This window comes from Cydia splendana, chromosome 14 (assembly GCF_910591565.1).
Source record: "Cydia splendana chromosome 14, ilCydSple1.2, whole genome shotgun sequence".
NCBI classification, from domain to species: Eukaryota; Metazoa; Arthropoda; class Insecta; order Lepidoptera; family Tortricidae; genus Cydia; species Cydia splendana.
In genome coordinates this window covers 9,854,326-9,969,372 of record NC_085973.1, presented here as the reverse complement: position 1 = coordinate 9,969,372, position 115,047 = coordinate 9,854,326, and the positions used below count along the sequence as shown (strand labels likewise).

The 115,047-nt window shown below is 38.2% G+C and overlaps 6 protein-coding genes across 6 annotated transcripts in view; 3 read left to right on the top strand and 3 right to left on the bottom strand.

Moving 5' to 3' along the window:
- The window catches only part of LOC134797171 (GATOR complex protein NPRL3), a 12,923-nt gene extending 278 nt beyond the window's left edge, over nt 1–12,645 (top strand). Inside the window, exons 1-10 of the mRNA XM_063769426.1 lie at nt 1–175; nt 1,494–1,706; nt 2,110–2,204; nt 3,910–4,120; nt 7,018–7,304; nt 7,822–7,986; nt 8,574–8,769; nt 9,471–10,071; nt 10,776–10,969; nt 12,068–12,645. The exon at nt 1–175 is cut by the window's left edge and continues 278 nt beyond it. Coding sequence (XP_063625496.1) covers nt 1–175; nt 1,494–1,706; nt 2,110–2,204; nt 3,910–4,120; nt 7,018–7,304; nt 7,822–7,986; nt 8,574–8,769; nt 9,471–10,071; nt 10,776–10,969; nt 12,068–12,222 — 2,292 coding nt within the window. The 3' untranslated portion in view covers nt 12,223–12,645. The remainder of the gene's footprint in view (nt 176–1,493; nt 1,707–2,109; nt 2,205–3,909; nt 4,121–7,017; nt 7,305–7,821; nt 7,987–8,573; nt 8,770–9,470; nt 10,072–10,775; nt 10,970–12,067) is intronic.
- A 6,720-nt stretch (nt 12,646–19,365) lies between these two features.
- Nucleotides 19,366–26,351, top strand: LOC134796884 (motile sperm domain-containing protein 1-like). Its single transcript, XM_063769088.1, has 4 exons — nt 19,366–19,558; nt 19,642–19,805; nt 20,627–20,790; nt 25,811–26,351. The coding sequence occupies exons 1-4, from the start codon at nt 19,438–19,440 to the stop codon at nt 25,998–26,000; spliced, it is 639 nt and encodes a 212-aa protein (XP_063625158.1). The 5' UTR covers nt 19,366–19,437; the 3' UTR covers nt 26,001–26,351.
- A 3,394-nt stretch (nt 26,352–29,745) lies between these two features.
- On the bottom strand, nt 29,746–40,788 carry LOC134796883 (uncharacterized). The gene is made up of 4 exons (XM_063769087.1): nt 40,657–40,788; nt 34,387–34,617; nt 30,420–30,549; nt 29,746–29,875 (listed from the first exon to the last, which is right to left on the bottom strand). The coding sequence occupies exons 1-4, from the start codon at nt 40,726–40,728 to the stop codon at nt 29,757–29,759; spliced, it is 552 nt and encodes a 183-aa protein (XP_063625157.1). The 5' UTR covers nt 40,729–40,788; the 3' UTR covers nt 29,746–29,756.
- A 12,426-nt stretch (nt 40,789–53,214) lies between these two features.
- On the top strand, nt 53,215–83,570 carry LOC134796791 (uncharacterized). Its single transcript, XM_063769012.1, has 22 exons — nt 53,215–53,548; nt 53,797–53,966; nt 56,622–56,782; nt 59,944–60,097; nt 61,029–61,193; nt 61,518–61,575; nt 62,436–62,656; nt 64,373–64,475; nt 64,654–64,781; nt 65,023–65,301; nt 66,110–66,271; nt 66,849–66,971; nt 67,151–67,423; nt 70,995–71,215; nt 71,553–71,736; nt 72,824–73,019; nt 74,182–74,576; nt 75,256–75,445; nt 79,879–80,060; nt 82,052–82,241; nt 82,571–82,684; nt 83,419–83,570. The coding sequence occupies exons 1-22, from the start codon at nt 53,503–53,505 to the stop codon at nt 83,487–83,489; spliced, it is 3,786 nt and encodes a 1,261-aa protein (XP_063625082.1). The 5' UTR covers nt 53,215–53,502; the 3' UTR covers nt 83,490–83,570.
- A 1,789-nt stretch (nt 83,571–85,359) lies between these two features.
- LOC134797170 (symplekin) lies at nt 85,360–100,112 on the bottom strand. The gene is made up of 13 exons (XM_063769425.1): nt 99,924–100,112; nt 99,593–99,786; nt 97,937–98,132; nt 97,260–97,441; nt 95,493–97,048; nt 95,007–95,255; nt 91,733–91,930; nt 91,043–91,149; nt 90,084–90,189; nt 89,026–89,144; nt 88,414–88,557; nt 87,595–87,738; nt 85,360–85,899 (listed from the first exon to the last, which is right to left on the bottom strand). Exons 1-13 carry the CDS (start codon nt 99,966–99,968, stop codon nt 85,783–85,785), a joined length of 3,357 nt encoding a protein of 1,118 aa, XP_063625495.1. The 5' UTR covers nt 99,969–100,112; the 3' UTR covers nt 85,360–85,782.
- Nucleotides 100,113–101,508: 1,396 nt separating this feature from the next.
- On the bottom strand, nt 101,509–107,139 carry LOC134796787 (uncharacterized). The gene is made up of 4 exons (XM_063769007.1): nt 106,992–107,139; nt 106,420–106,632; nt 105,797–105,926; nt 101,509–101,657 (listed from the first exon to the last, which is right to left on the bottom strand). Exons 1-4 carry the CDS (start codon nt 107,076–107,078, stop codon nt 101,536–101,538), a joined length of 552 nt encoding a protein of 183 aa, XP_063625077.1. The 5' UTR covers nt 107,079–107,139; the 3' UTR covers nt 101,509–101,535.
- Nucleotides 107,140–115,047: the final 7,908 nt, after the last annotated feature.

Below are 115,047 nucleotides of genomic sequence, written 5' to 3'. Positions count from 1 at the left end.
TTCTTCGTGAAGTCGGACAGTAAAGGAGATCGGTTGCTGTTCAGATATCCTTACACGTGTGAGAATAGAGATGAGAGTAAGCAGAAGAAATGTGGCCGCCTTAATCCTTATGCAGTTAATTCGGCGGAGGACCTGCTACAGAACCCACAGTCTCAGACATCTAACATTTGCAAGGGTAAGATAGCATTTAAAGTAGAAGGTTACAGTGTTACTTTTACTTGGCCCCTAATAATAACAACTAACACATTCCTTTTTGACGACCTCCTAGCCTAGTCGGTAGTGACCCTGCCTACGAAGCAGGAGGTCCCGGGTTCGAATCCTGGTAAGGGCATTTATTTGTGTGTTCATCACAAATATTTGTTCCTGAGATATGGATGTTTTCTATGTATATAAGTATTTATATATATATATATATATATTGTCGTCTAGTACCCACAACACAAGCCTTACTGTGGAACTAAGTTGATCAGTGTAAAATTGTTGTTGTGTGTTGTTGTTGTGTTTGTGTTGTTGTTGATATTTATTTATTTATTCCAGTTTTTTCTGGTATTCCCCAAACTACACTGTAGTATACATTAATGCTTCCTGTTATAATTGTAACATCATTGAAATAGCAGTTCTGGCCTTCTAAAATATAACCACTGCTTATTCACTGTTGGTATTCCACCTGTTCAAGTTCTTGGTCGAATGTGTATTTGCATATTAGATTTTGCTTAATGAGAGAGTGAGACGCAATGCACATTGGACTAAGAAATTGGACAGGTGAAATACCACCATTATCCATTATTCATAACATTAATTTTCTTCACTCTCATTTGTTATGATCACAATTGTACAATGTATTTTCTTTCCTAGATTGTCCCGGATATTTTTTTTTGCCATGACTCACGGGAGTCTGGAGGCCACTTGGCAACTAATCCCAAGAATTGGCGTAGGTACTAGTTCTTACGAAAGCGACTGCCATCTGGCCTTCAAACCCATAGGGGAAACTAGGCCTTGTTGAGATTAGTCCAGTTTCCTCACAATGTTTTCATATCAAATGATAAAAAAATAGTTATTTATAGATGTGGTATGTCCACATCGACAATTAACTAATTTTTTGCTAAAACTGATTGTACCTAATCACAGAGTAGATAATAGACCTAACCTACAGAGTTCTCTCTAATGTCACAAAGCATGTTGTTCCTAACTACCCCCTTTACACTTTTAATTTCTATTCCTTTCACCCTCATACGATTACTGGTTGGAGTAGTTGCAAACCAATAAAGACATGCCTGTCGGTTAACCGTTGTTTCAAAAAGTTTCAAGACATTCAGAAAGATAAAATAAAGATGAATCCCCTTATTCATAAAACTTTATGGGCCTGATTTAGTTAAATTATGTTTTATCCCTTTCTTACAAATACATAGGTCAAAATGAAAGATAAGGACAAACAATTATTAGCTAATAGAAGTTTGTAGCGCGTTTATGAATAAGGCGGTAACTGTTTTCAGGGCAATTGAGCGGCTTCACAGATGAAATGCTATCCACCCTGTTCGCGGTGAAAGCCGAGCTGTGCAACAGAAAATTTGAACTTAAAGTAAATGATGTGCGGTTTGTGGGGCACCCCACCCTGCTCCCGTACCGGACTAACAAGGATGATACTGCGGCCATGATACTGATTAATATTGTTTTTGCGCTTCAAGCATCGGCTAGTCATTCTATTGGTAAGTTACACCTGGTTAAGTTAAATTTTAACTTTTTGTTTGTTCATATTGAGATGCCCTTGCCCTTAAATAACGAATGGCCTATGGGGTACTTTCATAAGTCTTGCTAACATTATATAATATATGCGAGTAAATGGGAATATATGCTAAATATACATATATGTGAGTAAAACTGTAAAATTATGTGTCCGAAATGCTGGTTGAAGCACACTAAAATATTTTTAAAGCAGGCATGCACTTTTGAATGAATGAAAAGTTTTATTTTTGAGTTGGAGCTACATTTTCTTTACACATTTATAAAGTATATTAATTTACACCATAAGCTGACCAATATATATTAATGGATGGATGATTTAGATTGCCCTATGGTATACTATATGCGAATAATTATTATTGGTTGCAGTCAAGTGTTACTATGATCTCAGTAAAAGACTGGGTAAAGCACTAAGGCACGAAGAAAAAAGGTGCTCATATTTAACAGAGGAGATGAAAATTATGGTAAGTTATTTGTTTATTTTATTTATTTTTCACTTACAATAATTTTAGTAGGACACTTATATGTACAGTCACTCTCCGTGATTGTTACGCCATTTAGGGTTCTAGGTAAATTGGACATTCCGTAGTGTAATATGAAACAACCAATTTAGCGAGGACCATAAATGGCGTAACAATCGCGGAGCGTGATGGTACATATCTAATACAATAATTAAGATATCGCTGGCCCAAGATTACAGGGTTCTATGTTACATTTTCAAGATAGTTGAAATTCGACTTAATGTCACCATGACAATGTTCAAATTTCAGTTCGATAAAAGTGAAACATCCTGTAATATTGGGCCAGCGATATGTTGTTTTAGATGAGCTATTAAATATCGATTTTAAGGTACCTACCGTCTTGGTTCGTCCCATTCGTTTTTCGTCAAGTTCTTAAATTAGTCCTATATTCTGCTTTCGTCACCCATTCTACATTCGTCACAATCGTCCGTGGCTTTCAATGTAGAATGCGTGACGAAAGCAGAATAGGTCTAATTTAAGAACTTGACGAAAAACTAATGGGACGACCCAAGACGATACCGTTTTTAATATGTATTCTACATATAGTATGTTCTTGTTCTCTAGAAATCTACATTACCCATAAATATTATCTAATGAAAATCGAAAACAAGGTTGTGTTTACGATTATAGATGATCATAACATATAATTATAAACATAATGTACCTACTGATAGAATCACGATAGTTATAACTGATAAGGGTCAATATCACTCCAGTAGTGGTAGGTTCGCCACACCTCCCACAATATAGTATATTCAATGTTACGTAAATTAACTTTTATTACATTTTTCTTTTTACATTTGTCTACACTACAACAATAATATTGATGTTTAAATTTTTCTCAGAATGTAATGGATACTGTTACTTTATTCTTTAAGATAAAATAAAGGTGTTATTAGACTTAGGGGCTATTCATAAATTACGTCATTTCAAATTAGGGGGGGTCTGGACATCGGATGACGGTAGCATGAAGTAGGAGGAAATGGGGTCATTTGAAGCATGATTTTTGGATGATTATAGGGGGGGGGGGGGTCCAAAATCGTCAAAAACCGATGACGTAATTTATGGACAGCCCCTTATTAGTGGAAACAGGTTTATTATAAAACACTGATTTAGACTTTCACGATTTTTAAACATTATTAAATTGCACAACCGGGACTTAATCGCAACATAAACAAGACCAAGTGCGGGTAGTTCGAAAAACTCGCGCGGCTAGAAGATGTTGATGTCAACTTTAGCCAGTCTTCTCCGAGACCACGGGGACAACGCCGTCCTCGAAACGTCGGAGGTAAATCTTAAAACTTAAATACGCGATTAAGTCCCGTTGTGCAATTTAACAAGGTTTATTATAGTTAACAAGTTTTCACATACAGATTCATTCACATGAAATTAGGGGCTTGCTTTAGTATTATTTTAGGTATTTGTGTTTAGGAAAAACTATGCCAAATTTTGAAAACGGGGCGCAAGAAATGTAAAAGAAAGAAGGTCACACAGGTCACACCATAACGGTTATTTTATTTTCACTTTTTTGATAATGGAACACTAACACGGGAAGGCCGTCCACTTACTTCAGTAAAGTTAGGTACATGCATTTCCGATTTTAGTACTGTGTACAAAGAAGTCCAGTATTATTTTTTGTTTTTTCTAGTTAGCAGCTCACGACGAATTATCAGCGTTAGATAGCGAAAGTAATTCCGGCGAGAATGACGAAGAGGAGGAGAACTCCCGGCACTCCGTCAGTTCCACCACGTACACAGACATGGGGACGGAGTCGCCGCGGTCCGCGTTCCACCTCATACTGCAGCGGAGCTCTCTGGCCAGGGCCATGAAGTCAGTATTTGAGGAGCTGAGCAGCACTGGTTAGTGTAACTTTATTACCACTTAACCTTTTGGACGCCAATGACCGATATATCCGCACCGCAGGTTCAACGCCAAAGATGAATTAATCGGTCACAGACCACAGAGCAACATAGACCTACGTGCATATACATAAAGATCAATTTCAGTTTTGACACTTCGGTGACGTGGCGTCCGCGTGACAGCTTTTGTGTTTGACACGACGTCGAAAAGGTTAAGCTAAACAAGTACACATAGCCCCATGTGCACAGCGTGGAAACAGAGGAAACAACAAAATACATTCTTCTGGACTGGAAGCAGGTAGAAGTATATAGGAACAGGTACTCTGAGGACACTAAACAAGGCAGTTAGCAACCTGAAGACCTTGCTAAGGTTCTTGGAGGAGCTGGTCTGGTTAGAGTAGCGCTGCGCTACCTCGTTTTTCACACAAAATAGGCACAATGATTGTCAACTTGAGTGTGTACTGTCTCTTCCGAAAATCGTTTTTTCCAGATTGATATTTTTGCCATTTGCCATATTGATTTACAAAAAGAAGTTATTTTTTAGTTAGTGTCTCGTATATTATAATAAGAATACATATCCAAATTATGCGAATTCTTAGAAAACCTATTAGGAAAATAAGCTATACTGGAAAATAAAATTAATGGGAAAATATGCGAATGGTTAGAAATGCTTTCGGGAAAGGAAGCTATTGAGAAAAAATAAAATGATAAAAATTGCGTATGGCAAAAATCGCGATCTGGAAAAACGATTTTCGGAAGAGACAGTAGACACTCGTCAACTTGAGGATAATGCCTAGTAAACTCATTTCAACTACAAGATAGAGCTTGTAAGACAAATCGCGATCACCATACTAATTTAGAATGGGAGTTCTACCGCTTATTGACCGAAGCGTAGCGAAGGTCTACGTTTTGACTCGGGCATTTTGCTTTCGTATGTCCGTCCGGATGTTCTCCTCTACAGGTCACAATTCTCAACCGATTCTCGTGAAATTTTGTGACCAGATTCTATGATTGAATAAAATTTTTATGTCAATCCAGATTTTGGAAATTTTTAAAAATGACGGAGTCGTGATACCTCGCGCCTAAACAAATAGTCGTATCGATATCATAAGAGTTTTTTCTTTTTGAGATATGTTTATAGATTAAAAGGCCAAAAATTCAGAAAATTTATTTTGCTGGTTTCAGAGGTATTGAGATATTTAATTTTAACTAATTGTAACTTGAGAATGAGTAGCTAAATTTCGTCAGCTTATCTAAGAACTATTTGGTTCAGTTTGTAAACGTTCGCTTTTTTTTGTTTGTACAGAGAGTCTGGGTTCGATCCCCAGTATTTGTATGCTGGGATATAACTTTTTTATTTTTTTACACTTTAATTTCGTATTGTTTTTTTTTAATGTACTATATTGAAAGCTCTTAGCACCATGTAATTTAAAGCTCTGCTCGCGAGGTCTACAGCTCACAGAGCCACTAGTTTTAGTTGCGTCCACTTTTACGATTTTCGTCAAACAACTAGATCAGGGCATGACCTAATAATGTTAAAAGAATTCTGTACAGTTGTTACATTACTTATTTAAGTAGCAGCGCCGCAACATGCCGTGCGCCCACGACTGTTTGCAACCATGGGCCCAGTCATATAAATATGGACTGTAATTACTTTACAGAAGGTTTGAATCTCTTTGACTTTTTAGGAAGACGTGACGTACGGGGTCCCTTTGTTTGCAGAGATGTGACTTATTTGAAATACTTGTATTTAAAATGCAAATACAAAATGCAAAATACCTATTTTGTATTTTGTATTTAAATACCTTTTGAGGAAAACTATTTTGTATTTTATTTGAAATAGTTTATGGGACCTATTTTCAAAATACAAAATACTTTATAGTAGGTAATGTAGGTAGGAGTTTACAATCTCTTCTGATGTTACAATCCTGGCAACTCTCTCATTCTTTTAACATGGAACTGTTGAATCTGTTTTGTAACGTCGCACATGAATACAAGCGTAGCGAGTGGTTAAAAAAGTGGAATCTTGAGTGTTGCGAGGGTTTCAAGGCACGAGAGGAGAACAAACTTTTCTGCCCTGGTGAAACACAAACGAGACGTTTTCATCACACTAACGAGAGGCATTATACGAGCTGTAAAACATTACAAATCTAAATTAATGCTTTTAAAAATTGGCCGTTAAAAACATCATCCATCCATCCTACCGGTTAATATGAGCAAACAACTAGAAATTTGCACTTTAGATAGAGGACGGATTGACACACTGTTTTCAAAGAATAAAGAGTATTTTCAACTCGGAAATTCCGAGAAATACTTTTTAATTCAGACTAGGTATTCGCTATTCAGAGTACATTTTATCGCAAAGTATTTGTAATTTAAAAAAGTATTTTGAAAATACCTATTTCTTATTTTGTATTTTAAATACAAATTCAAAAACTATTTTGTATTTTGCATTTGAAATAGTATATCAAGGAAGTATTTGTATTTTATATTTAAATACTTTTTATAAAGTATTTTTCACATCTCTGTTTGTTTGACATAATTATTGAAAGTCATAATGTAATGATCGTCAGATTATCATTAGTCATAATTCTGAAACCGTTAACTTTTCAGGATTTTCGTAGGGTTATCCTATAGATAGGTTAGGTTTGTTTTATGCAAACCTGAAAAGTTACGCGTTTCTGAGAAAAACCAAATTATGACAAACGAAAATGTGGACTAACAATACATTATGACTTAAAACTTTATGGGAACAAATAGAGACCCCGTGACGTGTACACATCACTCGATGGCGCAGGATATCGACAGGATTTACTAATTAATCCGACCTCACTACTTTTTGTTGTTATAGCCTTATAGCAACAAACTATTAACAAAATATCCTCTTTTGTTACCAGGTCTAGTCCAAGTACGGATAAACAAGTGGGTACTCCTCTCTTTCTGTTTGCCCCACAAGGCCCACCAAATCCACAACAGAGGGCTCATTATAGAGCCAGAAACCATAGACAAATGTTTGCAGAAACTAAAGCCATATCACGGGATGCTTCTTATGGTGAACCCGAATGACTTACTCGCATCTATACCTCTGGATGGAAGCCCGGCGTTGCTGAGGCTTATAAAGTTGTATAGTCCTTTGAAGAGTCTGCAGACTATTGCTATTGAAGCGGATTTGAGTCTCACACAGGTAAAGTTTACTAGATTTTTGTATGAGTAAATATCCATAACTCTTATTTTTATAAAAACACACACACACTTGCTTGCTTGAACACACTTTTTGGAACACTGGATTAAGAAAGAATATCCACATACAGAATAGCGATGCGAATATATAGATCTTACAATAATCGAATGCAAGAGCTATTATCGCAGTGGGATGCTTATCCAGAATGGCTAAGTTTAACCATTTGACCACCCAGCGCGGCTACAACCCAATATCAACCTTCACGCATTGCAACAAAGGTTCACGATGACGCGCCGCACACAATAGGAGTAGCGTTCAAAGGGCAGCTTTACTACAGCCCATACTCGTTCTAGGCCTTACATCTCCAACCCTATTAAAATTAAATGTTAAATTTAATTAAAATTTGTATGTTTGCTTGCATGCTGAATACAAGGATTGTTTATAATAAATTAATAATTTAAGACCTTATAATATGTTACTGTATTCGGACAAATAAAGAATTATGATTATTATTTTCTAGGTTTTCCAGTTGACTGGTCACTTAGTATACTGGGCTAAAGCGACCGTCATATATCCGCTATGCGAAGGGAACGTGTACGTAGTAGCACCCTGTGCTAACGTTCACACACATTCGCCGCTGGTAGAAGAGTTCGCCAAGGAGTTCCCCGGCCTGTGCCTGCTGCAGGTATTTATTCAAATAAAATGTATACAGTCTGACAGTATAAACCAAATCACTGTACAATTTAAAGTCAACTTATTAGCTAAGGTATAGCACTTTCCAAAAATAGTTTTATTAAATACTACTACCATCCATCGCCTCGCAATACTTCAGACAGATACTACATACACTTGCCCATCGACTTGCAAACAAATCACTTTCAGGAGCCCATGGCAGAATACAGACATGACGGAATAGGTATATGTCTCCCGTCGAAATGGGTCACAGAAAATGTTACATGTTTTTTAATAAACAGTTATTGATGTCTATAAAGAACAATCAGAAATATGTACTATATAATGACTCGTTAACAATTTGGGCCACACCACCAGTATTGCCAGGCGTGGCTCACTCCGCGATTTCGTCGCGTCGCAACAAGTAGCTACAAGTACATCCGTCCCACACCAATTTTGGTGGCTAGCCATAAGCCGCGCGTGGCGCTGTCGCCACCTAACGGTCATATCTGTCCTAATCGTAACAAACGCGTTTTGTTAGAGAGTGAATCTTCTGTACCTAGTACATACTATTATTTATTGCACATTGTAATATTTCAGATGTTAAGCGAGTTTTCGCTTCCTGCGCCTCTGTGGTACATATCGCGTGGCGGCGTCGGCGGTGGCGGCGGCGGCGGCGGCGGCGGCGCGCGGCTGGGCCGCGTGGTGGCGTGGCTGCTGCGGCGGCGCCTGCTGCTGCAGCTGCACACCTACGTGCAGTTCAACTCGCCGCACTGGGGGCCCGACACCACCCCAGGTACCAACTTGTCTACATATAGGGTATATTTTTAAATGCGGCTGCATGAAAATGGTCTTAGTGGTCTTGGTAGTCTTAGTGCCAGTTGCACCAACCACATTTGACAGACTGATCAACATCAGCCGGCGCGCCCCGGCGCTTTATTATGAAACTTTCCATACATAAAAATTTAGCGAACTCTTTAACGATACGAACAGTTTGGTGCAACCGACCCATAGTCTGAGTGGTTCTTAACCTAACTTTTGAATTAAGGCCCTTGTCCGCGCGCAGCCCGCTGGGCATTGAGCGGATAGCCGAGCGTGCACGGAATCGGGGATATAATTGTTTTTAAATTGTTACAAAAACAAGTAATCAATTAGTTCTATCATCGCAATCTTCCGAATATCGTCCACCCAACGAGCTTGCCAGACGATTCTTTCATCCGAAAGCGGCCACCATTCTGTTAACATTTGTCTTATATCTTATTATATGTGACGTTATCTATGAAAAGGGACCTTATTGCCGATGGCGCTTACGGCATTACTAACGATGTTCCGATATAAATACAATGCCGCGCGACACTGCGGCGTAAGCGCCATACACAATAAGGTCCCTTTTCAAAGATAATGCCCCATATGTGTTGTTGTTGATTGAGTGGTAGAGAATGCCTCAACGCGTTAATTCCGCCATTTGTACTCTTAAATTTAAATAAATGATTCCAGATGGCAAAGAGTATTTCTGCGAGAAGCACGATGGCTATAACAGATCCTGCAGCGTTTCATTCTCATCACTAAACCAGATGCAGCTGAACGTCCCCGAGCCAGTCGAGCCAAGAGTCAGCTCGAACACCTTCCCCGACTCCGATGAAGATTATCCCACAGAGAATAACCTTAACCAAACAGACTTCTCACACACGAAACCTATTGTGATAGAATCAGACCATACAAAATTTGGATTTAGCGAAGCGGATTCAGCCAACCACAGCTTCGATGATGGTGTAGATGTTGTAGACGGCCTGATAAAAACAAACGGAGAACACGAGAAAGATAAGAAAAAACAGGGGAATTCTGTCGACAGTGGGATATCTAACAACATCAACGGTGTTGTTACAGAGAATGGTGTGAACGAACCTAAATTAACATCAAGATTATCGAACCTGTCTTTGAAAGACACTGAAAGCACTTTAAATACAAGTAGCGACGAGGACAGGTTCGAAAGCGACCATGATGTGTCGCCGAGGGTGAAGAACGTTAACGGGTACACGAATGGTGTGGAAAAGAAGAATGGGGTATCGCTGAACCTGAAAATACAGAGTGAAATGAGGTAATTTTGTCAGCTGGTGCCTATTTTACCAACTTGATAAATTGATAATTGACTTTAGACACTGACATGTTCCTGTCCATTTCTGGGTGGGTAAGTATAAGTAACGAGGGTAATAGCGTCAATGGTTGACTTATTAGACCAGCAGTGAACGCAGAATTGTCAATGTTAGGCGACAATTGTCAGCGTGGTGAAACAGGGCGGCTGTTGGCGCATTCATTTTGATTATGCATAGTATATATGTATATAATATGCATAATAATTTAAATTTTTATTAATTCCAAAATTTGTTAAGCTACCCTTCAACCCTTTCTGTCATTAAAAAAGATGTCAATGAAACATGTAGGGGGGTACACTGGGGCACACGAGTGTGAATGATAAATTAACGCTTTAATTTTTATTATGGTTAATCAGTCGTTGTTCATGTTTAGATCACTTATTTATTGCGTCTTAAATAAATTATTTCAAATAATCATCTACTAAAGCAAAATGTTGCATGGACGGTCTTATTGACTCGTATTCGTCGCTCATTTTTTATTAGTCCTTTTCGCAATCCGTCATCTCTCTTTCCTCAAGTCCTTTTTGATTAAATATTGTAACTTGTCTCTCTTAAAAATCGCTTACGCCCTTTCTTGGTCTCAATCATATATTTTAGTTTATGTTGCGCAACCAAGTGTCGAACATCAAATTAAATTATTTTCAAACAGCTTTCAACCGCCGACTGTTTGGAGCGTCCCAGCCAGCTGCGACGTGGTCGACGCCTGCCGGATACCCACAGAGCCGCCAAGCACCGAGTCTCTATTGGACACGTTCACCCCTGAGGAACGAGCCGCGTTAGCTGACATACCCGCCTCTAAACACACCGATGATCTGTTACTATTGGCACAGTTACACAAGAAAGGTAACCACTAAATACCCACTACTGTCGGATACTCACTAGAGTTTATCAAAGTCCGGATACCCACGGAGCCGCCCAGCACCGAGTCTATTGGACACGTTCACCCCTGAAGAACGTGCCGCGTTAGCTGACATATCCGCCTCTAAGTAAACATACAAAGGATGTGCTGTTACTCAAATACATAAAAAACCGGACAAGTGCGAGTTGGACTCGCCCACCGAGGGTTCCGTTTTTTTTTTAATTGTCTAGCTATCACGATTTGTGAGATAGCCTGGTGGCAGGCAGACAGACGGACAGACATTGGAGTCTTAGTCATAGTTTTTACCCTTTGGGTACGGAACCCTAAAAAGGTAACATATTAACCATATGATGGTAGTTTTATATTTTTATTACCTTCATGCATGCTAATGATGAGGCTCTATAGCGTGTTGTTTAAAATAGTCGTGGCGGTAAAAAGTAAACAAACAGATGAGATGATGAGTAGTATACAAGTAACTGTAACAATTTTTTTTTTTTTTTTTTTTTTTTAATATTAGGGGACATCTTACACAGATCAAACCTAGCCCCAAACTAAGCAAAGCTTGTACTATGGGTACTAGGCGACGATATACATACTTGTATAGATAAATACATACTTATATACATAGAAAACAACCATGACTCAGGAACAAATATTAGTGTTCATCACACAAATAAATGCCCTTACTGGGATTCGAACCCAGGACCATCGGCTTAGCAGACAGGGTCACTATCCACTAGACCAGACCGGTCGTCGAATTTGTGAGATGCTCGGAAAAAAATGCAGAATAGTTTAATGCAATGATACACTAAGATATCTTATATCTACTTAATCCACTTAACTTTTTTCATAACAATAAAATAACATTCATTTGGATTTGATTTTGTTTGATATTTTACATTTAATATTTGCTTAACCCTCGTGCTTTGAAACCCTCGCAACGCTCAAGATACCATTTTTCGAACCACTCGTTACGCTCGTGGTTCAATTTTGGAATCTTCCGCTTGCTCGGGTATCAATATTAGCACGAGCGGTTAAACAACAACTTTGTTCCCTTGTAAAACAAATAACTATTGTTACAGGCTACCTACGAGGCGAGCAGCATCTCGAAGAGATAATGTTCATGGAGAATGTAACGCGATCACAGCTGATGCAACTACTCGACAAGTTCAAGGACGTGCTCATCACCTTCGAAACTGAGGACCCTGCCGTCGCTATGCTATATCCATACCAATAATACCATGTACACTTTTATATCATACAATTTTGAGCTCTAAGTATGTACAGGTAGAGTCCATGCAACTAAAAACATACGGATAAAATTTATACTCACTTTGTCAGTAGAAAAAGGCGCAAATTTTAAAACACGAAGGCGCGAAGGTTTGTCCCATAGAAAATTTGAATTTCGCGCCTTTTTCTACTGACAAAGCCTTTGGAATTGCCCTTCTGCCGCCATACTACATTGGTAGCGACATTGACGTATATCTCAGGACTGGCCTTACGGGCAATAAGGATGGGGCCAGTAAAGCGATGTGATACCGCTACAAGGCGACTGGTTGATGAGTTCGCATCACGCGCGCGATTGGTCGCAACTAGTTGCGTTAGACTGCACGATTGGCTCGAATTCATGAACTAGGACCATTTTTAGTGGCCGTAAAACCCGTCCTGAGAAATACGTCAATGGGTAGGAACCTATAATACAATTTTTTACCACTGGAGCGTCTCCGAGTAGAAATGCATTGCATTTTGAATTCTAAGTATGTATAGTCAGAGTTCAAGTAACCAAAAGTCATTCAGAAATACATTTGAAACAGGACCCTCCCAATACTATATCTCTATCAATAATACCCATTTTTACCAGCGTCTCTGGAGTAGAATGCATTTCAATTTGAACTCTAAATATATATAGACAGAGTCCAAGAACCAAAAAACAAACAGGTAAGGTTTCTTTGAAACTGAATACCTACTATTGTTCCACCCAAGCATATAGAATGCATGGCATTGATATAATTTGAAGCTAAATCAACTATATTTTACTTATTTTAAAGCTGTCTGTAAAAGCGGTTCTCTAAATCCGAGTGTGTACATTTGTAAGGGTGGTATTCCACCTATCCAAATTCTTTGTCCAATCTGTATTGCGTCTCACATTTTGCTTTAATGAGAGAGTGAGACGCACTGATATTGGACAAAGAAATTGGACAGATGGAATACCACCCTTAGCACGAATGAAAATATTGATATTTGATAATATTAAATCAACTGCATAACCTAACACTTGTAACAGAATGACTGATATTAACATTGTTAAAATGTTTAACGTAATTTAACACTATTTCGATATTTAGTTGATCTAAATATAGGTATTATCATGTTATTGTAACACCTATATCATAGACAAAGGAATAAAAGACGCTAAAATGTTATGTTGTAGGTACATATTTATCATCGGAACAACGGTATATCCTTAGGTGACAATCAATTAATATTGCGGCTCACTATTGCTCTGACTTGTCACTTGTAGTAGTAATTAGTGAGTTTTGGTTGTCACCTGACGATATGTTTTGTGGTAACTGAGTTGTCTAACCTCAACCTTTTCAACGCCGTGTTAAACACTCGGACTCCACGTCACAGAAGTGTCAATAAATTGAAATTTAAAAAAGGTTTATGTTGCCCTATGGTCTGTGACTGATTAATCCGTCTATGGCGTGGGACCTGCGGTTCGTCGTGGGACGACGGATACGTCGTTGGCGTCGAAAAGGTTAAACGCGTAGCAACCATGTTTTATGTACAGCGCCATTTTTCTCAGTCGTCAAAATTTACTGCTTTAGTATTTTACGCCATACGCCTTACAATTCCTTTTTCTATGACCTATATTATCTAAAATGAAATGAAAATATTTATTTTCAGGCAACTATTATTGGCCCATAGATAAATACCTTAAAACTAGCATACATATTATTACAAAATATATCTTAAAACTAAAAACACACAATTATGGCTGCGATGCAGTTCGCAACCCCGCAGTGTCAGGGAGCCGGCCGCGGAACCGCCGGAACTTTACACCTTTCGGCCAAAACTCCTCCTTGGTGAAAGACGTCCACTGCTGGACAAAGGCGTCTATTGAATTGTTGTTGTTGTCTGTCCTAGGGCACCCTGGAGGTGCATAGGGCCTCCACAAGATCCTTCCACGCCCTCCTGTCTTGAGCAACCGTCTTGGCCTCGTTCCAGCTCAGTCTCTTGAATTAAAGAGCATTAGTACGGTCCTAATTTGAATAAACACGCTTTTGGGTATACCTTCTTGGTGGCCTTCCGGAGTGACGTTAGTAATTTATTGATTTCGTAAACAATAATATACCCGCGAACTGCCAATAAGTTACATTTAAATATTTTGCATTGGTTTTTCTGATTTTATGTTAACTGATCCGGGCATTTAATCCTGTGGTTTGGGGTGATATTGATATTGATCAATGATATGTAATTAATCTAAACTATAAAAAATACTATGAGACTTATTCTACTAATGACGTACAACATTTTGTACCTATGGAATTGTGTCATTGGCCGAACGTTTGTCACATATTTTTTTGCTTAGAGTTTTTTTAGATTCATGTGGAATAGACTAAGATGCGAACTAAGTGTTCGGAGAATACGCATTATGAGTCAATGGGCTAATGAGCTTTTATCAGATAAATTATCTATCTCTACACCTTATAAAACAAAGTCCCCCGCCGCGTCTGTCTGTGTGTATGTATGTTCGCGATAAACTCAAAAACTACTGAACCGATTTTCATGCGGTTTTCACCTATCAATAGTGTTTCTCGAGGAAAGTATAGATATATAATTTGTTAAGGTTTTGTGTAACCCGTGCAAAGCTAGTATTAAATAAGAATGGCATTCTCATATTGCTCGATTGGCTATAAATAGGTGTTAGTGTAGGTAGTCCACAAGTAAATTCAAAATTCCTTTCTTTATTTATTAATTTAGTTAGGACTATACACGGAAGAAAGAATGAGCGCGCCGCGCTCTGACGGGAAACGGCATGTGCCTGGATTAGTATGGAAACCTATGTCGCCAAAACGGTGTCACAAAAATTGGCCATATTTTTCTTATTTCGAAAAGGATTACGAGCCCTCGCCCATCTCAATAATTTGAACTTTACAGCAAAGAAAATTATGTCGAAAATGCACTACGATTTTTATTTTTGTAAATTGACATTTATGCTCTATTGCTTTTACACTTGCATGGCTTTTCCAAGAGTGAATGCGATAGGATAAAATATTCGACTAGGAGGTTGACACATGCGATAGGGATGTGCATGATTCGGTGTGAAATCGATAAACGCTTATTAAAGATTAGTGTACACGTAAACTACTCAGGTTTTTTATACATATGTATTACTATATTTTCTAGCGACGATTAGGTACCTACTTACTTTTTAATAAAAAAATGCTCGTATTGAAAGTAATCAAGCCACCAACCACGCATATAACTTTAAGCGAGTATATAATAAAAACTGTTACTCCTTAGCACACCCCGCGTGATGTACGCGTCCTCAGTTACGTGCTACATGTCGCGCAACCATCATCTTCCTTCTTCCTAGCGTTGTTCCGGCTATTTGCCACGGCCCGTGAGCCGGCCCGCGTCAGGCACGGAGCCTGGGGTCTGCTTGGAAACTTATCACAAGAATTGGCTTATGCACTCTTTTGTACAAAAGAGACTGTCATCTGACCGTCCAACTCCGAGAGGAGACTTTACAGCCGTATTCGAACAATGAGATACGTCAAATACTAAATATTGAAACGATATGGGTCAAACAAGTGTCAAAAGTCTAGTCAAAGGTCGAATGTGAAGACCGCTTTAAGATTTGTCCAAGAGTGTGGAGCGAGCTTTAGACTGGCCAGCAAATACCCGGCAGTAAAATTATGTGACAGCTTAAAACTGACACCTTACCTACTCGTATTTTATATACAAAATTGACAAATATGTATCCATGGATACAATACTATAAGAAAAACTTTAAATCAAATAATCCATTGAATAGCAATAAATAAGTAAGAACATATTTTGTACATAATATAAAATGTGCATAAGCGACGACTTTTTCGATATGATCATCCAGAGGCAAAACAAAAATAAATTATTAAGAACATGTATGAACATAAAAAAAATCGAACTGTGTATTTATACGAACATCGACATCGATAACATTTTTGATATGGTCCTCGCACTGTGGCTGAATAGCGCACCCGTACATGACTTTGACGCTAAGTAGATATCAACCTTATCTCATTTACATAAATTTGATTTTTGCACTAAACAATCCAAAAATCCTTGCGGAAACCGAAAATGTAAAAAATATTGAAATATTACTTGAAATAATACTTACCGATGATATGAAATGCCTCCATATCTAACATTTATTGTTCGGCTAGCGTTTTTACACTCCAAAATGGAGCAGCGCGGCATATTTGTAATTATTTCTAATTTTTCCTGGAATCGTTTTCACATCTGACATCTCAAAAGCGCCATACTGAATTGACACACGACTGACAATAGTCTGTGGTGAAACTGAGTACAATAAGGCTTAATCATGCCACACGCTATAGATGTACGTTTCACTTCTATTACTTCTTTGTTTTGTGGGACTATATATCCAATTTGGCGTGAAAGCTAAATCGATAATCCGAGTCGCAATGTTACCCACTAAGAAATACAAGAAATATTTTTTAGAACATTGTACTCTCATTGGCTGTTTTAGTCGTAAGTATGATTAGCGATCGAAAATTCAGTGATTATGTATGATCGCTTTGTATTGTTGTTGGAATGAAACTATTAAATTTAGTTGGCAACTAGTTATTGCCAAGATATAACGACATGTATTTAGTTCGCTTTAATATGTATAATTGTGTTATTATAATTATCATACAGAGCTGCAGAAACTAAGCGGGCGAAGAGTTTAAAATGATTTGAACAATTAAATTTCTACCCTAACCTAACTAATGTTAATAGCATAAACAAAAAGAAACTGTAAATCATGGTATAATAATATACTCCGCCTGGTACTCCATTCCGAGATTCGCGTATGACCTAACTGACACGCGCCTACGTCATCATGCTGTTTACAGGTTCTCAAACTTTGAAATGTGGGAGAATTTTAACCAACGGTGAAAATTATTTTAACGGCATTAATTTTAAGTTATTCATGTAGAAACATAGTAAAATAAAACAAATCTAATGTATTAAATTAAACTTTATTTATCTATACAAGACAAACGTTTAAAAAACTAATTCACAGTTACACATTAATTATCAAGCTTACGACGTGAAAAGTTTGGAAAACACTGCGACTGCTGACACTGAGCGAGAAGGAAATAACAATTAACACGCGTTCGACAAGGATGACGGTCAGGGCATGAAGTTATCTAGATCCGAATTGTCAAATGTGCACAGCGCTATCCTGTGTTGCCAGTAGTATAAACAGAATTACCCGAAAGTCTGAAATTTCTTTCGTGAATCGGAAGATATTGAGTAATTAAAAATGACGTGTTATTGTAAAATTTAAGCTAAAATACATATAAATGAAAATTATAAAATTATAAAGAAATATTTTAACTTATTAACCATAGGTATAATGTACCCATGTAACATGTTATGTTGAAATAAAGTGGCAATGTTATTGTGACGTAGGCCCGTGTCACTCTGGGAATGGAAGACCATGTTTTATTAGACCATGCTGTAAATTACCTATAGTGGAAGAGCGGTATCCTCTTAATACAAGTATTTACAATACTTAAAAAGAGATACTAGCCCAATTACCGAAACATTGTATGCTACCAAATATTTTTTCTTTTTTATAAAAACAACTAAAGATAGGTAATAGGCGTTCCAAAATTGAAGCGCTTACATTGTACAAATTGCCTTTAGTTAGTTGCGCCTAGGCAAGCAAGAAATGTGCACGTCCTAATGAGCTCCTGAACAGCGAAAGAAAGAGCCAAACTTATGTTTAACAACGAATATGACAAAGATGAATGGAGAGTGAAACAGAATTAATAATTTTAGAATGCCTTGTTCGCTTAGTTTCTTCCGCTAATGGATTCGATTCGATGGTCGTTGTATTACCATTGTGGATTTTAAACAAAATGTTGCTTATATCACAAGTAACTAAATCCTTTTTATATGGATTTAAGTCCTCTCTGTTTTCGTTCTCTCCTAAATTATTTTATTTGTAATAAAATGTTTATAGTAAAGGAAACTCGTTTAATTTTAGGGCTTAAATAAGTGCAAGGAAAATCGGAATTTCGGTATCTGCCTCTATTGCTTGAACACATGTGCAAGAGCGACCTAGATTATGGTCATCGCGATCATAGAAATCGCCTATTCTATCTCTATTGTTGATGTTCCGAATAATGATTTTCACATAAACCCCTAGCTAAGTAGGTAAATTACTTTTACCGAGTTTCCTAAACTCGTATTCAGAATTAAAGTCTATTTCAATAGAACTTGCTAACTATGTAAACAAACAACTTAACTTTGTTGTATCACTGTTTCTCTTTGAATTTTCACACCACCTCATCAAATACAATTGAAACCATACACATATACACTATTGAAACGGTCCGTTCCGTAAAATACACAAATATATAACTGTATCTTGGATATTTCATTAAAAGTTTAAAATGGGTTCATAAGTTAGGTTATTAGGACCTGTTGGAATGACGGTTTTGTTTCTTTTAAATTCTACAATTGTCTATGATGGGTAGTGTTGTGACTAAAGTTTGTGATATAAACCCGCTACACACTACCCAACCCACGCTCTGTACCTACCGCCGCGGTTATAAAATACATCAATACATCATTCTTAAGTACTAATTTGTCTTCTGATCGTGATTAAACAAATTAAAAATAAGTAACTACTTGTTTTTTACTTTTGGTATTTTATTATTCGATATGGTTTGACATTAGTAAAGTAGTAAGTAGGAGTCTTGCCCATCACTAGTAAATTCATCATTCAGAGACAATTTCAATATGGCGGTTTGTTTACATAGTTAGCAAGTTCTATTGAAATAGACTTTAAGATGCAAATTTAACGGTTCTCTGACCGTAGGCGTTTTTCGCTACATACAGTTTTTCCTATGTAAATAGTATTTAATACGGCATTAAATACTATTGCCCGTTGTTTGTGACGGGCGGGTATCTAACTACGGAACCCTGCGCTCAGCATTGCCCGACATGCTCTTGGCCATTTTATTTTTCAATTTTCTTTGCCCGTGTTGCGATATCTAAAAAATAGTATATTCTAGAGTTATTTTCCTTGACTTGAACAGTGTCTGCTTACGCTGTCATTTTCGACAGAAACAATTAATGTCAAACGAAACGTCAGGCTTACGTCAGTCATCGGTTGCCATTCGGGTGGAATGTTATTTTCGCATTGTGTTCTAAATTAAATAACAAAATGAAGAATTTCCCCGTGTTCGTGTTTCCCGTTTCTCTAGAGTTTTATCTGAGTGCTCGTCATACACACAAACAGTTATTGACAGTTTACAATCCATACGATTTCTCTGTAAATTTTAAAGGTAAATTAATCTTATTATTGTCCTACGTGCGTGGTATTTTTGTGCCTCGCGAATCTAGTTTTAATTAACCTTTGTTGTTTCAGTGTTATGTACTGCTCCGAATAAGTTCACAGTGATCGATCCTGAAGGGTTGATAGCTCCCCAAAGCTGCATTGATATTGTTGTGCGTTACACCCAACCGTCTGTATTGCATTGCAACACGACAGAGAAGTTTCGAATAACAATGTACGACAGAAATACCCAGCAGGTAAAGACCTATAGTTTACAGCTATAATATTCAGTATGGGGTACAGACTTAGGAGTGGCTCAATATAGCTCTTGCGACATTTCACAGTATAGTCTGGCAAAAAAGATTAGAAATTAAAACTGGGTAAGTGCGAGTCGGACTCGCGCACGAAGGGTTCCGTACCATAATGCAAAAAAAAAAGGTCAACCATCCAAGTACTGACCCCGCCCGACATTGCTTAACTTCGGTCAATTTATTTTATTCTGCTTTTAGTATTTGTTGTTATAACGGCAACAGAAATACATCATCTATGAAAATTTCAACTGTCTAGCTATCACGGTTCGTGAGATACAGCCTGGTGACAGACGGACGGACGGACGGACGGACGGACGGACGGACAGCGGAGTCTTAGTAATAGGATCCCGTTTTACCCTCTGGGTACGGAACCCTAAAAAGTGGCAATACTATAGTGTCGTCCCTTTCAAATCAATCTTCTTCAACCTAGCGTTTTCCCGGCCTAGCGCCAGGGTCTGCTTGCCCTTACTTGTTCTTCATGGTCCCTTTCAAATCAATCTATATAAGAAAACGGGACAAGGCTACAGTATTGCCACTTTTTAATTTTTACTCTTTTTTGTCAGACTAGGTATAAATATTTATTATACCACCAACACACATGCATATTTATAAAATAATACCCATATGTTTAATTCTCACGCCTGCCAGGCCAGACTAGCACCCACATTCGCATTTTCGCAAGCTTATTGTACTTATTGTCTTTACATGCAAATACCACATATTTTATTGTATCAACTTTTTAATTCATTAACAAATATTTTTTCCAGGCACTGGGCAAGAGGGACATCCCGACAAAATTATTAGAAGGTGAACCTATAAACCCTAATATGGAGAGCTTAGGAGACAGTTTCCACCCCCTATCTTCTAGAGTGACCCCCCAGAAACAGGCCGAAGAACATATGCATGTCCAATGCAACCATCCACATCACAGGTACTTTCAAACTTTTTTAGACTCAAACCAAGCTTTTACTACTCACCAGCTTCCAATGGCAATATTGAATTTCTTTGACAATATGACATTTATTGTGGTACTTTTATGTGAAAAGTGTGGTGTCACATCAGTCAGTACAGCATTGGCTTAGATAAAGTATCTTTACCATTTTATTATATATACTGTTTTAACAAGGATCAGAGTGTAAAGTTTGTTAAGTTTAAATTCTTTGTGCATTTAGTATTTTAATGCATATGTGTGGGACATTATCATTATGAAAAGGGACCGAATTGTCGATGGACCTTACGCCGCACAGCGTCGCGCGGCATTGTATTCATATTGTAGCATCGTTAATAATGGCGTAAGCGACAACGACAATAAGGTCCCTTTTCATAGATAATGTCACATATTAATTAAAAATGTAGTGTTTTTAACGCATTCACTGCCAGGGGGCGTGGCCTAGGAACAAAGTTGTATGACGGTGGTCGCACATGTGCGTCCGGGGCAGTGAATGTGTTAATTGTAAACCATATGCATGAAATTCTTTATAGTTTAAGCTCATTGTAAGTGAACTTTTGTTCTTTATGAGTAATAAAAATCTTTAAACCCAAAGGTCTAGTGCAGACACATATTTATTATCTCGATTACAATAGAATATCTTGTGACTTGAAGGTCCCGAGGGTCAGCAATTATAGCATGATGTATATTTTAAAAGAGAGGCATATTTATTTAGCTGATTATATTCACCAAAAACAATTGATAACTAAATTTACGTCACTAGTGATATCACTATGTTTATAATGTACAAGATAACAACAATGTTCACCTGTAATCAACCAATTGAATGAGGTTGTTAACCTGCATTAATTTGTTTTTCAATGAATGAGAATTTGCTAATTAATTGAAATGAGGGCTTTAGCTATCAATTTGGTTGCAAATCAGTAGATATAAATAGAAAAAAACCCCTACCAAACAGTAAATTTATATATCTTTGGTTAATTTTGGCCCAATGTTTATTAAGGTGCATCCAGCAAATCTTGTCAGTAGCAATGTAAAGCAAACTAAAGTAGGGCAACACTCAAAGAGTAGTATTGCGCTAAGAAAAGCAGCAATGTACAATGTACATCGAACCAAAACTATTTTTTCCGCTGAGCGCGCCCGTCAATTCAAATTGTCACTCGCGGATTCTCTATTGAAAATGTTTGAAATTGTTATTAATAGGTAGAGTCTGGCTAGCCAAATTTTGTTGACAGATATTTCCTTGTTGCATCACCAATTGTCTATGCTTTTAAAAAAAGTTAAAAGTCTGTTGTCAATTTATGTCATTCATTCAAATTGTTCGCGGTTTATAAGGCGTTTATTTTAAATAATACTTAAATAATATTAATAATGACTATACCGAGTGACGTCCGCAACCTATTATTTAAGCTCGTAAATAATTACGACAATGTGCGAAGTCGACGTGAAGCGTTTTATAACGAAAAACTGCAATGTTTACAAGTCGGAAACAATTTCGTAGGTTGGTGCTCTATTAATATTTTGATTAAGTACTAGTTCTAAATTTCTAACATTTCCCTATAACTTTGATTAAGTATGTGAATTTATTAATACCTGAATCTCATAAACAGGACAAGTGTGTAAAAGAAACTGATAAACTAGAAGTTCTGGAAAATATCAATAAAATCAAAACATTGGAACGTAATCATATGTGTTTGTCGTTGACTATACTTTACATAGTGGTAGAAATTAATGTGAGCTGACTTTGAGTGCAGTCAACGTATATTTAACTTATTTCCTTAGGTACCTTACGTGTGCACAGAATATAAAAAATATTTTCTAGTATCAAAACTATAATTCCTACTACACACAGTGTGACCAGCCCAAGATTTTTTGAATTTCCCGCCAAAACTTTGGGTAATATTTCAGTAGCCAGACTCTATGGACGGACAATTTAAAAGCGGTGTGTGATGTTGATAAAAATGATTAACTAATTTGAAGATCTCAAAATAAAATTAGAAGTGGACTATGCCGTTAAACAGATGTCCTACTGGATTTTAATATTTTATTAGATTTCTCAGTTGGCACTGTAGGCATTGTAGGCATCTTAGCTTTGATTAAGCACAATCTTATTTAATATATTGGTATTTAATGGTGACAGCAGAAATATCTCTTGAAATAGAATCGATTCAGAATGTAAACAAAGATGATGGCTGTCATTCGCGATCCACATTCCACAGATAAAACGCAGATGACACGCGATTTTCGAATTATTCGAACACAGTGTTGCTAACCCGCGTTTTTTCAAATTTGCCGCCGTTTGCTACCTCGGAGTAAATATCTATGGAGTAGAGACGCGCACTAATTTCTATCTGAAAAATTCTGTCGTTTTTGGCGCGGGGGACGAGGTAACGCACACAAATAATGTTAACACTAATGCATTTTTAGCATGCGTCGCTACACACGCACACGACAAAATTATCAAACACTAGCAAAAACTATATTCACACAAGTACAAGAACAAACACAGACAACCCTGTCCGTGAACGAGATGACGTCAGTTCTAAGTAAACCTAGATAGTGCGAGGGACGCGCCGATAATATTGTCGATAAAATTGACAATGAATTTTAATTTCTGATTTTATCAATTATAATAATAATACAATATCAAGTCTTTGTACCAGCATTTTACTAACTTATGATGATTTAGATGTTATTTCTAATAGTTTGTCAATTTGTTTAGGGCGAATCTTGCAAGCTGATATAGAATGATTTTTTATTATCAGTTCATTAGTTAATATTTTACATGTTGGTTTACTTCTGAAAGCAATGCAATATACTATCGAGCATGCAGATCTGATGACAGAGATGGAATGCGGCCATAGGATGTCATTTAAGGGATATTGAGTAGGGGATAATTAGTATATATATCGGCGGTAGATCGTAAAATCGGGCATATCGAGATATTCCTAGGCATATCATGAAACGCCGCCATTTAATAATCTGCCTTTTGCATTTTTTGCCACGGCTAGTGCTGCATTCTATGTGGCATTTGGAGCAGAATGCGTAGGTACTAGGTAGGTACTAAAATCATACGCTACCCAAACACGTACTATAAGTAGGCTGTCAAGCCATTTCAATGGTTATCATTTGCTAAAATTAGGACATCCTACTTATTCGATGTGCCTAAATGTTGAGGTTTGAACGGTATGGCTGGTGGTCACTAGTCAGATCATGACATGCCGGCGTTTCACGATCTGCTTAGGAATATCACACCTTGAAGTTAGCACGATATGGCTGGTGGTCACTAGGCAGATCATCATCTGCCTAGGAATATCACTCATTGAGGTTTGTACGATATGGCTGGTGTTCGCTAGGCATCATGACCATCTGTATATTATTCATTATGTTTATATCGATTTTACCGATATTGGTTTTTATGGTGTCCCATCACTAATATTGGTACGGTGATACCAGAGTAATAAATTAAAAGTGCCTATTTATGGAAAGTGACAGCCGTAAATACCTTAAATTAATAAAATATTTGACATGTTAAATAAAAATATATAGCTGGTCAAGCAAATCTTGTCAGTAAAAAAGGCGCGAAATTCAAATTTTCTATGGGACGATATCCCTTCCCGCCTACATTTTTCAAATTTGCCGCCTTTTTCTACTGACAAGATCTGCTTGACCAGCTATATGTTGAAACTAAAGGAAAAATTAATTAAAAAAAAAGAGTCTATCGGTAATTTTATGTTATTTAGGGGTTGTGCACAAATCACGCGAGATGTTTTCGACTACTTTTTGATCCCCCGTCCCCCTTTTCTTTATTCTTATAGATCTATTTATTTGATTAAATAGATTAGGTTGATATGAAACCAAGGTGTTATATAAAAATAATGTGTTACATAAATTATATATTATAACAAAAAGCAACGCAAATAGGGCATATTACTGCAATGTTCTGCCGCCAGAGTGTAGCACTAAGCTAGCTAGTAAATTTTCTCTTTTCTCTTTATCGCTCAAATATGCAATAGTGATAGAGAGGTTAGATAACGAAATTTAAATTTTCTTGTTCCGCGGCGGACCCCCAGATTGTGATGGATTGTGGTAGTCGCGCCCCCTACGCAGAGTTTCGCATAATATTTCCTATTAGAAATTCTACGCGTACCTAATTAATATTTAGAAAGTCTTCTTTAGAATTACCCTAAAATAGATCTAATATCATATCACTGGTATCACTGTCAGATTGACAATGTTTTTTAGTTATTTGCAAAGTTAATGCACTATTTGATAATATTTAGATGTAATAGTACTTACATATGATAAGAAACGTGTTCTTTTTGTAGACTAGACGTTTCCGATCTCATTTTGCACGAGAAAACGTTGCAATTCGGCATTTTCGGCTCCTATCATTCCGCTTAGACTGACGTTTGCTGAATGGCGTATGACGTGTGGCAACTAGTTTTATATAACCTCCTTGACCGGCGGCCGCGATCTTTTTGCAGAGGGGAACGTCTGTTAATGGCCGCTCCATAGATATTTACTCCGAGTTTGCTACTGACAAGATTTGCTTGACCCAGTATATTTATTATAACTTGCCTAAATTAAACAAAAATCTTTTAAAAGTGGAAAAATAAAACAGTGCAAGATACTTATCATTCTTATCAAGTGAAATATAGCATGGGATATCGTAAGTCCTTTAATTGTTTGCCAATTAGCTCTCTTTTAAATTTTATTTTTATATGTATGTACAGTCACCGACCTACTTAATATGATTATGAAAAAATCATGCAAAAATAATAGGTGTTTAAAATCAGACCAAGCTATCTCTGCATGGTATTTGCAATGCCAATGTGTGGAAGGTTATCATAAATTCAACTCTATGCATGCTTGTGTTGTAATCATATACTTAAGAGAGTTTTACATTACATGTGATATCACTAAACTTAAATTGGAAATAGTCATCTTTACATAGTTACATTGTATGCAAATTATTTATTTGTTTTAACTCACCTTCCAGAGAACATCAGCCAGTAAACGTAGTGGCAGTAGCAGTGAGTATATGCTGCATTGCCGCACTCCTGCTTCCGACCCAGCCGGAAACGGTGGCAGAATCACAGTTCCCGGAGTGGCTCCACATTGGATCCAACCTCAAACTAGTGTTTTCCTTCGTCCTAGGGCTTGTCAGTATGCTAGTACTACGACCATAAGACCTATATTCTAGACCTAAATTTCTGTGTATGCTTTAATATTCGTATTTTTTTGGACCATTTTGAAAACCTCCATGTACAAACTTGAGTATAACAGGGATTGTTTTATTTGTTATTTGCACATTTTGCAAATTATTATACTTACATGCTTTCAAGAGATACTTAATTTTATAAAAATGTTAATGTAAATCAATTTTCACACTTGACTATGTTGAATTCTAAATTTTATATTAAAAAAAATACGCTTCTGGCAGGACTCGAACCCGTAACCTCCGCAATCCGTGCGTTTGCTCTAACCAATTGAGCTACGGAAGCCTACCAGAACCTCGCGAATCTTTCTGGCCATTTTTTCCTTTAATATAAAACTTGGAATAACGCTCGCAACGTATCTGCTTGTTTAAAATAATATGTTGAATTCTGTTCTTCAAAAATGTATTCTAAGACCTATAGGATAAATTACTTGGTTTATATGTGGCTTTTCATCAGAAAAGGGTACTTGTGCTTGTGTATGTAATCATGTGCAATAAGGACCTTTCTATCAGAATTTATGTTGGAATTGCAGATAAAAAAGACCTTATTGCGCTTGAAGCATAAGGACCCTTCTGTGTGGAAAGCCACATATGATCGCAGTGTGCTTTTAATTGTAAATTAAGCTAAAGAGTAATGGAATCTATATTAAGAGTGTTCCAAAAAATTTTTGGTTCACTTTCAGATATAGTCCTATTTACAATTTGGTCTAATCAACGTAAGCGCATTTTGTAGATTAACCTCCTGAGACTAAATGTATATTACAATTTGTACATAATCGTGCAATCTAATTTGAACCTTTCATGAACCAAATAAAGTAGCATTTCTTTTGTTCCATTCCTTTTTAATACAAACGAAATTGGTTCCAATTGACTTATAGAATAAGGTTCAAATTAAAAATATGAAAACTTTAATATGCTGGGTCTCACGAGGTTAAAGAAATTAATGTGCAATTGTGCGTATTGAATATTTGTTTTGAAATACAGTAATCATTAAGGGGCCCACAGATTACCAGTTCGTCGGATGATATCAGCCTCTCAGTTAAACGCAAAAGGTGACAGTTCCGAACAACTGACAGGCTGATATCGTCCGGCGAACTGGTAATCTGTGGGCCCCTTTAGGGGCATAAATACCTAAGTAAACTTTATACTCACACAAATGTCTAAAACTGCTGAAACTTGTACTAAAATATGTTTACAGTACATATGGTTGGTCCTATTTCCCCGCACTAGTGCGTAAAATAGTACTTTTCGTGCGTATGTCAAAAGTTTAAAGGGCCATATGTACTGTAAAACGTTGTACGATAGACGTGCAAATAGGTAATTCGAATTTGTTCTTTTCCGCACTTGTATCGTAAATAACTATTTTACAGGCTTATGACTATGTGTGACCTGTGTAAAGTTGTCCCTAGAATTCAGGTATTATTTGATTGCGTTTTATTCTTAATTTTTGCAGCTCGTGACTTTGTCATTTGAAGGTAATTAATACCTTCTAGATATATTTTTCTTGTAAATTGGTGCAATGCTGATAATATTTTGTTTTAAACTTGACATAATCTACTTCAAATTGGTATAAGGTGCTAAATCTGTAATGTGTGTGATATTATTTTTTTACTTTACAATTGGTAATTTTTTTAATTTATGACAAAAGAATGAAATAAGTAGAGTCACCTCCTACTATATTTCATTTTATGGGTATTTTGCATTTAGATCTAAAAGCGAAGTACTTGCAATTTAATAAAAAAGTTTTATATTCTTACTACCCACAGTGTAAAATACCTACCAACAACAAAAAATTCTTTGATTTAGGTGTGGTGGTTTAAAACTTGTTATCTTTTTCTATTAAAAGCCTCTAATAGAAACAAGATCAAGATCAATGGGCATAACAAATATAAATACTTATGTCGATTTTTCTCTATATTTTTTTTCCAAAAAAATGTAGCAGTAGCAGCCCTTAATAATTTAAAAATCCATCCTGTATAGCAGAATTCCATTTCTTTTTATTATAAATAGTGTACATACGTAAATTATTTTGTATATTGACAGTGTGTGTGTAAACCGTATGTTTGGGGCGGGGACCATTGTTGTGGAAGATTGATACCAAATAGTAAGGCGGTGACATTGAAATAAAGTACCTTAAGCAAAATATATTTTTTATTGTTCAATCAATCTACTTACTTTTACATAATACTGTTACAGTAGGTAATTAGCCTCTTGAACGCCAAACGGCGTATCCATTTGCCGTGCCACTGACGCCACGGGGGTAAAATTTAGTTTTGTGAATAAATAATGCCAACCTAAAAGTGGGGTGTTTTTCAATAGATTTTCATCAAAAAACGATCGACGTCAAATGCCGTCTTGTGCGTCGTTGTGACGATTTTGCGTTGACGTCAATTGCCGTCTGTGGCGTTCAAAAGGTTAATAAAGGAGGGATCTAACGATAGTAAAAGAAAGGACCTAGTACAACTGTTTGAACTCTTTGGTTTCGTTAAAAAATATCAAGGAGCCTTTTTATAAGTAATTAGCCTCATTGACCTTTTACAAAACAGGCCTCTAATAATGAATACACCCTATTCTTTAAAATACATCCTACTTTAAAGCCCCATTTAGACGGTCCAAGAATTTGTATGCAATATTCGATACATTGCTAACTGCAGGGTACAATGAATGGGGTTGGCAACTGTCAAAGGTTTGCCTAGATGGCGCCATCATAGCTTGCCCCTTTTTCTATGAGATTTGGCTTAAAGAGCTGGCATCCAGGGTATTAAAAAAACAAAAATTTGACACAATTCTAGGGATTGACGGGGCAAGCTATGATGGCGCCATCTGCTAAAAACTTCCACCGGCCAACCCCATTCAGTCGATCGACCGGATACCTACCGCAATGTAACGAAAATCGCATTCTAGTTCTAGAACCAATTGTGGCTTAACGCTAATAAACAAGTACCTACTGATTGACAACTAGCTCTGACAATTCACGCACGCTCGCTTGCTCGTTGGAAGGTCTGCCATCTGGTGGCCTAAATCTTAAACTTAAACCTGAGATTGGAATTGAACCAGGGATAATACTTAATTGGGCATTTCTATTTAAAGTTGTACCCCCAACTTGCATTTTAGATTTAGGAATTTTTATATATTATTTCCACTCAGAAACATGAGCTCTTTCGATCCTATAATGCAAGAAAAAAAAGTGTGCAAGAAACAAAAATTTCATACAAATTTTTGTTGTCCATTTTGTTACGGTCATAGAAGGTTGTAATGAAAACCTTAACCAGTCGGACCAAAAATTTAGGGGACACGTTTTTTCTCAGTAAAAATTAAAAAAGCTCGTGATTCTGAGTAGAAATAATATAAAACGTCCCAATCCTAACACAAAAAGTGTTAGTAAATAGAACTTTAAATCGAAATGCCCAATTAGCAGTGCAAAAACTTAGTCAATCATGCCAATACTTCATAGTTTTACAAAAGAGGTTTAATTACTATTAGGCTAGTAGAGTAACTAGTGCTAGTACCTAAGCGGTTAATAACGGTTTCTAAACAGAGTTATCCTGTTAGACCAGAAATACACTTCGTGGTTTGTTATCGGTTTGTACACGTACGCATGCACGCACTCGTCTATTTGGTTCATAATAAACATAATATAAGAAAATCAATTTTGGAATAACCCGACAATCTCATGTAACTAGTACTAGTACCTAATACTTTTTAGTACTTAACTACTAAATATGGTTTAACATTCGATCAAAGACTCATCGTCAGTAATCAGCTGCTCGCGGTCGTCAACCCCTTTCTGCTGTCGCATCATGTCGTATGCGGCGTACACGGACGTCAGGCATTTGATGTAAACCACTGGAACACAATAAAATAAAATTACAATTTAAACTGTCACTAGTCTATCTATGTATTTTTAGGGTTCCGTACCTCAAAAGGAAAAAACGGAACCCTTATAGGATCACTTTGTTGTCCGTCCGTCCGTGTCTGTCAAGACCCTTTCTGCCTGATTCGAACTTTAAGATAAGTACGTCAATAAATTTCGACACTCAAGGGGATCAAAATTTAGAGTCGGTCGGTTGAATTTGGACATAACCAACAGTCCGCAATGTAACTAAAATCGCATGCGAGTTCGCGCGCCGGTTAAATCAGCCCTTAATTAATCAGAATAATTACGACTTTTGAGCGCCAAGGCTTGAACTCTCTACCTTATGTATATATTGCATAGAGTCCGTCTAAGGGTGGTATTCCATCTGTTCAATATCTTGGTCCAGTCATTGCGTCTCACTCTCTTATTAAGAAAAATGTGAGACAAAATACACATTGGACAGGTGGAATACCACCCTTAACTAACTTTCTGCCGACTTGAAGAGAACGTGAGGGAGTGTCATTATGTCCTTACATGTCAATATGAAGGTGATCAGACTCGCGACCCAGAAACCGCTGATCACTTCCAGCAAGGCGCTCAGCAGGTACATGATGCTCATCGCAATACCGAACAGGAAGTATGTCATCACGAAGTTCACTCTCTTCTGTAAATAAAAAAGGAGTTAGTTTAGTACTAGTGTCCGACCGAAGGTTCGGTTTCGGTTTCGGCCAGTTTCGGCCAAAAAATCATGTTTCGGCTGTAGTTTCGGTTTCGGCCAAAAAACGGCCGAACCTTTCGGCCGGGCCGAAACTTACGAAATGGTACTTCGGACAAAGACCAAAAGTTGGGGAATAAGTAGGACAACAATAGTAATAACCTACATAAGTATACTGATTCATGTATAGGTACAGAAATTAATTGGTTTATTATTATAAAACACAATTCCATTAATGAGGGCGCCACTGGACGGTCGACGCAGTCTTAAGAGGCTGTCAATACCTATAACGCGCACACTGTCTAATTTTATCGGAGTGAATGAGATAGCACTGTCGTACGTAGCTGTTGGCCGAGTATCAGCTCGGCCCGAGTCAAACGATGTCTTTTTCGCTCTTATTCACTCACTTATTCAGTCATTTCCTATCTACCTCTAATGGCAAATTTTAAGCGAGGCTAAAGGCTACGCTCAAGTAATGCCGCAAAGTTGATTTTCTGTATAGTTAATATTTTGCGAGGCTGAACAGCTGACTATTGTTTAAAACGAATAAAAAACCCTTAAAAGTGTCCCCAGTACAGTTTTTCATACGAATGCTCGACCTAACAGTTTTAGTCTTTTTACCTCAATTTACCATTGGTTTGTGTTCCACATGTCCTCTACTTCAGCTTAGCCTTGAGCCTCGCTGCGCCATGCTCGGCCTGCGCTCTCGCTTTTTAATACAATGGACATTGGTTGGAGTCTGTGCTCAACTACTTATCCTGAAGCCTGAAGCACGGCTTTGACTTCGCATGAAAGTTCGCCTCACTGGGGCACTTCGGACTTTTAGGCCCAGGTGAAGATCGGTACGCGGCCTTGCGATCATCATCATTCACTCGCCCTTATCTCATTCATTTGGGGTCGGCGCAGTATGTTTTTTCCTTCCATACCTCTCTCTCGCCCGTCATCTCATCATTCACTTGCGTCCGTTTCATATCATCTCTCACACAGTCGATCTACCTTTTTCTCGGTTTTCCACTCCCGTTACTTCCCTTGCGATATTGCTAACAAAAAATTTCGCGCTCGCTGCGCTCGCGTTTTTGGTTGTTTTTTTGGTTGACCCTGTATCTAATCTACATGTTAGCTTGACTGGTGAATGAATAGAGTTAGACCAAGAAAATTGTGCAATGATTTTGATAGCATACGCAGTGCTACTAGTGCAAATGTTATTAATACGTCATAATTTCATAGAAGTTTTGACGTTTAAAATAACACTTGCACTGCGTGTGTTATCAAAATCGTTGCAGAATTATCTTGGTCTAACTCTAGTAATATTCTTCAAAAATTGCTTAATTAACATCAATTTCAAGGACATTGGGTGTTGACAGGCCCATAATATTTCAACTCTACAAAAGTTTCGGTTTCGGTTTCGGTTTCGGCCGAAACTAGAGCCAAAGCCGAACATTCGGTTTCGGTTTCGGCAGAAAAACATGTTTCGGTCGGACACTATTTAGTACTGATCCGGGTCGAAGGACCACGTTACGTACCTAGTTAATGTGGGCCGTCGCGCCTGAGCAAGATCTTTGCAGTTGAACTATTTTTTTATACAAATATTGTAAACGATGTGGTAATATTTCGTGAAACGGAAAACGACCCTTTGGCCCGATATCGGGGCCGACATCGCGGCTTATAAGGCCTCATTCTCACGAGCGCTTTTTCAACGCGCGTTAAAAAAGCGTTTGAATGACACAAATGGATACATGTGTACTTATTCACAAGATGGCGGTGGCGCTTTTTATCAAGCGTTGTTGGATATTCTACCTTAAAGCGTTGGTCATTAAATCGAATTTAGCGTGCGGACGGATACAAGCGCTTTTTTAACGCGCGTTGAAAAAGCGCTCGTGATAATGAGGCCTAAGCCCATTAGTTATTGTACTATTATGTGGTACAGGAAAAGATGTATATATAACATTATGTTTAACGTAACAATTAATAGTTTGCTTAACCATTTAGCTGGCAAGGAAATAAAAGCGATGTGGCACCCACACTCCACGCCAGTTTTATGTCGTACCTACTCTTTCAACTTCGTATGCAGTAGCTGGCGGCGAAAGGGTTAAACTTTGCATTTGCATTACTAGAGTCGGACCAAGAAAAGTCTGCAGCGGATTTGATAGCCCACGCAGTGCAAGTCATTAATATTCTTTATTTTTTAAAACATTCATTTATTATTAGTACCTATACCTATTTTATTAAACTAGCTTTTGCCCGCGACTTCGTCTGCGTGGAATTAGTGACAGCAGCTAAAGTAGGTAGGTATAGCGCCTGAATAACGCTAATAGAAATCATTCCATTCGCGCGTTGCTTACTTCAATTATTAGGCAATTCATTAACTCTTTCAATTCCACCCCCTTTGCACTGTCTTCAGTCCTTCCCCGGGACTCAAACTATCTCTATACCCAACTACATAAATCGGTTCAGCGGCTTAAGCGTGAAGAGGTAACAGGCAGACAGACAGACACACTCTCGCCTTTATAGTATTAGCAGAGGGGTGCGAAACTCCTGACTTCGGCCAAACTCGGCTCCGCTCGGCTCAGCATTGCGCCGAGCAATTATTAGCGTTGACACAACTGGACGTCCCTTTGCGTGCACGACCACAGATAAGATAATGGCTTGAATTTTGACAACCCTAAATAGCCGAAAGGGATAGTGCCATATATTAGAAAGGGACAGCATGATTCGACCCTGAACCGCTGTCAAACTTCTGTTTTGCAGGAAGTTTCCTTTCTGTACGGCAGTACTATTATTTATTCTGTGGTATTAGTATGGACAAGGCCCCAACGCTGTCTGTTCTCTTTCACGGCGCAGCAACTAGTATCATTTCTCTCTCCTTGCTCTTTTAAAAATGCCGTTTGTCAAAAAAGGACAACCATACTGTTGACAAGATGGACTTCAAATCCAGGTGTCCCCTTTTTAGGTAGACCCAGGTTGTGTATCTGTGCGTAAAAACGTATATGTGTGCTCTTTTAGGGATGTAAAAAGTCGATTTTAATCATAGATATAATAATACACAGAGATACCTTCCAAGCGAGCTGTCAGTGGGAACACTTTTGTTTAGTGTACGATTAACAATGTGGCCCACCTTGCTGTAGCCACGTCGATAAAGCCAATCATGTTATATATCGATAAACGCTACACAGCGGAACGCAATAATTCAATTATTGCGGAACACCTATTTTAGTAGGTATTTATGTATTTTAATTAAATATCTGAACTTTCCCTTGGTTCCCTGCTGGAGAGTGACTATAAAATTGTGATCTGTTAACCACAATAAAGAATAAAAGCGTTTTTGTTCATTTTAGGTATCGTTATACCTTTGAAGTAAAATTAATATTGCAAGAAATGTCGATAGTTTATCGATATGACTTAATCGACATGGCTACAGCAAGGTGGGCCACATTGTTAAGTAGCTAACACACTATCGCACCGCACCAAGGTCATTGTGGGACGCACCCATAAGTAAGAGGGAGAAAGAGATATCGCTTTCTGCGGTGCGATAGTGTGTTAGCTACTTTAATCGTACACTAAACAAAAGTGGTCCCACTGACAGCTCGCTTGGAAGGTATCTCTGTATATTATTATATCTATGAGTATGGATTTGGTATATATGCTGGTCAAGCAGATCTTGTCAGTAGAAAATAGCGGCAAATTTGAAAAATGTGGGCGCGAAGGGATATCGTCTCATAGAAAATTTGAATTTCGCGCCTTTTTCTACTGACAAGATTTGCTTGACCAACTATATCAAGCACTGACCTTCACAATGCCAATGATCAGCATTACCGAGATCACGATCCATAGTAGACAAACGATCATAGCGAAGCCCACGACGACAGTTTTTACCGATTTGTCCGAAACCAACTCCAAGATGTGCCTCAAGTGATGACGAGGCTTGGATGTGTTGTTCGAGATGTGTGATTCAAAGTTCTCGGCGTGTACCGGTAATATGATCGCGGCGGTGATAATTATCTTTATCAAAGATATCACCTGGAAAAGAAAAAATATTTCCGTCAATATGGATCCTAGACTCCGTTGGTATCTTAGACTCTGACCACGCTGAACTTGGCAGTATAAGCTCCATACTTGACACAGCAACTTGGGATGAAAACTTAGTGTGGCCTGACTCTATAGGCACTTAGCTTTTATTGCCGCATGTTGTCTTTGTATTCATTTTCTATTTATATAATTGTCTTAAGTGTCTTCAATCAGAAATTAGAAAAGTAATAAATCAGTAAAATTGTTCTAAAATAGTAAAGTTTTGAAAAAGGAAGGATTAGATGTAGAGGAAATCAAACTATTTATTCCTTTTTTCTGTTCAGCAACAGCATAAGTAATATATTATTATTCCCGGTTACTATTTATAGGCATAATAGGTACCTACCTACCTATTTAGCATTTCTGCTGAGCTGGAGCGTCGTCGGGAATGTAATAGTTATGAGTTCTCGAAATTCAATCTTACTTGTATCAGCTAGGCTTGCTAGCTACAAATGAAATTCAGCGAAATTGTATCCCCGTCGCAGACGTTCAGAGAACCGGCACTCGGTAACCATAATATTTAGTGCCGTCAAGGTCGCAAATAGGTACCTGTATACGGCAACTGAAATGAACCGCTTTATTCCGTTCTGGGTTCTCGATATAATTTTCAATAATGTTTATCCTCTTGCCTCTCACCCTCCTAACACTAGTACTAATTACCTACAATGAATTAATTGAAAATCATTATCTATTACTTAAATGGAACAGAGTTGCTTTTTAGGGTTCCGTATCCAAAGGGTAAAAACGGGACCTATTACTAAGACTCCACTGTCCGTCTTAAAAATAAGTTTTACGCGATTAATTCCCGTGTTAGTTTTAAAATTATGAGATAGTTGTAATTTTCATAGATGATGTACCTACATATTTCTGTTGCCGGGTGGATTTCATCACCAAAAATTTCACCATACAAAAAAATATTTTTTTTAATGTTTAATTTAACACAATTCTAGCTGGGTAAAGTAATAGGGGGCTGTATATTGAGGATATTTATGGTATTTATACAATCATTTGTGGCTTATATTTGAAGTTATCGCTTTCGGAAAATAAAAACGCAAGATGGTGATGACAATCATGGTATGGTAATGACTCTTTTGTAGACGGTAATGACACTGCATGTACGGTAATGACGATTTGGGAACTAATTTATATATGTATTAAAAACGTATTAAAAAAACAAAATCTTTTTTTAATTGTAAGGCTTTAGAACTTTAATAAACATTACAAATAACATGTTTTTGAACATAAGACTAGCTACATAAATTATTTTTAGAAAATTATAAAAAATACATTTTATTCATATAAATAAATATATCACAAGTATTTATATTGTATAATTTTAAATAATTTATATTCCTAAATAGGCAATTTATGTATTCATTAATTTTTTTGGGTTTTTTCAATGTTAAATCATTAGTGTCCGACCGAAACATGTTTTTTTGCCGAAACCGAAACCGAAACCGAATGTTCGGCTTTAGCTCTAGTTTCGGCCGAAACAGAAACCGAAACCGAACCTTTTGTAGACTTGATAAAATCATTGAAAAAATGTCATAAAACCGCTTTTACACAAATATTATGGGGCTGTCAACACCCAATGTCCTTGAAATTGATGTTACTTAAGCAGTTTTTTAAGAAAATTACTAGAGTTAGACCAAGATAATTCTGCAACGATTTTGATAACACACGCAGTGCGAGTGTTATATTAAACGTCAAAATTTCAATGAAATTATGACGTATAAATAACATTTGCACTAGTAGCACTGCGTATGCTATCAAAATCATTGTAGAATTTTCTTGGTCTAACTCTATTCATTCACCAGTCAAGCTAACATGTAGATCAGATACAGGGTCAACCAAAAACGCGAGCGCAGCGAGCGCGAAATTTTTTGTTAACAATATCGCAAGGGAAGTAACGGGAGTGGAAAACCGAGAAAAAGGTGGATGGACTGTGTGAGAGATGATATGAAACGAACGCAAGTGAATGATGAGATGACGGGCGAGAGAGAGGTATGGAAGAAAAAGACATGCTGCGCCGACCCCAAATAAATGGGATAAGGGCAAGTGAATGATGATAATCGCAAGGCCGGGTACCGATCTTCACCTTGGCCTAAAAGTCCGAAGTGCCCCAGTGAGGCGAACTTTCATGCGAAGTAAAAGCCGTGCTTCAGGCTTCAGGATAAGTAGTTGAGCACAAACTCCAACCAATGTCCATTGTATTAAAAAGCCAGACGCGCAGGCCGAGCATGGCGCAGCGAGGCGAACGGCTAAGTTGAAGTAGAGGACATGTGGAAGACAAACCAAATGGTAAATTGAGGTAAAAAGTGGTCGAGCATTCGTATGAAAAACTGTACTGGGGACACTTAAGGGTTTTATCTTCGTTTTAATCAATAGTCAGAAAATCAACTTTGCAGCACTACTTGAGTGTAGCCTTTAGCCTCGCTTAAAATTCGCCATTAGAGGTAGATAGGAAAGTGACTGAATAAGAGCGAAAAAGACATCGTTCGACTGGGGCCGAGCTGATACTCGGCCAACGGCTACGTGCGATAGTGCTATCTCATTCACTCCGATACAATGTGTGCGATAGACAGTGTGCGCGTTATAGGTATTGACAGCCTCATAAGACTGCGTTGACCGTCCAGTGGCGCCCTCATTGGTGGAATTGTGTTTTATAATATACCTATACATGAATCAGTAAATGTAGGTTATTACTATTGTTGTCCTACTTATTCCCCAACTTTTGGTCTTTGTCCGAAGTGCCATTTCGTAAGTTTCGGCCCGGCCGAAAGGTTCGGCCGTTTTTTGGCCGAAACCGAAACTACAGCCGAAACATGTTTTTTTGGCCGAAACTGGCCGAAACCGAAACCGAAACCGAACCTTCGGTCGGACACTATAAATCATATTAACAATATTGTACTCTTATTATCAGTTTACCCGCATCTTCTTTTATCTACTGCATAACTTGGTATTTATATCAAATTATAAAATTGCTGGCTTATCAGTGAGCTTAATTTTTATGATATATTACTTTTTTTTTGATAATTTGATTCATTGCATAAGTTTGTATTTTTGTTGTTTTATAAATTAACTTTAAAAATAGCTATAATGATTTAAATCCATATATATATTGTTTAATAGCTAAACATTAATATATAATCGGTGTTTTATAAGTTGCAAGACCCCTACTTGTAATGCATGTCATAAGTTACAAAATGTTAGGTATTGGGTCCGGTGACTACCCAATGGTATAATTATTAATTGCTGTAATTATATACATCAATTAATATAATATTATCAAAAAACATAAGGCCATTACGATAGTGAGCCAGTACCGTAGCCTATGGTCGCTTAAAACTTAATATATGTTGCTTGTTTAAATACTTTGTTTTAACACGACTAACATGCAATTACAGACTCTAAGTTGCACGATTTACATTATTAGATAATAAAAAATAAACATTTGTATGTTCTAAGTTCTAAGTGACCTAAATTTTGCCTACTTCAGTCAAAATGTTATTTAAAACTAACCATCCTCTAGTGTGAAAAAAATAGTCATATCTTCTTCTACATTTATTCTACCTTTATAAGGTAGACATTATATAGTGTTAGAAGACATAGAGAACGTTTTTCAAACATACAGCTTAATTTCATAATGAATTATAGCAAAATAACTAGAAAAGTTTCTGAGAACCGTCATCACCATACACATGAAATCATCACCGGTCGTCATTTTTTCCCGGTGATGATGGGTATGGTGTTGACGATTTGAGAGTTTCTTGTTTTTATTTCTAGAATACGAATAATAGTAGTTAATGTCTATGCTACACAATAAACTTCATGTAGTTTGCCATTCATTTCAATAATTATTTCTAATATATCATTTGTAACTTTTTTAAACCAAAGCATAACGGTGATGATGCTCTGTTGTGACAAACTACGTTTTACAAATTTGTTCGTAATATTTCTCACGATTCAATGATGTGACTTTATAGTGAAATCATTTTTGGCATTCTATATTAAAGTGAAAAATAGGGCAAGGACCTTTAGCGGTATTTCGTTGTTCATACACGGAGATAAGCTCACATTGACATTACCATGACGGTGTTGACGAATATTCGTGACAAAATTTTAAATATTTTTAAATGTACTTTCTCGGTGAAGGAATTATTGCATATTTTTTCATGTGTTTAACAACAACATGGAAAAGATATAAGTAAAAGAAAAATCGCAATAGTACGATAGGTATGCTATAATTTGCACTGCAAACAAAAAGGTTCAGATTTTTCCGGTAGACGGTGATGACTTTAGACACATAAAACATTTTATATAAAAAAAACTATTAAGTTATTGGAGATGGTAATTGAAGGAACATGAAGATAATAGTTCTTAAAAACATATAAAAAATTTGCAACTCGCACAACCTACTAGTTTTTTTTATAAAGACCGAACCATAAGTTTTCGCAGGATTTTGAAATCCACCCTGCCACTATAACAACAAATACTAAAAACAGAATAAAGTAAATATTTAAGTGGGGCTCCCATACAACAAACGTGATTTTTTGTTAATGGTACGGAACCCTTCGTGCGCGAGTCCGACTCGCACTTGGCCGGTTTGTTTTATTTCGTTCGAGTTTAAAACGAAACAAGTACCTACCTACGAAATAAGTATATAAGTAGTCTGGTCTGTTGGTCGCCGAATTCTATATTACTTAACAACTGTGTTTTTGAACAAAAATAAAAAGCTTAATTTATTACCGCCCAACACATGGGCGTTATAAAAACTACCTGTAACCTGACGCCAATAATGTACATACATTCCAAAACATCCACTTGACCTTATTTGAGTGACATCTTTATTTCGGCGCTTAGGCCGCAGAAGGGTCGGTTCCAAGTTTTTATAAGATGTAAAATGTAATTGTGCTTTCATTTCTCATGCTCTGAAAGTGGCTCATTGTTTATTTACGTGATGGGTTTAGACTAGGGTTGCCAGATCGAAAGGCGCTATTATCGGGAAAAAATATCAATTTTTCGGGATTTTGGGACTTAAGTCGGGAAAAAAAACATTCCAATTAAAGTACCTAATTGTATTAAAAACAACGATATTTTACATAATTGGCACTGCGCTCGACGACAGTTCGGAACTTGAAATTATTGTTTTATAACGTGAAGCTGTTATTCGGGACAATTTTCACTTTGTCGGGAATCGGGAAATCCCGACCATCTGGCAACCCTAGTTTCGACTCTATGGAGTTTTAAAATAGGTACCTATCCTCCTAAAGCCCAGACATATAAATGAAAAATCCAGCATTTGCCACTGAAGTTTGAACCTTTAGTGCAGGGAATAGAGTTGATTTTGGTTTTGTTTGAAAATTAACCGAAACAAAAGAAATGCGACTCTGTTCCAATTGAATATGATTTAAATTTCATCGAACTGAATAAGTACTATAGGTAGGACCTTGGGCCTCAGGAGGCTATTATTACCAAGTTTAGGCATTTATTTATTTGTTTACAATAATCAAAAATCGGTAGGTACACCGTCTCCGTAAAGATAAAGATAAAAGATAAAAAATAGTTTATTCAAGTAGTAAATAGTGTAAATAGGTACGTACATAGTACAAACAGCAACACTCCCTAACTGTAAGTACATCGGTACGTATGGTACCTAGATACAAGTATTTTCCTATCTACGTACAAAAAGTGTAACAAGGGGGAGGGTCCAAAAAATCTGTGATGTAATAAATGGACGACCCCCTGGGGTGTATACCTTAAGTACTTTAGTTTAGTACATATTATACACAGTTATGATTAAGATAAGCTTATAGGCAAATACTTTGTAACTAAGATTTGCTGCGAGATATTTATAAAATATTAATTTAGTTATTTTTATTTTTCAATTAATAAACTCGGCAACAAGTTTTCCTTAAAATTCTGGTTAGTTAATATAACAAAAAATATTAATACCAACATTAGGTAAGCAAATAAAGGGTTAATACTCACAAACGTAGTTACCCCTAGCAGTAAACACCCCGTCTCCAATTTTAAACAAAAACAGCACTTTCCCGCCGTCATTATCACTGATCGCAAAAACAAAACTTGTTGAATAATCAACTAGGAAACCCACAAATCCCTATGTAGTGTAATTATTAATTATAATTAACGAAAATATATTTTTCTGTGTTAAAATATTAATTCTATAGAAATAGTTTTGAACACAACCGTCTCTCCCTGTGTTATACTTATACTGGCTAATTAGTAATAAGAGAGCTTCCCGCTCTGGAGGCAAGTTCAAACTAGAGACGAGTAGAAAACATAGACTGTCAGAAAGCCGATATTACGACAAATTACAGGCTGTTTTAGCAATTTATAACCACATTTGGCGAGGGAAATATACGTTACTTTCACTATGGGACCAACCCGAAAATACATACCAACCAAAAACCAAAACGGTAGGTACTTATTGTCGGTTGTCAATAAGACGTTATTTCCATAAAGCTTCAATTTGAAATCGACAACCGACAATGGTACCTTAATTTTAGTTTAAAACGTCACAATTAGAGGAAAAGAATTACTGAAGGCGTAAAGTAGTGCAAAATATTGTAGTCGCAAATAAGGCAGGTGAAAGAGATGGCGCTATATGGCGTCATACTTATTGCCGTAACAGGATTGTCAAATGTTGGCGCTTGACAACCTTGCTTTTTAGTTTCCGCTTCGCGGGCCGGGGTTTGGAGAGCCCTGCAGTAGGATAATAATGACGGTAAATTCATTGAAACTTAAATAATATGTATTACGTATTGCTAATCCTATAGGTATCTGTATTGTATTGTATTGTATCGGTACATACTAATATATACTAGGTATACGTATACTATACTGCCCTGCTAAGCCGAGTGGCGCTATCTCAAATGAAAATGCATTGCTAATTTATACTTTAGTGTCTATAACTGAGAATTCCATTTACAAAATCATTTGTTTTTGAGATAGCGCTTTTCGGCTTAGGAGGGCAGTATAGATATACCTACTACCTTCCTACTACTCTCCGTGATGAATTTAGGTAAAATATCGGCCTCCCTTTCCCTTACGATCGACAATTACGTGAGTAACGTTAATATTTGTTTGCATGAAAGTTATGCTTTTAAATGGAAATAAAGTCGATATAATTTTTTACACACTGAATACATTTTATTATTATTGATGAGGGTACTTAACACATTCAGTTTCAGTGCCAGCGCGAGCTACGCGCTACGAGTGAAGCAGATAACACGGGTAAACCCGTATGTAGCGGAAAGCGCTTACGAACAGAGAACCCGGCTAGCGGGTCGCTGGCAGTGAATGGTTAACGCACGTGATCAAACCACATGCACGCCTGTATAGTCACATGAGAAGTGCTTATTGTTTACCGGTCTCTGGTATAAATATAAACTACGCGTCAATATTTAAAACAATACTCGAGATTAAAGTTTGTAGAGCGACACGGGGACGGACTTGAATATTTTATTAAAAAATATTACATGGTTATATAATTAATTATATTCCTTTGTTTTCCTTCTTAGGTTAGGCATTTTATAATATGAATATAAAAGTAAACATAAGAACACTTACAAAACAATAAAAAATACATATAAACACATTATTTAAAACCTAACCGTGCCGATGCCGCCAGCTTCTGTCCAAGACTTCGCAGCGTGGTATATACGAGTATGATGATTATGATGATGAGGAATGATAAAAACTATCATATCGGGCTTCAAACTATCTGCATATTAAATTTTAGCTAAATCGGTTCGGTCGGTAACTCGGTATACCTAGACTAGAAGTAATAGACAGACAGACAGTAGAGTAGAGTTATGTTATAGGGTCATTCCATAATAAACGCTACCAAGGGTTCAAAAATGAAAATTAGTTTAAGAAGTCAACACTAACCTATTTCCATAGAAAACATACCAAACCTTCATGTCAGAAAAAAAAACCGAAAAAAAAAACAATTTTTACATGTTTTTCATGTACTTGATCGCAACGTTTAAATGATAGGCGTAAAACTAATTTTATACAGCGATATTGGCAAGACTAATTAAAAAGAAAGTAACTGTAAACTGTTACAAATTTCCCGCAGTTATTTCAGGTAAAATATCGTAATTTTATAATTTGTCTTTAAAAATATTAAAAAGCATGGATTAATCGGTTTTTAGAAGAGTATTCTAGACTGTGGTCTCAAAGTAACACCCGAAACGAAAAAGAGATAAAAGTATGTGTAACTTTTCCCGTAATTAACTATAGCCAAACATGTTTTGCCAAAGAAAGGCTATGATGTGAACCTATATAAATGTGTAATAGTTGTTGTTTTAGCGTCTGCTTTAGTCGTATGTTTTAAAGTTTGAAGTTGTGTAACACCCGAAACGTGTTGATCGTCCGCCTGCCCGTCCCCGGCTTTTCTCCGTGATGGTTAGTGCTAGAAAGCTGCAATTTGTCATGGATACATAAATCAATCATGGCGACAAAGTAGTAACACAATAAATTACAAAAAAAAAATTTTTTAGGTTTGCTCCTGTACAAAATATTTTTAATTTTTTTGCGACTTTAATCCTGTGACGTGGGGTGTCGTTGGATAGATCTTTCAAAATGAATAGGTGTCACCATCGACCATTTTTTGATTAAGTGAATATTTTCGGTAATATTCGCATCGAAAGAAAAATAATTATGATATTTTCGAGAAACAGTTTTTATTGTTAAGATTAATGTATTTTATAATAATTCAGCATTTATTACTTATGTTTTTAATCGAATTTATTAAAAAGACAATAATTTCAATAAAATGAGCCATAATTTCGTATAAATCTGTCTTAATTTCGTACTCGTAACACCCGAAACGAACCATGAGTAACACCCGAAACAGGTAATTTATTTTATTAAAATTAATTGAAAAGTGATACTAAGTGTTACTTCGGTGTTTCAGTAGACTATACTAACTATTATTACTTGACATAAATAAAACTGGAGGTTACTTGACAAAATTCGCTAAATTATGCATTTTGGTACTGATGGTCAGAAGGTATAGGCCAATTCCCGTAACGCCCGAAACAGCTACTTTTTAGTGATTCTCTCGTTATTGCTCTTATACTTTAATTATGTGTGTACAGGAAAAGAAAATATTATCAAAGTAGTAGATGAATCAATAGTCATAACCTCCTAGTTCCTGTTACAATATCGAATAAAACCTTATTTTAAGAGTTCAAGTGTAACACCCGAAACGGTGGAATGACCCGTAGGTAATTTCGCAATTATAATTAATATGAGTGCCTACCTACAGATACGTTAGTACTATTTATTATATTGTGCTACAGATGTCACTACGAGCAATAGTATAATTTTATGTACCTACCTAAATATTTTTTAATAACTTAGCAAGTTTCAATAGTGCTTTGCAAAACACATTTAAAACAACCAATATGTTTCTACTTACACGACAAACAAAAAAATGCATTGAAAAAGTACACCAAAACTCTTTAACTGACCTCTTATTTAGTAACTGAGAGAAATCAAGATAATTATGGTTATACATTACATACCTATTTACTTGTATTTACTTGGTTTACAATTATTTTTATCTTGAAACTAAAGTTTGTCAAAGGACTGTCTCATTTCAATCATAGACAGAGAGAATCATACTATAAGTATATCTTTGACTACACACACACACTACACACTAGTACACTAGTACTAGCACCCAAAAGAAAAGGATGAGTAATATAGTTTTTCTCAAAAATGGACGGCAAAGTCGACTTTGCCGTTTAAAAAATAGGTTGCGAAGCGCGTAGTTTATGGTCAGTCAAAAATTATAAAGTTAAAAACATTGCAGTCTCGATTTTGGGACTGCAATGTTGCAGGGTGGATTTCATCACCAAAAATTTCACCATACAAAAAAATATTTTTTTTAAATGTTTAATTTAACACGATTCTAGCTGGGTAAAGTAATAGGGGGCTGTATATTGAGGATATTTATGGTATTTATACAATCATTTGTGGCTTATATTTGAAGTTATCGCTTTCGGAAAATAAAAACGCAAGATGGTGATGACAATCATGGTATGGTAATGACTCTTTTATAGACGGTAATGACACTGCATGTACGGTAATGACGATTTGGGAACGAATTTATATATGTATTAAAAACGTATTAAAAAAACAAAAACTTTTTTTAATTGTAAGGCTTTAGAACTTTAATAAACATTACAAATAACATGTTTTTGAACATAAGACTAGCTACATAAATTATTTTTAGAAAATTATAAAAAATACATTTTATTCATATAAATAAATATATAACAAGTATTTTTATTGTATAATTTTAAATAATTTATATTCCGAAATAGGCAATTTGTGTATTCATTTATTTTTTTGGGTTTTTTCAATGTTAAATCATATTAACAATATTGTACTCTTATTATCAGTTTAAACCCACATCTTCTTTTATCTACTGCATAACTTGGTATTTATATCATATTATAAAATTGCTGGCTTACCAGTGAGCTTAATTTTTATGTAATATTACTTTTTTAGGGTTCCGTACCCAAAGGGTAAAACGGGACCCTATTACTAAGACTTCGCTGTCCGTCCGTCCGTCCGTCCGTCCGTCTGTCACCAGGCTGTATCTCACGAACCGTGATAGCTAGACAGTTGAAATTTTCACAGATGATGTATTTCTGTTGCCGCTATAACAACAAATACTAAAAACAGAATAAAATAAAGATTTAAATGGGGCTCCCATACAACAAACGTGATTTTTGACCAAAGTTAAGCAACGTCGGGAGTGGTCAGTACTTGGATGGGTGACCGTTTTTTTTTTGCTTTTTTTTTCGTGTTTTTTTTGCATTATGGTACGGAACCCTTCGTGCGCGAGTCCGACTCGCACTTGCCCGGTTTTTTTTTGATAATTTGATTCATTGCATAAGTTTGTATTTTTGTTGTTTTATAAATTAATTTTAATAATAGCTATAATGATTTAAATCCATATATATATTGTTTAATAGCTAAACATTAATATACAATCAGTGTTTTATAAGTTGCAAGACCCCTACTTGTAATGCATGTCATAAGTTACAAAATGTTAGGTATTGGGTCCGGTGACTACCCAATGGTATAATTATTAATTGCTGTAATTATATACATCAATTAATATAATATTATCAAAAAACATAAGGCCATTACGATAGTGAGCCAGTACCGTAGCCTATGGTCGCTTAAAACTTAATATATGTTGCTTGTTTAAATACTTTGTTTTAACACGACTAACATGCAATTACAGACTCTAAGTTGCACGATTTACATTATTAGATAATAAAAAATAAACATTTGTATGTTCTAAGTTCTAAGTGACCTAAATTTTGCCTACTTCAGTCAAAATGTTATTTAAAACTAACCATCCTCTAGTGTGAAAAAAATAGTCATATCTTCTTCTACATTTATTCTACATTTATAAGGTAGACAAGACATTATATAGTGTTAGAAGACATAGAGAACGTTTTTCAAACATACAGCTTAATTTCATAATGAATTATAGCAAAATAACTAGAAAAGTTTCTGAGAACCGTCATCACCATACACATGAAATCATCACCGGTCGTCATTTTTTCCCGGTGATGATGGGTATGCTGTTGACGATTTGAGAGTTTCTTGTTTTTATTTCTAGAATACGAATAATAGTAGTTAATGTCTATGCTACACAATAAACTTCATGTAGTTTGCCATTCATTTCAATAATTATTTCTAATATATCATTTGTAACTTTTTTAAACCAAAGCATAACGGTGATGATGCTCTGTTGTGACAAACTACGTTTGACAAATTTGTTCGTAATATTTCTCACGATTCAATGATGTGACTTTATAGTGAAATCATTTTTGGCATTCTATATTAAAGTGAAAAATAGGGCAAGGACCTTTAGCGGTATTTCGTTGTTCATACACGGAGATAAGCTCACATTGACATTACCATGACGGTGTTGACGAATATTCGTGACAAAATTTTAAATATTTTTAAATGTACTTTCTCGGTGAAGGAATTATTGCATATTTTCCCATGTGTTAAACAACAACATGGAAAAGATATAAGTAAAAGAAAAATCGCAATCGTACGATAGGTATGCTATAATTTTCACTGCAAACAATAAGGTTCAGATTTTTCCGGTAGACGGTGATGATTTTAGACACATAAAACATTTTATATAAAAAAAACTATTAAGTTATTGGAGATGGTAATTGAAGGAACATGAAGATAATAGTTCTTAAAAACATATAAAAAAGTTGCAACTCGCACAACCTACTAGTTTTTTTTATAAAGACCGAACCATAAGTTTTCGCAGGATTATGAAATCCACCCTGCATACAAATTCCATTATTTGTCGAGTTCCAAACTTTTTAAAAGTTGAAATGGCCATATCAAATGAAGGCACAGGCCCATTAAACAGCCAAACAGATGATTAGTACCGCGACTATTTAGCTGTCTCAAATAGGTTGGCGTATTTTCGGCAGAAAAATACACTTCTATTTTTTTATTAAAAAAATAAAAAGGCGGCAAAGCTAATTTTTCAATTGTTTCTACTTTTTTCTGTGAAAATATATACGTAAGAAAGTTGCTTTTGTAAAATATTTCTATGATATTTATATTTCTTGCACCATTTTTGAGAAAAGCACTATATATGACTCGGCTGGAAGGCTACTTGCTGGCTTCGGATTCAATTAAACGGACTCCCAAGGTCGTCCGTTTAAAACGAATCCTCAGCCTGCAAGTAGCTACTTCCGAGCCTCGACAATAATGTACTATTCCTGGTTCATACTGATTGACAAATTGGTTTGACCAACTATATATCTCAGGATTCCAATATTGCCCCAATGCATCTCTGTCTCAAGTGGCTGCGATCTTTCAAGTGACCTGGCAATCCTGGCATACCTACCTAACTTAGTTAAGCTTTTTCAAGTAGATATTATAAGTGTGAATAGTAAGGGATGTTGACTGTGCTTCAAATAAATTCTTTCACACCAATCACACGGTACCATGCATGAAAAGCAAGAAGTCATTCTCGTTGAAATCGTATCTTAGAACTAATATACCTAACTTGACCGTGACGCGTCATTTGCTAAATTGTTATTTCATATAGTGACGAATCGTTTTGAGTACCTAAACGAAACTGTTTTGACTAGTAGTCAAATACCCCAAATACCCTAGGGGCCGTTCAAATATTACGTAAGCAGATTTATTACAATTATTTACCCCCCCATCCCCCTTGTCAGCAGCAAAGCTCTTACCCCCTCCCCCCATGCTTACGTAAACGTTTTTCAATTATAAATGTATTTTTTTATATTATAATTATAATGTTATAATTATAATTTTAAAAATAAGAAAATAGATTTAGGATAGAGATTAGATTTAACTGATACAGTATTCAACATAGAGTAAGGGACAAAAATATTATAATCTTACGAACATAACAAACTTATTTTAAATTTTTAGTACACATATTAAATTCAAATTAACAGTCTTCAGTCCAGGAAACCCGAATCCATGATTCTAAGTTTTCGATGACATTGGATTGCTTGGATTGCTGCTCAGTGTTGTGAGTCTGCTCACTTTCATCTGATTTTGGAATGTCTACGTCGTTCTCATCGAGCCATTCAACATCATGGTGCTCTAAATTTTGAATAATGCACATCATATAGTTCATTAGCACGACGAGCAGCGACTCTTACAGGTCTAACTTTCTTATCAGTGTGCGTGTTTACTTTTTTATGGATCTTCTCGATGTGACGATTTAGTGACTTGACGGAAGCATGATAAAGACCACACGTTTTGCATGTTCGACTTGATAGCCTCAATTTTACCGTCGGACAAAAATAATCGTAGGGCATTTGCAGGAAATCTTTGAGTGAAGCACTTAAGCGCAGAGCTAAACTAAATTGACTGGAAGATCAAGAAATTGCCCTCCTTCATCCAAAACCAAGTCATCAACTGTTTGTTTCACTTTTACAGGTGGTGGAAGAAACCTGTTGTCTAGTATAACTTGGATTTGTCTATTTGAAACGACATCTTATTTAAACATTAAACTTTGGCTAATGGAATCAACGGTAACACAAATGTTAACTTGCTTTGCTATGCTTACAATACGTCTACTCGCTATAGTATCCAAACGAAACAATACACTGACAGAGGAAATTTAGACAGGTGAATAGCGCGCGGTAATTCCCCTACTCGGTTCTAAAGCGAGTGCCTGAACGTATGCATTATTTTCGGGAATCCCCGAAAATGCGTTTCGTTTTCAAGCATAGACAATATGAGGGTTGCCATTCATGTAAAAAAGTAAATAACTACCGATGACGTAATCATCATCTAGACTCCCCTACCCCCCATGTCATCCAAAATAAGCAAAACAAAGACCCCCCGCCCCCCCATAGTGCTTACGTAATACTTGAACGGCCCCCTATTATTATAACTTTTAAGAGCTTCAAGTCACGTACGTACGCACATGGCGCTGCAATTAAGAGGAAAGCGGACGATGACCAACGATGACTTCTCCGTACAAACGTAGTCCTCATTTTCCTCCGGATATTGATTATGGACATTATGGAAAATTACACTATTTGATGTGTTTTCAACACTGCTAATTATGCGCTGGTTTGAATTTTTTTAATTATCTATTTAAGAGCGAAAAACGAATTATAGATGGTCAAGCAAATCTTGTCAGTAGAAAAAGGCGCGAATTTCAAATTTTATATGGGACGATATCCTTTCGCGCCTACATTTTTCAAATTTGCCGCCTTTTCCTACTGACAAGATCTGCTTGACCCAGTATAATTAAGTATAATACCTATAAGGTTTACTCGGCTAATTCCGAATGTCGAAAACTGTCGGATAATTCCGAAAAGAGACTTTTATTATGATGGAATTAAGGGTGATTTTCATCTGAATTTCGGAATTATCCGACAGTTTTCGACATTTGGAATTAGCCGAGTAAACCTTACATACACATTTATAAAAGCTCGTAACCCTTTTAATAATTAAAAAAGTTTTGTACGGAACATTAAAAATCGAAAGTATAGATGGTCAAGCAAATCTTGTCAGTAGAAAAAGGCGCGAAATTTAAATTTTCTATGAGATGATATCCCTTTGCGCCTACATTTTTCAAATTTGCCGCCTTTCAAATCAAAAATCAAATCAAAAATATTTATTTGCATAAATAAGGGTACAATGGGTGGTATACAAAGTTTTCAGTCTCATTCCTTATTTTACCATAATATGGCGTACAAATATTCAATACGTTACCCATAGAGCTATATTCTGGCTATATTTACATACATGCATTCTTATAATCTAAGTATATGGCACAATTTTACACAAAGTCAAAAAAATAATAATTTAAAATTAAATTGATAATTAATGTCTTACTTGGTAAAATGTCTAATAAATATAAAATAAATAATTTCATAATCAATAAATACTTTATCATGCTTACAAATTACAATTTTTCAAAAACTCATCGATCGAATAATATAATAGCAATTTTCAATTAAATGTGTATATAATTTTTTTTTAAATAAACTAAATGGCAGTTCCTTAAAACTATCAGTAAAACCTTCGAGCAACACCGGCTTCCGACACGTCGGAAGGGAGGGGCCCAAGCGATATCTCACCGTACAAATCTTTCTGCCATTTTTTATTGTATTCTGAGAGATGAGAAGTCGGATTTGTCGCTCGACCGATCCGCAATTTGTACTGAGCGAGCAAAATCGATAAATCCAACAATTACATGAGACTAAAATATAATAATTGTGTTTGAATGTAATTAAACGTATGATATGTAAAAAAAAAATATTACATCTGAAATGTAACACTTTCTTTTTGTAAATTTGATGTCCCCGACCTCTTTTTATAACAAAAAACCGAGCAAACAGGCATTTTTGTGCAGCAGTGTTCCCGCGCGCGTCTGGACTCGGTCTAGTGAAAAATCCAAGTGCAACTAGTTTTATTACCCGCGCTAGATTAGATTGACGCGCTAATCTTGTACCTCGGCAGAGGGGAAATAGTGCGAATGCCACCTCCCTTCCGTGTTGCTCGAAGAGTAAAACAATTAAATATTTGTATTGCCATTCCATATACATTCTTCTTAGGTAGAGAAAGATTTGTTGTCGGCATGAAAAGTTTATTCCTATAAGCACCTCGTTTTGATGTCATAGTGATCGTTCTAAAGCAAGACGGGTTTTTCCTAACAAAAATACAAATTTCGTGTATGTAAAGAGCGGGTAATGTCAATATTTTTTTGCTTTTAAACAGTGGTCTACAGGGCTCTCTGAAGTCTGCTCCACATGCTGCCCTAATGCATTTCTTTTGGGCCTTAAAAATTATATCTGAGTCCACCGAATTTCCCCACATAATGATGCAATATCTTAATTGCGACGCAACATATCCATGATAGGCTGTCATAGCTGTAGATTCTGACACTACATTACGAATACGATGCAAGACATATACAAAACGATCTTAATTCGTAAACTGTCAATATGAGCTTTCCAGTTGCAAAAGCAATCTATGGTCAATCCCAAAAATGCGGTTGACTTTACTTCCTCTATATGGGAGTCCTGGTAGCTAATGTTCATCGAAATATGCTTACTTTTATATGTTTGGAATTGTACAATTTTTGTCTTACTAAGATTAATATTTAAATTATTACTGTCAAGCCAATTTACTATATCTATTATTGCTTTATTAATGGTTTTCTCAAATGATTTGACATCGTCAGACTTTACAAGTAGTGTGGTATCGTCTGCAAAGAGTAAACAACTATGCTCCATAGCCTTCGGGAGGTCATTTATATACAGCAGGAACAGCAGTGGGCCTAATATACTGCCCTGTGGAACCCCATATAAGTTAGTTCTGTAGCTGGATCTATAGGTAACTTTATCTCTGCCAATAAAATTTGTAGTTTCCACACACTGTTTCCTGTCTTTGAGGTAACTATCTACCCAATCTAATGCAGGGCCTCTTACGCCATATCTATACAGCTTACTTAATAATAAGTCGTGTTTCACAAAATCAAATGCCTTACTCATGTCCAGTAATACAGCTACAATAGGAGTTTTACTGTCTAAACTTTCCATTACAGTTTTATTAAGTGGAAACATGCTAAGCTTGTTGAACTATTTTTCCTAAAACCGAACTGATAATCATTTAAGATTTGGTGTTTAGTTATAAAATTTGATACCCTGTCGAACATAATTTTCTCCAAAATCTTTGAGATAAATCAGGGTGACAGGACGGTAATTATTTAAATCTGTTTTTGGCCCCTTTTTGTAAAGTGGTTTAACTATTGATAATTTTAACCGTTCAGGAAAAACTCCTTGCAAAAAAGATAGATTTATTATGTGACTAAGAGGTACTGATAATGAGATAGCACATAATTTTAGGACTTTAGTAGATATCCCATCGTACCCCGTGGCTTTTGTGTTGTTTAACGCCTTTATTGCTCTGATTACATCTTCTGTACTTACTGAGTATAGGAATATGCTATCTCTACTTTGGTCAATACTATAACATTGTTTCGTATTCTATTGACAAGATCTGCTTGACCATCTATAAAATATATATACCTTTTTCTACTTTTTCTACTGACAAAGTTGTCTGTCAAACAACTTTGTCAGTAGAAACGGCGCGAAATTTAAATTTTCTGTGGGAGGTCAACTGAACACTTCGCGCCTACTTTTTTTTTAATTTTCCGCCTTTCTCTACTGAAGCCATTTCTGTTCAGATTTTGATAAAAGGCGCGAAATGCATAAACTATAGTCTGGTAAACTTACTAACAGTCAGTAAGAACCAGGAAAACTATACTATACACATCCCTTTCTTTTGAGTGCTATTACTAGCGTAAGACAAAGACAGTATGATTCTCTCTGGCTACGTTTGCTGTGCCAAAGTATACTCTGGCACAGCCACTTTGCCAGTAAAAAAAGCAACAATATTTAAAAAATGTAGGCGCGAAGGGTTATCGTCACATGAATATTTATTTTCGCGCCTTTTTCTACTGACAAACTTGTTTTACCGGCTATATATTCTATAATATAATATATTATATATTATATTTTACGTTGGAATATAATATTTCGTGGAACGAAACGCAAATAGATCATTAGATATTTTGACGTCAATCACGTCAATGGGAGCGCAGTTTGTGTGTAACAGTGCATCTTGACTTTGAAACGTAATGTACCTTGTAATAGTTACCATATTACTGTACGTTAAAGTATGGTTAAAGTAACTCAATTATATAATTTATCTTTATTCCTTTGTTGATGACATTGACATTTCTCAACTGGAGTAAATTTTGGCAAGCGCGAAAGTTTATTCAAAGTTATAACTTAAAAGTTATTTTCTTTTCAAATTGGGTACCTATTAATTTGATTTTTAAGTTTTCACGAAGTTAACATATATTTATTTTAAATAGTACATTTATCAGTTCAACATTTCAACTACAGCTTAAACATAGGTACTAAAAACCGTGACATTGTTCATTCAATAGTTTTATTTTGTTCACCAAAAGTGAAAGGTGTTTTTCCGTGTCTTTTTGCTTCATTTTTATCTCGAGTAACCAGTTCTGCAATATGGTTATGGTTGTTTAGGTACTTGTTTAATGAATAGTCAATAGTTAATTGTTTATGTACCATAAATTATTTATTTATTACGAGTACTTGTGTTCTTGGTATCATAGATGCGTAGTTTCTTAGATGTATCTCACTTGCGCGAAACATCAAGATAATTGACTTATTAGACACATACGTCGTTAAATTCTTGTTTGATGTTGATAGAATGGACAAAATATTTTTTACAATAAACGGAGACAAAATAGCTGTATGTAAGTATTAAATATATATATATTTAAATAATAGAGATGGAGTTAGCGGTGCTTGCAAAGTTTTTAGATTATAGTTCCTCAAGTTGTGCTGAAAAACACATAATAATATTTTTTTGTTATTTGAAACAAAAAAAAAATTATACAAATACATATATTGTATTTTAAATAATTATCTTGTATATTGTAAAGAAATATAATAACTAGGTACCTATAGCTATTTAAACTAAAAAATAATAATTTAATTTCAGCGGGTGCAGAAGTGACACAAGACACATCACTGAATGATTACATCCGGAACTACCTGAACCTACATGGCACGAAGGCCATGTGCCATGAGGGTGGCTGCGGAGCCTGTGTTGTGTCCGTCTCGCAAACACACCCCACCACTGGGGAGAAACATGTGTTCGCTGTTAACTCGGTATATTTTGAATTTTGATTTTATTTAAATATTTGCAAAATAAAAGCTTTGTGAGAATTAGTTGTAGATTATAATAGGCCTGATGACAAATTTTGAAATCCCTTTTATTATTGTCGGTACACTTGTATTGGTTCCGAAAAACACAATATTTCAGCTATACTCATAAGATTTAACATAAATAATTGCATTTTATTATAGCTAGTTTAAAACTCGCGCGAAAACGCCTCGCACGACATTTGTGACGTCACTATTTAGTTGGTGGTAGGGCGGTAGACATTGTTTACATACTTACAGTTACGAATTTCCCTTAAATCCGAATGATATTGTTATTTCAGCACCATATATTACGATTAGGGATGATAAATACATTACAAAAATTTATCACAATAACTCATTTTAGACAAAAACTCTCACACGGTTGCAATTTAAGATGAATTATTTAGATACAAGTAAATTTTGAGTGAAAATCACCGAGCGCCGGTTTTACTTTTTAATTTTTCATTTTTTCTAGTTACGACAGCCAACATGGCAATGATAGTTCCATTCAGCCAAACAATTAAAAAAGTTTGTTTGTGAAATATCGTATTATTTAGCATTTTATTTAGATAATAACAAATAGATATCTCCTTTATATCGTGTAATAATATTTTTTGGACGTAATAAATGTTTAGTGGCGAAATAACATTTTTTTTTGCACCTTCGAACTCTTTGGTGAGAACGTATGGATTTCGGTCAATGAGGTTGTCTATGTTGCTCTAAGAAATATGTTATAGATTGATGACGTCACTGTTTGGAACGCTTCTGATTGGCGTTTCAGTAATAATGGCCGATTGGAGAATTTTGCAGTTTTATTTTATTGAATATATTAATAATCCTTCAGTTTATACTGAGATTGGGCCATTTTTTAGAATCATATTAACATATATGTTTCTTTGAAACCATTATTTCCGTGATTCTTTGCTACTTGCAACAGGCCTATTCTCTGTATATCTTATTATAAATAGTAACTATAAATAAACACTTCTGGGGGACCTAAGATAGGTGGGTACCTAAGTTTTATTTATTTATTTTATTAGTTTTAATTTATTTAGTTTATACTTAATTATAAATAAAGACATAAATATAAATAAATAGTAAAGTAGGTAAAATCTTTTTAGAAATTGACTAAGCCCCACTGTAAGCTCATGAAGGCTTTTATTGTGGGTACTCAAACAATAAATACATAAAAAACTACCATGCCAATATCTGTGCTCATCACACAAATAAAATGCCCTTACTGGAACTCAAACCCAGGACCATTGGCTTCATAGGCAGCATTGCTGTTACTACAGACTAGGCCAGACGATCAAAAATTCAATTCCAAAAGGGGTCTAGGTCTAATATCATGGACAAAGGTCCAAAATGATGTGTACACAACATTATTGTCTAATAAACTGCTAATATTAAGGTATGTAGTGTGTAGATATTTTTGGTCCCTTTATCAGCATTCATATTTTAGACCTTGATTCAGATTGTACTAAGCAACCATTTATTGCAGGTAATGTCTGTTACGTCAGTGCCAAATAATAATATAATAATCATAAATAAATACTTCAACCTTGAGTTGAGGTTGTTATTCTAAGCGTAGATTTGTAGGTATATAAGTATGTTTATTCTATTGTTCTAGTTTTGAACTATGTATTTACATTTACCTCTTGCAGTACTTAGGTAAATTAGAATAGGCAATGGAAAGAGTTAAGTGACTTTAGTAATTTCAAGCTCGGTCAATTACAAGCCCAAAGAAAAGCTCAACCAATCGCCTTTGGTTTGAAATTCGTACGCATTATCGAACTTAGCTAACCGAAAAAAATCCCAGCTTGTTACTAATGACAGGCGTGGCTCACTCCGCGATTTCGTCGCTTTGCAACAGGTAGCTACAAGTACATCCGTTCCACACCAATTTTGGTGGCTAGCCAAAAGCCGCGCGTGGCGCTGTCGCCACCTACCGACCATATCTATCCTGATCGTAACAGACGCGTTTTGTTAGAGTGAGTCTTCTGTACCTAGTACTATTATTTATTCTGTGCCATTAATAACAAGTTGGTGGTAAAAGGTAGGAATAACTCCATAACATCACCAAATGTGATAAATAAATAAATAAAAGTCTCGTGTAAACGGCATAAAGTTGTTTTTTATGCTCTAGTGCATAAAATAAAATCATCTATTACGACCCTTTACGGCCTTTTCCCAAACAGGGACCACAAAAAAATTAAAAGAATAGGTAATCTTTAAGTAATTTGCAATGAAAATGTAAAAATATGTGGATATAAAAGGCTATATAATAATAATAAAATTACGACCCTTATTGACTTAGCAATAAAGTTCAAAACCTGCCATACAAATTGCCACAGCTGCATCTAGGGGCCGGCGCGTACCCCTCCCCTCGCGACCTTGCTCTGGCCTGAGTACTCATTTTATTATTCTTGATTTTTTTATTAGCCTATATGTTTGTGTCCCACTGCTGGGCAAAGGCCTCCCCTCTCCCTTTCCAATCCTCGTGGCTATTTGGGCCCATCTGTCATTATGCCATCATGTCATCATGCATCCGGCAGACATGTCCAGCCCAATTCTTGAATAAATAGAGTAAAATAACTTTAAATATTTGATATTCCCTAGTGCCTGGTCCACGTGTTATCCTGCCACGACTGGGACATCACCACAGTGGAGGGGGCAGGGAACCGGAAAGATGGCTACCATCCCATCCAGAAACGGCTCGCAGCGTTCAACGGCACGCAGTGCGGGTACTGCACGCCGGGATGGGTCATGAATATGTACAGGTAATAGCTTGCTGGATGGACTGGAAGTATCCTGCTTCGACTGGGACATCACCACAGTGGAGGGGGCGGGGAACCGGAAAGATGGCTACCATCCCATCCAGAAACGGCTCGCAGCGTTCAACGGCACGCAGTGCGGGTACTGCACGCCCGGATGGGTCATGAATATGTACAGGTAATAGACGCTTGCTGGATGGACTGGAAGTATCCTGCCACGACTGGGACATCACCACAGTGGAGGGGGCAGGGAACCGGAAAGATGGCTACCATCCCATCCAGAAACGGCTCGCAGCGTTCAACGGCACGCAGTGCGGGTACTGCACGCCCGGATGGGTCATGAATATGTACAGGTAATAGACGCTTGCTGGATGGACTGGAAGTATCCTGCCTCGACTGGGACATCACCACAGTGGAGGGGGCAGGGAACCGGAAAGATGGCTACCATCCCATCCAGAAACGGCTCGCAGCGTTCAACGGCACGCAGTGCAGATACTGCACGCCGGGATGGGTTCTGAATATGTACAGGTAATAGACGCTTGCTGGATGGTCTGGAAGTATCCTGCCACGACTGGGACATCACCACAGTGGAGTGGGCAGGGAACCGGAAAGATGGCTACCATCCCATCCAGAAACGGCTCGCAGCGTTCAACGGCACGCAGTGCGGGTACTGCACGCCCGGATGGGTCATGAATATGTACAGGTAATAGACGCTTGCTGGATGGACTGGAGTTGATTTCGTGTTCTGAGGGCATACCGCGAACCACGTTCGACGTGTTCCCTCCTTGTCACATTTACGTACGAATATACAAGTGAGACAGAGAGGTAACACGTCGAACGTGTTTTACGGTAGGCCCTCTGCTTAGCGTTTGCGATACGAGTAGACGTGACGTCACACCTATATATTACTTATGTACTTAGCCAAAATCTTTTAGAGCGTCGAGTACCGATGTTAACACGTTGACACACATTTCTTTATCGCAATTAATTGGTCGTATCGTATATACTTATACAGGATGGCCAAAAAATAAGTGCATTCCCGTTGCCAGGGAGGTTTTGGGATTATACTGAGCAACTTTTAGTATGGGACCAACCCCGAAATCGCGAAAATGTATGAAACAGGCAATTTTTTTTTTTCACGGGAATGCACTTATTTTTTGGCTAGCGCGTGTATTTTTGATCCTCACAAATAACCGGATATAACAACCTATTTAAAAATAACAACCGGTTAAGTGCGAGTCGAACTCGCGTCCCAAGGGTTCCGTACTGCACTCATTTTCGAACGAGCGAGCAAAGCCAAGTTCTTACATTCAACTTACTTACAACACACGGCTGGCTAGGGGCACGGCCAGATATTTCCTTGTTTTTTAACTGAGCTGTCAGAGGATAGTTAGTTACGCAATAACTATTGTAAATTTGTTTAATTTTAACCAAAATTTTGTTCAAAATTGTGTTATGTTAAGCATAGTGCCTATATTCTTTTTGCGTTGGTTGAGCGTTTCTCTGTTATTTCAAGATAACAGATATACGTCTGACACGGCAGTTCGGTCTTCTCATTTAGCTACTTAAACCAATTATTTGTTCTATGTTTGAGCACTAACCTCCTACAGCTCATCCTTCGACCTAGCGTGAAGGCGCACCTCTCTCGGATGCTTCAGGCCTTTTGGCCCCACGCAGAGCTTGGCCTTCGACCTTCGCACTAGCTATCCACACCACGTTTCATCTAAACAAGTGCGGTCGTGGCCCTGATACAGCCTACCCGCTATTTTTAATCTTAAGTCCGACTCACGCTTGACTGCAGACTTTTTATAGATTTTCCAGTAATCAACAGGTAAAGAACTATATTTCGTGTTTTTTCCAAAATTTAGGCCTGTAGTTTCAGATGATTGGACACTTAATACGACACGACCACTTCTTTAAAACTATCCTGGAGGGGCGGATAGGATACAAGCGGGGTAGAGGAAAACCTAGACGCAGCTTTTTAGAGCAAGTGAAAGAAAAAGTAGGGGTCTTGTCGTATCAAAAAGTCAAAAAGCTGGAACATGCCCCACCGACAAGAGAATATCTCTCAAGTTAATGATGATGAGTTTCAGACGCTTGAAGTAGGTACTAATTTTGTTCTGTGTTTGAGCAGTAACCTCCCGCAACTCGGCCTTCGGCCGCGCGTTTTTAATAGCCTCTGCGCTTCGGGCCTTCGGCCATAAGCGTTTTCAAAATTTTATACCGAGTAGTATCGGAGTTAAAGGGGGGGGGGGGGGGGGGGATGGTCATTTTTTGCCTATTTTCTTAAATAACTTCTAAACTATTTAATATAAAATTATAAAAAAAAATATATTTGAGATCCTCAAAATAAGCCCTTTCGTTTAATATATAACACGATATGGTTTGCAAAACTTTGTTTTTTAATTTTCTCATTTCCCCTCTAAAAGTGCCCCCTATGTTCAAAATTCTTTTGTTGTCATTACGTGTCCGTCTTTGGGTCACAGACCATATATATGTGTACCAAATGTCAACTTAATTGGTCCAGTAGTTTTGGAGCAAATAGGCTGTGACAGACGGACAGACAGACGCACGAGTGATCCTATAAGGGTTCCGTTTTTTCCTTTTGAGGTACGGAACCCTAAAAATTGGAAGACATTGATCTATCCTGTCATTTCCCGATCCTTGACTTCGCATTGCTTCTAGCGCCGCTTGAAATGAAAAGAAAGGATGTCCCCTTTGCTGAGGCTTACGATTCAGAGTGCGACTTATGCTTGCAAAAATTCTTCTAAAAATCTCTGTTTTACTTTTATAACTAACACGGGACATAATCACGTAAAACTTACGTTCATTTATGGCCTGACGTTTCGAACGTGACGGTACGTTCGTGGTCACAGGCAGACTGGCGAGGAATTGTATCAACATCTTCTTGCTATTTAAGTCCCGTGTTAGTTATAAAAGTGAAAATCGTGTTAGGGGCTGTCCATAAATTACGTCATCGATTTTTGACGATTTTTGACCCCCCCCCCCCCTATAATCATCCGAAAATCATGCTTCAAATTACCCCATTTCCTCCTACTTCATGCTACCGTCATCCGATGTCCAGACCCCCCCCCCCCCCCCCCTAACTTGAAATGACGTAATTTATGAATAGCCCCTTAGTTTAAATCCATGTAAATCTGTTTTAGCCTCTACGAGAGCTCGCATAAGCGACTAACCATGCAACAAGTTGAGACCTCTTTTGGAGGCAACATGTGTCGTTGCACAGGCTACCGGCCTATTCTTGACGCCTTCAAGAGCTTCGCCACTGACGCTGATGAAAGGCTGAAGAAGAAAGTACAGGTGGGTGTTGCATACTGTTTTTTTGTTTTAATTAAAAATACGTATAAAATGTAGACAAAACGCAAAAGTTTTACTGTTGAAATAATATCGGACGTATCGGACGTCATGTACAGTTAACAAAACTACTATTACTGCTGATTGTACAAACAAATGTATAGTCGGGCCAGGGCCACGCTTAGTTTTCATGCCATGGTGCTACGAGAAGTATGGAGCTTAATAAATTAATTAATAGGGATATGTTGTATGTGTTCTTACTTACTGCCAAGTTTGTGCAAAGTTAAAATAGTCAGAGTATGACATCTCCATGAGTCTACATCTTGGTCAATGGTTGGCATTTGTCAACAGTACTGTGGCGATCAAAATTAAGAAGCTCGTGCAGAGGGCGCCACTTACTGTATCCACGAGGCATTGAAGTATTATATATTTTTTATGATTTTTTGGTCCTTAATGCAGTGGCGATCTCGGGAACAATAAATTAATCGTCTTTAATTTTAATCTATCGTTCTATTTAAATCCTATTTATCCTCGTGAGACTAAAAGTACATTAGAATGTACATATTATTCGTTGCAATCTAATTTGAACCTTTCATAAACCAAATAAAGTAGCATTTCTTTTGTTTCATTGCTGTTTAACCTTTTGGACGCCAATGACCGATATATTTGCACCGCAGGTCCAACGCCAAAAACGGATTAATCGGTCATATACCACAGAGCAACATAGACCTACGTGCATATGCATAAAGTTCAATTTCAGTTTTGACACTTCGGTGACGTGGCGTCTGAGTGACAGCTTTTCTGTTTGACACGGCGTCGAAAAGGTTAAAACAAACGAAATTAGTTCCAATTTACATAGAATAAGGTTCAAATAAAAAATTGGGAAACTTTATATGGTGGGTCTTACGAGGTCAAGTAAGTTGATTTCTTTTAACAGGACATGGAAGACCTAGATCAAATAAAATGCCTAAACAAGTGTGAGAAGAAATGCGCCAGTGAAGAAGATTGGTGCTTAATAGAAAGCAAACCCGAAGTATTGTTACAAGTGGAGATGAAAGTGAATCGGTGGTACAAGGCCTATAATATCAAGGATATGTTTAAGGTTTGTAGTACAAAAATATACCTATACCTATTTTAATAAACTGGTACAAACCATTACCCGTTCATTAAACAATTTAGTGATGAACTGAAATAAATGTCATATACTAAGAAAAAGTGACCAAGGCCTCCAGTTTGTTTTTATTTCAAGGTCTACTTGAAATAAAAACAAATTAAAATATTTTTGAAAATAATTTAATTTGTTCTAATACTTCTAATAATTTAGTGATGGTTTGAAAAATTATGCTGTCTTCTTTAATTCTTGAACGTAATTTAGAATTCCCTATTCATGTTGGCGGACTTTAAATAACTGTCTGTATATTTTTAGGTGCTTAGTAGAGAAGGGACTGATAGTTACCGTCTCATAGCCGGAAACACAGGAAAAGGTAAGTAAATATGTAACATGGAAAACCACATTGATAACAAATACGGTTTTTCATAAAACAGCTATTCACATTTTCCTATTTACCTACTTTTGTGATGTTTGCCCCACTAGCTTAGTGCCACATGCAAATAAATTGCAATAAACGATAAATATGCACTTGTTTTCTAATGTTTGTAAATTATTTATTACCTGTTAGTGGTTAGGTTAGTTCACTTGATTATCTTCTTACTTCCTCTGAAACCGCTGTTTGTTGACTTTAGCACACTAATATGGTAATATGTATCAATGATTTATATCACGCGTCTTCAAACATCAAATAAAAAAAAAAACGGTTCGCGAGTTTCCAACCCGGCCCCGTGGAAAAGAAGCAAGAGAGCTGAAAAACTGGCGCGTAGCGGTAGCCAGAGCAGTCAAGTTTTTGGGCTCCCGAATGTGGCTTCGTGTGGTCTTCGAATCAATAACTTTGATTTCAAGACGCCTGATCTATCATAGAGCCATCAATTAGCAATTCTCAAAAAGTTTGTACTTTTCGATCACATCTTAGATTTTTATAAAAACTGGTATGCTGGTAGAGTATACGAAGCTGAACAACTTCCACCACATTTCCCAAAATCTTCTTTTTTGTTACCAAATGTGTAAGGAAATCTGTTTTATAATAACTTTCTGGGATGTTTTGGGAAATATGGTGGAAGTTGTTCAGCTTCACGTACTTTACCAGCATACCAATTTTTATAGAAATCTAAGATGTGATCGAAATGTACAAACTTTTTGAGAATTGCTCAATTAGTTCTATTTTACTATATTAATAACGCACGCGCCTTTTTGAAATCGCCCTACAATTTTGATTTTCTGTATCTACAGGTGTGTATCCAATAACGGCAGACGCCCGCGTCCTCATCGACATATCCTCTATCACAGCTCTAAAGGAGTCCTACAAAGACATGAACCTAGTACTAGGCGCCGGCATGGCGCTGACGGAATTCATGGCCGCCTGCACACTTCGGTCCAATGAGAGCGACTTCCGGTATCTGAAGTACTTCTATGATCATCTGGATCTTGTAGCCCATGTGCCTGTTAGAAATGTAAGTACTTATCAATAGGTATATCTCTAAACATGTCCTCCAAATTCATTATGATCCTGGTGCTATACTCGGGATGGGAAAATCTAGGTTTCTGTACTTATCAGGTACATACAGTACCCACTCTATCGCTCTCACACTTCATTCTCACTGATCTCACTAATTTAAAATAAATAAATACGGAACAATTTCAGACAAATCGACTTACAATTAGTATAGAAAGAAAGAAAGAAGAAAGAAAATAAATTTATTCAAATTAATTACAGTATTGCTTAAAATTAATACAACACTTTTATAAGTAAAAACATAAACGTCACTGAATAGGTCTCCCCTCAGCTTGATGACAAGTTACCTTTCAGGTATCTTGACGCTGGTCTTCCGTGGAGACCTGTCCAAGCGATCGCGTCAGCACGTAAACTTAACTAATATTGGTTAAACTAAATTGAGATCAGAACAAAAATCACAAATAAATATTACTTCAATTTGACCTATTAAGTATAATATGATGTACGGCTTATTTAATAACATATTATTATTTGTAAGACTTACAATTGATCTAGTATTGCATTAAACTATTTACTGAAAAAAATAAACTTGGCACTTACGCGTGATCTAACTTTGAGCAGATTTCTGCAAATTCAAAATATACTTTTTGGGTTTTTTCTGTGAAAGATAAAATAGAGTGAGAGTTTCTTATGGGCGGCGGTATGTTGTTCCAGCATTTCGTGGCAGAATATCTAAAACTACCACGAAACGCAGTTGTATTGTGCCGTGGGCAGATAAGACGAGTAGCTTCTCTAACATGCCGCTGAGAAAATTGCAATCTTTTAGATAAATATTGGGGTGTCAATGACTTAATAATGCCAAATAGCATACATGCGAAATGCAAAGAACGACGTGACTCCATGTTCATCAGCCCGCTGTTATTAAGGTATGGTGTTATGTGAGTCCTGGGCGGTATAACGAAACAAAATCGAGCACATGCGTTCTGCACTCGCTGTATGAGCTTTTTTGTTTTGTATAGAAGGCATCTTCCTATAACCGTATCTGCATAATTCAGTTTTGATAAGACTAGAGATTCACAAAGAGCAATTCTAACATGAGTTGACAAATATTTACGAACTTGGTATAGTATTTTAAGTCGATAAAAACAGATTCTCGAAATATCTATCACATGGTTATGGAACTTTAGTTTCCCGTCCATAAGAATGCCTAGGTTTTTGGCTTCTGTGACCTGATCAATACTGTCCGTGATGATTTTAATAACAGGGTTACAATTGATAATCTCACGTCTTTGCTTATCAGAGCCTAATATTATGAATTTTGACTTGAGAGGGTTTAAAACCAGACTATTTCGGCTGGGCCACTGAATTATCCGTTCCAGATCGTCATTGATTTTATCGACTACACTAGGAGTATCAATAGGCTTGACAGGCAAATACATCTGCAGATCGTCAGCATAAATATGATATTTATATTTAATAGTATAGATATATTAAATACTTATACATAGAAAAGATATACCTACATAGAAAACATCCTTAACTCAGGAACTCTGTGTTAAACACACAAATGAATGCCCTTACCAGGAATCCAACCCGCGCCCTCCTGCTTCGTAGGCATCACTACCAACTAAGCTAGGAGGCCGTTAATTGTTGTTTTTTAATTCTTTAGGGTTCTTCTTCTTTTGGTTTTAAGTAATTGACGGATAATTTCCAGATTGGTACTATTGGTGGCAACTTGGCATTGAAGGCGGCGCATCACGCGTTCCCTTCAGATGTGTTCCTGCTTCTCGAAACCGTGGAGTCTAGCGTCACTATAGGTATGCCTTCTTATCAAGGTTTAATTCTTTATTCTTCTTATAACAAAGAACTTTGAAGACAATCGTCTCACTGATCTTGATGCGAAACTTCAGATAAGTAAATCTCGGCCGAAACCCTAGCTCCTATAATTACTAACTTACTATGAGTTTCAGAAACATATTTATAATTTTTTTGCAGTTAACAGCAAGTTAGAAAAAACCATTTTGAAAATGCAAGATTTCCTTAACTTGGACCTGAACGACAAGATCATTTTGAATGTGAAACTGCCGCCGCTTTCAGAGACCAGCCACATTAGAACTTACAAGGTAATTAATTGATTATATATGATGACCTATATGTATATTATTCTGAATAAATATAAAATTGTAGTAACAAAATCATCGGACAAATAATGTGGTTCATTCAGTACTTTTACGGCGCAGAGACGCAAGATATTGGTGTCGCAAACGACCTAGATGACACATTCATTAATCCCTGGATTACCAGGAGTCTAAATTTTATATATCCTTCTCTATTTCCATCAATGGAATTATCATCCCCTTACAGATAATGCCTCGCGCCCAAAACGCCCACGCCATCGTAAACGCCGGCTTCCTATTCAAACTAACCTCCAACGCCATCACCAAATGCAACTTAGTCTTTGGCAACATAGCTCCCGACTTCATAAGGGCTAGTAAGACTGAGAAGGCACTTATTGGGGTCAATTTAGAAGATGCTTTGAAGAAGGGAGTGCCGATGTTGGTTGAGGAGTTGGTGCCGGTAGAAGATCCTCCTGAACCGTCGGCGGAATGTAGGAAGAGTATCGCCTTGGGACTGTTCTATAAGGTTGGTATATTTACTTTAAGTTAGGTTAGAGCCTTTAACGCCATCACCAAATGCAACGGTCTTTGGCAACATAGCTCCCGACTTCATAAGGGCTAGTAAAACTGAGAAGGCACTTATTGGGGTAAATTTAGAAGATGCTTTGAAGAAGGGAGTGCCGATGTTGGTTGGTGCCGGTGGAAGATCCTCCTGAACCGTCGGCGGAATGCAGGAAGAGTATCGCCTTGGGACTGTTCTATAAGGTCGGTATATTTACTTTGAGTTAGGTTAGAGCCTTTAACGCCATCACCAAATGCAACTTAGTCTTTGGCAACATAGCTCCCGACTTCATAGGGGCTAGTAAGACAGAAAAGGCACTTATTGGGGTCAATTTAGAAGATGCTTTGAAGAAGGGAGTGCCGATGTTGGTTGAGGAGTTGGTGCCGGTAGAAGATCCTCCTGAACCGTCGGCGGAATGTAGGAAGTGTATCGCCTTGGGACTGTTCTATAAGGTGAGTTGAAGAAAGCAAAGAAAAAGAATGTAGACAAATTTTCAGTGATTCAAATATGTATATTTATTTGCCGAAGTTATTAATCGTCACTGATATTTAACACAAGTGTTAAACAGGAATGGGGAACACAAAATGGCGCCCAAATGTTGATATCTGTATTGAAAGCATTCTTTATACCACTAAACATACAACAATAGTCTTCGACACCGACGGCATATGACATGACGATATAAGTACACAGATAATAATTGCTCGCCGTACAGCACTATAGCTAAATAAAAAAATATTGTGTTTTATTATGAGTTACATTTTTGTTCTAGGCCCTCCTCTCAATAACACCAGAATCATCAGTGAACCCTCGATACGCCAGCGGCGGCAAACCTTTACCACGTCCAGTATCTCGCGGAACTCAGACCTTTGATACGGATAAATCGCTCTGGCCACTCAACCAGCCCGTGCCCAAGCTGGAGGCCCTCGCACAGGTTTCACTCACACAGTATATTTGTCTCTCTTCTCAATAATACCAGGATCAGTGAACTCCCGATACACCAGCGGTGGTAAACTTTACCATGACCGGTATTACGGGGAACACAGACATTTGATACGGACAAGTCGCTCTGGCCACTCAACCACCCCGTGCCCAAGCTGGAGGCTCTCGCACAGGTCTCACTCACACAGTATACCGATCTCTCTCAATAGCAACAAGATCAGTGAACCCTCGATACACCAGCGGTGGTAAACCTTTACCACTTCCAGTATCGCGCGGAACACAGACCTTTGATACGGACAAGTCGCTCTGGCCACTCAACCAGCCCGTACCCAAGCTGGAGGCCCTCGCACAGGTTTCACTCACACACTATATCTGTCTCTCTTCTCAATAGTACCAGGATCAGTGAACCCTTGATACACCAGCGGTGGTAAACCTTTACCGCGACTAGTATCTTCATAGGTACTTATCTTTAAAAAAAAAAAGTTTTAGACAATATTAAATTTTTCCTAGCAAACATTTTGTATGGTGAGCGTAACGAGACGTAGTTAACTGTTGCTTACGTTTCACAGTGTTCGGGGGAAGCGAAATACACATGTGACGTGAACACATCCCCAAGAGAAGTGCATGTTGCTTTCGTCCTCTCCACTATCTGCGTGGGAGAGATTGATAAAATCGACGCTACCGAAGCCCTGGTAAGTAGTCAGTTGAGTCAGTTGCTGAAATAACTTCCCCCCCTGCATAGAAACTTGTTTGCAGGGGGGCGAACTAACTCTGCAGCTGACTGTACATAAATAATAAATGTGATAGAATTCCTTGAAGCTTTTAGAAGCCCTTTAGACAATAATTTATCTTCAAAACGCAATCGTTCCAGAAACTTTCAGGCGTCATAACATTCTTCACCGCAAAAGACATCCCCGGGAAGAATTCCTTCACGCCATCCGACGTTCCTTGGCAAGAATCGGATGAAGAAATCCTGGCGAGTTCTAAAGTGTCCTACTACGGGCAGCCTATAGGACTCATAGCGGCGGTCAGCCATAAGCTGGCCTTGAGAGCTGCGGATTTAGTGAGGGTTCAGTACAAAAATGAAAAGAGCCCGGTGCTTAGCATTGAAGACGCTTTGAAGGCTCAAGATAAGGATAGACGGGTAAGAACAATAGACAGCTCTTAAGTTCCATTACGGGTCATCATCATCATCATCTCAGCCATAAGACGTCCACTGCTGAACATAGGCCTCCCCCTTGGACCTCCATACGTGCCGGTTGGAAGCGACCCGCATCCAGCGTCTTCCGGCGACCTTAACAAGATCGTCTGTCCATCTTGTGGGTGGACGTCCTACGCTGCGCTTGCTAGTCCGTGGTCTCCACTCGAGCACTTTTCGACCCCATCGGCCATCTTCTCTGCGTGCAATGTGGCCTGCCCATTGCCACTTCAGCTTGCTAATCCGGTGGGCTATGTCGGTGACTTTAGTTCGTCTACGGATCTCCTCATTTCTGATTCGATCACGTAGAGAAACTCCGAGCATAGCCTTCTCCATAGCTCGTTGAGCGACTTTGAGTTTTGAGATGAGGCCGATAGTGAAAGACCACGTTTCGGAGCCGTAAGTCATCACTGGTAACACACATTGATTAAAGACTTTCGTCTTGAGGCACTGAGGTATGTCGGACGAAAAGACATTACGTAGTTTCCCGAATGCTACCCAACCGAGTTGGATTCGGCGGTTGACCTCTTTCTCGAAGTTGGACCTACCTAATTGGACTACTTGTCCTAGGCAGATGAACGAGTCAACAACTTCGAGTACCGAGTTCCCAACAGAGACTGGGATGGGCACAACATTGGCATTTGACATAAGTTTCGTCTTGTCCATGTTCATTTTCAAGCCCACCCGTTGTGAAACTCGGTTGAGGTCATCGAGCATCATGCTGAGTTCCTCCATCGACTTTGCCATGACTACGATATCGTCGGCAAACCGAAGGTGAGTGATGTATTCGCCGTTGATGTTGATGCCAAGTCCTTCCCATTCCAGGAGCTAGAAGGCGTCTTCCATTACGGCAGTAAACAGTTTCGGAGAGATAACGTCTCCCTGCCTTACGCCTCTTCGCAATGGAATTGCCCTCGTGCTCTGCTCCTGTACTCGGACCGACATGGTGGCGTTACTATACAAACACTTCAACACTTCGATGTACCGATAGTCAATATGGCATCGCTGAAGAGACTCAAGCACCGCCCATGTTTCCACCGAATCGAAGGCTTTCTCATAGTCCACAAACGCTAAGCATAATGGCAAGTTATACTCTTCGGTCTTCTGTATAACTTGCCGCAGCGTATGGATGTGGTCTATGGTACTATAGCCTTTTCGGAAACCGGCTTGTTCGGGAGGCTGGAAGTCATCAAGTCTGTGTTCGAGACGGTTCGTGATGACCCTTGAAAACAGCTTATAGACATGGCTCAGAAGCGTGATGGGTCTGTAGTTCTTCAATAGGTTGTTATCACCTTTTTTGAAGAACAGCACCACCTCGCCTCTATTCCATGTTTCAGGCGTTATGCCCTCAGACAAGACGGAATTAAAGAGCTTCTGGAGGACTTTAAGTACCGGTGTTCCACCCGCTCTCAGAAGCTCTGAACTGATTCCGTCTTTGCCCGGCGCCTTGTTGTTCTTAAGCTGCTTCAGGGCCATCCTAATCTCGTGCAGACTGATGTCCGGGATATCTTCGGTATAATGTCGGGACAGCTTGGCTCTTGGATCTCCTACCAAGCTGTCAACGGGCTTTGCGATCGAAGTGTATAACTGTCCATAGAACCTCTCGATCTCACCTAAAACCTCCGCTTTGCTCGACGCTATGCTGCCATCTTCCCATTTCAGCTTTGTCAGCTGGCTTTGCCCAATAGACTTGTCCTTTGCGAACACTTTGGAGCCTTGGTTTCGCTCAATAGTCTCTTTAATACGGTTAGTATTAAAGAGACGCAGATCATGTCGCAAGGACTTAGATATACGTCTATTGAGCTGCCTATATGACTCCGCGTCATCGGGAGACTGCAACTGTAGCGAGCGTCGTTCAGCCATGAGGTTTAAGGTTTGCTCGACCAATTTCTGAGGTCTATCTTTACGGCGGGGTCTAAAAAACTTAGACCCTACTGTGTGGACAGTTTCCACTAGCCCGTCGTTGATTTCGTCCACTGAAGCCAAGTTCTCTAGGCAAGCAAAGCGGTTAGAGAGCTCGAGTTGAAAGCTTTCGGGGTTTTGAACATGGGCTCGAGTAGGTCGGAGCGTAGACTTCATCAGGCTGGACCTTTCAAGTTTAATATTGATATTCAGTGTGCCTCTTACGATTCGGAATCCGTTTCTTGTCGGTCATGATGAAGTCTATCTCGTTTCTCGTGGAACCGTCAGGACTCATCCAGGTCCATTTCCTGTGAGGCGGCTTCTGGAAGAAAGAGTTCATCATGAAGAGTTCCTCTCTCTCCAGAAAGTCGGCCAGCCTCTGACCCCTAGGGTTCCGTTGCCCATACCCAAATTGCCCCACTCTCAACTCATCCCCGCTTCTCTTGCCCAACTTTGCGTTGAAGTCCCCCATAACAACAGTAAAGTAGGTTTTAGAAGTATGTATGGCCCTACTTACGTCCTCATACATAGCTTCTACTTCATCATCGGAGTGTGACGAGGTCGGTGCGTATACCTGAATGACCTTCAGCGAATATCTTTTGGATATTCTGAGTATTAGGTATACCACCCTGCTCGACACACTGTCGATGGTTATTATGTTGTTTACGAGGGACTTGTGAACGAGAAACCCGACACCACCTTGGGACTGTTGGTCGCCCTCCCAGTGGTAGAGCAAGTTACCAGACTTCAGGGTTGTCGTGTCCTCCCCCTCTCTACGGACTTCGCATAACCCTACAATGTCCCAGTGTAACCTGCTCAGTTCCTCTTCCAGCTCGCAGATCTTTTCATCAGTCCTCATAGTGCGTATGTTGTGTGTTACCAGGGCCAGTCGTCGTCGGGGCGGGTAGCCGGATCTTTGCCGGAGATTCTTAGCACCCCTGACCCCGCTAATGCCCTGACCGCTACCATAGCCAGAGCACCGGGGGTCGCCGGAACCTCGGGGCCGTGGTTTTATTGTGCTCATCATGATGGGGGGGTGAATGCCATAATCGCCACGCTTGGCAGGCGGGTTGGCGATCGCAGTCGAGTACACCGAATTTGAGGGACGCTGCTGCCCGTCCACCGGTGGTCTTGGACGTAGTTAAAGGACATACCCGGGTCCATTACGGGTATTGGCAAGAATCCTACATCATCATCATCTTCCTCGCGTTGTCCCGGCATTTTGCCACGGCTCATGGGAGCCTGGGGTCCGCTTGGCAACTAATCCCGAGAATTGGCGTAGGCACTAGTTTTTACGAAAGCGACTACCGTCTGACCTTAGAACCCAGAGGGGAAACTAGACCTTATTGGGATTAGTCCGGTTTCCTCACGATGTTTTCCTTCACCGGAAAGCGACTGGTAAATATCAAATGATATTTCGTACATAAGTTCCGTAAAACTCATTGGTGCGAGCCTGGATTTGAACCCGCAACCTCCGGATTGAAAGTCGCACGCTCTTACCGCTGGGCCATCAGCGCATGTCGCATTGGTAAGAATCCTACATATCATACAATTAATTTTTACTAATGATTTAATGAGATACATACATACTACCACTGCAATAATTTCTTTCCAGGTCAGAGAAGACATATCAGTCAAACCAACCAACAAAGGAGTGGATACCACCCAAGTGATCAAAGGCACCTTTTCCGTCCCGTCCCAGTACCACTACACTATGGAGACGCAGTGTTGCACCGTTACTAATACCGAAAACGGCTTAGTAGTGCGATCTTCCACGCAATGGATGGATTTGGTACAAGTTGCTGTCAGCCAGGCGCTTAACATGCAGGAAAACCAGTTAGTACTCTTAAATATCCGTACACGGCGGGAAGAAGATGATAACTGGCGGGGATGATAATTGTGTTTTATACGGACCGTGCGCATTGGAGGATCTGCCATCTTGTGGCTTGAATCGGAAACATATGGGCACATGTACATTGCCAAAACAAGTGCTACCATCTACCGTTCTCGTCAGTACGTGTCCTTGTGCAAATTAAGTTCTGCCATATTGTGGGCTACATCGGAAGCATAAACGACACATTTACGCCTCGCGCCAAATATCTGACGGCTCCTATGCTGCCCCCTATAGTTCATGCATGGGGCCTATGCCTATAATGTTACACTTTTTATACAGGGTGGAAGTGCAGGTGCCCCGGGTGGGCGGAGCTTACGGCGGCAAAGCGTCTCGCTCGGCGATGTTCGCATGCGCGTGCGCGGTCGTAGCTCGCGCGCTGAGCAGGACGGCGACTCTCGTCGTCCCGCTCACCGATAACATGCAGATTGTGGGGAAGAGACAGCCTTGTAAGGCTGATTATGAGGTTAGTTTATACTGCGTGCATTTTAAAATGCGTTATTTGACACATGTCACTCACAACAGCAATACAACGTAAAATGTCTTGCACGTCGAAATCACAAAGGAAGACAATTGCACTGCGAACGTTTACGTTCTACGTCTTTTTTTTTATTTAGGGTTGGCCGGACACCACCGTTATGAATCGGTAGTCGTCTAAGTAAATCGATATTAATTTTTCATTTTTTATTGTAATAAAAATAAGGAAAAGGTGGATAATTAAACTATAAATATGGATATATGTATCGTCACCTAACAGACAACAAATTAGACACAGAAATAACATAAATAAACTTTAAAATAGACCCCAGATAGTTTCGATTTTGACGATAGGTGCGACCTACTAGGTCGGTGTATTAAATGCATTTACCTTGCGGAAAAACCATATAATTCTAGCATTATTTAAATCTCAAATAAAAATTAATTATAATAAATAAATAAAATAAAATAAAAAATAAATTTGTTGTATGGGAGCCCCATTTAAATCTTTATTTTATTCTGTTTTTAGTATTTGTTGTTATAGCGGCAACAGAAATACATCATCTGTGAAAATTTCAACTGTCTAGCTATCATGGTTCGTGAGATACAGCCTGGTGACAGACAGACGGACGGACGGACGGACGGACAGCGAAGTCTTAGTAATAGGGCCCCGCTTTACCTTTTGGGTACGGAACCCTAAAAACTATGGATAACCTTTTAGCATTTATAGCATAATGAAGACAAAATAAAGCAACCGATTATTTTATAAAGTTTTGTTATAAAGAGTTTTTTTATTTGTCATGACTTTCCTATAGTCTGTAGAATCTTTAGGTATATAAATAAAAGTAAACAAACAATTTTTAAATTTTCGGGTAGTTATTACATTTACAATAAATTTAAAAGTGGAAAAATTACTGTCTTGGGTGAGTCTTGAACCTGACTTTAACCTACATTATTTGATCGTGTAATGTTTTCACCTACCCTCAACTGGCTTAAGGTGCCATTTGAGGGTAGATTTTGTTTACTTTTATTGAAATACCTAAAGATACAGAGTATAAATCTTGCGAATCTTACAGATAGGCATAAACGACGAAGGCGTAATCCAGTACTTGGATATGAAGTACTACTCCGAATGCGGATACTCGTTCAACGACAGTTCGGGCGGCGAGATAGTCGGCGTGCTGACCAACTTGTATGAGACCAGCCGCTGGGGCATCACCGGGCACAGCGTGCTGACCGACAAGCATTCCAACACCTGGTGTCGCGCGCCCGGTTAGTATATTATACCATAGTTTATAGATATAGTCGGCGTGCTGACCAACTTGTATGAGACCAGCCGCTGTGGCATCACCGGGCACAGCGTGCTGACCGACAAGCATTCCAACACCTGGTGTCGCACGCCCGGTTAGTATATTATACCATAGTTTATAGATATAGTCGGCGTGCTGACCAACTTGTATGAGACCAGCCGCTGGGGCATCACCGGGCACAGCGTGCTGACCGACAAGCATTCCAACACCTGGTGTCGCGCGCCCGGTTAGTATATTATACCATAGTTTATAGATATAGTCGGCGTGCTGACCAACTTGTATGAGACCACAGCCGCTGGAGCATCACCGGGCACAGCGTGCTGACCGACAAGCATTCCAACACCTGGTGTCGCGCGCCCGGTTAGTATATTATACCATAGTTTATAGATATAGTCGGCGTGCTGACCAACTTGTATGAGACCACAGCCGCTGGGGCATCACCGGGCACAGCGTGCTGACCGACAAGCATTCCAACACCTGGTGTCGCGCGCCCGGTTAGTATATTATACCATAGTTTATAGATATAGTCGGCGTGCTGACCAACTTGTATGAGACCACAGCCGCTGGGGCATCACCGGGCACAGCGTGCTGACCGACAAGCATTCCAACACCTGGTGTCGCGCTCCCGGTTGGTATACTATACTACCTATATTATATAGACAGAAATATTATTTATTTATTTATTTAGAAATTTAATTCAGGCAACAAGGCCCATATTACAAATACCTTACAGACTAACATACATTTGTATTTTATAAACTTAAAACTAAACACTATTTAGTAACCAAACCGGCGTGGCTCCGTTGCATCGGCTGCTATATTATGATCTGTAATGTAGTACAAATCGAAGGTAGTAGTCACAAAAATAGATGGCGCTTCGCCTTACCCGTAACGGCGGGCCGGGTGGTAACAAAAGTGCTTGTTGCTACTTGAATAAGGACTTTTTCATACACGCCATACATTCAGCTTTCATTCCGCTTTAGATCAGCTACACTAATAACACGAGTTAAAAATTGCCTACTCCAGAGCACACAGTCGCTGTGGCCGAAATCGGTCAGGAGAGCATCATCATCATCACATTCAGCTTCTTTAACCCAGCTTTAATAACGCGTTATATCTTTCAGGGACAACCGAAGGCATAGCAATACTCGAGCACATAATGCACAGAATCGCGCACGCCACGAAAAAGGACCCTAGCGCCATAAAATTACAGCACTTATTGCCCAAACACGAATCCGTCAAAGACTTACTCCTATCATTCCAAACTGACATTAAATACGATGAAAGGAAAGCAGAAATAGAGAAATACAATTCTGAAAACGCTTGGAAAAAGCGAGCGTTAGATATATCTATCATGTCCTATCCTATTGGGTATTCGTGGAACTTCCCTGTGACTATTTCGGTGTACCATGCGGATGGGACGGTGGTGATATCGCACGGTGGGATTGAGATGGGACAGGGGATCAACACTAAAGTGGCGCAAGTGTGTGCGTACACTTTGAAGGTGCCGCTTGACAAGGTTGGTGTTACGCTTAAATGTTCATGAATCCGCGGAACACCTATACACGGTGGCTAAAAAATAACTGCATTCCCGTTGCCAGGGTTTGGGATTATACTGAGCAACTTTTACTATGCGACCAATCCCGAAATCGCGAATAATAAATTTACCCTGCCATAGAAAATGGACCAGCCAAAATGTATGAAACGGCCAAATTTATATTTCGCGATTTCGGGGTTGGTTCCAAAATAAAAGTTGCTCAGTATAATTGAGCTCAGATAACTGATAAATTTTTGGTAATCGTTATTGTGTCAGCCTACGATACAGGCCTAGCCTAGTGTAGGGGTCACAGGTAATTTTTGAGTTCAATTTTTTTTGTATTGTGCAGTGTCAGTAATCATGTATATAAATATGTATAACAAGTGATATTCAGTTGTAACTGTGAAAAAGCACTGTTTAATTACTTAAAATTGAAAATTGAACTAAATTGAAATAAAAAAAATGATTTTGATTGTTGATTTGATAATTTCCTCCGTGGCAACGAAAATGCAGTTATTTTTTAGCCACCCTGTATGAAAATTATAAAATGAAATAGATACCATTATACTTAAGAAAAAGTCTCCACCGTACACGAATTAACATATAATTATAAGTATGTTTCTTTTTTTTTAATTCACCCATAATCATTTATTTTTTGTAGATATCAGTCCGTGGAAGCGACACTTTCTCCTCCCCAAACGCCATGGCCAGCAACGGCAGCATAACGAGCGAGTGCGTCGCGTTCGCGACAATAAAGGCTTGCAATGATCTGACGGCTCGGATGGAGCCCGCAAGGGCAGAGCTAGCCGAACCAACGTGGGAGGAGGTTGTCAAGCGAGCCTACAAGAAAGGTGAGGCATTACTATAGTAGACGCAGACTAAACTGACTACCCGACCGGGGTCGTAAAACTTCTCATTCATGCTCGCGTGGTCGAAGGTAGGGTGAGAGAGATAGAGATATGACCCCGGTCGTCAGTTTGGTTTGCGTCTACTATAGCGAGAGTAGACGTGCGCGCCGGTCGAAAAAAATCGGGCGGCGGCGCGCCACGAAAAAATCCACGGCGGCGGCGTAACGCCGGCGGCGTGGGATTTTTCAACTTTTCAATATTAAAACGTATATAATGAAAGCCACGCTTAACCCTTAAATCGACAAGGGAAAAAAATCTCAAAAAACTGTGTTAGTATCATTTTTTAGTGTTATTATCTTATTATGTGCTTTCACCCAGCAGATGGGATCTGCAGTCAGCCCCAAAACAGTTAAAGAAAAAGAAAAAAATAAAATAACAACCTGACTGTAGAACAAACGAAGCTTAAATAATAATAAAATCTTATTATGTGGTTGTTTATTGTAGAAAAATCATAAAAATCATCTATTTATAATATTCGAAAAAACATAGGTACCTATGTCAAATATGTTGGATGTTGCCAGGTTCAGTGTAAATAAAAAGATACGCCGCATAATGTAAGACGTCCAGTATTTTGGACGTTGCCGAGTATACATACCTATACTTTATGTGTATAAGGTTTTTTTTTGTCAAATTCATGTTTTTTTAAATAAATATAGAATAATTGCATTCTTTAATTACAAATACACTTACTGATAATGTCAAGTCAACTTATGTTAATATGAATTTAAGTAAAACTCATTTTTTTTCCAAAAACTATATAGCTCGTAGGTGGTAAAATTTTACCAGTCATTGACGTCATTTATTAACCTTAGCGGGGTATCGTAGGTTGCAGCAACATCTGAGCAATGGTTTTTACAATAATGCATGCAATTATATAAATATTTTCGTAAGAAAATTGTCAAATTAAATCGGGTCTGTCTCTTGATGTCTTGATGAACGCACAGGAAAAAAAATCCGTAAAAATATTTTTATCTATTTGGTTCATTACGTTGTAATACGACAAGTAATGACTTTTTAAAACGTTTTGTAACACCTAACATCCATCTGTTTAATTTATTTACCATAAAAATTACTAGAATATTTGATAATTTTACTCTTCGCATACTTGGCAATGTCCAACATACTGGACTTAGCAAAAGTGCCGTGTAATTGACAACGGTCAAAACACTGGACATTATACTTTGTAAATGTGTTTTACCCATACATACAACACATTTTATGTATGATTTACATAAACTACTGCCACATAAGAAATAGTTAGTATGGTGTTGGTGCGACATAAAATAGTAGTAGAAATTAAATTATATAACCAAAAAAAATCCGTACAAAATTATTGCCATGTTTAAGTAAGAAGTATTTTACGTCAAAAATGTGTGAGTTACGTAGGGGGCTATATAAATTACGTCATTTCAAATTAGGGGGGGGGGGGTCTGGACATCGGATGACGGTAGCATAAAGTAGGAGGAAATGGGGTCATTTGAAGCATGATTTTTGGATGATTATAGGGGGGGGGGGTCAAAAATCGTCAAACATCGATGACGTAATTTATGAACAGCCCCTAGGAAGTGGCGCTCGCAATAATTTTCAACTATTTTTTATCGGACTATAACCTATTACATATTTTAACGCTGCATAATACTGTCTTATAAAAAAATATTCGGCGCGAATTTTAAACTACCGGCGGCGGCGGCGGCGCGCTGACTCCTTATGGCGGCGGCGCGCCGCGGCGGCGCGCACGTCTAAGCGAGAGTGAGAAATAGTAGAGCTAGCTGAGCCCACGTGGGAGAAAGTAGTCAAGCGAGCTTACAAGAAAGGTAAGGGGACAGTGAGAGTGAGAGAGACAGTAAAAGCTTGCAATGATCTGACCCGCGCCGGCAGAACTGGCCGAACTTACGTGGGAGGAGGTATAGTCAAGCGAGCCTACAAGAAAGGTGAAGTAGTATTGACTATCAGTAACCTTTCGTTAGGCGTCACGTTCGCTCGGATGCAATTACTGCTCGTTCCCATAAATTTATCTATAAGGCAGCGAAATCCAGGCCGCCAGGCAAGCAAGATTAGGCAGGCAAGGTTAGGCAGGCAGGCAGGCCAGGGCAGGTAAAGCATGTATCTTTTCACCACTCTGCCCTTTGCGACAAAGTGTAACGGACTATTAGGGACAGTAGGGACCAGCAATCTTTCTCCAGCCCTTTAGTCATGCGTCACGTTCGTTCGGATGTAGTTACTGCTCGTTCCCATAAATGTATCTAAGCATACCTACCAGTGAAATCTAGGTCAGTGGCAATTTGGCAAAGCATGTCTCTTCTCACCACTGCCCTCTGCGACAAATAAGGTGGTCTGTACATTGGATATGGATCGCCCGCCAATACGTATATGTCGATAATTAATTATCGAGTTGTTTTAGGAGCGTATATAAAATTACTGTCATTATATCGTTGCTTATCATGAACAGTGGTACAACTAAAAATGAAATGCTATTGCATTTAATATTCTATCTTTTACTGGTAAGATTTAAAGTCCAATGGCATTTCATTTTGTTTTGTGTCACTATTCATGATAAGCGTCGATATAGGGTAATCCGCCAGTAACTGGCCGCCTTAACTAAAAATGAATTCTATTCACCTATAAACAGAATTCATTTTAGTATAAGGCGGCTAGTTATTGAAGGCTTGCCTATACTAAAATGAATTGTGTTTATAGGTGAATAAAATTCATTTGGTGGCCAATTACTAAAATCGGCCAGTTACTGGCTAATTGTGACGTTCCACGGAAAAAGGTACCTTATGAGGGTTTCTAGTTTCGGAGATATTAAATGTTTTGTAAAGAGGTGAAAAAATGCTCATTTTTTTTTTATTGTGTGATCTGAAACCTTAATGCGTAACGTTTGTTTACCTGTTTTTATTTTTGTTATAAGTTAGTTATAAGCCTAGTAATGTCGTCTCAGAGTTTAGTAGAAAAGGTACCTTATGGAAAAAAGATTGAAAATTCCCAAAAAAACTAGTCAATACGGGAAAAGAAGTTTGGTAGAGAACTGTATTAGCATTCTGCAAAACTAATTTGATAATTTCAGTTCTGGTTGGGGCGCCTCGCAAATATTATAACCGTACATAGACCGACATCACAAATCCAAGTAGACTGCTATTATACCAAAGTTACTCTCGTCAAGTCTTTCTTAACTAGAATAATCTTCATTTGGTTTGGTCGCATGCAGTAAATCAGCCATTGGTTTGCTGAAAAATGCCAATACCCGACGCATTACCTTATGGAATATCTGAGGTCATTGAACCTCAATGCCGCTTATCTTCAATAGCAACCGAAATATATTATTGATAAGAAATAGACGATTTATACCATCTTAACCCCAAAATATTATTAGTTTATCCTAACTGTTCCATCATCATCATGCCTCATCATGTAACTTGACCACAAGGTACCTTTTCATTACATACAAATTATTGGTCTTTTTTAAGATTATTATGACGAAGAATTAATTAAATTGGGGGCAGTTTAATGTAAATTAATATTTTCTATTCATAAAAGATAAACTATAATATGATTGATATTTTGTAGTGATGTATTATTAGATTTATTTCCATAAGGTACCTTTTCGTAAATGTATGGAGCAAATACTGTTATTGTTATGTAAGTTTAAAGTGGCATAAGGGGTTAAATATAGTATTTAGTTGGGGTTTTAGGATTTATTTCATTTGAATGACAGAATTTCTTTCATATGTGCTCAGAAAAATTGATTGTGTGTCACATTAAAAGTAAAAATATTCAATTTTGTGATTTTATATGAAAAAGTCAGAAAATACATTTTCACCTCTAAATCGGTATTGTTTTTTGCTTAAACTGTCTGTCAGTATCGTTTTCTAATAGATAAAATTTAAATCTTGAGAGCTCATTGCAATAAATCGTGAAAATGAAATAAAACTTTATTTTCAAGAGATTGGTTAGTCTACACATAAATCAGTCGATATCAAAAGTTTCTATTTGCATTACAGAACAAGTCGCAATATTTTTTTAATCTCAGATATATAAGGCATTATTATTTGTAGTCAACTATGTAACTTACTTCGGGAACATAGTTTTTTAGGCGGCTAAACTTAAAACTTCTCTATCGTAAAGTTGCTCATTTCACAACATTATTTTCAAAAAATCATATCTCTGCAACTACGCAACCTAGAAGGTTGATCTTTTGTGTTATCGATAGCTTATTTATTGTAGATTACTGGGGTATGCATAACTCCATACCCGCCATAAGGTACCTTTGACCGTGGGACGTCACAATTACCCTAATACAAAATTATACAAAGATATAACAAAAACTGTTGCAAACATAAGTAGATTCTAATGATTTGAATATGTTTATTCCTCAGGTATAAGCCTCCAAGCGAGCGCCATGACGTCGGACAACGACGCGCTCGTCGGCTACAGCGTGTACGGCGCGTGCGCTGTAGAGATAGAACTCGACGTGCTGACGGGAAATCACGTCATCGCACGGTCTGACTTGCTGGAGGATACGGGAGTTAGCATGAGCCCGGAGATTGACGTGGGACAGGTAAGGGACGGAAAATCACGTCTGACGGGAAATCACGTCGTCTGGTGGAGTGACTTGCTGGAGGATACGGGAGTTAGCATGAGCCCGGAGATTGACGCGGGACAGGTAAGGGACGGAAAATTACGTCTGACGGGAAATCACGTCGTCGCGCAAATTGACTTGCTGGAGGATACGGGAGTTAGTATGATCGATGTGGGTTAGATAAGAGACAGGAAAGTGATGCCGACTTTATAAAGGGGTCATTCCACCGTTTCGGGTGTTACACTTGAACTCATAAAATAAGGTTCTATTCGATATTGTAACAGGAACTAGGAGGTTATAACTATTGATTCATCTACTACTTTGATAATATTTTCTTTTCCTGTACACACACAATTAAAGTATAAGAGCAATAACGAGAGAATCATAAAAAGTAGCTGTTTCGGGCGTTACGGGAATTGGCCTATACCTTCTGACCATCAGTACCAAAATGCATAATTTAGCGAATTTTGTCAAGTAACCTCCAGTTTTATTTATGTCAAGTAACAATAGTTAGTATAGTCTACTGAAACACTGAAGTAACACTTAGTATCACTTTTCAATTAATTTTAATAAAATAAATTACCTGTTTCGGGTGTTACTCATGGTTCGTTTCGGGTGTTACGAGTACGAAATTAAGACAGATTTATACGAAATTATGGCTCATTTTATTGAAATTATTGTCTTTTTAATAAATTCGATTAAAAACATAAGTAATAAATGCTGAATTATTATAAAATACATTAATCTTAACAATAAAAACTGTTTCTCGAAGATATGATAATTATTTTTCTTTCGATGCAAATATTTCCGAAAATATTCACTTAATCAAAAAATGGTTGATGGTGATACCTATTCATTTTGAAAGATCTATCCAACGACACCCCACATCACAGGATTAAAGTTAAATATATTTTGTACAGGAGCTTACCTAAAAAAATGTTTTTTTTTGTAGTTTTTGTGTTATTACTTTGTCGCCATGATTGATTTATGTATCCATGCCAAATTGCAGCTTTCTAGCACTAACCATCACGGAGAAAAGCCGGGGACGGACAGGCGGACGATCAACACGTTTCGGGTGTTACACAACTTCAAACTTTAAAACATACGACTAAAGCAGACGCTAAAACAATAATTATTACTCATTTGCATAGGTTCACAACATAGCCTTTCTTTGGCAAAATATGTTTGGTTATAGTTAATTAGCTGAAAAGTTACACATACTTTTATCTCTTTTTCGTTTCAGGTGTTACTTTGACACCACAGTCTAGAATACTCTTCTAAAAACCGATTAATCCATGCTTTTTAATATTTTTAAAGACAAATTATATAATTACGATATTTTACCTGAAATAACTGCGGGAAATTGGTAACAGTTTACAGTTACTTTCTTTTTAATTAGTCTTGCCAATATCGCTGTAAAAAATTAGTTTTACGCCTATCATTTAAACGTTGCGATCAAGTACATGAAAAACATGTAAAAATTGATATTTTTTTCGGTTTTTTTTTCTGACATGAAGGTTTGGTATGTTTTCTATGGAAATAGGTTAGTGTTGACTTCTTAAACTAATTTTCATTTTTGAACCCTTGGTAGCGTTTATTATGGAATGACCCAAAGGATACATGGGTTAATATGGGCTGTTATGGCGGGAAATCACGGCTGACGGAATAATCACGTGTGACGGGAAATCACGTCGTCGCATGTACAGATTTGCTTGAGGATATAGGAATTAGCAATTAACCAAACAGTTCTGTCCATCTTTGTCCACAAAGATTATGTTTGTTCGCTGTGATTTAAATGCCTCATTTAGATGGATCAAGAACTTGCACGCGATATTCGTTACTTTGCGGTATTTGGTCAATCGACTGAATTCATTGTACTTCTTCTGTAGTTAGCAATGTATCGAATAATGCATGCAAGTTCTCGCACCGTGTATGAATGGGGCTTAAGATGTAATTTGATTTCACGACAGATTGAAGGAGCCTTCATAATGGGCCTCGGGCTATGGACGAGCGAGCATCTAATATACGCAACATCCGGCCGGCTGCTCACGGCGCGCACGTGGACGTACAAGCCTCCCGGCGCGCGCGACGTGCCCGCCGACTGCCGCGTCAGCTTCAAGAGGAACGCCGCCAACAACGCCGGCGTACTGCGCTCTAAAGGTGAACTTAACGGCTGTTATAGTCTGTCGATTTGTAACTCGCCCCGAACTGCTAATCCTTTGTCTATTGTTAAGTAAAACCGCACGTGCTACTTACCTGCAAAAATGACCGCTGGAGCAGAAAGGTTTATGAGTATCAACCGCGAACCGGAGGACGCAGCTAAAGAAGGCCCAAACAAGGTTGACCAATTAGGGCACCGCACGACCGGTCGATGAGCGACCTTGGGGGAAGCTTATGCTCAGTGGATGTCTTTTATATCGAGTAATGAAAGCCGAAAGCCTTTCGGCCTTTTTGATAATGACTGTTAAAACTTTGAACCGTTGTTACAGCAACGGGAGAGCCAGCGTTGACGCTAGCCGTAGTCGTCACCCACGCCCTACGCAGCGCCATTGCCGAGGCGAGGAAGGAGTATGGCTACGTTGACACCAAGTGGATCGATGTTGGTAAGTTTCTGGACACTATTTATAATCGAGCACAGAATAAATAATAGTACTACCGTACATAAAGGAAACTTCCTACAAAACCGAAGTTTGACAGCGGTTCAGAATCGAATCATGCTGTCCCTTTCTAATATATGGCACTATACCTTTCGGCTATTTAGGGTTGTCAAAATTCAGTTCATGATCTTAAGTCGTGCACGCAAAGGGACGTCAAGTTGTGTCAACCCTAATAATTGCTCGGAGCAATGCTGAGCTGAGTGGAGCCGAGTTTGTCCGAAGGGAGGAGTTTCGCACCCCTGGCACGAGTCACATTATCGGAGTGAAAGGAATTTCAACCTTGTGTACAGCTATTACATACCATATTTAAATAACAGCGCCTATGATCAATACCTACATGGCAATGGAATGTAACTAAAAAAATACAACGACGGGCTTTTGCCATCGGAGATTTGTGATTGTCATCGGAGAAAATATTTGTTTACATAAAAAACCGAACAAGTGCGAGTCGGACACGCCCACCGAGGGTTCCGTACTTTTTAGTATTTGTTGTTATAGCGGCAACAGAAATACATCTGTGAAAATGTCAACTGTCTAGCTATCACGGTTCATGAGATACAGCCTGGTGACAGACAGACGGACATAGGAGTCTTAGTAAAAGGGTCCTATTGGGTACGGAACCCTAAAACGGAACAATATGATGATTTGCGCCAAGATTAATAGTAATTTGTTTTTTCCAGATACGCCGTTTAACGTCGAGAATATAATCAAAGCCATTTCTCCTAAACCTGAAGTGTACAAGCTGAAATAATTGAATCTTACCTCTTACTGGATACCATAGACAAGACTCAAACATCACAAGGAGAATTACAATAGCATACTTGTGTCGCTTAACTTTAAACTCGGGTAAATCCATGAATCTAGTATATAACTGGATCAGGCATGAGGGGTGGGAGGAAATCACCGAACAGGATAGTTTTATGTATCTTTCAGTAGGAGTAGCAGCGAAAGAGCTATTATTGTTTGTCCACTTTGTCCTTGTCACAGTCTCACATTGTTTTTATTCCCCACCGTAAATTTAGTATGGCTTATGGTGGGCAACAAATAAATTCGACCAATCATAGCGTCGCATTGCGTATGTTTTGTCCCTCACGGAGGCACGCGTATAGCACTTCTATAGGATCCTACCTTCTATGGGTAAATCCATTCGACAATCCCAGCAAATATATACCCTATTACCTTTTCTTAATACTAAAATCGCATAATCTGACAGATGGATTTACCCGAGTTTGAAGTTAAGCGACTCACTTATACATATAGTACCTGCCTAAACGTAAACTACGGATACCTTCTACATGTGATATGGTCCTCTATTATAATTGTAAGAAAAGAACCAGCGAAGTTAAAACAAGTATTAGTATTGTGATAATAATATGCTCAAAATATTTCCTTTTATTATATAGAAAAACATTAGAATGTATGAATGCATTAAGATTAAATGAATAACAACTAATTAAATGCCTTATTATTGTGATTGATACATAAACACACGAGTAAAAAATAAAATACGAATTGCAAAATACTTTTTATTTATAAATATTTACAAACAATTATTTATTTCAATTAAGTTTGTAGAAAAACATAATCCTTTAGTGAAACATTGAACAATATTAAGGGTCATGAGAAAACAGGTTTCGTCAAGTTTAAAATTGGAAACCATTAAACATCTCAGAACTATTTATCTCGTAAGGCCTAATGTGCATTACATGTACACTCCGTTTCAATCTAATTGGAACCTTTCATAAACCAAATAATTCCAAATTCCATATAATCGATATTCATCCCAATTTATTATACAACAACGTTCAAATTAAAAATAGAAATTTTTTGCATTGCTGCCTTACGTTACGTTAACACATTCAGCGCCAAGAACCCGACTGTCGGGTACACTGTTCGTAGCGACTACGCGCTCCATACGGCAAAGACGTTGCTACGCGCTACGAGCGTAACCCGTACCACTTAGTGGCATTGAATGTGTTAAAATACAACGTCCTTATGTTCTAGTTTCCTTTAGACTGCGACCAGGCTGTTTGCACTGATTTAGCAGTGACAACACCATACGAACGCCATGTTACCTGTGTGTTATATTGACATGGCACTTTGCATGAAAACTTGCATGGTATACTTTAGCTAGCAGAATCGCGGTTATGTCAAATATAAAGCATTCTAAATAGCGAGTGCTTCCGAGAGGAATGAATGTTTTATGTCATACACAAACGCGATTATGTTACTGGTGTTTATTATAAAGATCTGCTACATCTTATGAGAAGGTATTATGGTATCCATAGTTTTTTTCCCGTAAGAGTTGATGGTAAGTACAAAGAAAACTAGAGTGTAACGCTGAAGTGGTAAATCAAACCTTAAACCTAAATGTCTGTTGCCTCATATTCACTTTCCCTCTTATTTATCACAATAAAAATGATTGTTTAGTAAAATAGGTGTCTTATTCTGACAAACACAATGACATTATGATTGATGAAAACATACGAATTATAACGGATTTTAACAATCACTAAGTCTGACAGGAATGATTAACGGCAGCATATCATATTATAAACGGGCCAGGGAGTCACCCACAAATTACGCAGGTCAAACCTACTTTATGAATGCTATATTTAGATATAAAAGACCAATTCAAAAAAAAAATTGTCTGTTTAAATTGTGACTATATTTACCTATGTAAGATACAAACGTTTACTCTTAGTATCACGGCGCCCGCTCCTTTCCTTATTAGGTACAAAGGTTTTAATATTTCCTTAATACGCAAGATAAATATGTTCGGCCAGATTTCTGGTAGCGGTTAAACTAATAATTAAGGTAGACGCCCCAGTGCTCGTCACAGTCCTAGTACATTTCATTTTGGAATTAGCATAGCGATTTGGCCCCGATTTTTTTAGGAAAATCACCATTGCTGGCTTAAAATAAGGGCCATATTAGTATAGTTTAGCTGTTGAATTTTAAATGAAATCCCATATGTATGGATTTTGACTTTAGAGCATCTATACACGTTGCACTGGTAGTGTGTGGCTAGTCGAGGGGCGGGGTCATTCCATCCCGGGGGGGAGTGGTTCCAGGGGATTTCCCAGCGGGTTTCCCAGTGGGTTTCCTAGAGGGTTTACGAGAGGATTTCCTGGTGGAGGCACTGGCGGGTACTGTTGTTCCTGCAGGGAAAAACATGACATTAGTTAAAAATAAATTGTCGATGTCTTGAGATCTGTATTACTATACTCCACCTTAATTCCATTTCCTAAGTGTTTTGTTTTTGAACTTTTTTTTTTTGAAGTGAAATCTTGTTTAGCGGCGCTGAGCACTTTTTGAGGTGGGGAAAAATGATAAACTCGGGACAGCGTAACGCGTAACGCGAAGGCGTCTCTCCTCTCTTTCTACCGCACGGCGAAAATGTATGCCTGAGCCGGCTGTTTCATGTAGGCGGCGCAGGGCGCTTGCGTGACTTATGTCATGTGTGACGGACAATGTTATTCACCAAAGAACTTTAGTCATAACGTATCATAATCAGGTCAATTATTTAAAACTGGACTTTTATATTAAGCAATAAAGCTCAATGTTCTAATCTTCGGGCTGAAATACGAGGATCTCACAGTTACATTCTAACTTTATATCACTCCAATATAATTCAATAATTCAATAAAGTCTCATCTTGATGAAATCGCTAATAAAAGTGAACTCTAGTACTGGTGAATAAAACTCAAAATATCATGACCAAATATATTTAGATGCGAGGTCTGCAAGGTAACTTTACAATTTCTATTCGAATTTTAAACAATTAACGCTACAAATTTAAGTTCACTGGCCAGCAATTTCGGAACTAAAGTTTTTCAATAGAAAGGAGGATGGGTCAATTATACATAGTGCTGCAAACATTTTGGACTAGTTATTGAGTTTTCACTTCTGTCGGCACTCCCGGAGTGCAACCCGTTGTTTTTTTTTAAAGAAATTCAGTACAAAATGTCGGAATATTACAAATAATTTAGAAATAGCCAGCTTGGTTTTACTTATTCACTAAGTACTTACTTCTACGCTGAAAAGTGAGTAAACAAGTTCTGTTATTATTATTTTCAATAATTTCAATAATTTGTAGTATTAAAACACTACATTCCAGTCTCTTCGCCATGTTAGAAATTGGATATTATAAAGAGTGGTTATGGCGAAAAGAAATTGTAATTATTTAAGAAACTCCAAAGACTTTTTGTGTAGTTTTAATGCCTTATTGCGTTGTCTCAGCATGAAAATAGATTAGTTGTGATTGCAGTAATGTCGTTAGTTCTAACTTTGTTCCACCAAACTGGTGATAACCGGGTTTAGATTAGAGGGGTAACCGCACCTTTGACTCGCAGATTAGTCGATCTAATTATGCCATTATTAACCCTTTGAACGTCATGCCTATTGTGCCTGGTGCGTCGTCGTGAACTTTGTCATAATGTGCAAAGGTTGATGCTAACATCATCATTTGCCTGTAGACGTCCGGGCGGTCAAAGGGTTAATAAAATGGTAAGTTAACACTTTAAACTCTCGCGTTTTGTACACATATTTAATTACACAAACGGGTCTACCGCGATATAATTTCATTGTTTTTACCTTAAATTCCGACTTTTCAGCTGAGTTGCACCAGCTGTGGTCACGGAAAGACTGACGTCCCAGCAAATGTCAACGGAGATATAAATAAAACACCTCTAAACTACCCAAAATTAGCCCCCGAAATTACCCCGAATTAGCGAAAACGTCGGAATTTAAGTTAAAAGGAATGAAATTATATCGCGGTAGACCCGTTTGTGTAATTAAATAAAATGGTAGGTTGCCTGTGCCTGTGGAACGAGGTTACCACTTGTCGTACGTACCTGCAGCACGGCCCGCAGCGCCGGCACCTGCGCGGCCAGCGCGGCGGGCTGCGCGGGCAGCGCCAGCAGCACGGCGGCCGAGCCCGGCAGCGTGCGCTCGCAGCACTTCACCCAGCCTTCCCACGCTACTTTGTTGTTCCACACCTACAACAAAACTTTACGATTAGATTGCTAGAAAACATACATAAACCAGTTATGTATATTTATATATAATATATATAAATTTGATGTATATATTTATAATAGTATTCAATATTATTTATTCAAGTCGTCCACAACGTGTCCCGCACACTCCGCTGGCTCCACAGATAACCAGCGTTGACCACGCTAGTCGTGCCAGCTGCATTGCTGAGTGGAGACCATTTCGGCTTCACATCTCAATTTCCATTGCATTGTTTATCTTTGCCTTATATGTAGTTGTATATAGATGTGTTAATTGTATTGATGTGTTGTCTGAATAAATGATTTCTATTGTCTGTTTGGTCACTGTTTTTTAAATGTTTGCTGTCACGATGTAACCGTCCAGTCCACGAAAAGTTGACTCGACAATGGCGTCCAGCAAGTTGGGCGGCTCGAAACTAAACTTAAATCAAGTAATCTGTCCGATGAATGTATATAAACAAAACGAAGGGCCGAAAGGTAAAATAGGTAAATAGGTATGTCATTGACATATATATAAGGACAGGCCTTACAGGCACTAAGAATGGTGCTAGTTCAGCGGTGTCACTCACGAATTCGAGCCAATCTTGCTGTACTAGTCCCATTCTTATTGTAAGGCCCGCCCTTAGATATATGTCAATGGGGGGTGTCTTTTGTTACCTCCTTCTCAATCAGCAGTTGCAGTATGTTGAGCACGAGCGGCTGCAGCGTAGGGTGCAGTGTAAGCGCTTGCAGTACGGTCCGCATGAGCAGCACCGGTATTTCTGGCTCCTCGATCAGCTGCTGTAGCACTATTGCTAACACCTGAAACAAATTATTAGTATTTATTCCTCGATTCTTTTTTGTCGATTCAGTTTTCGGTTTGGGAAATGGTGGAGCCAAGGGGGTCGCGAGGTCTACAGCTCACAGAGGCAGAGCCACTAGTACCTGTACAGTCAACTGTAAAAATATCGGTGTACAAATCATCTCAAAACCATCCCATAACTCTTATTTCAGTGAATTAAGAACTAATGGGACATATTTTTGAGTAAGTTGTCTACACCCATATGTTTACAGTTGACTGTACCTAGTATCTGGGACACAAAATAAATATTAAAAAAGAGCTTAGCTACATGCAGTGGTGTTGCCGACCCTTTAAAAATAACTATACACACTTTTTTGAAGTATGTGCCAGTTTTTTGAATGCAGAGGTCTCCCAACTTTTTGATTGACAGTTTGGAGAATCCTGCTTTATGCTGTTAAAAAAAGATGTGACAGATGAGATGACATTACCTCCTGTGTGAACACTTGCTTCTCCGCGAAGCACAGCGCGGTGGCTTTGATGATGTATTTGAGGTCCACCACGCCGGGGTCGATCAGGTGTAGCGCTATCAGCAACTCCGCAGGTGAGACTGTAACATTATTTAGTAACCCCCTTATTCATAAACGTCTACTAAAGTTGACAAGCCGATAATAATCGTTTGTCCCTTTCCATCATACCGATACGTCGGAAAGGGACAAACGATTATTATCGGCTTGTCAACTTTAGTAGACGTTTATGAATAAGGGGGTTATAGTCTTTGAATTACACTTATTCTTTTTAATAGGATCTCTTCATTCCGCTTGTAAATTCCGCTATGAGCTCTATCAGATTTTGAGAAAAGAAACTCTTACGTATTATTTTTAGGGTAAACATTATTACACAACACGACATGCAGAGTAGACAGGTGATGAATCAGGAACCTGTAGTCTGCCATTATAACTTTAAACTCTTTCTGATCGACATGAAATCGAAGAATAATTATTTGTTGTATGAAAATTTAAACAAATTTGCTGGTAAACCACTTTTACTTACAAATATAATAAGCTGAAAACAACAGTATTCAATATCAAACCGTGTACAATTTATAAATAATTAATATCTAAAATATCTCAAATAATTACTATAGGTATTACCTACAGTCAGCTAGGATCAAAAATATCGAAAAGTGTCACAAAATATGTAGGTAAGGTATTGGTACACAACTTAACGCAAAACAGATCGTTAACTGACCGAGCGTTGGCGAAGGTCTCCCTTTCAGCTTGGGCAAAAATGCTTTCATATGTCCGGATGTTCTCCTCTACAGGTCGCAATTCTCTACCGGATCTCGTGATATTTTGTGAACACGTTCGGTGATTAAATAGAATTTAATGTCGATTAAGTTTTTGGAAATTTTTCAAAATGGCGGAGCCATACATTTATAAGTTTTAAGTTATGCTCGCGAGGTTTACAGCTTACAGAGTCAGTTTAAATAGGTCTTTTTGACTGGCATTAATACCTGGAGTTACCCAGTAAGATTAGATTCAATTACCTGGTAAAACTTCCTCGTTAGGGTTCTGCAGTCCCAGCAACTTGTTAAACACCTCTTTCACAACCATCGGATTCAGCTTTATTAACTTTGGCAACGCAGCTATAATCTATGGACAAACATGAACACACATTAAAATATGTGTAGTGAGATAATAAATCGGTCAAATCTTATAATAAATACGCAAAGCGTCAAAAGTATAATAAAAACGCAAAGCGTGATGTAACGCAAGCAAAAAAAAGTGGTGCTCCCTGCGTAATTTGCGAAAAACTGTAAAAATTTCGGTATCGTCTTGCGTCGTCCCATTCGTTTTTCGTCAAGTTCTTAAATTAGTCCTATTCTGCTTTCGTCACTCATTGTACATTGAAAGCCACCGACGATTGTGACGAATGTGATGTGTGAATGAACCAAGACGATACCCTAATTTCGGACGTTTTTCAGGTTTATTAAAGCTATGTGTGTTTGTGGAATAATTTAAGCCTACCCGCAGCGCCGTATGTCAATCAGTTCTTGAGATATGAGGCTTCAATTTTTTACTATTTTGAGTTTTGCTCCTGTTTTCCGCCAAATATGGGTACACGGTTATGCCATTTGCCATAAGATAAATTGTAATAAATAATATTACTTATAGCAAATTTAATTACCTTTCATTTAAGTGCAATAAAAGGTCAGTACCTAAGTCCTATAGTTCTCTTGTTATCGTAAAATAATGAAATTGCTATAATGGGGAATGCAACAATTGCCAGCTGTCTTTATTTTTCTCACGTCGACAACGCATCGTTTGTATTATCTCCATCACGTATTTGGCACATGGTCAAACCAAATTTGTCAGTAAATAAGAACAAAAAAACTATACTCATCCTTTTCTTTTGGGTGCTAGTACTAGTGTAAGACAAAGATACTATGATCCTCTCTATGTTTGAAATGAGACAGTCCTTTGACAAACTGTAGCCCACACTAACCTCCTTCTTGGAGAGCCCGTTGAGCACGGGTATGAGGAAACGCACGTCGGAGACGCGCGTCGCGTACAGCGCGCGAACGCGCGACACCAGCTCCTGTGTGGGCGGGCCTGCGAATAAATATACATCATTATAGTATGAACTAGCGACCCGCCCCGGCTTCGCAAAGGCACAGAATAAATAGTAGTACTAGGTACAGAATACTCACTCTCTAACAAAACGCGTCTGTTACGATCAGCACAGATATGGCCGCTAGGTGGCGACAGCGCCACGCGCGGCTTATGGCTTTCCCCAAAATTGGGGCGGAACTAGGATTGCTAGATCGAAAGGCGCTATTATCGGGAAACAATATCAATTTTTCGGGATTTTGGGACTTAAGTCGGGAAAAAAAATACATTCAAATTAAAGTAATTGTATTAAAACAACGATATTTTACATTATTGGCACTACGTCAGCTCGCTCGCTCGACGACAGTTCGGAACTTGAAATTATTGTTTTATAACGTGAAGCTGTTTTTCGGGACAGTTTACACTTTGTCGGGAATCGGGAACACATGCTAAAAATCGGGAGAATCCCGCCAAATCCCGACCATCTGGCAACCCTAGGCGGAACGGATGTACTTTTAGCTACCTGTAGCAAAGCGACGAAAATCGCGAAGTGAGCCACGCCTGCTAGTATAGGTAGTGAACTTACATTTCTCAGTGAATATATGCAGCAGCCTCGTGAGCAGCGTGTCGGCGCCGCGCGGGCAGTCGTCGAGCAGCGCGAGGAAGGCGCGGCGGCGCGCGGCGGCGGCGGCGGCGCGCGCGGGCGCCTCGGCGGCGCGCAGCACGGCGCGCTTGCCCTCCGCCGCCGCGCCGCCGTACACGCGCCCCACCTCGATCATCAGCTCTGCGGACCGACCACACAGTTAACCATAGATCAAGTATTCTATAGAGCGGATATATGAGACGTCTGGCGTTCACTGACAATTTGCGCTTTCTTAATCAATCAATCGAGTGGTCTTTAGATTGGATGCTGATCCGCTCGCCGCTCCCGGTTCAGGGATAATAAGCATATTTGTAAATAGGTATAGAGTTCTAGATTTTAAGTAGGTAATAATAAGTGATGCTTAGCAACACATTACATGTAAAATTTGCACACCTGAATACGTGGAACTATTGTATTTTAAATCCTTTTATTGTAACCGTGTTCTTGCAAATAAATAAATTTATGATTATGATTAAGGGCGGGAAAATGCCGATGACAGGGTCGAGTGGAGAAAACGAGGCCTTTACCCAGCAGTGGGACACCACAGTAGGCTAAAAAAATGTACCGACCCCCATCAAATTACAAAAGGTCACGCCTAAAGCATTAAATAGCTCTTTGTCTGTCAACGTAAAAATTAGTAATTTTTGTGCTGTTAACACTCACCCTCAATAAATAGGTATCCATAAACAGTGTCATATAAAAGTTTAAGCATATCGTGTCGGTCCAAAAGGATCGGGCTCCGTATCGGACCTGGGTACGTAGACAAAATGCCAATCGTTAACGCTCCGTAGCCAACGAAACGCAACTGTCTCTGTCGCACTAATATAGAAGAGTAATAGAGAGTAATAAGGTGTTTTCGAAAATTATACTTAACAGGATAACGAATACGTTGGACGAATGTCAACCGCGCGAACAAGCGGGGTTCCGCAAAAAATTTTCGACCGTAGATAATATACAAGTTATCACCCAATTAATAGAAAAGGCAAAAGAGTTCAGGATACCTTTGTACATGTGCTTCATAGATTACACGAAAGCCTTCGATTCACTTCATTTCGAAGCCATATGGGAATCATTAGCGCAACAAGGAGTGAACCAAAAATACATTAACATAATATCAGATATATATACAAAGTGTAACGCCAAAGTAAGATTAGAGCGGGAAGGAGAAGAATTCCCTATACAAAAAGGAGTGAGACAGGGAGACCCGTTGTCCCCAAAAATCTTTTCAGCTGTGTTAGAATCTATCTTTAGATGTCTAGATTGGGAAGCGAAGGGTATAAAAGTCGACGGCGAACTACTAAGTCACCTACGTTTCGCGGACGACATTGTTGTATTTGCACACAGCCCATCAGCTCTGGAAAATATGGTCACTGAGCTAGCAATGGAGAGCAAAAAAGTTGGATTAGCAATGAATAAATCTAAGACAAAGATTTTAACAAATAGGAAACCGGAAGATGTTATTATAGAAAATGAAAAAATTGAATATGTGAAAGAGTATATTTACCTCGGTCAAACAGTGTCGTTCGAAGATAGCACAGAAAAAGAAATACAAAGACGAATATCTACATCTTGGAGAAAATATTGGGGACACAAGGAAATTATGAAAAACGGCTCTATTAATATTGGTATAAAGAAAAAGGTATTCAATATGGCAATACTACCGTGCTTAACATACGGTTGTCAAACATGGTCTTTGAAAAAGATAGACGAAGAAAAGATTGATGTTTGCCAACGAAAAATGGAAAGGAGCATGCTCGGACTAAAACTATCAGACAGAGTAAGAAATGAAAAAATAAGGAGAGTTACCAAAGTAGAGGATGCGAAGAAAAAAGCTCGGCGGCTTAAGTGGCAATGGGCAGGCCACATATGTAGAATGGAGGATAATAGGTGGACCAAACGGCTGACAGAATGGTTTCCGTATGATGGCAGTAGAAATAAAGGACATCCAAGAAAAAGGTGGAGGGATATATTTAACGAAACAGTTGGCGACAACTGGATGCAAAAGGCCCGTGATAGATATATGTGGAGATGCATGGGGGAGACCTACGCCACAGAGGCGACTACTATTATAAATAATTGTTAAAGTTTAGTTTAAGTTTAGTTTAATTGAATAATATGTATAAGTAATTAAAACTGTAAGGATAAAGTAACTAAATACTAGATTGTAAGTCAAGTTATTGTAAGGTAATACATAGTAGAAATAAAGGCTATTTTTATTTTTATTTTATTTTATTTATTTTTATAGAGAGAAAATAACTACGCTACGGAGCGTGAATCTTGTCTACGCACCCTAGTCGGCCGCGAACTCGCTAGGCGAATCTGGTTCTTTCATAATATTAACACTCACCCTCGTTATCCATGAACAGCGCCATTGCCAAGTTAAGGCACATCTTGTACAGGTCGTCTGTCCACGTGGGTCGGACGCCGTGACGAGCCTGGTCGCCCGCGAACTCGCTAGAGGAGTTTGGTTCTTTCATAATATTAACACTAACCCTCGTTATCCATGAACAGCGCCATTGCCAAGTTAAGGCACATCTTGTACAGGTCATCTGTCCACGTGGGTCGGACACCGTGACGGGCCTGGTCGCCCGCGAACTCGCTAGACGAGTTTGGTTCTTTCATAATATTAACACTCACCCTCGTTATCCATGAACAGCGCCATTGCCAAGTTAAGGCACATCTTGTACAGGTCGTCTGTCCACGTGGGTCGGACACCGTGACGGGCCTGGTCGCCCGCGAACTCGCTAGACGAGTTTGGTTCTTTCATAATATTAACACTTACCCTCGTTATCCATGAACAGCGCCATTGCCAAGTTAAGGCACATCTTGTACAGGTCGTCTGTCCACGTGGGTCGGACACCGTGACGGGCCTGGTCGCCCGCGAACTCTCTAGACGAGTTTGGTTCTTTCATAATATGAACACTCACCCTCGTTATCCATGAACAGCGCCATTGCCAAGTTAAGGCACATCTTGTACAGGTCGTCTGTCCACGTGGGTCGGACACCGTGACGGGCCTGGTCGCCCGCGAACTCGCTAGACGAGTTTGGTTCTTTCATAATATTAACACTCACCCTCGTTATCCATGAACAGCGCCATTGCCAAGTTAAGGCACATCTTGTACAGGTCGTCTGTCCACGTGGGTCGGACACCGTGACGGGCCTGGTCGCCCGCGAACTCGCTAGACGAGTTTGGTTCTTTCATAATATTAACACTCACCCTCGTTATCCATAAACAGCGCCATTGCCAAGTTAAGGCACATCTTGTACAGGTCGTCTGTCCACGTGGGTCGGACGCCATGACGGGCCTGGTCGCCCGCGAACTCGCTAGGCGGGTTCGGCATCGCGATGAATCCGAGATACAGACGCGCGTGTTTTTCGACCACTTTTTTAACCGCTTCCGTGCTGCTGGCGTAGATTTTGAGGGTAGCATTGAGTGCTTGGTCACGGATTTCTTCGTTTTGACTCACTGGGAAAGATAGTGCCACTATTAATAAGTCGCCGGTACAAAACAATAATAAATTAACTGTTTTTGTTTGCAGTGGCATAAGATAAGATCAGCTCAATGATACCCAAATATTTATCTGAAATTACCTAAGTATTTATGCAAAACTTTGCAAAATTTAAATAAATAAAGTAGTGTATGTAAAACTACTACTTCAAAAATCTAATTAGTTGATGAAAACAAATACCTTACGATACTTACTGACATTACAGACGAGTGCAGCCGCGTACTTATGCGCCCAGGGCGCCCTGTACAAACACAGCTCCTCCAAGATCTCCAGCGCCAGCACGGGCACGGTGTTCTCCGCCACCAGGTGCTTCAGGTAGTCCACCGACTCCTCTGTCACCAGCGGGGCCTCCAAGTATATCTTCCTTAATAACATGTCCTTGGCGCCTTCAACGACCGGCTCCACGCGCTCACAAACCTGCGTTATCAACGCACACAGCAACTGATTGTAATTCTGATCGTGTTTCTCGTGCATCTTCGGCTGTAATGTCACAGGGTGCCGACTGAAACCCTGCATGAAGGCATATTCCTCGTACAACCACGACAGAGCTAAGTCGATACGGCTGGATGGGTCTTCTAGGATGTAATTGAGCACTAGATCGCGTATTTCTGGAGTGTAGCTTGAAGCGAAGATTGTGATTAACTTTCCGCGTATAGTCGACGCTCCGCCTATCGCGGCTTCCTTCTCTGCGTTGAGAATCCTGGTGACCGCTTGTAGAATTAACCTCTCCTTTATTTCCTTTGGTATCGGCCGAGTGATCTCTTGCAGTTTAAGTAGCTTAACCTTCTGTTTTAGCTTAGGAACTGTGGGCGTCTGCGGAGGTATCGCCTTTTCTTTTTCCTTATTCTTCCGTTCTTCTTCTTTGAGGAAATCTTGCCTCGTTTCTTCCATGATCTTCTCTGCTTCTCTGTCAGCGTTAGTAGACTGTTGCAGTTTGGCTACTGCTTGCTTGAGTGTGATCTTTTCTTCATCATCTCTTAATAACGGGATTTTAATGGTTTCAGGGACAGGTGGTACGGGCGCCGGGACGGGGACGGGGACGGGTGCGGGTGCAGGTGCAGATTCGTCCTTGATGAGGCTATGTATCATTTTAGCGAGAGATCTCTTCTGAACTTTACTGCCTGCATTTGGGATGGGCTTGTACAAAGTTACAAAACTGCTAGGCATTTCACTTGGTAGATTATTAAGTAGCGTAGCCGTCACAAGTTTGACTACATTATCTGCATTATCGAGCCCTTCAAATAGCGTATCTTCAGTAACGGTTGGTTGTTTAGATAAACTAGTTTGGCTGTCATCGTCATAATTGAATTCGCTTCGGCTGTTGCTGTCGCTGCCTTGACTGTTGCTCTGAGGCGAATCAATTCTTATTCTCTTGGTGGGGATGTCCGCGGTTTTAATTTCTCCCAATCGCTTGTTCCTTCTCTCTTTAGGAACCGCTTTGTTAATCTCTTGCTGGGTCATTCCGATGTCTATTAAAAGCTGGGTTAACTGAGGTAACATATCATTTGACGATGGATGTTTTATTAGATTAACTAGCAGCATCTTGAGATGTTTCCTAACAGAGTTGACTTGCGACTGCGACAGGGTCGGAGGCAGCGTCGTGTGCAGGTCCCCGAGAGCTTGTACGACTCGTGGCATATATTTTGGTCGGAACTTGGATATGAGACACAGAGTCGTCATGCAAGCCATGAGGTTGACGCTAGAGATGTGTTGGGAGTTATGGAACTTTAACAACAGTGTGAAGATATGCCTGAAATATAAACATATGTATTACTTATAATACTTATATTAATAGGTAATGAAAATGCACCATTTTGTAGGTTCAATACATCAAAATACTTCGAAACGTAAAAGTGGAATTGCCTGACCGTTATCACAGGCACAAAAGCATAACATAGGAATTTTAGGCACGTATATTAAAGTACAGCATCATCTAGTGATAATATGTTAAAAGTACTCACTCTGACTCCTGTTCCAAAGCCCTCCTCTTGATAAAGGTCAGGCTGTCGGGCAGGCTGTCCAGACTGAACTCCCCTTCAGCAGGCTCTCCAGCCGTTTGCAGCAGAACCACCTCCTCTAGAAACTTGATGGAGTGTGTACGGATACCCTCGTTGTCACTGTCTATCATGTTTAGGACTAGGAGCTGGAGCAACAATACACAATATTTTATACCTAATTAATTATTGTACAATACAACAAAGTATAAATATAAATTTCAAATCCTCATAACTCTTAACAGATCAGATCACATATGTGATAGACATTATTAACCTTAATCCCCTCATTATTACAGAAAGTGAAAGTCTATTAGTGGCGGCGCATCCAAAATTTAATATTCATAGTCAATATTGCGTTCCTATCTTAACAAGCTTTAGGAAAAGTTCTTAAAAAGTGTGAAAAATAGGCAAGTCAGTGGTAATCGAGTTTTATGGGTGTTCCGCCATTCAAATTTACCCATAATTTTCAGTTTATCCAACATCCATATCATATACATCTTAATAAATAAATAAAAATTTGGATTGAAAAGATAATCACAATGCCTATTTCTATATTGTATAATATATATAGAAATATATTTCTATATATTTTCGGTATAACTGCTACCCTTACTACGGTTGGCCTTATGAAAATGTCTCACCTTGAGAGCAGAAAGCTGTTCCCACACATGCTCCTTATCAGTGTATGGCGCGTCACTCTCACAGAGCCACATCAGAGAGTTGCGGTACACAATACTGGCCGCCTGGATCGCTCTCTTCTGTACTGCAATTACTGTGTCTATGATTGATATTCGCAGCTTCCCTACTATGGTGGGGAGGTGTTCAGGTTGGATCTTACTAGAAAAAAAAATACTTTGTTTAGTTAGTACTAGTCACAAGGTTTTTTCTGAGTTGTTAAAATTTAAGATTCATATGGAATAGGCCAGGGCTCTCCAAACTATGGCCTGCGGGCCAGATTTAAGCAAAAATGACAATTCCATAAAATCCGGCCTGTAAAAATGAAGCAGAGGCCTGGTTCAAATTGAAGAAAACGATCCTCAGTTCAAAAAGTTTGTAAACACCTGGAATAGGTTATGGTTTTATTCTTGATAATTATTGAAACTATAAAAATGTAGTTGTGTCATGTTACTGCTGTTGATCAGCTACAAATTAATTTTGAATATTGTTTGTAGAAACAGCAACACTCCTAACTATACATTGGTAGACCTTATTTATTTATTTATTTATTTATTTAAGCCTTTATTTTTACTTAAATAGTTTTTCATAGTAAAAGTTTTCTAATATATTGTTGTTAATTTTACTATATTAAGGACCCCTGTCGGGTATAGGCCTTCTCCATATCTTTCCACCTTTGGACCGGTGGACCTTATTACCAAAGGCATAAGGTCCACCGATGTACAGTTAACATATAGCTGCACCTCATTACGGAGCTGTTCCATCATTGGACATCCTCAGATTGACCAGACTCAAGACAGTTTGGTTAGTTTAATTACATATATGTTCTTGGAATGTAGCCCGAGGCATTATACATAAACCCTGAACTACAATACAATCAGATACCTCATTTTTGCATCATTAAATTTATTAAATATTTGGGGACAATATTACACAGTTCAACCTAGCCCTAAACTAAGCAAAGTTTGTACTATGGGTCCTACTCATTGATAGAAATATGAAACTTAAGTCTGAAATTTCACAATAAGCAAGTTTTGCTGAAGTAAAATTGACTTTAATTGACTTATTAAACAATTGACCATAACCATGGTCAAGCAGTATCAGAAAGAAAACCTTTACTAAGATTCTATGAAATACTTTTAACCCCTCGAGTCCCACGGACACAATATCTCTAGCACATGCAATTTCATACAGAACATATGTAAAACTGCATGTCAAATCTGCAAGTTTGAACTGGATGTTGTCTATGCCACCAGGGAGTCAAATACCCTACTAAATCAAATACTCTTCATATTAATTAACCCCTCAAGTCCCAACTCGAGGGAGTAATTCGTATGAAGAGTATTTGATTTAAGTAGGGTATTTGACTACTAGTCAAATCAGTTTCTTTTTTGAACTGTCAAAACGATTTTGCTACTATGGACTAGCATGTGACGTCACAATCTAATCTCTTTATAGTTTTATATGGGTTTTAAAATAGAAATTGTGTCTAAAAATAACTGCTTTCTACGTTTCTCTATTAATCTTCTGGTGCATTATTTCATGCGTGATGTAAAATAATTTATTTTACAGTCAAATACCCTATTGACTTGAGCTGATAAGAGTGCTGCAGTCTCCCTCACCTTACTTCCTCTATGAAAGTTACAACTTGCTTTTTTACTTCAGTATTTTTGTCATTGATGTAGCTCAGAATGTTTTCCATGTACACAGGAATCATTTCAGGTAGCTGGTGTACCAGAACCTCTATAATCTTCCTTAAGAGATCCGTTTTCTTCTTGCCATCTGACATGCCAGCATCGTTTATCCATTGTATAAGCTGAAAAAGGAACGGGGAATAATAAAACATGGTATATTAAACATTTTGTGTATTCGCAACAAACAATTCCACACAAAAACAAAGGAATACAAGTGAAAGAAAGTGAGAAGTGAGGTCTTGCACCGGTGAAAACGAACCTGGTTTTGTGCGGTTAATTTTGCGTTTTGATTAAATTTAGACATTTTGGCTGTGTTTGCGCCTTCTATGTTTAGTAAAACAATCTCATTGCATAAATGCAAGCATATTTTTGCAATAGTTATACAATTTTAAGTACGAGGTACGCTAGCGGTGTAACAACGTTTCATTTATAACTTTACAATAAGTGAAGAAACTGTTGGAGTGGGAAAAAGTATTGACGTTTCCCATAAGTTAATGTAAGTGCAAAAGAGATAGAATATATCAGTTGAGGTACTTCTAATTTAGTTGGGTAATAAAGTCATATTTGACGTACAGTGTTGCAGTGTTGCTACTACAAAATTTTGCATGGGTGCGTTCAAGAAAACAATATGCCTAATAAAGGACAGTCCAGACGGGATGATCAAATCGACCGATTGGATCAGAAAAGAAATTGGCGCCAATCTTCAATTTTAGATTGATGGTGATATTTATTAATTTTGACTACTTATTATTTTTGGAAAACTATGGATTATTACGTAATTCAAAAGTTCATAACGGTGGTAGGTATGCTCTTTTGCTGAGATATTTTCGAAAAAATGTCACAACCCTCATAGGTCTCCCCTACCTTATAAAAATACCTAAGATTACCTTACCCAGGAAAAAAATAAAAAAGAAGCACATAAAACAAATTATTGTATATTTGTATGTATGTTTAGTTGTACGTTAAAATTATGGTTTACTCTGTCAAGCCACCTTTGTCAGTAGAAAAGGGCGGCAAATTTGAAAAATCTAGGCGCGAAGGATTGATTTCCCATACAAATTTTGAATTCGCGCCATCTTCTGTCTCATTGACAAAGTTGGCTTGCCAGACTATAGTAGGCTGATACATGCAGGTACTTAAAGCAACCCGATACATAAAGATGCTGACGTGCTGACACTCCACCCGTATTCCGGGCGTATCCCACAACCCACACGATAGTACCTACCTATCTAAATTAAGGAACCAACTTCTAGGGTCACGGAATAAATTCAAATGCTTAAGAATATCATCCATGGCACCTCTTTTTTGTACAGAAATACCAGATGAATAGAGAAAAAAACCAGAAGCCAGAAACAGTATCCGAATGGGGTTGGCCGGTCGAAGTATTTAGCAGATGGCGCCAGCATAGCTTGCCCTGTCAATGCCTAGAATTGTGTCAAAGTTTTGTTTTTTAATGGAATTTTATACCCGGATGAAGGGGCAAGCTGTGATGGCGCCTTCTATGCAAACCTTTGACAGTTGCCAACCCCATTGGGATGAACGCCTAAAGCTTAACGCAGATGCGGTGCAATCCGCTGATTTAAAAATACATGTCTTTAGATATACCAAATCCAAAGAAACATAATACATACACTAAATTTCTGGTTCCAAGAGAGTCGTGTGGGTTTTATTTTATCCTCATTCACTCCGTGATAGAGACTCCATTGCTTAAAGCCCCCTCCACACTCGCATTCGCGGCTTCGTGCCGCGATTCGCGCACGAGTGTGGAGCGGGCTTAATACCTATCAGATCATGCGGGATACGCCAGAGTCGGCTGAATGAAATACAATCTTCTCCCTTGACCATGACTAACTCTAACTAACTCCCATGAGCTACGCCATAAGCGGTGCTTGTTGAGTAGTCATGGTATGCATTTCGTACACTTTCGGTCGGTTCTGTTCCACCATCTCGAGATATGCGCTCCGGACCACTAGGAGGCAGTAGAACACAATTACTGAAAACAAATATATAAAATTATCCTCAATGGTTTAACCCGATTAACATAAGTACGAGTAGGTATACATTTAATTTATATGAGATGATCTTATATTATGTACCTAAGTTCGAAGGCGGAAAGCGTCTGGGTTAAACTTCATTTGCTTTTCAATACCTAGGTACAACGCGAGTCTTTTGTCAGTTATGAATTTTGTCACAAAAAGAAATCTCAATCTACTGTTTTGTATGCGTTTCAGAGTTGCACAGTTGATTGAAGCGTGCCGGGCTCATAACCTGCTGAATGGAAAGGCGAAAACTTGCTACGACAGAGGTAGCATTGAGCATGGCATACGATATCATAGAACACAACCATTTTATATATCGAGTAATAATAATTAAGGGCGCAATTTTTGAAAGGTTATAAATGATGCCACGGTTGATGTTGCCTGAATCTAAAAGATCGATCGTCGACCTATAGGGTATTAAAATAAATTATTTTACACCATGCATGAAATAAAGCACCAGATAATTATTAGAAAAATACAGATAGGAGTTATTTTTAAACACAAGTTCTATTTAATAAAAATAATAAATCGAATAAGTAGAAGTATAAAAAGTAAGTGAGTTGACCGTGACGTCACGATGTAATCTAAATATATAAACGTGAAAGACCTGACTGACTGACTGACTTAAATCAATGCACAGCCCAAGCCGCTGGGAGTAGAAAGTCCAAATTTGGCAACTAGATTCCTTATAAGGTCTAGGTGTCCACTAAGAAAGGATTTTTCAATATTCATCCCTTAAAGGAGTGAAATGGGGGTCCAAAGTTTGTATGGGGAAACAAGATAAGTTAGACTATTTTATTCCAAATTTCACAGGAGTATTCCTAAAGATAAATAAGTAAACACGTGATTCAGGTTTTTTGAAAATTGAACCCCTAAGAGGGGGAAAAGTCCCCAATAGGGTTGATAATGTTGATATCTCAAAATATCAATATGGGTATCGTTTTCATAGTATTTTGAGACGCTAATAACAAAAATGGCATCAAAATTAAAATTAACGTAGCCGAAGTGAACAATCATCCCCTGGTGGGGGTGCAATGGGGTTGAAATTTCAAAATATAAATATGGGTATCATTTCCATGGTTTTGTGGGACGCTAATTACAAAAATTACAAAAATGGGATCAAAATTAAAATATAACGTAGCAGACGTGAACTATGGCACCTGGTGGGATGCTAATTACGAAGATAGCGTAGACGGTTGTAACATACACGCTGATTTACAGCCACACGTGATCCAGACTTTTGAGAATGCAATCCCTTAAAGTAAATTTTTTGAGCTACAAAAGTATAAGATTACAAATACCTTCTCTTAAATATATAATCTAAATATATAAACGTGAAAGACCTGACTGACTGACTGACTGACTTAAATCAACGCACAGCCCAAACCGCTGGGAGTAGAAAGTCCAAATTTGGCAACTAGATTCCTTATAAGGTCTAGGTGTCCACTAAGAAAGGATTTTTCAATATTCATCCCCTAAAGGAGTGAAATGGGGGTCCAAAGTTTGTATGGGGAAACAAGATAAGTTAGACTATTTTATTCCAAATTTCACAGGAGTATTCCTAAAGATAAATAAGTAAACACGTGATTCAGGTTTTTTGAAAATTGAACCCCTAAGAGGGGGAAAAGTCCCTAATAGGGTTGATAATGTTGATATCTCAAAATATCAATATGGGTATCGTTTTCATAGTATTTTGAGACGCTAATAACAAAAATGGCATCAAAATTAAAATTAACGTAGCCGAAGTGAACAATCATCCCCTGGTGGGGGTGCAATGGGGTTGAAATTTCAAAATATCAATATGGGTATCATTTCCATGGTTTTGTGGGATTAGTTAGACTATTTTATTCCAAATTTCACAGGAGTATTCCTAAAGATAAATGAGTAAACACGTGTTTCAGGTTTTTTGAAAATTGAACCCCTAAGAGGGGGAAAAGTCCCCAATAGGGTTGATATCTCAAAATATCAATATGGGTATCGTTTTCATTGTATTTTGAGACGCTAATAACAAAAATGGCATCAAAATTAAAATTAACGTAGCCGAAGTGAACAATCATCCCCTGGTGGGGGTGCAATGGGGTTGAAATTTCAAAATATAAATATGGGTATCATTTCCATGGTTTTGTGGGACGCTAATTACAAAAATTACAAAAATGGGATCAAAATTAAAATATAACGTAGCCGACGTGAACTATGGCCCCTGGTGGGGAATGCTAATTACGAAGATAGCATAGACGGTTGTAACATACACGCTGATTTACAGCCACACGTGATCCAGACTTTTGAGAATTCAATCCCTTAAAGTAAATTTTTTGAGCTACAAAATTATAAGATTACAAATACCTTCTAATAATTGAACAGTACACAAACATCGTTTTTAAAATAATTATCATCTTAAACGGTTTGTTTACATTCAAAATACCTAAAACCATTAAAGTACATAGATTTAGATTATTAAAAAAACTCTACTGCGCGTGCGAAGCCGCGGGCAAAAGCTAGTGTTTCATATAAATTCCATATTAGGAAATCGTTTTGACAGTTCTAAAAAAGTAACTGATTTGACTAGTAGGAATATACTCTATTCTTGAAAATAAATACTTTTTACTTTTACTTTACTTTATGAATACTATTTTTACCTACTGTTTTCTATTTTTTCGAACCGTGCGTGGTTACATATCGGAATACCGAAAATCGATTTACCTAATGTTGCATCACCTATGCTCGTTTCACCTATTTCTAAATTACCTATCGATCATTTTACCTAAACATTGACTGACCTAAGTTTATAATACCTAAGCTTAAATAACCTAATGGACGAAACACCTAATGCACGATATACCTAATACACGTTTTACCTACTGCACGTTTCACCTAAAGCTATTATACCTAATGCACGAATCACCTATAGCTGATATACCTAATGGACGATACACCTTAAGCTGATATACCTAATGAACGATGTACCTAAACTTGATTTACCTAATGGACGAAATACCTAAAACTGTTAAACCTATCGCACGAAATACCTAAAGTTGATATACCTTCTGAACGAATTACCTAATGTCGATATGCCTAATGCACGGAATACCTAAAGTCTATATACCTAGCACAAAATTCATATAATTTACCCGAATGATCAAGTGGCAACTCCACCCAATAAATCGTATGATTTCCCAATCTTACAGTAGAAACTGTTTGTTTGGATAACAACTTAAAAATAAACTTTTTGAAATGCTACTTTTTAGGAAGTAGAATGATTTCGTAAGTCCAATACAAAATGAGTTATCTTATCTTATCAAAAACTTAATTTTTGTAAGGTAACATCATGACGATGAAATAAAAGTCGCTTTTGGCACTGTTTGGTCGCAGTTAACCTAACACGCTCCTCCTCGCTTTACTCGTCGTCGCACCTATCTCGACTCTGTCAAATGACTAGACCTTATATTATAATAAAAAATAGTAAGCCAATTGAATGATTTGGCTAAAAATGTATACCAAATGTTGTATTGTCCTAATAATATTCTACTAAACAATAATTATATTTTCGATTTTAGGTATTTTGTTCATTAAGTGCATCGACTTCAGGTATTTCGTGCATTAGGTGTATCGAATTTAGTTATTTCTTTCATTAGGTATGTTAACTTTAGGTAATTCAATCATTAGGTATACCGACTTTAGGTAATTCGTGCAGTAGGTATGTTAACTTTAGGTAATTCGATCATTAGGTATACCGAGTTTAGGTATTTCTTGCATTAGGTATATCAACGTTAGGTGTTTCGTGTATTAGGTATATTAGCTTTAGGTATTTCGAGTATTAGGTGTTTCAACTTTAGGTAAATCGACCATAGGTATTCTGAGCTTAGGTAAACAAATTGTAGGTGAAACGTGCATAGGTAATTCGTTCATTAGGTGTAATGAGCTTAGGTTAATTGATCATTAGGTATTTAAAAAAATAGGTGAAACGAGCATAGGTGATTCCACATTAGGTAAGTCGATTTTCGGTATTCTGATATGTAACCCCGTGCGTGCATTGGTAGTGGATCGGTGGATTGGACTTGAGATAAAACTTTGTAATAAGTATTTGTTTTCTTACCACTAGAGAAGAGTAACGGTATCGCAGCGATGACGCCCATGAAGACGACAGTTACGACAATGAGCGCGGCCACCACAACCAACATGAACAATACTGTGTTCACGTAGTACGTCATCAGATGGGGTTTATTCTGAAAAAAAAAATAACAAAAAACAAATGAGTCTTCAATTTCGATTAAGTGCACTGAACCTGAACAAGTCGTTGTTGATGTTGTTGCTCCGCAGTTACACATTCGTGCGAGTGGTGATGTGAATTACATACTTTAAAATTTAAAGTGATGTGAATTACATACTTTAAAATTTAAAGTATGTAATTCACATCACCACATTTAAAGTTTAAATACTACTACTAGTAGTAGTAGCATCGCCTGTCCATCGGTAAACTTTATTAGGTACAAAGGGCATATTTAAGGTCCATCGATGCACAGTTAATAGTGTTGCTGTATGTACTTACTTGTGAATTTCAAAACCGACCGAGTCATCGCAGAAAAAACAGTTTGCTTATATACCTAATATACCTATGCGTAGGTGTCACTTTGTTATATTCATAATACTGAGACCAAATCATAGGTCCACATGCCGAATCGAAGCGCCCGCTCGGCGGGTTCGTCAAATTATACTAACCCTATGCACGCCGACGATGACCAGTAAGCTGATGACGAAGTAATACAAGTACAAGACCAGGTAGATCCCACTGGTGATGTAGATACCCAAGGCCCCTGCCGCCAGCTGCTCTGGGGGGTGCTGAGGGTTGGGATTGTGCTTCTCTGACTGCACGAACTTAGCGAGCCATGCGATGCTGGTGGCGACCGTAGCAATTGACATTAAGGAGTTGAACTGAAAAAATTAGAATAAGAACAGTCAGCTGGACTGATAGTTGGCCCCCCTTCTAACAATTATCATGTCATTATGTCAGTTTACTCTAAGTCCGGTTTCTGAATCGAGATTAGTCAGGGGGAGAAAATTACGTCCTCGCTCGCTCCATGAGACATGACATTGATCCAATCTTAAAACGACGACCGGGGCTTTTATCAGATTTTGATAGAGGTAAAGCAATCAATGGGATGCGACAAAAAGGGTTAAAAATAACTAAATAGTTAGAAAAGCGCTAGACGCAATGAGTAAAGTAAGTATAAGAGGGCTAGACGTATCAAAATATTACTGAGAAGTAAACATCGGCTTGAGGCTTAACTCACCATAGACAAATAGCCGATGATCAAAGCACCGACTCTTACACTAAAACAACAACAACATTTCTCCAACACAGGCAGAGTGTAACCCATTTTGATCACAAAAACACACAATCGACAAAGTTGGATATAAATTAACAGACTATTAGACCGAAAAATATTAGTTTTGTTCGTTTGTGAGGCGTGATTGCATCGCGTTCTTATGTTTGGTCGTTGCGGCAACTAGCTAAGCTTATCTCTTATCAGCGATAAAAATGCCGGGTGATAGTGACCGACCAATGATCTGACTAATTCAGTATCTCTTTTCTCATATAAATGGTGTGAAACCAAACCTAATCCTTGTGAGTTATCGAGTCAAATCGATAACAACCATCAGTGACTAATGTCAAATGACATACAGGCTAGCCAAAAAATAAGTACATTCCCGTTGCCAGGGAGGTTTTGGGTTTATACTGAGCAACTTTTACTGTGGGACCAACCCCGAAATCGCAAAAAAAAAGTACCCTCCCATAGAAAATGGTCCAGCCAAAATGTATGAAACATCCAAATTTTTTTTTGGCGATTTCTGAGTTGGTTCCATAGTAAAAGTTACTCAGTGTAATCCCAAAACCTCCCTGGCAACGGGAATGCACTTATTTTTTGGCCATCCTGTATAAAAATAATCTTATCATTTCTACTGTAAATACCTACACTCAAATTCCTGTTCATACTTTTATATTTAAGTGTTGTTGTATGTGTATATAGCCTCTGTCTACGGTTCTATACTTTTAGTTTATGTAATTAATGTAAGGTACCTGCACCACAGACAATCCATGGTTATTTTTATTTTTTCTTTGGTTTAAATGAACTTGCAGTTTTGCCTATGGGACTAGCGAATATGGACGCAACGTTGAACCCATTCAGACTTATAAAAGTATGAAATGGGGGAAGTAGAAGAACCGAGTTTTCTTTGGTGTAGGTACAGTCGCCATCACATACGGCTAAGGCGTTCATATATATGTATCAGACACAGACATAACATCCTCCAGACTTAGCATAGTCGCGCTACCCCCTCTGCCACGCATACTTACATAATTTTACTCCATGTTCGAGTCGAAAGTGTCTTTGTGCGTCGTCCGTGTATTTGAACGGACCAATCACGGTACGGGATTTCGCTCACCTCGTCCCGCGCACCCCCGCATTTTTGGCAATATCGGTTGCATGAAATAATTGCTCTAAACTCGGTCTAGAGGATTCCTAGTCTATGGTATCAGAACACGCCTCTATTGTCAGGGCGTTAGGTTGCGTTAGAGTGCGTGTTCAGATATCGTGAACACCTTGGCCGCTCCGATATATCGACGCTTATCATGAATAGTGGTATAAAACAAAATGAAATGCCGTTCGATTTTAAATCTTGCTAGTAAAAGATAGAATATTAAATACAATAGCATTTCACTTTGAGTTGTGCCACTATTCATGATAAGCAGCGATATCTGATGGCTACTGTACCTCATACCTTCATGTACGAGGAAAGCATACTGGCAAAATATTGTGAAGTAACGCCTCGTCCTGAATGCATGAAACTAAAAATAAGTTGGATTATCACAGCCCAATGATACAGCTTTTGATAACCAATCAGTTGCAATTGTAAAAGCTTTTAAAGCTTGATTGATCGCAGGGTAAGTTTACCTGTGATGGACGTACCTATACTTTATTTCTTATGAATTGTGATATTTATGATAAACGTGTGTTTAAAATGTAGGACAGTACCTAGAAAGCAAAGTCTTCTATGATCGAGGTTGAAAATTCATTTAAAGCATCTATAGGGCATACCCATATAAATATTATACTATGTTACCATTTCTTACAATTTGCATGTGTCGGTGACCGCCCGTAGTGTATGCCAAGTCAAAACACCACATGACTTATGAAAGTCATAATGTCAGGTAGGTACTTGTCGCTACGCTAACATAGAAAGTCTTCTAATTACTTAAATTGGTTACTTAAACTATGTATAGGTAAGGGACATATGTCATTAAAAGAGCCGCTGTTTAAGAATTGTCATAATAAAGTCATCTTTACTGAAATTTCTGTACTTAAGTAATGTTAAGAGTCACATTCAGCTTGCCGTCGCCATACAATAGAAGTTACGCTCTCAGCATATCGTTTTAAAATAAAAGCGTATTAGGTATTCTAATTTCTCATTTTCTCTCATTGTCTTATTTAGATAAAATCCCCTGTATATGGGGCTATCCCCAGTTAAAATAATTCAGAAAGTGGTAATAGGTGGTACTACTACATACTTTAGTCCAGAAATTCAAATATTTTTTTATAATAATTTATGTAAGTCCCACTAATATGCATTTTACCCTAAGATTGGTGCGATGAAAGAATTAGTAAGCAAACAATAGTATCAGAATCAGACTGCAGTGAAACGTGCAACTTGTGCGCTTGAAGCAGATTTTGTGACAGAAGTACCTACGTTTGGAAAAAATGGGAATTCTAAACAAATTGCCTGTGTTTCAGAAGTGTTGTTTTTGCATTCCTCTGAGGATCGGAGTGGCTATTGTTGGCTATTGGTCTATTGTAAGTTTAGTGCTAATTTATTTGTATAGATATATATAGACCTGTATTATAGCGCACTGCAGAATTTCAGCCCAAATACTAATCGCTACTATACAGTATTATCCCATAAGTACTTCGGAGAATACAGTCTAACTACTTAGATATTTATTACTTAAATAAAGGGACAGCAAAATGTTGAAATACATATGTATCTAAGATTTACTGCGACTGCAATTTTGATGATTTTCAAAATAAACCGATTTACAAAGGCGAAAGTGATCTAGGGATCATTCTGGAAATCTGTAAGTAGGTAATCGTTTTCTCGGGTTTTCTTGGTTTACAAGCACTATAGTACGTACATACGTACCCTAATGAACGCCAAAATTTTTACACGAGCAAAATTTAAGTAAGTATATATTTAGAATTATTTAAAAAATCATGAACTGTTATTAGGCGGAATACCTACTACCACCACTTTGATTGGCTTTAAATTGTTTCAGTTCGTATTTCTGATGACTATAGGCTATAACTAGGGTTGCCAGATCGAAAGGCGCTATTATCGGGAAAAAATATCAAATTTTCGGGATATTGGGACTTAGTCGGGAAAAAAAACCATTCAAATTAAAGTAATTGTATTAAAAAAATAAGTTCAAAAACTAAAACCCAGAGATATTCAAAGGATCGCCGTGGACGTATGCCACGATTATAAACTTTAAGGTAAAGTGGCATACGACCACGGCTATCCTCTGAATCTCTGTAAATATATAAAAAAATGATAACTCTTATAATTTTCCTATATGATAATTTCAGATAAGAATTCTATCTTGTTTCATACTTTTTAGAGCGCTATTTGCAGTAGCCGGGTTTTAGTTTTTGAACTTATTTTTATTTAATTAATTTTGGGGTCAGGATTTCGTTACTTACAATAATATTTGAAGTCACTTTATATTACTTTTGCGAGGGCGTCCTCAGTACAAAAATGCACGCAGAGCGTCGCATATATCGGGCTACGCCCGACAACCTCTTTTACCATGGGACCAACCCGATCTCGAAAAAAAATTGGCTGATCTGGGCTTCTATACCTATTCACGTTATAAACTATTGCAGGTCATTAAAAAACACCATGTTTATAGCGGCCAAACAAATTTCTTTTGAAAAATCCTTCTTGTATCGCCGTAGTCGCGTAACACGCGGATAGACAGAATCCAGAGCGATTGTAGATTCGTAGTTCGAATTACCTACCAGATAAATTAATGTTTTATCGGGTGCATGCAAGCAAAGCCGGGTGCAAAAGCTAACAATATGTATATATTTGAAATGTGCTAATTGAGCTCTTTCAAATGATATACAACACGTCATCATTACTTATTTTTATTTTTTTGGTTCGTGACTTTATGACCTCTAGAGGGCGCCGTGTTCATTTTTTTGTGACGTCATATAGCCTATAACCAGCGGACGATCAAGACGATTCGAATGACATGTCGTTTGTCAAATTTCAATGAGTACTTTAGAAGTTATGAGGGAACAGATGAACATACATACATACATACATACCCACAAACATACCGGTCAAAATCATAACCCTCTTTTTGCGTTGCCGTAGTCGGGTAAAAACAACGATATTTTACATTATTGGGACTACGCTCGTCGTGGGTCACTCGCTCGCTCGACGACAGTTCGGAACTTGAAATTATTGGTTTATAACGTGAAGCTGTTTTTCGGGACAATTTTCACTTTGTCGGGAATCGGGAACACATGCTAAAAATCGGGAGAATCCCGCCAAATCCCGACCATCTGGCAACCCTAGCTATAACATCAACATCATGGCCAGCATGGCTATAGAAATCAGTCCCAACATCATCGTTGCTCGGACCTACATGGTCATTACTCTAAACATCATCATTAACGTGGTTTACGTCGTGTTAAGTGTCATGTTGTTGATTGGTGCTCATAAGGTAAATATAATATTATTCCATTATTATAGGGGTAAGATCTCTAAACACCTTAGCATATTGCCTTCCCGGTTGTGTCCTGAGGAGACCTGTTTAGGTAATTAAGAGTATTTAGGAATACCTGAACACTCTAAAGCAGAGACGCTTTCCATATAGATTTTCGTACATTAACCCGCCTCTTGCTATCTCTGTTGCACGCGCATAATTATTAATTAGGTATTCGCTATGTGCACGACTGGTGCTGCCCTCATTTTGTCGGACTTTCTACGTTAAATCTTATGGAGTAAAATTAGTTCAAGCGGCTGCCGCTAGTGCTAATGTCGGACATTCCATAAGATTACCTGTGTTTGTGACGATCAGCGCCACTTCCCCCTCTACCGACTTCGCACCTTCCCAATATTGCTGTTCCGCCCATGATGCCGGTTGTCAATGTCACTCTGCGAGCTTGACCCACGCGGGCGGTTAAGCATTTATCGTTATTTACAAAAAAAAAAACGAAAGTCGGTGGCAAATATCTGATGATACCTAATCCGCACGGATGCAAGCCCGTTGATAAGTGGTTATTACGGGAAATGCATGTAAAAACTCCGTTACTTGATAAGTTGATGGGAAAACCAGACCTTTGATTATTTTGTTAAGGTTCCCTAATCAACTATAGGGACTCTTTATAGCTTACATAGATTTTCTATTCTCAGCAAATGCTGAAATCTTATAGTTGTAATCTTCTACTGCTTGCGCTTAGGGGAATTGGACAGATTGCGTGTTTTGTTTCATCGATCCAACGGCTAGAGTTTTAAAAAATTGTTTCTATCCGACCACATAACTTCAAGGTCAGAAACCGTAACCTTTTAGGGTTCCGTACCTAAAGGGTAAAAACGGGACCCTATTACTAAGACTCCACTGTCCATCTGTTCGTCTGTCGTCACCAGGCTGTATCTCAAGAACCGTGATAGCTGGACAGTTGAAATTTTCACAGATGATGTATTTCTGTTGCCGCTATAACAACAAATACTAAAAAGTACGGAACCCTCGGTGGGCGATACGGTCCGACTCGCACTTGTCCGGTTTTTGTTATCAACTACATTCTCATGATTTATTGAAGTGAAGGAAGCTAATTATCCATACATGACCTACCTATAATGTTGATGTTTTCAGAGGAAGCCAGACTACCTGCGCCACTTCTTCGTGTGGAGCCTGGTGATGATTAAGGTGCACGTGATCTGCCTGATCTTCGGCTTCATCTACCAGCGCCATTGGCTGCAGTCCGTCTACCTGCTGTGGATAGGTAAGAAATTAAATTATATATATTTTAAGCTCATTTATTTACATACAAGATATATACAGAGGTACTATTAAACGAAATTAATAAGTAGCTTAAATCTAAAATAGGCCCTTGAGGCATTGTACCGAGAATGCTGGCGGCATTTCCTCGCTGTATCGCAATGCTGAATGCGTTCTGCGAGGTATTCGCCAGCTCTTCGGTCACCAGTTATGTCAACCAACTATATATTCCAATTATAACGCTAATTATATATTAATTGCTATCAAAACAGGAAAATTAAATCCGTCAATTAATTCCAAATTCCAACTTAATTATGTAGGTAAGGTGTATTCGGGTAATTCCGAATGTCGAAAGCCGTCGGATGATTCCGAAAAGGGAGAGTCCTATTATGATGAAATTTTGGTTGATTTTCGGAATTATCCGACCTACGAAATTACCTGAATACACTCTACAACCATTTTTTAAACATTAGCATGTTAAACAAAATATAAACAGTTGAAGATATCTAATAAATATTTCCCTAGCAGGGAATGGCATGCCTGACATATCATATATCGTCAGGTGACAAGCAAAACTCACTAATTACTACCACAAGTTAATAGCCATAGTGAACCATATTAATACCGAAATAAGGTTGATTTTTGTATAATATTTTTTTAGTAATTAGTGAGTTTTGCCTGTCACCTGACGATATATACTCGTACCTCGTATCGTACTATCGTCCATACTGGTAAATAGCAACCTTATTACAAATACTTAAGGTCTACCCCCTAGTAGCATTTTCGTTGGGGCCCACGGTGCCAACGGTAGGGAAAACGTTGGGATGAGGTTCGTTCCGTAGCCAACATTAATTTTGTATTGGCCCACCATCGCATTTACCAACATTCGCTGTGGCACAGATGCCCAACAATGGGCCTTTGTGTATTTTGGTACCGTTGGCTAAACAACGATAATATTCGTTGGCCCAATGATGACATATATCGCATTTACCAACATTGGCAGTGGCAGTGATGCCCAACAATGGGCCTTTGTGTATTTTGCTACCGTTCGCTAAACAACGATAACATTCGTTGGCCCAATGGTGACGAATACCGCATTTACCAACATTGGCTGTGGCACGGATGCCCAACAATGGGCCTTTGTGTATTTTGGTAACGTTGGCTAGTCAAGGATATCATCCGATGGCCCAATGATGACAAATATCGCATTTACCAACATTAGCTGTGGCACTGATACCCAACAATGGGCCTTTGTTTATTTTGGTAACGTTGGCTAATCGACGATATCATCCGATGGCCCAATGACGACAAATATCGCATTTACCAACATTGGCTGTAGCATTGATGCCCAACAATGGGCCTTTGTGTATTTTGGTAACGTTGGCTAATCAACGATATCATCCGATGGCCCAATGATGACAAAAATCGCATTTACCAACATTGGCTGTGGCACTGATGCCCAACAATGGGCCTTTGTTTATTTTGGTAACGTTGGCTAATCAACGATATCATCCGATGGCCCAATGACGACAAATATCACATTTACCAACATTGGCTGTAGCATTGATGCCCAACAACGGGCCTTTGTTTATTTTGGTAACGTTGGCTAATCAACGATATCATCCGATGGCCCAATGACGACAAATATCGCATTTACCAACATTGACTGTAGCATTGATGCCCAACAACGGGCATTTGTGTATTTTGGTAACGTTGGCTAATCAACGATATCATCCGATGGCCCAATGATGACAAATATCGCATTTACCAACATTGACTGTGGCACTGATGCCCAGCAATGGGCCTTTGTGTATTTTGGTACCGGTGGCTAAACAACGATAACATTCGTTGGCCCAGTGAGCACAAATATCGCATTTACCAACATTGGCTGTGGTACTGATGCCCAACAATACCAGTTGAGTTTGCTTGTGGCGTCACTAGATGGCGTTACTGTCTCCAAATATCGAAGTTATAGTTATTTTCTCGATTATTCCGGATATAATCATAATATTTTTTTAAAGTAACTTATAAATCTAATAGCTATAACTATAAAATTTATACATAAATTTAAAAAATTGTATTTTACCAACATTTTCTCAATTTAAATCTCAAAAAACATGAATCTCGCTTACGAAGTTTCGAAGTGCGGTTAGTATATATACAAATTAGAGTGTATAGTAAGTGTACTTGCTTCGGCAGTACATATACTAAAATTGGAACGATACAGAGAAGATTAACAACAACTGCTGCCTAGCCTTAGGGCCTTCATGTGGATACAACCAATG

Coding starts and splice junctions, on each gene's coding strand:
- LOC134796791 (XM_063769012.1), top strand. CDS start 53,503: ATGGACAAAATATTTTTTACAATAAACGGAGACAAAATAGCTGTAT. Junction 66,272..66,848: donor AGCTGGAGGCCCTCGCACAG/GTTTCACTCACA, acceptor TACGTTTCACAG/TGTTCGGGGGAAGCGAAATA. Junction 80,061..82,051: donor CGGAGATTGACGTGGGACAG/GTAAGGGACGGA, acceptor ATTTCACGACAG/ATTGAAGGAGCCTTCATAAT.
- LOC134796883 (XM_063769087.1), bottom strand. CDS start 40,728: ATGACGGCGGGAAAGTGCTGTTTTTGTTTAAAATTGGAGACGGGGTGT. Junction 34,618..40,656: donor TGCTAGGGGTAACTACGTTT/GTGAGTATTAAC, acceptor TTTCTTTTCCAG/GTGATATCTTTGATAAAGAT. Junction 30,550..34,386: donor TGATCATTGGCATTGTGAAG/GTCAGTGCTTGA, acceptor TTTTATTTACAG/AAGAGAGTGAACTTCGTGAT.
- LOC134797170 (XM_063769425.1), bottom strand. CDS start 99,968: ATGTCTAAATTTAATCAAAACGCAAAATTAACCGCACAAAACCAG. Junction 97,442..97,936: donor AACAGCTTTCTGCTCTCAAG/GTGAGACATTTT, acceptor TTGTTGCTCCAG/CTCCTAGTCCTAAACATGAT. Junction 87,739..88,413: donor AACTGCTGATTGAGAAGGAG/GTAACAAAAGAC, acceptor GTTTTGTTGTAG/GTGTGGAACAACAAAGTAGC.
- LOC134796787 (XM_063769007.1), bottom strand. CDS start 107,078: ATGGGTTACACTCTGCCTGTGTTGGAGAAATGTTGTTGTTGTTTTAGT. Junction 106,633..106,991: donor TCATCGGCTATTTGTCTATG/GTGAGTTAAGCC, acceptor TAATTTTTTCAG/TTCAACTCCTTAATGTCAAT. Junction 105,927..106,419: donor TCATCGTCGGCGTGCATAGG/GTTAGTATAATT, acceptor TTTTTTTTTCAG/AATAAACCCCATCTGATGAC.
- LOC134796884 (XM_063769088.1), top strand. CDS start 19,438: ATGAAGAATTTCCCCGTGTTCGTGTTTCCCGTTTCTCTAGAGTTTTAT. Junction 19,806..20,626: donor ACGACAGAAATACCCAGCAG/GTAAAGACCTAT, acceptor TATTTTTTCCAG/GCACTGGGCAAGAGGGACAT. Junction 20,791..25,810: donor TGCAACCATCCACATCACAG/GTACTTTCAAAC, acceptor CTCACCTTCCAG/AGAACATCAGCCAGTAAACG.